At 38.0% G+C, this 140,856-nt stretch overlaps 5 protein-coding genes and 1 non-coding gene across 7 annotated transcripts; 4 read left to right on the forward strand and 2 right to left on the reverse strand.

Annotated features, from left to right (window-relative positions):
- Positions 1–3,361: 3,361 nt before the first annotated feature.
- On the forward strand, positions 3,362–21,023 carry MTDH (metadherin). 2 transcript variants are annotated; one of them, XM_026690591.2, is made up of 13 exons: positions 3,362–4,075; positions 8,614–8,715; positions 9,678–9,762; positions 10,584–10,760; positions 11,969–12,037; positions 13,137–13,373; positions 13,766–13,852; positions 15,967–16,065; positions 16,679–16,806; positions 17,099–17,218; positions 17,906–18,022; positions 18,694–18,847; positions 19,256–21,023. In XM_026690591.2, the coding sequence occupies exons 1-13, from the start codon at positions 3,590–3,592 to the stop codon at positions 19,324–19,326; spliced, it is 1,932 nt and encodes a 643-aa protein (XP_026546376.1). In that variant the 5' UTR covers positions 3,362–3,589; the 3' UTR covers positions 19,327–21,023. The 2 variants fall into 2 exon arrangements, with proteins under 2 accessions (XP_026546376.1, XP_026546384.1); XM_026690599.2 differs by lacking the exon at positions 15,967–16,065.
- A 7,602-nt stretch (positions 21,024–28,625) lies between these two features.
- On the forward strand, positions 28,626–76,307 carry LAPTM4B (lysosomal protein transmembrane 4 beta). Its single transcript, XM_026690583.2, has 7 exons — positions 28,626–28,960; positions 50,573–50,684; positions 52,470–52,543; positions 56,023–56,145; positions 64,523–64,621; positions 68,840–68,935; positions 74,992–76,307. Exons 1-7 carry the CDS (start codon positions 28,859–28,861, stop codon positions 75,067–75,069), a joined length of 684 nt encoding a protein of 227 aa, XP_026546368.1. The 5' UTR covers positions 28,626–28,858; the 3' UTR covers positions 75,070–76,307.
- Positions 76,308–84,257: 7,950 nt separating this feature from the next.
- Positions 84,258–116,042, forward strand: MATN2 (matrilin 2). Its single transcript, XM_087962038.1, has 19 exons — positions 84,258–84,392; positions 85,599–85,762; positions 89,698–90,267; positions 91,023–91,145; positions 93,549–93,671; positions 95,419–95,541; positions 98,827–98,949; positions 100,847–100,969; positions 101,482–101,604; positions 103,123–103,245; positions 104,584–104,706; positions 106,096–106,218; positions 107,318–107,731; positions 108,370–108,522; positions 108,984–109,043; positions 109,497–109,604; positions 110,134–110,232; positions 114,504–114,621; positions 115,965–116,042. Exons 2-18 carry the CDS (start codon positions 85,648–85,650, stop codon positions 114,554–114,556), a joined length of 2,679 nt encoding a protein of 892 aa, XP_087818164.1. The 5' UTR covers positions 84,258–84,392; positions 85,599–85,647; the 3' UTR covers positions 114,557–114,621; positions 115,965–116,042.
- A 412-nt stretch (positions 116,043–116,454) lies between these two features.
- Positions 116,455–121,901, reverse strand: RPL30 (ribosomal protein L30). The gene is made up of 5 exons (XM_026690573.2): positions 121,780–121,901; positions 121,616–121,666; positions 119,177–119,322; positions 118,179–118,309; positions 116,455–116,552 (listed from the first exon to the last, which is right to left on the reverse strand). Exons 2-5 carry the CDS (start codon positions 121,634–121,636, stop codon positions 116,503–116,505), a joined length of 348 nt encoding a protein of 115 aa, XP_026546358.1. The 5' UTR covers positions 121,637–121,666; positions 121,780–121,901; the 3' UTR covers positions 116,455–116,502.
- Positions 116,696–116,829, reverse strand: LOC113430089 (small nucleolar RNA SNORA72). The gene has a single exon (XR_003373152.1). It is a non-coding gene; the product is annotated as a small nucleolar RNA SNORA72 (small nucleolar RNA).
- A 7,722-nt stretch (positions 121,902–129,623) lies between the features above and the next one.
- On the forward strand, positions 129,624–137,531 carry LOC113427976 (uncharacterized). Its single transcript, XM_026690525.2, has 5 exons — positions 129,624–129,763; positions 129,870–130,063; positions 132,215–132,706; positions 133,865–133,981; positions 136,601–137,531. Exons 2-5 carry the CDS (start codon positions 129,973–129,975, stop codon positions 136,618–136,620), a joined length of 720 nt encoding a protein of 239 aa, XP_026546310.1. The 5' UTR covers positions 129,624–129,763; positions 129,870–129,972; the 3' UTR covers positions 136,621–137,531.
- Positions 137,532–140,856: the final 3,325 nt, after the last annotated feature.

Here is a 140,856-nt window from a genome sequence, read left to right on the forward strand (position 1 = left end):
AATGGGCAAAAGATACAAATTTAATGATTTAATTAAGATGGATTAAATAAGATAGAATTGTGAAGAGTGATATGCGCTATTATTTTAGCCCATGCAAAGAGAGGTAACTGGGGCCAAGGTACTTTACTAAAAGATTTTTTTATGTTTGTTTGTGTTTGTTTGTGTTTTATGAGAATATTGGGGAAATTATTGTAGAAAGACAGGGAAAGATTTAATATGTAATGATTTGTTTGTTGTTGAAACTTTTAATAAAACTTGTTTTAAAAAAAAAAAAAAATTCTGGCATCAATTGTTTTCACAAGGGCCCGGCTGCATTGCTACACACCTAAATTGAATTCATATGTACTGCTCAGTGGTGGGATACAAATCTTTTTACTAGCAGTTCTGTGGGCGTGGCTTGGTGGGCGTGGCAGGGGAAGGATACTGTAAAATCTCCAGTCAGAGGTGGTATTTGCCGGTTCTCCGAACTACTCAAAATTTCTGCTACCAGTTCTCCAGAACTGGTCAGAACCTGCTGAATACCACCTCTGATACTGCTCCCAATAATGTTTTTTTTAATTTTCTGACCTGTCCCACTTTCACCTACCACAGTACAATCTAGTAACACAATATTGCAATATTGGCCTCAGTATTTTCTTAACCCAAAAGCAGCTAGGCAGCCTTAAATTATTCTAGATGCATCTGTATTAAAGTAGTGTAGGCAAGACACACACACATCCCAGCCAACACCACCCAGTAACAGCGGCAAAATATACCGTATAAAATCTGACGCACTTCCATATCCATTTATTCAAAAAGTGGTGATGTTAGGTGACTGGTGGCAAATGCGATCAGCTGGGTGTTTACTGACAGTTCAGGCAAATGCAAGCACATTCCCTTCCCTATAGTCCCTGGTCAGCCTCATCTGTTACCTTCTGTCTCTACTATCACTTTAGGCAATTTCTGGCTGCCAAACTTTGAAACTGAGAGCCAATTTGGTACAGTGGTTAAAGTAGAAACTGGGAGAATCTCAGTTCTAGTCCCACCTTAGCAGTGGTGGGATTCAATTTTTTTTACTACTGGTTCTGTGGGAGTGGCCTGGGGGTGTGGTGTGGCTTGGGTGGCGTGACAGGGGAAGGATACTACTGTAAAATCTCCATTCCCACCCCACTCCAGGGGAAGGATACTGCAAAATCCCTTTACCTCTCCACCCTACTCACCTGCTTTCCAGCTTTGTTCTCCTGTGCAAGGGTCTTCCAGCTGAACAGCTGGGACTCGTGAGGCAGAGAATAGATGGGGGCAGGGCCAGACAAAGATAGTATTTGCCAGATCTCTGAACTACTCATAATTTCCACTACCGGATCTCCAGAACTGGTCAAAACCTGATGAATACCACCTCTGCCCCTTAGGCACTAAGCCATCTGAATGATCTTGGGCCAATTACTCTCCTTCAGCTCTAGGAAGCGGGCTATGGCAAAGCACTTCTAAAAAAAACCTTTCCAAGAAAACTGCAGTTAGGATTAGTGGGCTCAAAACCTTCTTAGAGTCCCCTCTTGAAACTGTAAGTTGCCTGTCAGGCTCAGCTACCCTGTGAATATATTAAAACAGAGAAACATTAAAAATGATTCATTTAATTAGGAGTTTAAGGATATAGGATTATAAAGGGTTACCATATCTGAGCTACAAACTCTGGCCACTAGATGGAGGGAAATAAGTAAATCATTGCAGAGCTCTTTGTGGCCATCTAGTCACCATCCTGAAAGTGTGTCTGTATATCCCAAAGATGCTTTTTCGAGAGGCAACTGGACTTTCTGGTTTTTCTTTTGACCGTTCAGAGCTGAAAAAGCTTCTTGGATGAGAAGCAAAGAAGAACCAAAAAGTTCAGTTGCCTCTTGAAAAAGCACCTTTGGAACAACCATGAACTGGATGACTGAGAATTTTCATAGACATGTGTCTGCATATGTGTTTTCAAATCATCCATTGTACAAACAGTACTCGAATTACAACAGTTAATGTAGAGACTGTTCAAAGTTACGGCACTGAAAAATGTGATTTATGACTGTTTTTCAAAGTTATGACCTTTGCAGCAGCCCCATGATGGGATCAAAATTCAGATGCTTGGCAACTGGTTCATATTTATGACTGTTGCTGTATCCCAAGGTCATGTGATCACCATTTGTGACCTTCTGATAAGCAAAGTCACTATTGAAGCTGGATTCACTTAACAACCAGGTTACTAACTTAGCAACTGCAGTGACTCTCTTAACAACTATGGCACAAAAGGTCATAAAATGAGGCAAAATTCACTTAACAAATATCTCACTTAACAACAGAAATTGTAGGCTGAATTTATTTATTTATTTATTTTATTTGTCAATTGCTTACAAGATAATAGGTATAAGTAAAAACATAGTTACGAATACATGGATACATATAAGAAAAATAAAAAATATATAAAAGAAACAATAGGACGGACGGTAGGCACGTTGGTGCGCTTATGCACCAACTGTTTTTGTTTTTGTTGTGATCGTAAGTCGAGGACAGAGGTGGTATTCAGCAGGTTCTGACCAGTTCTGGAGAACCGGTACTGGAAATTTTGAGTAGTTCAGAGAACCGGCAAATAATCTGACTGGAGATTTTACAGTACCCTTTCCCCGCCATGCCCACCAAGCCATGCCCACAGAACCGGTAGTAAAAAAAAATTGAATCCCACCACTGGTTAAGGACTATGTGTATAGTGAGACTGCAATTTTATCCTCGGGCCATGTTTTCTTTTTTCTGCTAGTAAGGAAAAATATGCATTGGAGGCTGGCTTGGGTGCCTTTAGTTTCATTTAAAAGTAATTATTGTTATCTTGTATGATTAAAGATCCAAGGTAACTATGATGAGAAAACATTGAATATATTAAATATCAGCAGGGACATCAAATGCAATTATCATATCCTTCTGTTATTAATTTATTAAAAAAAATCTTTTTTCTTTTTTTAGAAAAAAAGATTCATTTCTCCTATCAGGCACTGTGTCAATCTTATTCCTTCGAGGGCTCTGATTGGTCAGATCTAGGGCAATAGCTCCTCCTCCCGTTTGCCTCCGTGAGGAAATCACTGCCACGTCGAGATTCCTTTACAACTTCCCCGCCGTCCAATCCCAGGCAAGGCATGACGCGCCCTGTCAGGCTCCCTAGGAGCATCTCTTCGGCTCCGACCATAAAAGAAAAGCGGGGCGGGGGGGCGGAGCCGCCACCAATGAGGACAGAGGAGACAGCCGACGCGTTCGCGCGCTCTCCGCGCTCCCCAACCGCCGTCTCCCTAAGCCCCACGTGACCGTCTTCGACCTCCCCCCCCGTGCGGGGGCATTTCCAGGCGCGCGTGCGCGCTAGGACGCTGCGGCCGCCGACATTCGGCGGCGGAGGGTGACGTTGCTCTCTTAGGTCGCGGGAGGCCGAGGCGGCGCTTCTCCCCGCCGAAGCGAGGCGCCCAATCGCCGGCCCTTTTTTTTCCTGCCTGTCGACGGAGCGGAAGGGTGGCGGAACCGCCGAGGGCCTCCGAAATTGGTACCGAGGCGATGTGTTGGCAGTGACGTGAGCGCCTGCTCGGTGTCCGCTGGAGCCATGGCTGCACCGAACTGGTTGGAGACCGTGGCCCAGCAGGCCGAGGAGGTGTCGGCCCGGCTGCGGGACGTGTTGTCGTCCGGGGTGGGTTTGCTGCGTTCCGAGCTGGGCCTGCCGCTGCCTGCCGGTCTGGAGCCGCAGCATCTGCCCACCTGGCTCATCCTGCTCTCCACGTCAGTACTGGCGCTGCTGCTGCTGCTGGGGCTCCTGAGGGCCGCGGCCTGCGCCCGTGGAGGGGATGCGCGCAGAAAGCCTTCCAGGAGGGCGGCCGAGGTGGGGGAAGAGGACGACGACGAGGAGGAGGAAGAGGAGGAAGAGGAGGAGGAAGAAGACGAGACGGCGGCGACCCCGGGCTTGACGGGAGCCGGCGGCCGCGGCGGCGGGGTCTCGAACAAGGGGGCTCCTGGGACTGCCACCATGCTGCTGCTGAAGGGGGAAGAGCAGAAGAAGCGCAATAAAAAGAAGGCAGCGGAGAAAACCGGCCGGGTGGGTGCCAGGGCGACAGGTGTCAAAAGTGGCTGTGAAGGAAATCTGGGTGTTACAAGGGGCCTGAGTTCAATGCACTTTATCTGGCTGAGATTTGGGGCTTTTCTAGCCTCTTGGCTTTGAAAAGTTGTCTGTACATGCCTTCACGTGTACCCTGTCATGCCTCCCCCCACCCGCATATTCTGAAATTAATGTCAGAAAATGGGTTCTCCAGAACAATGTAATGCGTAGTTAGATGTTTTTCCCCCCATATCACTGCGATAATCTGCAATCTTTTAAGAGTCTTTTGACCTTGCGGTGCTCATGTGATTGCTCTCGTGAGGAGTGGCTGACTACAAAAATACTGGTTTTCTATAGTTGGTTTTTCTTTATAAGGAATGTCATAGTAATTAACTATTTGCTCAAGGTTTTAATAAGAGGCAGTAAATAAATAGTGTGCATCTGTCAGAATACTTATGCATGTGTCACAAAATTTGAGGATCCATATGTGAGTTTCGTAACTTTTGCTGCACAGAAAATCTATGAAGCAATAACCCTTGGCTGGACTACAAGGTCAAACTTTAATATTTGCTCACATGTCGATAAATGTTTCTTAATCAACTAATACTAATTTTAGATATAGTGGGTTTGATTCAGTTAAAACTTTTTTCAGCATAATTGCTTGATCAGGAGAAATATTTAATGAATAAATATTTGTAATAGCTATAATAGAAATATGCTGGTCACACATACTTAAACAATTTTTGTCTTGTTTGCTATGAAATAGTGCTTAAGACTTTTAAATTTTGTTCAGAATTATGTGTAAAAACAAATTATACATGACCACATTATCACGTGCACTGACATATTTGAAAAGTTATTTATAGGCTTAAAATTATATGTATAAAGCACAGTAAATTTAGATTTCCAAAGTTAGTATCAAAAGTTTATAAATACTATAGATTCTGGTACATCTCTTGCTTGTTTATTAATTTCAGTGTATTAAAACACTGCAGTATGGATTTGAAATTATTTTGTGGGCATGATATTGGAAGCATTAATATGAAATTAGAAAATCCATTAAGAGACATTGTTTTTGGATTTGTATGCTCTTGGTTATATTTGTATAAGCTCAACTATTTTAATAGTCAAATATAGTGAAGTAATTTCTGAATCAGTGCTTGGCAACTTCAGTGTCTTCAGATATTTTAAACAATGACTTTCATAATTATTTGAGATTGATAATACAGGTAGTAATTGTTCATTGAAATCCAAACTTATCTGAGGAGCATTAGCTTGTTTACACTTGCTTTAAGCCAATGAATGGAATTATTCTTAAAAAGAATTAGATTGCTTGTTCTGGAGTTCATCATGCAGTGAAAGAGAAATCCCAGTTAATGTCTCTCTGAATCCACCTTTGCATTTTAATATTGCAGGGAAATCTGCCAACCTTTTACAATTGCTTTTTCTTCTGGAAACCTACTTTTTGGTAGGGCATTGTAAAGCATTTGAAAGAGGTGTTTACAATATCCATTTGTGCAAATGAATCACTTCCCTTGCTAAAGCAGATGTGCCTTTTGCAAAAATGATTTTAAAAGTACTGTAGTTTGTTCACATTAATTGTGTAGCAAATCACTTCTTTCAAAACCTTGCCAATTGGCAGTTTCATATATTCTGATAAACTCCTTTTATGCCCTTCAGAAACTGGGCATAATTCAAGTTGCTATTGTTGATTTTATAGATCCAAATTACTAGGATAAAAGGAGGGGTGTCATTTAATTAGCAATTCTTCTGGGTCTTAGTCACTGATTCAATGCCAGCATGCATTGCTCCAGTTGTACAAGCAGTATTCCTTCTCTATTACATATCTGTTTGTTATGTGCAGAGGCGGAAAAGTGGATCCTTTAGGCCAAGGAGATAACCATCTCCATGAAGAAACTGCATCCTGATGCAGGGTAGTAATCATGGGAATAGGCTTTCCTTGTTCCCTGCAGAGAAAAAATGCAGAATGGGTCCCAAAAATGTGTGAGACCGTCATAGAAATTTGGATATAAAAGATATGAGGCAATGACAGAAGAGTGATAATTGCTGAGTGCTTTTCCCCATCCTATTTAATGGCATAGGAAACCGCAGTGACTGTACTGTATGTTCTTTCTCCCTTTATGCTTATAGTGGAATTTTTTAATGCAATTACAGTACTGTTCTGCTCTGTTCATTCAGGTTATAACTCTGCAAGACAAAACTGATCATATTTAACTAGCTGTGATATTAGCACTATGCAATGCTCTGAGTTTGAAGGAAGAAGATGCTTTAGACTAGAGTACTTATAGCACCTACTGGCAACTCCTTAAAGATATCTTGTCCTGGGGATATATAACAGCTACAGAGGACTTTATTCCAGGAAAGATCATGGCTGCTTTAAAGGAGTTGCTGAGAGGTCTAATGTAAGTACCTAAATGTATCTTCATTTAATTAAATCCAGAGCGCTGCACAGACTTAGTGTGAAAACAAAGTGGTGTGCCTGGTCTTCACCAGCAGAGAGCTTGCCTCCATGTGGAGATGTTCCTCCTTGAGGTATATGAAGCAATATTCTTTCTGAGAGTGTGTATTGAGCAATAGAGTCAGAGAAGATATTTATATTCATACATGGAGAAGGAAGGAGAAAGATTTGTGATAGAAATTATTCTGTCAAAAGTATTACTTTTTTATCTATGAGTTTTCTGCCCAATAACATTAAGTTGTAGTGTTTGGACCTTTTTAAAGTTTTGATCACATCTGTGTACATTTTGAAAACCATCGTTGGAGCATAATTGTATTTAATCTGGTACCCAAAACATCAACAAACAAGAATTGTTACTGAAAATTTGGCTTTAAAGCAATGTATCTTAATCATTTTTTTCAGTGGCTATGGTTGCATAATATAAGGAATTAGTTGGATCCTGTGTTAGGTTTTATACTGTTCTGTAGCACAACTAATGTCTGGTTAAAATAAATTATATCTGAGAAGGCATGGTCTGTAATGTAACTGAAAGAGGTAGTGTGCTACTCTTGGTAAGATTTTTTTAGATTCAGGTGAGAGTTCAACTTATCTGTCATTTCATACTTTCTGTTCTTGATGAGATTTCCAACGTATGATATATCTCCAGGAAAACTGAATTGCTATATTTAGATTATTTGAATACATTTCTAGCTTTTCTTCAAAATGTGCATAAAAACTATCTTAGCCACTGCACTTGCACTGCAGTCTTTTTCAGTTGCATGTATTACCAGCATAGCTAATAGTCATGCCAATTATTTTCTAAGCCAGGAGAAACAAATATTTTCTTCTTATTTATCCTCAATCTATTGGAATCCTATGCCTTGATTTACTTTTTGGGCAGGAAATTGGAAGATTCCAGATTATGCTGGGTATCTTAAGGACAGCCCACTTAATCCATATGAAATAGAAAATCATACATAGATTTTTCATATATTTGTTTGTTTTTCTACCAAGTAACATTGAATATATATGGTACAAATCAACTCTGATAAATGTATATATATTTTAGAAATGTCATTGAAGCACTACTTACAAGTGTGCCCAAAAAGCTTAAAAGAGTGAAATTGAACATGAATGTTCAATTTTTAAAAAAATCAGTTTAAAGTACAACAGCCCAACAATTTGAATCAAAGACTGGGTGGGATTCTATTAAAACACATTATGTTTTACAGCCCTGAAAGGATGTGTAAGTGGGCAAGCAAATAATGTAAATTATGTAAAACTAGTACTGTAATTTTCTAATGGAATTTTTGAAAAAAGCAATGAAAATTCTGTCTATTCCTGAATAAGGAGAACTTTAAACTGCAACACTTTGTTACAGGGCTTTGCTTCTATTGTAGGTAGTATCATTCTTGTAAAATCAAATAGCAAATATAATCCCAAATGGTACTTTTATGGCCTTGGTCTATACTTAACTGGAAGCAGGCTTTAAATTAACGGTTTTAACTTTGATTAACTGGTAATGAAGTGATACTGTTTGCATCTATTTTAGTTTTCTCTGGAGAAGTTAGAGTTTAAGTTACTTCATTTTTAGATGTTAAGTGTATAAGGGAGCGGAGAAAGGGGTGTCAGTTAGATCATAGATCTTTCCCATGGTTGCCCTAACATTGTAAAACTTGCTTCTCCCAAAGATAAGGTTATCTCTAACTCCAGGCATTCTGGAAAATCCTGAAGAAAACTTTTTAAACACACATTAGATTGAATTGATAATGACTGGATAACTATTTTTAATTAGATTGTGCTAGTTTAACGAGGATGAATTTTTATTTCCATGATTTTATTGTTGATTCAATAAAAGGAGCCATCAAAGGAGGCAGTATGAAAAATGTGTGAATAGCATAATAATATATTAGTTATAATCCTATTGTCCAGCATCTAAGCAATTAATGTCATTATATCCTTGGTACATTTCAATTAAATTGATGAACTGATATTTATGTTGTACAGTAATTATTTAATATAGACAGGTTTATTTCCATTGCATAAAATTTATCATTTATATATGTGTGTATTTATTCAGCTTAATGGTCAACCAGCTCATGATGTGTCTGAAGAAATAATACAGACAACACGAAAAGAGAACCTGAAGCAGACATTGGATATGGAAAAGAAAACTGAAAAGGTTGGTTATTGGTTCGTGACTGATAAAAAATATCATTTTTAATCTTTTAATTCAAGACCATCATTAAACTGGCTTTTGTTATATTTTGCTGGAATTGGATCAGTCACAGTTTATTTTAATTACAAATAATAAGTTCCCTCCAAGAGTAGATTTTGTATGTCTTTTCTGTCTTCAAAAGTGCATACAGAATCCACAACTTAGGACAATTTGTTCAGCGACCAAAATTATGATAGCACTGAACAAAGAGAATTTCAACCTGTGCCTTGAGTTATGGTTGTTGAAACACCCTGCATTCTTGTGTTAAAATTTGGACACTTGGCAGACCACCTGCACTTTGATCAACCACAGGGGCATTGCAACTCCCTTCACCTGCCCATCTCCACCTGCCATCTATGCCTTTAAACATTCAGGAAACTCAAAGGATGCAGTGTAAAGGGCAAAACCCCCAAGGGCTCCTTTCCTCCAAAGAGGAAGAGTGCCCACCCATTGACCATGGGTCTCCCAAACCCTTGGGAACACACCAGGGTAGGGAGCAAGAATGCAGTTTTCCTTTATTCATCCTCCCCTCAGTAAAGTTGAAAACAATACTGTGTGTGGGTCAGATAAGGAAGAGGAGTGATTTCTGAGCTCCCTTCCAGCTTGGTACAAGCAGCGTTTTGATTTTCTTGATGCAACTTTGTGCCATATTACAAGTCCTTTCAGAAGTAAGACCCAACGAAATGAAGGCAGCTTAAGTGTATTTAAAATTGTGTCTTTAAGATACTTTGTCATATAAGTGTGCATCTTCTATAAGTCAAGGTACTGTTGGTTTTGTGTCTGCACTTCATAGTTTTTGAAAAATTTAAAAAATATAGAAAGTTTATATAACTTCATCATATTTCTGGGGTCATTCCTTTTGCTGAACTTCAGAATTTTAATAGCATTAATTTATTCTGAGATAAAATATTTTCCTTCTACTTTAGTCAAAGAAAAATAGGAAAAAAACAAAAGGAGACGCTAAAACAGCTCAGGATCAGTCACGTGGTGATGGAAAGGAAGCCGATGAAGGTACTTAAAAAACACATTCTTTACATTTCCCTATGACTACAAGATGTCTCCCAGTGTCCAAGGCAAATTTTGGGAAGAAATTGCAGTGGGAGGAAGTGGATTACAAGCATTACTTCCAATTTACCAAAGGATTCCTTTAGATCCTGAGCTTTTTGCAGATGAAAGGAACCTGTATGTCCACAGAAAGCAAATTCTAGATGGAAGCCATAATTAAAGAATTCATAGTTCATATTTGAATCTTAAAATATTAATGTTTCTAACCTTTTAATGGGCTGATATTCTTCATATTAACAGCTCAATCTTTACATTGAATTTTGGAAGTTTAAGTATCATTTTTGAATATTAAAATTTGTCCAATATATAGAAAGCAGATTTAAACTTGTATTATTGCACATCTTAAGAAGAAACCAGCGGCCAGACATTTGGAATGTTTTGGAAGGATGTCAATTTAGCTGTCAGCATAAGCAGTCTTCTTTAATCATTATAAAAACTTCATCTACAGAGTTCAGGGCAGCCAGAGTTATATTTGCAATAAAGATATTCAAAAGTGAGAACTGGAAGCTATATCTGTATATTTTAGTATATTGTTGTAAGCCATGTGAGCCTGCAAAGATTTCTTAGCATCCAAATTTAATATAATCATAATAATAAAATAGACAGTTGCTGCAGATGCACTTCTGATCATATGTTGGATCATAATCTGATTTCCTCATCTAATAATTCGTGATAAGTTCCTGAGTAATACCTTAAGATCCCTGATCCCTGATACATTTTGAAAAGTATGTTACTGATTAACTAATGCTTTCTTATGACTGTTTCAGGTGCATGGGAAACTAAAATCAGCAACAGAGAAAAACGACAACAGCGTAAACGTGACAAGGTACTGACTGATGCTGGATCAGAATCAAATTTACCATCCATGGAAATCCCACTAACAGTATCTTCCGAACAGATAGCATCTGCAATACCATTTTCACTTGGTCCTAGAAAAAATAAAGGTAAATCATGATTTTTCTTGTAGTTTCTTATTTCTCATCTTTAAGAATAGGTCAGTAAGAAAAAGAAAGTAGTATAAAGCATGCTTCATAAAGAAAGGTCTTTGCATATAATTAAATATGTTCTAAAACCCCTATTATTGATTAAAACATCGAGTATAAATATCTACAATATAGATAATATATTTCTATTGTTTTGATGTGTTGTCTTCCCTTGTACCTTTCTCTTTTGTTAGTTTTGGAACTGAGTTTAGTTGATGCAAGTAAATTAGTCCTTATACAACTCTAAATATCACAAACACGTACTAAATTGTCTTTATGGATACTCAACACTTTTTGAAATACCCTGATGAACTCCTAAACATGGTTTTAGAGAATGATTGTTTCATTTTTTTTCCTATTTATGTGCACTTCTTTCCTTATATATTGCCTAAGCTTATATATTAATCCATTCTGGATTGTGACCTATGATTTATGGTCCCAGCGTTATGGGGATATCAATCTAGCCATTATATAGTAAATACACATGTTAGCAAGCTGATCGTTTGTTATTGTTTATGCCAAATAAATAAATTTAGGCAAGAATAGTAAATAAGAGAAAAGAATTATATTTTCATAGTAGTATTGTTTATTACATTTGAAAAGAAAATATAAATAAGCTCAGCTCATTAAAAATACAGTATTTTGAATTATATATTACCTTTAAGTTTTTAGAATACAGAATAAATCACGAGCTGTGATATTTATGTCACGACAACACAATCCCTGTATAAATAAAATTTATCTTCTCTATAACAGAGGTTTGTTCCATAAGAAAAAAATGCTAATACTATATTATCAGGAATATATTAATTCATATTTTGATTGATTTATAGATTTAATTTCTATGGCCATCATTTCAAACAAGTGGCAAGTAGCAATTGCTGACTGTTGCTAAAAAGACTAATACTGTTTGTCATTTAAATAACAGAATAAAATTCACTAGTTCTGGACAAATCATATATGTCAATGAAGGAAATTATATCTGCAGTATTTTGCAGCATATTGCAGTTCTTACAAATATTCCAAAAATTGATGGCTAGATTTTTTTTGGAATAAAATATAAAATCTCTGATTTGTTGGGTTTAGGCTTTGTGCTGCCTATTTATCTGCAGAAAACAACAGACTGAAGATATTTGATAATTAAATTATCTCCTTTGTTTTTAAATAAGGTGATCCAGTTTTGAATGTTCAAATTAGCAATTCTAAATCTGGAAAAGGTGATACTGCACTCCAGCAAGGTATGCAATTATTATTATTATTATTATTATTATTATTATTATTATTATTATTATTATTATTTCACAAGGTAGTTCTTTAAGTTCTAAAATAACTTGAATCTTGTGCATTGATTTATATCTAAAGTAAACAGTCAGATATACTGTGATAGTGCAAGATAATTCATGCTGTATATTAATAAAGAATCTTTAATCTCTATCCTGGTGAGGTATTGTGAGGTATTCCATCAGATGTAGTAGCAGGATGGGTACAACATACAGTGAGAGTGCCAGAGCTTCCCAGCTTTTACCCAGTTATGCAGATGATTAATGTTTAATATCGATATTTAACATCAGAGCTCTACAGTTCTTTCCTAACTTAGACTGCATATTTTCACTTTCTGTATATTGTAGCTTAGTTATCTCCTATAATTATGAATATGAATGAAATAGGAATATGCATATAATTCACACAAAATTGAGATTTACAGGAGCTTCAGGTTTAAATGATTATGAAGTTTACAGATTGGTCTTTTATGTTTACTCAGAAATACATTTGACAAGTAATTCTGTGATAATTGTTTTGAAATGTGCATAATAAAAAACAGTACAAACCTAAGGATGGTCACATTTAATTGTTCTCTGGATACTATGTGATATATTCTCTCCAACATAGCAACTATAGCTATAGGAAATCAAAGGGTGCTCTGCAGTGGTAGCTTTGGATAATAATATGCAAAAAAACTGAAAAATTATAAATGGAAATCGGCAACAATTTTTCCTTCTTTATAGAAACCCCAAAACAAAATCACATTAGCTATACTTTTGTATTTGTTTGAACTACAAAACTATTTAAATTGACATTAAATTCAAATGCAACAATTACGTTATCAACTTTGATCATCATGAAATAGTGAGCAGCCAACTGTTATTAGAAAAAAATTGTGAGTCAAAAGGAATATTGAAATAGGAAGCCAGAAACGAGCTGGTTCTTAAAAACATAGTAATGATATAATACTGGAAAATGTTCAGATTATAATTGCAGTAACATATGTTTATTTTACTACCATGTTTACCAGAAAACAAAGTTAACTATCTGTTCCCTGTTTAAAATGTCTTTCAGGGATGAGTGAAGGCCCCACAGTAAACGGAGGCAACTGGAATGAAAAACCTGTTAAGATTTCTCCTCAGATTGGTGCAAGTGAGGAGAAATGGACTGCAGGATCCTCTGCAGGTAGCAAGAGGAAAACTGAGACATCAGCCTGGGGAAAAGATGCTGGAGATAATGGAAATGGGAAGGATTGGGGAGTATCCCTGGTTGGCAGAACCTGGGGCGAACGTACTTTATTCCCTGGTATAGGTAAGATTAAGTGCTTGTTTCTCCTGGCTGGTTTGGTTTGGTTTTGGTTCTAGGAAAGGACTAAAATTAAAACTTAGAAAACATGGGAATGTTTCCTTAATTTCCTGATCCTGGATTTTTTTTTTAATCCCTTACTTTTTAAAGCACAATAACGTCAGTCTAGAAGGGCAGGTTGTCAGTTAAAGCAGAATATCTACTAAACTATAGTGGGAGTTTACACATGCCTAATATATGGATATTATATTCTTCAAAATGGGAATGAAATTTTATGCAGGTGCAGAGGTATGGCCGATTTATTTGTGGAATCTCCTTAGGAATATTCCTAATTGTCAGTATGGGAAAATATATGAAATGAGCACACACACATATACTATTTTTGTTGTTGTTAACAGCTTGGTCTGGAGTGGATGGAAGAATTAATACTCCTGAACAAACTTCTGCTTCATTTACTCCCTTGGGACTAAATCCTCCAGTCTCTGGTATGGTATGCTTTTAACAGGCATCTTATAAATCAGGGGTGTCAAACTCACGTCATCACAGCGGCTTTTTCCCCCTTTGCTAAACGGTGTGGGTGTGGCCAGTGTGTGACTCATCCAGCCTGTGGGCCGGGAGTTTGACAGCCCTGTTATAAATGAACTACACGTGTGTCCTATTTATGGCATAGCATGTTCTATTCTGGTAAAATCCTGAATTTCAAGTATTATTGCCTCACCAAATTCAACTCAATACTTTTTCAATATTTGGAAAAGAGAAGGACTGTGCTTGTTCTTTTTATGAAAATAATGTGTTGCCTAGATCAGTGAAGCTGAATCATTAGTGTCAATGTTAAACTAATCAAGGAGAGAAGCAACCTAGAACTAAGGAGAAATTTCCTGACAACAATTAATCAGTGGAACAACTTGCCTCCAGAGGTTGTGAATGCTCCAACACTGGAACTTTTGAAGAACAGATAGGACAACCATTTGTCTGAAATGGTATAAGGGCCGTGATGGCAAATCTATGGCACACGTGCTGGAAGTAGCACTCAGAGCTATCTCCCTGGGCACGCCAGCTGTCGCCTGTTGCTCTTCCAGATTTCAGTGCACACATGAGCGCTGCCCAGCTCGTCTTCACGCATGTGGGAGCACTGGAAACCGGAAGAGCAGCTCCCCGGCACGCATGCACTTGCTGGGATGCGCGCTGGCCAGCTGGTCTTCCGGTTTCTGGCGCACATGCACACGTGAAGATCAGCTGGGGAGACAGGCACACCAAGGAGCTGCTCTTCCGATTTCCAGTGCTTCTGCACATGTGACAGGGAGCTGCTCTTCTGGTTTCTGGCACTCCCCCGCAAGCACGCACATGCTCCCATTTCGGCACTCAGTGCCGAAAAGGTTTGCCAACACTGGCATAGGGTTTCCTGCCTAGGCAGGGGGTTGGACTTGAAGACTTCCAAGGTTCCTTCCAACTCTGTTATTCTATTCTATTCTATTCTATTCTATTCTATTCTATTCTATTCTATTCTATTCTATTCTATTCTATTCTAATGACAACAAAGAAGTAAATCTGATGCATGTATCCCATATAAAGGTAATCCTTAGGTTATTATGGAAATTGGGACTGGAAGTTTTGTTGCTAAGCAGTGCAGTTGTAAAACATGATGTCACATGAGCACATCACTTAGCGACAACAGTCCCAATATCACTGTTGCCATTGTCAGCCGAATCTCACTGTTTTTTAGGCAAGCTCCCACTCTAATCCAAGCCAGTCCTGGTATGTATGATAAGAGACTGCCTTCTCTTCAGTTCCACACCACCAGCTTCCCCCCTATCCCTGCCCTTTTGGCCGCCTTGTCGTCCTGCACTTCCCTGGCCATGTTGGGCCTGCCTGCCTCATCACCCTGCACTGTGTTCGCCCTGTCACCCTTGCTACCCTTTGCCATGGTTTGGAGAATGGCAAGTGCAGCCTTCTTGCAAAATTTGAGAAAGCCTCAGAAACCTTCCAAAGCAGCACAGGAACAGCTGTTTCACATAAGGCTAAGCTGAGCAAACCTCAGCAGGAGGAAGATAGAGGTCATGTGGGAGTGGCAGGGCCAGTGAGTGTAGGATGCAAGGGTAGCAGGGTGGCAGAGAATAGATTATTTAGGGTAGTTTGGGCTTTATTCTGTAGTTCTGCAGTGGATGGCTGTGGTGTGGGCTTGAGGTGATACTCTGTGGGGCTGAAGTAGAAGCATAGTGGTGATCAGCTGAGACTGCTGAAGGCCCCAGGCCTCTACTCCAGCCCAAGCACCACTGCTGAGGAGTGCCACTGGGCAGGTCAGCCAAAGGGCAAGTAGGCAATAGGCATGGGAGGAAGGTTGAAGTGCTGATTTTAAATCCAGATGGACTGTGAAGTGCCCATGTGAAGATCGCATGCTTATGGGGCATCGCAGTGGCTAATTTCAAGGGCTAGATGTAGCTACAGTTCATTCAGTGCTCTGTAACTTTGAAAAAGGAAGGAAGGGAAGGAAGGAAGGAAGGATTTGAGGACTACCTCTATCTGATAAAAGTTAATGTGGAATAATGAGCCTACATATCATTCTCATGGAGTGACTGGGTATGTATTCTGCCCTTTTTAGGATCCAATAGCGAATCTGTTTCTCAACCTAGTACTACAGATTTTCAGTGGGATTTAAATCGTAACCAGGCACCTGTTGATGACGAGTGGTCTGGATTAAGTATGTTCCTTTTTAGAATCTTCCCTGATTTTGATTAATTTGCATTCACTTTTTTGCATTCATATTCCTATTCACAATTGTTCTGGTAAACAGCACCAAATATTTATCCATATGTTTTCAAAATAGTTTTGCAAAAAAGAAGCCTAGATTCTTTGATCAATCATTAGTGCTTGAAAAGTTCATACAAGCAAATTTAATCTAAGATAAACAAAAAAAAATTAATGTATTTTTTCTTTATCAATGCAACATCTACATGACTTTTTCTAAATTGTTTATTCAACCATGTTCTACTTTTAAATTTCTCTGAAGTACTGATCTATTATCCTTTATTTTTGTCATTCTATTTTGAATTTAAGGATTTTCTATTTGTCTCTGTTAGAAGGTTGCTTTTATCATCAGGGCAAGATCAGAGAATCGAGTTGCTTTATCATTGTACTTAATATTTTAATGATCAAGTAATACTTTTTAATTTTATTTTGAGAAGGAATATTTTAAATTTCTACTCCCAGGCTTTTGTTATGAAAATATATGGCATGAAATTATATGTGTATTGCAAAATAGGTTTTCTTACCTTACTCTCTTGTTCATCCACTTGAAACGTTGTTTCTCACAGATGGGCTTTCTTCTGCTGATCCAACTTCTGACTGGAATGCCCCAGCAGAGGAATGGGGGAACTGGGTTGAAGAAGAAAACCCTCCTTCCATTCCACAACTTGAAGAAGCATTATCTGAAACTCAAAAGGTATCATATTGATAGCTGCTGCGGGAAATATTAGTAAGACGTGTCCCGTTTGAGTTTGATAGTTCTCACTTTGTAGAAAGAACTAAAACACCCAAAGGTATCCATAGGATTGGCCAGAGGGACAATTGGCCCTATTAGGCATGTCACCAAACAACATGACTTGTGTATATAAGTGTGTAAGAGTGGGATTTGCATCATGACACTCACATGCATGTTGTAATTTATTGTTAAATTATAATTGGAGAAAGGTCGAAACTAAAACTATTGATGGATCTCTCTGGTTTTGTATTAGGCATCAGATGAAGAGAAAGAAAAGCCTGAAGCAGCTCAACAAAGTACTGCAAGTGGCAAATCAAAAAAGAAAAAGAAGAAAAAGAAAAAGCAGGGAGAAGAGGCTAACTCTCCTATACAGGCAAGAAACAATAAATACTAGCCTTTCAAAGGCCATTTGAGAATGTGCCCTGCGTGGATTAAACCTTAATTGGATTGTATCTGTGTTTCTTGTGGTTCGCATGAAGCCACAATATGCTTGATAATCTATGCAAAACTTATATGGGTTTTTTTCTTCTTCTTTTAAATGGATTTATTACAAACTGAGTTTGCACAGTCATGCTTTGAATAATTGGGATGGGCAACCTCAAAACTTGTTCTTAGTCTTAATCTGACATTGTTTAACTTTGATTCGGTTCTGAGATAGGAAATATGTGAAAATTATACTGTCAGCTTAAGTCAAGCCTAAATTATGAAAGAGTCTTTTGACAAAATAGTGAATACTGATTCTGTCCACTCATTGTCATGCCCTTCTTAAAAAGAAAAGTATATTGCCTGCTTATGGAGTATATCCCATTAGGTCTATTCTGGACAAAAATAGAGCTTTTCTCCTTTGCTTCATATTTACATGATTTATCTTTGAAGCTAATTGGAGTGAAAATATGAATGCGACTATATCATTTGAAAAAGGTTTCTATTTTAACATTGCATGGAAATGTTGTATCATAGCTTTTTACTAGGTTCCACATTCATTCATTGATTCAGGTTATTTAAGTAATGCCTCCAAGCCTCATTCTTTTTAATTAAGTCATCTTTCTTCCCCATCTAGGATTCTGATAATCTGGAGAGACATGCTGGAGAAGAATTTCCAGAAGATACCTCAAAAGTTCAACAAGTGGAGATAACTTTCTCTTTAAAGACCGTCAGCACTAGTGAACAAGCTGAGGTATAAAGTAAAAGGGCATACTAATGTCTATTTGGAAATTCTTCTTTTTTTAAACTAAGTTGCAAATTTAGTGTAAGCCTGTTGCACTAATAGCTTGAAACAGGCACACTGTTAAATATGTTAAAATGGATGTTTTCAGCATTTGGATAGGCATTTAGTTAGATTCACGGAAACAGTTGTGATATTTTGCTAACTAAAGACTGTATCACTAAAAAGAACCAGTGAGAAGAAATTATTCTCTCCCGGCATTCACCCAGCAATAGCATTGTTGTACGTAATAGTTAGCAGGTGAAAGTAGAGGTACTACAGTCACCATAATGCCTGGTAAATAATCCTTGATTCTATTTAATGGGAGTTTCCATCTAATAAGACCTAGAAATGGCTCCAATCACAACAGCATCTGAAAAGCAGATTAGTTCTATAAATATTTCTGATGAAAATCTCAGGAGGCATTACTTATAAGAGAGAGTTACAACTTGGTGCATAGAGCTTTTCTGTTTTATAAGGTTCTAGTTTGACACATGTGGGGCTTTTGCTTGGTGACAAGAATGGGTCTTGGTGTTCTGTATGATTAATCAAACATTTCAAAAGATATTCTATCCACATATTTTTGGATTGGATATTAGATGATGTCAAAAACTCAGTATTCTGAACTACAATGTCTATTGTAGCCGAAGGAGATGCCCTCATTTGCTGTTTCTACTGAACTGTCTGCACCTGTATCAGAGAGTGACTCTGAAAAGATAATTTCCCAAGTGCCACAGATGCTGCAGGAGGCAGAAGTTATTTCTAATGTTAAGCAAAACAGTGTGCCTCCACCTCAAAGTAAGTGATTGTTTATATCAAATGCATATAAGGCTTATAAAAAGATATTTACATACAGTAGCTATTACAATTGTATTTAAAATAAAATAGATCTTACTTCAGGTGCAAATTTAGTGCCCTGCTTACAGATGTCCAATATTTTCTCTTCTAGTATTTTATAGTGTGTTGGCAACTTATGATGAATAACTTCTAAATGGAAATTGTATCCATGTTGTAAAAGTATATTATTAAGTAATACAATATTAAATTGTATTATTTAAAAAAGTAAGGAAGTTTTATAGCCATAAGGACAAAATAATGCTGACTTCTGATAATACGCTTTACTAGCTTAAGTCAGTAGAATGCAATGTATGAATGAGTATAATAAAATACAATAAAAACGCTTCTTGATTTCTCTTACACTTTTAGCCAAGTCTGAAGAGAGCTGGGAATCCCCCAAGCAAATCAAAAAGAAGAAAAAAGCCAGAAGGGAAACGTGAATTTTCTGAAATGGACGTGTGTTGCAGAAACACTTGTCGTGGAGATTATGCTGTTTATGCAATAATTTGTGAACCTGTACAGAATTTTATATAACTTTCAACAGATTTTTTTTAAAAAAAAAAACTGCTTTGAACACAACCATCTTTAAGAATAGGAACTGAATGAAAAAGTTGGTGACCTAATTTCACAGGAAATAATGGCATTACTGGAAGACTCATTGAAGAATGTATTTTCAAGCTATGGAAAAAGTAATTTTTTAAACCTTGGCTTTAAAACAGTGCCCTGTTTACAACATATTTCTATTTCCTGTCCACTGGAGAAAGAGGATTTGTCTTAAATATCTCTAATCATCTTTAAAACTGATACAAGTCACTGAATGGTCATGTCTATTTTGAATCTGTTTAATGCCTAAATCAAAGAACGCTATTCAAATTTGCCATATATTTCTAATATTTAATAGAATCTGCTAACCATGAAATTAATTATAATTACAGAGAAGCTGGTATCACTGAAGACCTTATTCTTAAATAACCCCTCAGCCTGAATAATAATTGACTTCAGAGTAAGTGTGCACTCAGATTGTGTTAGGATTAATCAATAAAAACATTTTTCAACAAAAAAAGTGGATTAAATTAAACTTCAAAAAATTCTGTATCAAGAAACTCAAATACTTTATTAGAACTACAACATGGTTCCTAAAGTTGCTTCTAATAGTTAAGTGCTTAGATAATTTTAAGTTGTTGAGACAGTATGTTCAAGTGAGCCTCATTTTTTTCTTATCTAAAGTAGGAAATTAGCTGGTGCCCTATAACCTTCGTACCCAGTCATTTTGAAAGCCATGATTCATTTCTCTGCCACTATATTGCTTTGTTTTTTTCTTTTAATTGGATTTTTTTTAATTCTTCAGAGGTGTGGTAGAGAATGAAAAGAGTAATGTTGGCTTCAAAACAGATTTAATTGATGTTGAGACCACCTGTATCAGGAAGTGCTTTTTTACTGCCTTAATCTATGTAGAATCTATCTAGAGTTCTTAAATGGGGTTAGCATTTTGTTTTTTGTTTTGTATTTTTTTTAAAAAAATCATGCAACAACAGCAATTGTAAAACAAACCATCTTTCCACTTGTAATTATTGATTAAAATGGGAGACAAACCATCTTTCCACTTGTAATTACTGATTAAAATGGGAGTTGAATTGCATCATTTTCCAGCACTATAATGACATCCCGTTAAACAGGCAGGTATCTATGAATAGTGCATGCTCAGCCATGTACAACTGTATATAGCCTTTATGAAATGTTTGTGTGTGTTTAAAGGACCATAATTAACATAACTTGGTGAACAACTATTAAAGAAAAGCCATGATTATTTGATGTGATTGGCTTAGTTTTTTTTTATGTGGCAGAAAACTTGTAACAGCTGTAACCAATGGTACTATTAATTCTCCCATGTCTAATTGTGTACATCTGAAAATTTTCATAAAATTAACTTGCAATGCAAGAACAATTAAAGCAACAAACTGGATTTAGTTGTTTTGAAGACAAGCCTTATAAATTGATAGTTGTTCCTAATGAATTCTAATGTGCACAGGTATTAACTCCTGTTTCAGGAACATGGCAGGTGTTTACATGTTCAGATGTTTGTTTAATTCAGTGACATTTCTACATCAATTTTGTTAAAATAAATTGAGCAAATTGATAGCATTGTGTTATTTATGGGAAGGGAGCTTGTGGATAATATTTTATCACAATAAAATGATACCCCTGAAAATTCTTAGTAGCCAAACAGACTGTACAACAACTACAGTACTTTTAAAAAGGTATTGAATATCCTAGTTTTGTCTGCTCTTTATTGTGATTTAAAATTCTTCATATGTATCTTAAGTATGTTACAAAATCAAATTTCCCAGTTAAGACATTCTTCACTTGACCAGATATCTTTTTGTAAAAGGCTGCATGTTATCCCATTTTAAGAACAGCTTTTGACACTGAAAAGAAATGCTTACACTTTCCATAAATCATGCTATCATTCTTTCAAACTGGTATTCATAACAATAGCAAAATTAGCCATTTGGCTAAGACCAGTTCTGTTTTGGGACTGGATAGTTGCTCATTAAAAAGTAGGAGTTTGCAAAATTCATTTATTCTTAGTCATTGTGGAATCTTTTTTGTAAACAGGACTTTTCAATGCGTATAGCATTGCTTTGCCATGAATACTATTCCTGTGCCGAAGTCAATATGCATGATACCTAATGAAACTAAAACTTATAAGTGATCTGTCTCTGCAGTCCATTGGAACTGGAAAATGTCCTTTTTCTGATTACGTCAGAAAAACAGTAACACCGGTTGAATCCCACCCCTGATACTAGTCCTTAATAATTTGAACAAAACTATGGCCAGTACTTAGGATTTAAATTGTGTTCTTGCTGCATAAGGAGAAGATAATATTCTCACGGCAAAAACACAGAACTGAAGTGCCAGTAGTTTCAAGATATATATTATGCAAATGCAGGGTTTGAAATATGTTAAATAAAATAGAAAAAATGCCAATAACAGGTAAAATTATTTAGTTGTGCAGTATATGCTATTGCATACTTCTTTCTAAATAATGCTGTTCTTTTTACCAATTTGGAGTATTCTAGTCATAGGACAGGATCTCTTCAGGGTACAAACAATTGGAGCTCATTCCAATTGTTGATAATACTGAGGTTTTTGACTTACTATATGAAAACAGATTCTCAATATGCCAAATTCTGTACCCAATTTCTTATTTCAACTTGTTTAGAAGATTTGTAAGTTTCTGTTGAGATCAAGCCTTCGTGATATTTTCAGAATGATGAAAATATCATTCAGTGGCCTCAAGGAAATTTCAGATTTAACGTAGAAGGAATTATTTTCTAACGTTGGCACATAAAAAAATCAATTGGATATTGTTCAATTTAATATGATTCAAAAAAGTATCTCTCTTTTTGCATCCACATGAATCTGGCAGATAAAATGTCTGAATTCTGTTTCTGAAATGAGCAATGTAAACTAAGATCATATTTGACTGGGATGATTAAGCAGTGTTTACATGTGCATAAATGAGTGTAACCAAGCCCAAGTTCAGACTTAGACTGGCAATAAAAGCAATGTGAATTTGCTCTTATTGCATCTGTCAGTTTCCATCCAGGTACCCTGTTCAGAATTACTTGGATCCTGTTAGGGAAGGAAGGGTGGAAGAATATATCTTCAGACAATCAAATACATTTCAATATCTTCAGACAGTTGTGACAGGTTTGTGTGAGTATTTACAAATAATGTCATTCCTATTGGCTTAAGATTCTATGCCTTCTTGCTAGAGGAAGAGGAGGAGATCATAGCGAAGAGAGCTTTTTCCCGTTTTTAGCTTTAGATCAGTTATAAATCTTTCTGGACAGTTGTCCTGGCAACAATGACTCATGTCTTCATTATTTTACAATTACAGTACTGCAACACACACTACCTGGGACTGTTTACGAAGATGACTCAGATGCCACAATTTATACAAACTGCAGAGATGAGACCTATTATCCTATTGCACAGTATAATTTATGCTTCAGTACTTGCACTAGTTATGTATACATGTCTGAGCCCAGTTCAAAACGCTGGTTATTACCTATAAATACAGCATAATATCAAGTTGTTTTAGGGGCTGTCACCTTCAAAATGATTCTTCCACACCCACAGTTAGAATTCTCTATCATAGCCCTGAAATTTAGGATTATTTTGTTCCCAAAAGTACTCGTGACCCACCCAACCCCCTTCGTTGGTCTTCCAACAAAGCTGTCAAAAATTATTTCATGTACACTTTGCAGGATACTAGTGATCTCAGCTGTTGTTAAAATTCACTGTTTGCAGTTTTATATTGTATACTTATTTGTGCCATAAACCATCCAGAGCCATGAGAGTGTCAACATATAAATAACTGCAATAAATAAATAAATTTTGGGAGACATTAGAGAAAAAAATGGCCCCAATATAGCTTTTTAGATGCTATAAGCATAGTGACTTAATACCATGCTAAAATGGAGCTCAAATAAAGAATATTTGATACACATAATCAATCTGATTAAAGCAGGATAGAATCTGTTCAGATGCAGAGATTTAGCAGAAAAGACCAGATACGTGCTTAAATCAGTTCCAAGTGCTAATTATTGTAGAATAGTGTCATTAGCATGTTTTAATGCATTTCATTGAGCGTTTCTCAAGGAAAATAGTAGACGTAGTCTGTGGGGCTCCATCATAACTGAAATAATGGCTTATATTCTGTACTATTGTGAATATTATAAGGAAATACTACTATGTCATTTTTTTATCTGACATGTTTTAGCTGACTACCAATTAATTGTCTTTGCATGAATGTATGAGATATTGCTCAGAAAGATCACTAAGATTATTTGATGTTTGCTATACAAGGCTCTCAATGAGCTTGCTTCATATAAAAACAAAATCATGGATGGGAATAAAGCTAAATTATTTCATATCATGGACACCTGACAGAAATAGTTACATTTGTGGAGTTGATTGTTTCTGTGAGATGAGTGACACAAATTATTTAATCCTCACAATATGGAGACAAGTCTGATTCACAATTCAAAGGTTTATTAAAAATAAGTGTTTGCAAAGGCAGCCTTCAAGTTCCTTGCTGAGTGGATTGGGTACAAGAAGAGCAAGATCCATTAGTCAAGCAATACATTTTATACACTTTACACCAGTGGTCGCCAACCTTTTGAACCTCCAGGACCACCAAACTCTTAATTTTAAATTCCACAGACCACTAATACGAATCCAGCGCGCCGCTCACTGAAACGCCTGGATTCCCACTGGCGGGATGGGGTCCTTCAGGCACTTAGCTTGGCTGCCTGTTTCTGCAACCTTAAATACTCAGAGTCATTTGGACCCGTTTCGCACAGAAAACAAACCACCGGGATCTCTCCTCTCTCTCTTTCCCTCCCCCCTTCTCTCTGTCCCTGGGGGTGGGGGTGGGGGGAAAGGAACCTCTGAACTGGTGCTGGGTGGTGGGAATCTGATGTCCAGAGGCTGACGAGCCATGTGCTGAAGACCACATGGCTGGTGGGGAGGTGGGGCAACAGGGGTAATACTGGAGGCAGATGGACTGATGCACGCAGGAGATCGCGGCATCGGACCCCTTCCTGGGTGTTCCCTGGCCTGCGAGTGGGGGGGAAGAGACCTCTGAACTGGTGACGTGTCCTGCCTCCGCTCATTGAGGAAGCCGAGCGGCCGCCACTGATGCCGTCAAGTGAAGATGTTGCGAGGGGAAGGCTCGACCCCTCCCCTCAGGAGCCACAAAGTGCTCACCGCCCCTCTGGCAGCCGCCAAGCCTTCTCCCACTGTGCTTCCTCCTCGCCAGAAGCGCTCACACACCCAGCGAGAAGGAGGAGGCTTGGCGGCTGCCAGAGGGGGACACAGGAGGCAACACCGGTTCAGAGGTTCTTTTTCCCCCGCCCCCTCACAGGCGAGGGAACACCCAGTTCACCTGCACGCTACCCTCCCTCCCCACGCACATCAGTCCATCCACTGCCGGTATCACCCTTGTTGCAGACACGGGTGCGCTGCGGACTACCAAAATTTTCTCGCGGACCACCAGTTGGCGACCTCTGCTCTACACAATGCACGCCACGCCTAAGAAGCCCTCCCCACTCCCCTTATTATCTTTAAGTCATACTATAAGGTAAAGGATCAACTTGACAGTTTCTTTCTAGGCACTGGATATCTTATCTAGTTTACTGGTAGCTTTGCTTTGGGTGGATGTTCCTATCTTATTTGCCTGTGTTATTGCCTGTGGCCTTGCCTAGGGTGGATGTTCCTGTTTTCTAAAAAGCCTGCAGCTAGTATCATGTACTGTTTAACTGAACATACTTTGAGGTTAATATTCAACAATAAGGACATTATAGCTTTAATAATGCACTTAATAGCAATAGCACTTAGACTTATATACCTCTTTATAGTGCTTTACAGCCCTCTCAAAGAGCAACTTAATATTTATTTCCTTCATTTCACATGGAAAATACTATTGTTTTCCCCTAAATCAAGATGTGTTAATATGCATTTGGGTATTACATTTCAGATTAGAGCAGCTGATCTAGTATGATCTTCTTAGTTCTAGGTTGCTTTTCTCCTTGATTAGTTTCCACCCATTGCTTCTTGTTCTGCCTTCTGGTCCTTTGGTTCCCCGTCTTCTTTGTGGCAGCCCCTGAGATATTGGAACATTGGTACCCCTAGTCCTTCTTTTTCATCAGACATACCCAATTCCAGCAGCTGTTCTTTATATAGTATGTTTTAGCCTCCAGTCCCCTAATCGCCTTTGTTGCTCTTCTCTGCACTCTTTCTAGAGTCTGAACATCTTTTTTACATCATGGCAACCAAAACTGGATGCAGTATTCCAAGTGTGGCCTTACCAAGGCATTATTAAGTGGTATTAACACTTCACGTGATCTTGATCCTATCCCTCTAGTATGGTTCAGTGCAGTTTTATTCCCCAACTAGTTGGCTATCGGAGTATAGACTACAAACTTATGTAGTGTCAAACTTATGACCACAATTGGGATCAAAGTTTTGGCAAGGCAGCTGTTAAGTGAATCATGCCTGATTTTATAACCTTTTTGCCACGATGGTTAGGCAAATCTTTACAGTTGTTAAAGTCAATCGTGTGGTCATTAAATGAATTAGGCTTCCTCCACTGACTTTGCTTGTTGGAAACCAGCTGGGAAAGTTGCAAGTGGTGATCACATGACCCCGGAAGACTGCAACCATCAAAAATATGCCAGTTGCCAAGTGCCTGAATTTTGATCAGGTGACTGAGAGGATGCTGCAACCATTGTGAGAGGACCGGTCATAAGTCACTTTTTTTCAGTGCCATTGTAACTCTGAAAGAGCCTCTAAACAAATGATGGTAAGCCGAGGATTAGCTATACAGTTCTTCATAAAAGATGATGGGAGATGTACAATATAAACCCATCTGGATGAAACTAGATTGGGAAAAGCTAAGTATTACGTCTGAACTTATATTGCCAGTATTTTGATGTATTCATACAATGGAACATCTTTGGGAACTTGGAAAGAAAAAAGGATGGGGGCAATTGCTCCAATAATTAAATTGGATGCCACACAAAATATGGTTTAGTACTTTAACTAAGCAAATTGATCATTTCCCTTCAAGATAATAAAATAAAGACTGAAGTTTAAATAAGCAATTCTACAATGTGTCCAAAGACAGAATTTCATGCAAGACAAGATAGCAAGTAGAAATAAAAATCTCAGCACAAATTCTTGTCTAGATAGTTTACCTGTTTTTACAGAAATGGCCACTTTCCTAAGCAAAGCCCCCTGTTGTGTCCCATTCAACTGGACTTCCCCTCAGGTTCTTGGAAATTCCAGACTTTGAGATTAAGATACAATCAATAATTTTTCCCAGCCTCTGTTCAGAGATCAAAATACTCAGGGGGGGTCCTTCCTGTCTTGTTGGGAAAGAGAGAGCCTCTTTGAAAATGAAGCAAGAGTCCAATCGTTTCTACATCCAGAACAAGCAGAGAGGGGGCTAATCTGGGCTCTATTCAAGAATAGCCATGACTCACTTACGTAATCGTGCACTGAATCTTTGAATCTGTTCTTTGCCAAGGAAGCTACATGTACAACAAAAAGGAATAAATCTAGCACATTTCAACAAGGGCAGACTTCTGTTTACAATAATGAATAATAGCCCAACCTTTAAGCAGACAGGTGGAAGAATTCACACAAAACACTGGGCTAAAACATGACCCACTAATCTGTAGTTATTTTGTCTTCTGACAACCCAACACCATGAAGTTGATTTTAATTGTGGGGTTGGAAAAAAAAAGAGATGAATCCTAGGAATAAGGATTAGCGAAGTAAAGGTAGTCCTTGACTTATGACCACAGTTGAGCCCAAAATTTCAGTTATTAAGTGAGACATTCGTTACATGAGTTTTGCCCCATTTTATGACTTTTCCCACCATTAAGTAAATCACTGCAATTGTTAAGTCAGTAACCTGGTTGTTAAGTGATTCTGGCTTCCCCATTGACTTTGCTTGTCAGAAGGTCGCAGAAGGTGATCACATGACCCAGGGACCCTGCAACCACCATGAATATGAACCAGTTGTCAAGCATCTGAATTTTGATCATGTGACTGTGGATGCTGCCACAGTCATATGTGTGAAAAATAGTCATCACTTTTTTCGGTGTTGCTGTAACTTCGAACTGTCACTAAACTTGTACAGATGATGGAGGCTTATCCTGATGTTAAAAAACTGGAATAGAAATAGAAAGAATAGAATAGAATCTGGAAGGGACCTAGGAGATCGACTAGACCAGAGGTCTAGTAGGAGTAACTGTGGTCTAGAGGAGTAACTGTGGGAGGGATCTTGGAGTCTTAGTGGACAACCAGCTAATTATGAGCCAGCAGTGTGCAGCAGCAGCCAAAAAAGCTAATGCAATCCTAAATTGCAATAACAGAGGGATCAAGATCAAGGGAGGTACTAATACCACTCTTTAAAGCCTTAGTAAGACCACACCTAGAGTACTGCATCCAGTTTTGTTCACCACATTACAAAAAAGATGTTGAGACTCTAGAAAAAGTACAGAGAAGAGCAACCGGGATGATTAGGGGACTGGAGGCTAAAACATACAACGAACAGTTGCAGGAACTGGGCTTGGCTAGTCTAGTGAAGAGAAGGACCAGGGGAAACATGATAGCGGTCTTCCAATATTTGAGGGGCTGCCACAGGGAGGAAGGGGTCAAACTATTTTCTAAAGCACTTCAACTCCCACAAGTCTTAAAGTTACCAAGTTAGGAGACCTCTGGTCTAGACCAACCCCCTGCTCAAGCAGGAGAACTTATACAATCTCAGACAAGTGACCGTCCCGTCTCTTCTTGAAAACCTCCAGTGATGGAGCGCCCAGGATTTCTGGAGGCAGGATTTCTGTTCCCCTGGTTAATTGTCCTCCCTGTTAGGAGGTTTCTGCTGAATTCCAGGTTGCTTCTCTCTTTGATCAGTTTCCCACCATTGTTTCTTGCCCTGCCCTCTGGCGCTTTGGAGAATAGCCGCCTTAGAAACCGCACCATTCATTCCCTGCTTGCCAGGCCGAGAGACTCGCAGCCTTTCTGGAGAGCTCCGCCCCTGCCCTAGATGTCCCCCTGGCGCCGCCTGACCCCCGCGGCCCATGCATCCTTCCGGCCTTGGGGGGAGCGCTTGCCGGCCTTTCGGCTGAGCCAGCCTTGGGGATCCAAAGCTCCGCCCCTCCTCTTTGGGGCAGGCTGGAAGCCCGATGACGTCATGGAACAGAGGGTTCCCCACCTCCCCCCCCGCCTCGCCAGCTTGATAGAAGGCGCTGCTGGTTGCATCCTCGCCGATTTCCTCCGGGCTCCGAGCGGCTCTTCACTCTCTCTCTCTCTCTCCCTCCGGCGTCCTTAGGAAGCAACCTGGCGCTTGGGAGTCGCTCCGACAGGGCCCGGGAAGCAGTTCGGAAAGACGCGATGAAGCTGCTGGGTTCGCCTTGGACTCGGTTCTACTCCAACAGCTGCTGCTTGTGCTGTCACGTCCGCACTGGGACCATCATCCTGGGAATCTGGTACTTGGTAAGGGTCGGCGAGGGGGCCAAGGAGGCCCATAGCAGAGCTGGCTCTCTCTTCTTCTTGGGGGAGGAATTCATTGGGGGAGGGGGAGACTTGGAACCCCACGTCCTCGGATGCCCCTTTTCCCCTTGCTGCCCCCCCACCCTCCCATGGAGCCAGCCCCCCCCAGACCAGCGAAGTGGCGCAACGCAAACGGTCTCGATCTCCCGTCGATGGGGACGGATGCCAAAGGAAGAAGGGCGAGCAACGGGCATTGGCCGCATCCTCTAGGTCGCTGCCCCTTGATGAAGGGAGGAAAGATGGGGTGGGGGGGGAATTGCTCTGTACTCCTGAGCCTGCGTTGCAGATTTGATTAAATACAGCAACCTGCTAGGGATGATTGGATTCCTTTTCCCAGAATCCTGACTTTTGCAAAGCAAGAATGCCCGGAGGTTCCTTTCTCTCTGCTCTTCCTCTGGTGAAATGGGCTAAGCTCGGTCCCATCCACAGCAAAACCTCAGAGGCTGGGATCCCACCACCACCACCCTCCGGCCTTCACCTCTGCTGGGCTGCCCACAAATGGGACACCCCTCACCAGCTGCTTCGGCTCTTCCTCAGGGGCAGCAGGGCAGTTGTGAATTGGACCCAGTGAATCCAACCTCGTCTTCTCTCAAACTCTTTTTTCTTGGACCTGCTCTTCTTTCCTGCACTGCCAGGAAAAAAACAAACAAACAAAAAAAAGACTTCCCTCCCATCTCTGTATTAGTGGGTGAGGGGGCTGGGGTGGAAAGAGCAGCTGCTACTTTGGACTGCAAAAATCCTGACTATCCTTCCTTGGTTGGCCAGAAGCTCTTTTTGCAGCCCAGATTGGGTAGCCCTGTGCCTCACCCACAAGTATGCGCCCTCAGGGATGAAATTCCAGGACAATCAGCACCCAAGCTAGCCAAGATTTTTAGACTAATTGTATTTAGTTTGTTATGAGCTGGATAATGCCTTTGTCTTTGTAAATAGTAGCCCCCTTTTATTCAGTGCGCTGAATAAAACGCTGAATTATATGCCTGGTTGTTCAGTTAACTATGGATGGATAGAGGTAAGAGATACAGAGATGAGAGAGAAAGAGGGAAGTCTCAGTCTGGCACATCTGACCCCAATTTATAAGAAGAGCACAAAGGAAGCCAGGGAGCAAGTATGGCTCTTTGTACTGTTTTTGCTTTGGAAGGAGCTGAAGAAAGGAAGGAATATCTTGCCTGAACATCTTGCTGTGTTTATTCAAATCTGTGGTGCATCCAGAAGACCTCAAAAAAGGTTCTTGCAGAACAGAAAAAGATGGCCAAGCAGGCCTCATTCATGCATAAGTAAATTCTAAGCTTTTCCTTAGCAGCAGATCTTGGTGCAGGTTTCCCCATCCTTCTCTCCTTCTCCGGGATGCTTGGCAGATTCCATCCCTCCTTTGTTATTCTGTCCTCCTTCTCCCTGTCTCTACTCCAGCTGGTTTCCGATATCTTTGGCTCCTTGCCTTGCAGATTGGCATCTTGCCCTTTCTAGCAGACGCTTGCATCTTTTTTCAGCGAGACTTCTGTGGGATGCTGACTTCAGTGGCTAAGGCTGCTTTTCAAAAGAGGGGTTATTTCTGGAGAGCTTAGCCGTCTAAAGAGTCATTAGCAACATAATTCTTTTTGAGGTGCAGTAAACTATTGACCTCACCCCTTTCCTAAGAGGTCTGTAGGGGGCGTGCATAAGCGCACCATCGTGCCTACCGTCCCTGTCCTATTGTTTCTCTTATTCTTTTATTTTTCTTATATGTACCCATTTCATGTATTCACAACTATGTATACACTTATACTTATTATCTTGTAAACAATTGGCAAATCAAATAAATAAATAAATAAAAATAATGCCCTTCCTGCTGCTATTTGTAACCCCACAGGCAGTTTCCTTCCTCTCTTTATAGAGAGACCATAAAATATTCTAGGTGAAGCATTTAGGGAGCTTGTCAGAAAAACAAAGGCAGAATAAAATCCATAAGTTACCTAAATTAGAAGGTAATGATTTCAGAGCAGTGAATAAGGCCAGGTTTTCTCCCTCTTGAATGGTTCCTGTTCTGAAGAAGTGTGTTGTTAATAAACGTGTGTGTGTGTGTGTGTGTGTGTGTGTGTGTGTGAAATGTAATAGTTATTCTGAGAGAAAGTCATGATATAAAGCCAATAAATAAATCAATAATTAATTATATATCATGCTAAAACTATTATCCCCACCTTCTTTAGCAGATTTGTATAAAATTAACATCAGATGTTGAAAAAGTCACAAAAGTGATCCAGATCTGAGCTTCAAACACCTGGAAAAAGTCACATATCTGATATTCATTTAAAGCAGGGGTCCCCAAACTTGGCAACTTTAAGACTTGTGGACTTCAACTCCCAAAATTCTGGGAGTTGAAGTCCACAAGTCTTAAAATTGCCAAGTTTGGAGACCTCTGATTTAAAGAATAGCAGAGAGTGAGGTGATAATCACCTGGAAGAACAAGTTATCAAAATTTAAGTGCCACTTTTTAGAAGAATCTTGGTTGCCTGTGGATGGAGGAGGCTCTGCATTGCAGCAGAAGGTCATGGCAGTGTAATGGTCGATTTACTTCATGGTACACCATGATCCAATCAAGAGCAGCTCCTTCCAGGTTCAAGGGCTTCTCATTAGGAAAAGACTTAAGAATGTACATCCTTAGAGCAGCTATTTCCTATCCTCTTTATCTGAGACTGAGTTCACTCAATTAATTAGGATGTTCCGTCTGTATTATCTGTTAAACTTTTATTGCCATTTATTATCCCTTACAAGAATTATGTGGCCCATGATCATCCAGTGAGTACCCAGATAAGTCAGCATTTGAATACAGATCTCAATAGATGAACCTTAATTTTCTATACACACTACCGTGCATCTCATTCTTAGTAGAAGGTTGGGCTGCCTGTAGATTTTAATGCAGCAATGTTTGGTCTTTTTACAACTGCCATAATTTTGATATATGTGGAGCTAAGCATGTATAAGAAACATATTTTTATTAGAATGAAAGGTTGAGATGAATGAGGGATTCCAATACTGTACACATGTTGTCCATCTCCATGTCTCTGAACAACAGCACAGAAATAGTCTGTCAGTGCCTTCTTCTAGAACTTCTTTCAGTCTCACAACCTGTTCTTATATCCTTAAGGACTCTGGGTTTTCTTTTTAACAGCCAAAGTCATTATGTCCTGCCTCCTTCAGGGGATCTATGTATTCTAGACCAGGGATCTTCAAACTTTACAACTTTAAGACTTGTGGACTTCAACTCCCAGAATCCCTCCTCCAGTAATGTTAGCTCAGGAATTCTGGGAGTTAAAATCCACAAGTCTTAAACTTGCCAAGTTTGAAGACCCTTTCTCTAGATAAACTGTAGTCCAACAGATTAGAAGTCAAGTCCATATGGGGTCATATCTTGTTAAAATCTTGCCTGTATTTAGAGGAAAAGAATTTTCTATAAACAGCTATGACATTTTTCTAAGGTTTATTTGAGAGCCAACAATTATATTTTTCACCTTGTGCAGATCAAACCATTTTCAAGCCAGGAATGATGTATCATGGGTTGATGCTTGATATATTTATTGACATTTGAGGGGGGGAGTGTTTAAAAGGCAAATTTTGGCTATGCTGTAATCTTCCCTGATTAGACCGTCTCCTAATTTGTTGAACTACAACATCTGAAGAGGTTAAAATTGGATAAAGGTTCAATACAACATTCTGGCAAAATGTACAGACCCGCATATTTTAGGAATCTTGTAGAACCATTACTGTACCATAGAATAAGCAAGAAATTGATTTCATTTTTTTCCTGAAAGTTAATTGTTTTATTAGAGCTAGATTAAAATTATTAAAGGCACATGCAGTCAGATCTGGAATATTCAGAGGGCTAGAATAAAATTCCCTTCCATACTGTTTCACCTTCAGTAGATATCTGTTCTTGTAGTAAAACCTTAATTTTCTCCTGTAAATTTCCGGAAGCTTTCTCGAGAATTGCATGTATTATAACTTTGCATTCAGATCGAATCTTTGGCCTAAGAATAATTGGCCTCCAGACCTATCTTTAAAAAAGCTTTTACAAATGTTTATGAATGAGCTGTTCAGATATGAAATGGCTGGATGATGGCTATTCTGATATTATGGAGTTATATTGAGTGCTATTAAGAATACTTTCTGTCTGGACATCATCTCCTGTGAATATTTATTCAGGACAGGAAATGGATGTGAGCCATTCTGAAATGCAATATAAGTTGATGTTAATTCAACTTACAGATGCACTTATTTAAAAAGGATAAGAAAATGCTTTTTACTTGCTGCCTCATCTTATTATAAAGGGGGGGGGGAGAACAACTGGAATGCAAGGGATTAAAACTGACACTCTGCCAGGAAATGTTATTCCTTCTACAATCTCACTATATTAAAATGCATTATTTATTTTCTGAATTCAAGTGACTTATTTGCAAGCTTGTAGCCAAACAGCAGGATTTATTTATGCACTGCATTTATATAGCTGCCCAACCCAAATAACATGTCTGTGGGCAGCCTACAAAAATTAAATAGGGCACAATAAAGTGAATAATATGTGAACATTTGGGCTGACCTTAGCCATTCTAAAAAGCTAAAAAGGATACGTCTGTTAATATACAGTACACAGATAAGAAACCCTTTCAGAAAACTATCAAGGATATTATGGTGTGATAATATACTGACAATATTAATACCTGGAAAATAATCTCAAAATAGCTTGCTTCAATGTATTTGTTTGCTTATTATTGTGAGATTGTGGCTTAAAAGAACCACCAAAGATTCGATATTAATCCAAGGAAAAGAGCTTTATTGTAGCATTTCTGCAGAAACGGGTTCCTGCCCTGGCAGATGGGAGGAACCCAGAGCAAAGTTTGCATTCTATTTTATACCCTAACCTACCGCCCCATCCTGTAGGATGGCTTGGTTTACAATCTACCTATTAAATTTCAGTATACAATTCATTACCTAATATGGGACATCAGAAAGTTAGAGCCTCCTTAACACGTACACATTTTCCCAGATTTTCCCAGAGCACAACGTGTGACTGTTCAATTCCCCTTTCTTGCAGTAGAAATGTATCAACTGGTAATCTTGAGATTTGAGGCACAACTACACAATACACAATGGATTTATTCATTTTCTCCCCTCACAATTATCATTTTATACAGCCACTTCTTCAAAGGACTGTACTTTCAATAGGAAGAGAGATGATAAATGAAAAGAATCTATAAAAATGCTGAGTAGTAAATTGATTTAATCTAATCTTCTGAGATAATTAGGCTGCCTGGTATTGAATAAATGATTTTCTTTCCACCCCAGTTCTATAAGGATATTAATGATATCCTTCTATTAATGAGGGATGTTCAAGAGACTCCCAAAATCTGAGAGATTGGCTGGAACCAGTGGTGGGTTTCAAAGATGTTTACCAGTGGTTTGGTGGGCGTGGCTTGGTGGGTGCGCTTTGCACATGCATGCCAAAGTCGTACTTTGTGCATGCGCAACAGCTTTCCTACTCACCTCCTGCAATCCCTGTAGCTTCAGCAGCTGACGCGGGGCTATCTGCTGTGCCACACGAAACAGCTGCACTTCAAAAGCAGGGAATAAAGTATGGTCAGTATGGGAGCCCTGGCAGACGGGCGGGCCAAACAGCAGCTCCTCAGAAAGAGCTGGTTCAGTCTCGGCTGATCTTCAGTGCTACCGGTACGCCAGAACAGGCCAAAATGGGAGAATAGCACCACTGGCTGGAACAGATCAGACATCCAGCCCTTGCTTATCAATGGAAACCGAGTGGAGCAAGTGGCCAGTTTTTAAGTTTCTGGGTGTTACCCTAAAAGAGGACCTGACCTGGGGTGCCCACATTGCAGCCCTGGTCAAAAGGGCCCAGCAGAGATTATACTACCTGAGGCTTCTCAGAAAACAACAACTGAATGAGAAACTGCTGGTGACCTTCTACCGTTGCACCATAGAGAGCGTTTTAACATACTGCACCTCTGAATGGTTTGCCAATTGCACAGTGGCAGATAGGAAAGCACTCCAGAGGGTTAACGTCATTGCCCAGAAGATCATTGGCTGCCCTCTCCCCTCTTTGGAAGAGCTTTATAGCTCCCGCTGCCTTAAGAAAGTTCAAAACATTCTCAAAGATCCATCTCATCCTGGGAACCCTTTTTTTGAACTATTACCATCTGGCAGACGGTTCAGAATAATAAAAACAAGGACAAATAGGCTGAAAAACAGCTTCTATCTCAGGGCAGTAGCTCTGTTGAATTCTTCTGAATAGTGCGGTATTGGTGCGGTGTCGGGGGTCTTCGGTTCAATGTGTGGAGGGTAAAGGGTGTGTGTTTGTGTTTATTTTCATGGTCATGGTCATGATATGCACTGAAGATGGTGTTTGATTTCGTTGTACGAGGTGCAATGACAATAAAGTAAACTAAACTGACACAGATTTAGGAGAGCTGCATTGTTCTGGGGTCATGTAATCCCACTTTTTCCAACCATCTGACAAGCAAAGTCAATGGGGAAGCCAGATTCACTTAACCCCTGTGTTATCGATACTATCTTAATAACTGCAATGATTCATCTAACAACTGTGCAAGAAAGGTCATAACATGGGGCAAAACTCATTTAAGAACGGTTTCACTTAGCAACAATCATTTGGGGGTCAATTGTGGTTATAAGTTGAGGACAACCTGTAATAGACCAGGGAAAGCTGGAACTAGTTCATCTTTAGTACCAGGATTAGTACTTTAGTACTAAACACAATAACTCACAGTCCTCTGAAAGGTTCTTTAAATCCTATATTTATAATATCTCAACTCTTTTTTTTTCTTTCTTCTGTAAAACTAAAAGTAACACGCTCTTGATTCACAAGTAAGTATATATCTCATCTAAAACTGATCAGGGAGAAACTTCTTTAGTATAAGTATCCATAATAAGTCACAATGATATCAAAATGAGGATACTGTCCATCAGGGGTATCAAACTCAAGGCCCACAGGCCCGATGTGGCCTGCAGGGTGGTTAGATCTGGCCCGTGGGGCCACCCTGGAAACAGCGAAGGGCCAGCCTGTGGTGTCTCCCAGCAAAAATGGAGGTCGGGAGGGCCACACACAGCCCTCCCAAACTCCTTTTTCACTGACGGCGGGTGGTGGTTGCAGGAGGCTGTCGCAGCCAAAATTGGAGCTCAGGAGCTCGTTTTCGCTGGCAGAGCTCTAGGGCCACCATACGCACCCCCAACATGAATGATGTTGAGCTGGCAACACCCACCTGGGCCAGGCCCCCCCCCTCCCCGAGGTCAAACACAACCCTGATGAGGCCCCCAATGAAATCGAGCTTGACACCCCTGCCATACATGATCACAATGACATCTAAGTATTTAAATCACATGATTTGCTTGATGATGTCATGATAAGCATGTCTTTGTTTGCTGCCCCCTATAAACTTTTTTTATTTAAACAACCAAAGATTTGCCCATTTTCTCTGTATCGCTGTGAGTACTACACAGCATTTAACCCATGTTCTTCTGCCCAACCCAGTCATGTAATCCAAAATAATCCTGCAATTCTCCACCTAAAAGTATTAATCTACTAATGCGGCCTGGCTGGTAATACTATCTGTTATTTGTAGACTTGTGTTAAGTAGCAACAAACACTATCTGTTTTCTCAGAGAAACCAGATAGCTTTATCCCCCTTTTGAAGAAAAAAACTAGAAACAGGCTTCAGTATTTTCGAAACAAGGGTGAATGTTGTGTCAAAATATTTTGAAAGGTTGGCCCTGCAGAAGAATTTGCTTTATGTTGGAGCATTCTTCCAGCTTGGCAATGTCTTTCTTGAAGTGCTTGAGGCAACATATAGTCAAACCATCGATTTCTATAAAAGCAGTTTTACTTTTGTTTCCTTTCTGAACAATTCCCAACAAAACATTTATCCCTTATTTATAGCACTACTTATTTATAGCACTACTGACTGGATCAATATTTTCTTTCCACAGATGGGAATTAATGAATGTATGAATTTAGGACTTTTTGACCCTGGTTTGTTTCTTTACATTTATTCACTTTGACTTACAGTTGCCACTCCTTGTTTGCAGAAGTCTTTTTGAAGCTCTTTGCTGTTTCTCTGTGCATTAATTAAAGATGTCTAAAACCTTTCAAGCTTAACACAGGTTATGTTGACCTTATAAAATTGTTCACAATCTTCCCTGGACATGACAGATGTATTCTTGAGTATAAGATGTCAGTTTCAGGCTCAGAATATTTCTGGAACTATTGAAACTTCATCAGAACACTTTCAGGAAGGTCAGAACATCTGTTTCAAGCTCAAAATAGAGGTTTCAAAATGGAAATGTCTCATATTTAGGGTTTGGGTTTTTTTTGCACAGCATTAGATGTATCCAGCTCAAATGAGTTGGTTCAGCAAACTTAGCCACCTCACATCCCATTCAGATCATTTCTGAACAAGCTTAAAAAACACCCACTTTGCTCTGTCAGGTCTTTCTTTTTTTTTTTTGCAGATGCTTCATTATCAAACTAGATAACCCCATCAGTGCACTGATGATGTTACCTAGTTTGGCAATGAAATGTCTACAAGAAATCCCGGAGTTCAGAGAGCACCAAGGACCCCACAGTTCAACCCTGAGCTACAAGTTCATTTCTATCTGTATCACTGAATTGGATTGGATTTTAGTGATACCGACAATACATGGTGTTTGGCATATGGCAGATGAATGAAACACATAGAAGAGAAATCTAAAATCTTGCTGCCCACTTTCTTTCCCCACAACTTTGAAGTACCGTTGCAGCAGTTCTTTACCATGGCCAAGGACCAAAAATAAACCAGTCAGACAACAAATACAATTCTGGAGGCAACGTGGCAGAATTTTAGGCACATTTAGAGACATAGGTGTAGGAGATAGAATACATCTAAGTATCCTGAAAGAGTATTGTTAAAACAATCCTTAAAATTCAAATGTATAGTTTAAAAATATAATTAACGATTGTGTAAAGGAAATGGATTGTGGATTCAATAAGGCCCACCCCGCACAAAAAGTCTTCAGATAGGGTTTTCATATATTTTCCATCCAGTATTGATGCTGATAACACATTAAAATATGCCAATGTGATAACTTTTGCATAATTCAGTTTGACTTGTATCTAGCTGCATTGAAACTAGCCTATGGGCTATTTCAAGGACTTATGTTTGCTAGCCAAGTTTATACATCTCGCCTTTCTATATGTGTAATTTTCTGCAATAGCTCTAAGTTATCTCATTTAAACCCTAATGTTGTAAATACCTAGAAATGTTCATTTTTTTAATGCAGTAGATCTTTTCCATTTGGTAGTAAACCTGTCAGCTAAAATTAAAGAGAGCAATCCAGAGAGGGGAAAGAGATAATTGAGATTATAAAGTCTCCAAAGCTGCGATATTGTTATAGGACCCTCTGGAGCCCAGGAATTAGCTGAACAGGCATGTATCACTGTCTTCCCACCAATGGATCATCCCCTGTATGGAACAATCAGTGTAAATGATTGCTGAACTAATGAGGTTACTACATGCCTGTTCTGGATCATAACAAACAGTTTGGAGAAAAAGCAAAGAGATCATTTTTATCGGATGGGAAGTTACAACCTGCTTCCAATCTGCATTTTGATAATAGTCTTCTGTGATAAATGCTAAATGATAATTAATTGTAAGGATTTCATGGTTCAAACTCATATTACATCAACGTGTGGAAACAGTCCCGGAAAAGAATATATATATATATATTCTTTTCCAGGACTATACATGAAAACTACTGCTTGCAGATAAATCTATATGCCTCAACTGACCTTGACCTCATTTGCCAAAATAATACAGTCATGTGCATGTAGTTGCCGGGAGACAAGCTTTGCTTGAGAAGGCATTTTTAAAACTATAAATATGATATAAATGAATACTACAACCTGCATCTTTCCTGTTTCTTATATTCTGTTTGCCGCTTCCCATTTGTGGTCTTTATTATTCTACTTTAAATTATTTGAATGAAAAGCTTGGATTGAAAGGATACAGTATACTCTTATGAGCTGTATTTTAATTTTCTCCATTGAGTGATGACTACAACAAGGTTTAAATGTCTTTTTGCACCAATGACCCTGTCTGACCATGAGAGAGAGAGAGACGAGAAGTCGTCTCTACCATGTGTTTTGTTCTTCATTTGAACAATTGTCAGTAGAACGAGTGCCTTGAGTTAAAGGACAAGGGGATTTCCTGTCTCTCTCCAATGTGTGATTTAAATAGAAGCCAGATTACCTATTCTATGTAATTTTTAATAGAGCTACCATTTACATTACAAACATTTGTTAGCATTCATTAATAACTGGCCTAAATCAACCCTTTATATTCTAAGCAGCTATGTTATGAACACTCCCCTTTTGAAAGGAGCCTGCTGCTATTTTATTTATTTATTTATTTATTTGTTTGTTTGTTTATTTATTTGTCAAACATGTACAAGATAACAAGTATAGGTATAAACATAAATATGAACAAAGGAAGTAAATAAATGGGGACAGTAAGACAGGGACTGTAGGCATGTTGGTGCACTTATGTACACCCCCTTTAAGGATCTCTTAGGAATGGGGTGAGGTCCACAATAGACATTTTGAGGTTGAAGCTACGAGGGGTTGAGGCTGTAACAGCGGAGTCGGGTCGGGCGTTCCAGGTGCTGAGCACTCTGTTGCTGAAGTCGTATTTTCTGCAATCGAGTTTGAAGCGGTTTACCTTGAGTTTGTATCAATTGTTTGCTTTTGTATCGATTTTGTTTTTCTGTATTCTTGTAGCACTCTTCATATGTTCAGGAGCTCATACTCTAACAAGGAATCCATCCACTTAGGTATTGTTTATCCATTTATCTTTTACCATTGCTGGCACTAAAGCCTTCTGCAGAGAGTTAGATCTTTACATAATGCATCTGAAGTAGGACAGTCTGAGCCTCATTTGTGCCTCTAGTGAGAATTCTGGGTTGCTTTGTCTAATGATCCATTTGTTTATGTCCTTGGCTGTCCACAATATTCTCAGGAGTCTTTTCCAACGTCAAGTGACCACATAGATAGTCCTTATCCAAGATGATCTGTCCCTAAACCTGTCTCTTCAAGTTTTACATCTACAGTGTTACTGCTATAATTGATTCATCTTTCTTGCTGCGGGTGGCCACTTTCTTCTTATCCTTCTGTCTACCTTTCTGAGCATTATAGACTTATCAAGAGAGTAGGGTCTTCAGTTGTTACCATATTGGCTTGTACATACATATCTATAGTGTTTCCCACACCTTCCTCCCCTCCCCCCTTTTCAATCATGTCTGTGTCTCGAAGATTGCCTGAACAAGTCCCTGAAATTTCCTTTTTTCAGAAGTCACTTTGCCATTGCCTCCTTCCCAGGGATGGGCTTCAAAAATTTTAGCAATGGGTTCTCTGCCCGGTTGCTGGGTGGGCGTGGCCATGGTGGGCATGGCCTAGTCAGCCTCCTGCATCACGGTGGAGGGGGGGCGTTTTTGTCCTCCCCAGGCTCCGGAGGCTTTCCTCAAGCTTCTGGGAAGGTGAAAACAGCCTCCCGGGCTCTGGAGGCTCTCTGGAAGCTGGAAACGGGCCCATTTCCAGTCTTCACGAACTTCCAGGAGGCCTATTTTTCACCCTTCCTGAGCTTCCATGCGTGCCCTGCACTTACCTGCATCCAAAACAGGCCGCCTGGGGACTCCTGGGAGGGATGGCCAGGAGTGGAATTTGTGAGTTCTCAGAAGTGCACAGAATCTTAGCTAGGGGCTCTCCTGAACCCCTGTGAGCCCCCAGCAGCCCACCCCTGCTCCTTCCTAGGGCTGAGAGAAAGTGGTTGGCCCAAGGTCATCCCCCTAGCTTTGTGACTAAGGTGGGAATAGAACTCAGACTCCCTGTTTCTACTAATGTGATGTCTTACCCACTACACCTAACGGGCTGTATACCGTAGTGTATAGTAAGAGCCTAAACTATTTTGCTTAATTTTGTTATGGAAGTGGGCCGTCGTTTATTTCTGTCACGTTTTTTCAACTTCCCATTCAGCCCATGGTTATGGGATCTCTAGTCAACTACCATTCAGGTACAAGCCTGGGGCAAAGTAGCTGCCAAGATTAGACAAGGCGGGCTGAATATTATACTGTAAAGCTATAACAGAAGATTATGTACATGCTTCACAAAAGTCCTTCACAAAAATGATGGGAAAACAAAGCAGAAATCAAAGCCAAAGTTGCCTCTGTGTTTCCATGATTTGGCTGCATTCATATACTGCAGAGAGAAAAATAAAAATGTCCAATGACTGGCATATCTTGGTGAGAGGAAGGAATAGCTGCGAATATGCCATAATAGCTCAGAAAAGCTTTTTAAAAAATCTGCAAGTCCATACCAAAAACTTGCAATAGCAGAAATGTAAATTCTAAGCCCTGGAATTTAATTAAGGAAGGAGGTCTATACAAGATATTGGGGGAAGATGTGGGTGGGGAAGGCAAGTTAAATATGCATTATTTGCAAAATGGGAAAGGCTGCTTGTTCAAAAATTAGCAATAAATTTGCTAGGCTTATCTTTTGAAAGGAAATTACAAAACAGGGAGGAGAAAATATTTGGAAGTGAGAACTATTTTGGTAAAGGCTTCTTTTTCTCTTTTCTTCCTGCCCCTCAGGCTAAAGATAATATATGCAAGATACGCATCGCTCAGAGAACCGCTGATAGCACGCTTGAGGAGAACAGAAATCCCTTTTTGAGGATTTGATGACAAGGGGTGGATTTTCTACTGTGCTGCCCTAGTGCATGCATAATCTTCTTCCACTTATGCTGAGCTTGAATATTCTAAAACTCATTTATGATAAAATGTCCCCAACCTCTAGTGAGCTCTCCATCCAAAGGTAACCAAACCTAGGCAGGTAATATATTAGGTAACTTTCATTTCTGGATGGCCTTCGTAGTATAATGCATGGCACAATAACCTTGGAAAATGCTGGCCTATTTTCCAGCTTTGGAAAGCTAATATCAGCAGCCCACCACATACCCAAGATCAAATTAATGAATTGGAAATTCCTCTGCTAAAATAGTAGATAGAAAGCTGCTCCTAGAGATATATATATATAAAATACTTTCCTTTTACATTTTAGAATTAAGTCACTCGGAGTTAAGACTTCCCTGAATCTAAGAATAAGGTGGGGAAAGACCTTTGACCTTTCCTAAAATAACTTTTCATAACCACTGAACAACACTTTCACTTTTCCTTTTTATCTTTTCCTAGGTAGACAGGTCATAGCTAGTTTGGAAGTAGCAATTTCTGGTCATATCCTGCTTTCGTCCTCTAAGATGAGGACATGGTTATGGTCTGCTGTGAAACTGAGGCATAACGAAAGACTCTCTGGATTTATTGAAAGAAATGACAAACAGAATGAGAAATCTCACTTCCAAGGCTAAAGGTAACGCCTTCCTAACCACCAAGAATGGCAGGAGACAGCGCTCTTAGTTTTAAGCAATCATTTCAAAATCTCCAAAAGCAATAAAAGGAAAGAAGCTGAAAGTTGCCATCTCTCGGGACTTTGATATTCTAGAGACACAGAAAATCAGAAAAAAATCATCTACACCAGGGGTGTCCAACCTTGGCAACTTTAAGACTTGTGGACTTCAACAAGTTGAAGTCCACAAGTCTTAAAGTTGCCAAGGTTGGACACCCCTGATCTACACTAACACTGACAGGGCAAGCTACTGCATACTGTGTCTTCTTCTGACCATTTTAAAACAAACAGTAGCTTTAGACTTCCGGTTTGTCGGCTCGCGAGCGGCAGGGATTTGCGGCTGCGCGATCCCTGCCGCTAGCCGCTTTGGGGCTCCGACCCAGACGGGTACGGAGCTAGGCTGCCTGCAGGGGCAGCTGAAGGTAGGGGGATCCGGAGAGGGGTTTGGGGGTGTTGCAGACCCCTCCCGGCCGGTAGAACCCCCTTTCCCAGGACGTGCAGCGGCGGGTCCGTAATGGCCGCCACAAAGAAGCTGGCAGCCGGGTAAGAATGCGAGGAGGAAGTGGAGAAAGTGCTTGTGAGGAGAAAGTTTTTCTTGGCTCCTAGGACTCTAAGACATATTTAATAAAATTCCTGAAAAGTATGACTTTCTGAATAATACTTGCCAGAAGAGGAAAAAGCGGCAGTTTGATGGTGCTGAAAGGATAGCTTTCCTCTTTTCCTACGGAATAAATAACTGGATATTAAGAAACCTATTTTTTTAGGTGAAAATTGGTTTTAAGCGATGAGTGGGAAGAGAGAGGATTAAAAAGAAAATATTTGTATGCTAAGACTTTGTTGGAGGAGATGCCTTAAGGATTTGAAGACTAGAATATACTGCAATAAGATTTTAAACAGATTTGGACTTTCTTTCTCTTTGATTGATATTACCCCAGAAGGAGAAAGTGAGAACTCTGCCTTGGTTTGGACTGACTGATAACTTTGGGACTGCTTTATTTTTTTTATTTTTTTGAATATTCTGGTTGTTGTAAGAAGAAAGAAGGGGAAAAGAAAAGAAAAGATTTATAGTGGCTTTTTCTGTTGAGGAACTAAGAAAAGAATATGAACAAGCAAAAAAAATGGTAAAGATGGTGTGGAAGAAGCTTTCCTTTTTTAGAAATGGCGCTTATTAACTATCAACAAACATTACAACAGATGAAGACAGCAGAGGAACAAGAAAGAAAGGAAGGAGCCATTTTAATGAATCTCAGAATTTGATCAAGAAAGAAGGAAGAGAGAAAAGAAGAGAACTAAAGGACTTAAGATTTAAAAAACATTTAAGAAAGGGAAAAACAAGGTGCAAAATCAATATAAGGATGGTAAACAAAAGGGAAGAGGAATACGACAGAGAAGGGAAGCCAGTAAGGCAGAGGCTAGAAGAAGGGGGGTAGAAAGGTTTGTTGGGAGAAGAAAGAAAGGGAAAAGGTGGAGAAAAGCTACAACGTTTTGAAATTAAATGAAAAAAAGGAATTTTTTATGGATAATGGATAAAGTATATTTTTTTAAAAAAAGATTTTGCAAGGTACATAAGATGAGATGGTAGTATTGTAATGGTTTAAGAGTTGATAAGAGATTAAAATGTTAAAATGTTTAATAATGATTGGCTTTAAAATTTAATAATAGGGGAGGTTTAGAATACTGTTTTAATTAAAGAGTTTAATAAGATTATGGTATTGATGTTATTATAAAATTTTTATTATAGTATTTGTTTTTAATATTTGGATTTATTGTCTAATTATGTATTTAATTATTTTGGATGTACTAGTTAGATAGAATGTACCAAGCAAAATCGGATTGGGTATTGGATGTTATCTTAAAGGTTAATTTGATTAACTTAGGGGGAGATAGAAAGGCATCATACTCTGATTAATGATTTCAGGAGAAACTTATTTTTTCTTTTTTATAAGGAATGAGACAAAGGGATGATAAAAATGGACAAAAGATACAAATATAATGATTCAAACTAAGATGATTAATTAAGATAGAATTAAGAAGAGTGAAATATGTGGAGAAGTTAATATAGAAGGCTTAGAATGGTAAATAAAATAAGTAATGATATGTAAGATGAGCATGAATATAATTGAAGTCCATGAAGAGAGAGATACCTGGGTCCAAGTTACTTTCCAAAAAGATTTTTTTATGTTTTGTGTGTTGTGTGTATATGTTTTTTTGGGGGAGAATTAGTAAAACTTGCAGAAATATAGAATGAGAATAATGGTAACTAAGTCAGAAAGAAATAGATGAAATAATAATAATGATATTGAATAAGAGTAAAGAGAAGTAAAGAGAAATTGAATAAGAGGTTTTTGTATGTTATATGGAAATGGTTTAAAACAGAATCATAATTTATCTGACTTGTTAAATTTACAATGAAAAAAGGTTTAAACATGTAATGAATAATGATAATTTGTGTGTTTTAAAAATTAATAAAACTTGTTTAAAAAAAACAAAAAACAAACAGTAGCTTTGAGTATGTGCAATTGGGACAGTGTTCTCTAAAATGCCTTAATTGGGACAGTGTTCCCTGAAATGCCTTATTTCTTGGTATCTCTCCTGGCTCAGGGAGATTTATGAGATGACGATTTCAAACGTAAGCATTTTACATCAACTGAATGGAATTGCTGAGCCACATGCTAAGTGATTTGCCCAAGCTTTATCCTTTATATAACCAGAACTTCATTTTGCACAGTGGGAAAACAGATTACTCAGCATGCTGTAGCTCGGTCACCCTCCTTTAATCCCTTATGTGCTAATACTGTCTGTGTGCTTGTTTTGCCTGTGGACTCCTTTGTTCCTCTTCCTCCTATAATATTCTGACTTGCTTCCAATTTCTGGAATCCTTTAAAGGGTTATATTTATAGCTATTTCCCAAGGCCCAGGTAAACCATGATCTATCACTACAGATATTTTTGCCTGACTTACACAACACATGAAGCAAAAAATCGTGGCTTTTAGTGGTGAGTTAGGGACAACTGACCACTTTATTGTAAAATACCAAAGTACAGTGGAACCTCAGGGCGCGAACTATCCTGTTCGCGACCAAATCGGGTGGCGAACAAAAATCCACCCAATTTTTGAATTAGGTCACGATTCAAAATCGGGTGGCAACAAAATTGGTGCGGAAAGATTCCCTTTCTGTGCTGATTTCCCCTTTGGCGCCATTTTTTTTCTGCACACATGCACAGTTGGTCGTGCTTCCAGACAAGACCAAATCGGGTCACAACCGGAGCCCGGGAATGGATTACGGTCATAACCTGAGGCTCTACTGTACCCTTTTGAATTAGTCCAAAGTTTTTCCTAGTTCTGCCTCCTCTTTCTCTTCTGGCCAATCATAAGCAAGTGGGAAGCGGTTGTGAGCCCCCAAAGAATCTGAAAAATTATCCTCACTCAGTCCTGTTGGAAGAAAAATACAGTCCAGTTCCAAGCCTGGAGAAAGAAACCTGGTTGTTGAAAACAAAATGGAGTCTGACTGTAGGAAAGAAGGTCTCTTTATTTGGTTTTCCAGAAACTTCTGTGACAGCAGCATGTTTGGCTGACAAAATGGGGTCGAGATAGGTGGGCTTTTATACATTCTTTGGGGCTTTGTGATTGAGATGCTTTTGGTTGTGAAATGTACTTTAACCTGTGCTTGAGTGTGCCCTTTTTGTATTCTAATTCAACAAACATTGTTGCCATTTTTAATGATCTCAGAATTTGATCAAGAAAGAAGGAAGAGAGAAAAGAAGAGAACTAAAGGACTTAAGATTTAAAAAACATTTAAGAAAGGGAAAAACAAGGTGCAAAATCAATATAAGGATGGTAAACAAAAGGGAAGAGGAATACGACAGAGAAGGGAAGCCAGTAAGGCAGAGGCTAGAAGAAGGGGGTAGAAAGGTTTGTTGGGAGAAGAAAGAAAGGGAAAAGGTGGAGAAAAGCTACAACGTTTTGAAATTAAATGAAAAAAAGGAATTTTTATGGATAATGGATAAAGTATATTTTTTAAAAAAAGATTTTGCAAGGTACATAAGATGAGATGGTAGTATTGTAATGGTTTAAGAGTTGATAAGAGATTAAAATGTTAAAATGTTTAATAATGATTGGCTTTAAAATTTAATAATAGGGGAGGTTTAGAATACTGTTTTAATTAAAGAGTTTAATAAGATTATGGTATTGATGTTATTATAAAATTTTTATTATAGTATTTGTTTTTTAATATTTGGATTTATTGTCTAATTATGTATTTAATTATTTTGGATGTACTAGTTAGATAGAATGTACCAAGCAAAATCGGATTGGGTATTGGATGTTATCTTAAAGGTTAATTTGATTAACTTAGGGGAGATAGAAAGGCATCATACTCTGATTAATGATTTCAGGAGAAACTTTTTTTTTCTTTTTTATAAGGAATGAGACAAAGGGATGATAAAAAATGGACAAAAGATACAAATATAATGATTCAAACTAAGATGATTAATTAAGATAGAATTAAGAAGAGTGAAATATGTGGAGAAGTTAATATAGAAGGCTTAGAATGGTAAATAAAATAAGTAATGATATGTAAGATGAGCATGAATATAATTGAAGTCCATGAAGAGAGAGATACCTGGGTCCAAGTTACTTTCCAAAAAGATTTTTTTATGTTTTGTGTGTTGTGTGTATATGTTTTTTTGGGGGGGAGAATTAGTAAAACTTGCAGAAATATAGAATGAGAATAATGGTAACTAAGTCAGAAAGAAATAGATGAAATAATAATAATGATATTGAATAAGAGTAAAGAGAAGTAAAGAGAAATTGAATAAGAGGTTTTTGTATGTTATATGGAAATGGTTTAAAACAGAATCATAATTTATCTGACTTGTTAAATTTACAATGAAAAAGGTTTAAACATGTAATGAATAATGATAATTTGTGTGTTTTAAAAATTAATAAAACTTGTTTAAAAAAAAACAAAAAACAAACAGTAGCTTTGAGTATGTGCAATTGGGACAGTGTTCTCTAAAATGCCTTAATTGGGACAGTGTTCCCTGAAATGCCTTATTTCTTGGTATCTCTCCTGGCTCAGGGGAGATTTATGAGATGACGATTTCAAACGTAAGCATTTTACATCAACTGAATGGAATTGCTGAGCCACATGCTAAGTGATTTGCCCAAGCTTTATCCTTTATATAACCAGAACTTCATTTTGCACAGTGGGAAAACAGATTACTCAGCATGCTGTAGCTCGGTCACCCTCCTTTAATCCCTTATGTGCTAATACTGTCTGTGTGCTTGTTTTGCCTGTGGACTCCTTTTGTTCCTCTTCCTCCTATAATATTCTGACTTGCTTCCAATTTCTGGAATCCTTTAAAGGGTTATATTTATAGCTATTTCCCAAGGCCCAGGTAAACCATGATCTATCACTACAGATATTTTTGCCTGGACTTACACAACACATGAAGCAAAAAATCGTGGCTTTTAGTGGTGAGTTAGGGACAACTGACCACTTTATTGTAAAATACCAAAGTACAGTGGAACCTCAGGGCGCGAACTATCCTGTTCGCGACCAAATCGGGTGGCGAACAAAAAATCCACCCAATTTTTGAATTAGGTCACGATTCAAAAATCGGGTGGCAAACAAAATTGGTGCGGAAAGATTCCCTTTCTGTGCTGATTTCCCCTTTGGCGCCATTTTTTTTTCTGCACACATGCACAGTTGGTCGTGCTTCCAGACAAGACCAAATCGGGTCACAACCGGAGCCCGGGAATGGATTACGGTCATAACCTGAGGCTCTACTGTACCCTTTTGAATTAGTCCAAAGTTTTTCCTAGTTCTGCCTCCTCTTTCTCTTCTGGCCAATCATAAGCAAGTGGGAAGCGGTTGTGAGCCCCCCAAAGAATCTGAAAAATTATCCTCACTCAGTCCTGTTGGAAGAAAAATACAGTCCAGTTCCAAGCCTGGAGAAAGAAACTGAAAACAAAATGGAGTCTGACTGTAGGAAAGAAAGTCTCTTTATTTGGTTTTCCAGAAACTTCTGTGACAGCAGCATGTTTGGCTGACAAAATGGGGTCGAGATAGGTGGGCTTTTATACATTCTTTGGGGCTTTGTGATTGAGATGCTTTTGGTTGTGAAATGTACTTTAACCTGTGCTTGAGTGTGCCCTTTTTGTATTCTAATTATTGTTGCCTGACTCCCATTGTGGCTGAGAGGTCATGCCCTGTCCTTGGAACTGGGTGGGGGAAATATAGACTTTAGGAGTCTTTTTTATCTACTTTTTACAGCCTTCTGTTGGAGCTGTGGCTGAAGGCATTTTGTTTATGAACAGGGTGGCCTGGTTTTCTTAATGGGTACAAACTATCCATCTCTAAAGACCAGGCTTCTTCTTGAGACTGTTTTCCTGTAGCAGGAAGACTGGGGCTGCTTTCTGCCTTTAAGAACATGTTTCTCCTCTTCTCCTTTAGGGGAAGTATAATATTCTGCCTCTTTTAATATTCTCATTCTCTAGGAGATGGGGCTTCCTACATCCAGAAGTGGTATTCTGCAGGTTCTGACCAGTTCTGGAGAACCAGTAGTGGAAATTTTGAGTAGTTCGGAGAACCGGCAAATACCACCTCTGACTGGAGATTTTACAGTATCCTTCCCCTGCCATGCCCACCAAGCCACGCCCACAGAACCGGTAGTAAAAAAAATTGAATCCCACCACTGCCTACATCCCCTTCAATCATGAATATTATGATGGCAGAACTACTAAAAATGGAAAGTAGTTTTATCATTCTCTAAGAATCATTGGGAAGGTGAGGCTAGATTCACTGGCTGGACTCAGAATATCAGTGGTAGAACATTTTCTCTGATGGTGCAAAACAAGATTCAGTTTCCACCCCATCCCTGAAGAGAGTGGCTTCCAACTATCCTGGATATTCTCTAAAACTTAGGAGAATGAGAAGAAAAGGGGAAGAAAAATAGGTATACTCTCTGAAGTCAGCCCTGACCTTGAACTGAAACTCAAGAACATATTGTATTCAAAGAGGTAGTAAATAAATAATTTTGCTAGAGTGTATTGATGTCATTTAAACCATTGCCTTCCTTTTGTTTCGTATTTCTATTTTTCCAATAACCAAGGGAAATTTGGCTTTGCTGGTCTAATCAGGGAATTTTTCATTAAACCCATATCCAAAACTGCACAGTTCTATAGCGGAAACTATACCTTGTGATTTAGAATTGGGACAAGGTTTTTTATGTTCTGTATTTCGGCCTTTCATCGGTTCTTATTTCTTTTTCGGTCACTCTGTTGCTTTGTGGTTTGAATTTCCAATTCACCACCCAGAGTCATTTGTTTCCTGATTAGGTACCTGATCCTAATCCTTCCTCCCTGCTGCAATTTGTTTTCATTGTAGAATATTTTTCTTGTCTATTAATCATCCTAAAAATCTTAGCATTCTTTATCAATTAGAATTTATCTCCTGATCTGAAAATTAAAGCAATTGCTTCTTACAATGTGTGCCATTTGATTACAGTTGGCATATGGCACAGGAATATATATTAAAGCTTGGATATCATTAAAAGTCACCCTAAATTATAAATAACATAAAATCTTAAGACTTGCTTTAACTGTCTGCTATTTATAGTTTTTGTTGAGGTAAGCTATCACAGGGCCGGTCCAATAATGACCAGGGGGGGGGGGGGAGGTGGGGGGGGAGAAATCCTCTGTAACATTAATCCAGTTAGATTGTTCTTGCCAAATGGAATTATCATGCATCTAACATCCTAGAATGGTTATGCATATTTGAAAAGGGAACACATTTTCAAATAAAATATCTAGAGAAGGGTCATGATGTTCATATTTATGCCTTCTGGATTTTCTGGCCCAAGGTGCCACCTGTATTTTTATATCTGGCAGAATGAAAATACGTGCTCATTTAAGTATATCAGAAATATAACCTGACTTTAAGTATACATTATAGAATAAAAATACAAAATGTGCTCCCTTCCAGTGATTTCCATCATAGAACACAATCTCAGAATTGCTATTCTGATCTTCTGATTCACCCCTCCCACTTTTTTTTCTCTTTTCTTATCCAGATCCTCAATGCAGTGGTACTGCTGATTATATTGAACGCCTTGACAGATCCTGGCCAGTATCACTTGGCGGGTACTGAATTAAGCAATGACTTTGAATTTATGGATGATGCCAGTAAGTATATATCATTTCATTAGTAATTTACAATCTGGCTCCTGTTAAACTGGTATTGTGCCAGGGCAGCACTTTCACAACTGGCATAATATTGCTGTGTGTATATATATATGGGGGCTGAACCTTCTCTGAAAGTTCTTGAGACAATACTATTAAAGACGATATTTATACGGAAGACTTTAATTAAAACAGGCTGCCTTGCCCGTTGAGATTCAGCTTGGAAAAGGTGTGGGCTCCCCCTAAAAAATAGAAGACCAGTAGATGGCAGCAAAGAAATAGAGAAAAATCTAATACTTGGCTGACATCTAATGGTGTCCAACATTTTTGCAACACCAAAAAAGAATAGGTATTATTTATTTAGCACAGGGGTCCCTAAACTTTAAGACTTGGGGACTTCAACTCCCAGAATTGTCCAGCCAGCTATGAAGTACACAAGAATTCTGGGGGTTGAAGTCCACAAGTCTTAAAGTTGCCAAGTTTGGAGACCTTTGATTTAGCATATGGCATGCAATATCAGGGAAATCTACAAATGCTAGGTATAAGGCAGTCCTGACAGTGAAAATTGCTAGTTCATTCTGTTTGATACTTGCATGCCTATCTGTGGTATATTATACAGGGCAAACTCAACTTTGACCAGCTGACTAGTGGCACTCAGGTTGCTAGCTCTTTCAGGCCCCTCCTCACCCTGTGTTTTGTTGACTTGCATCTGGCTAGGTCCAGCACCATCTTCTGCTCTCCACACCTACAAAGGCAGTTAGTCACTGAAGTGGTACCCATTTATCTATTTGCAATATTGCATGTTTTTGAACTGCTGGGTGCGCAGGATCGAGCAACAGGAGCTCACTCCATCTTATAGTGCAAGGCTCGAACCACCTGAGTGCAGACCATTTCTGTTCTGCAGTTTCAGCATCATTAAACCACTGAGCCACAGTGTCTCCACATAAAGATAGGCTGGGGCCTGGGGGTTGGGGGTCCCTGTCTTACTGCACCAAAAAAATGTTGGAAGTCACTGCTTTTTGTTTCTTTTTTATTCCCCCCCACCTTCATTCACTTTTTTCCAACTTCCAACTCAATTGTTCTATATTCTATGTTCTATTCCCTTTATTATCTTTCCTTTCCCATTTTTTCACAATCTTTATTTCTATTTTATATTAATAAAATAATTTTTTATATAAAAAAGAGCATAAGTTAGTGATGAGGATGATGAGGATGGAGCAGCTCCAGAATGGAAAAGGTGCTGAACTTGGATTGATAGTTCTGAGACATAAATGTGGAAAAAGATATCAGTTTGGTGGCGTTAAGAATATAGAGTTAAGCGGGTGGGGTTTAGCTCAGGCATGTTTTTCTCAGGCCAAAGAGCTGTGTGGTCCAAAATTGCTATCTTCTGCAAGCATTAGTCTGAAAATATTTGGACACATCACTTCAAGCCAAGTTCTCCAGCAGAGGATGCTCCTGCACCAGAAAAATACTTTCTGGGCCAAAGGAGCAGAAACTAGGCCGGAAACACCTTCTAATAATACCCAGGAAAATCCAGTTTTGTCTCAGGCCAGTTCATGTTTCATAAACAAGGAGAGGCTTGTTTAAGAGGAAAAAAAGCAATCTTGATTTCTGTGGCCTCTGGTACCATTGTGTATTGTTAAAAAAGATGGAATGCTATTAAGAGAGCAGTTTCGATTGAATCTCTGAATATTTTCCTTGGGGACTAATAATAATGAACACATTTTATTTAGTAAAACAAAATGCTGGCTTTCCACAGGGCTGTGACTGATTCATTATTTATTTCAGATATGTGTATTGCAACTGCGGTCTCTCTTCTCATGATTCTCATTTGTGCGATGGCCACCTACGGTGCATATAAGGTGAGGCCTAATGTAGGGCGTTGTATTCTGTCTTAATTAACTTACTTTGAAACTGGTCCATAAGTCGTGAGATGTTGGGCAGCAGACCACAAAGCGGAGGGGTGGGGGGTGAGAAGCACAAAGAAAGCTAGACATTCATAAAGAAGGATTATCTACAGTCAGTTAGGCCCAAAACATGATGAAATAAAGATGTACTTTGCATAAGGAGGAAAGATATTACACATTGTCAAGGAGATGCATACACCAGAGCACGAGGCTGCATTTAGAAATACTGTATATAAAGAAGTTAGCGTAGATCGGGGTGTCAAATTCAATTTCATTGAAGGCCGCATCAGGGTTGTGTTTGACCTCGGGGTGTGTGTATGTGGCCAGAATGGGCACGGCCAGTTCGAAGTCACTTGTGTCAGGAGGCACCTGTGGTGGCCAAGTGCTAAGGCAGGACTTCTCTCAGACCCTCCCTCCCTCTCATTATAATCTTCCTTCCTTCCTTCCTTCCTTCCTTCCTTCCTTCCTTCCTTCCTTCCTTCCTTCCTTCCTTCCTTCCTTCCTTCCTTCCTTCCTTCCTTCCTTCCTTCCTTCCTTCCTTCCTCTCTTTCCTTATTTTTCCTTCCTTGCTCTATTCCCATTTTTCCTTCTTTTTCTTTGTCTTTCTCCTTTCCGGTCCCTTCTTGCATGCTCAAATGCAAAATTTCTCCTTTTGTTTTGCTTTTAGCTTGTTTTGCTAGCCCTGTGCCAGTGAAAATGGAATCCGCGTGTGGCCCTTCCGAGTTCCATTTTCACGGGCAGAGACACCAAAGGCCGGTCCTTTGCTGTTTCCAAGGCACCCTGTGGGACAGTTTCAGCCTGCAGTCCTTCAGTTTGACACCCCTGGCTGAAATTAATTATAGAGGAGGATGGATTCCATAATCTAATGTTATGTTTGATTATCACTTCTGTGGCCACGATAGCTGGAAATTCTAAGAATTATAACCCAATATAAAGAGCGCCTAGTTGAGACAGGCTTCCTAGAATAACAACTGTAAGCATTGTGAACTTTTCTCAGGACCAGTAAATTGCTTTGAAAAACTTTTTAGGAAAATATCCCAAAGGTGCTTTTCAAAAAGCAACTGGACTTTCTTGTTTTTTCCTTGAAGATGTTTTGCTTCTCATCCAAGAAGCTCCTTCAGTTCTGACTGAATGGTAGTGAATGGAATGATTTATATTCCTTGCAGTCATCTGGTCATTACCATTCTCTCTGAGAACCGTTGAGGCCGCTTGGAGGTTTATCTATGCCTTCAGGGTGACTTGAATAGTGCAAATGGTTGTGGAAGCTTCTTGCAACTGTTGAAAGGACTGTGCTGTAAATAGGAGATAGATCGTTTTGTATTCCTCCCTCTCTATTAAGAGAGGGCTGTTCAATTTTAACGTAGGTGGCCTCTTTGACTCCTCTTCCACACCAGCAGGGTCTATCCAGAATGTGGACTTTGTTGTCTTCAAAACAGTGGCCTTTGTCTTTTCAATGTAGATCAGGGGTCCCCAACCACCGGCCCGTGGAACAAGTCCTACGGGCCGCTGGCTTGCTGGGCGCCGCCATCTTGTTTTGATGAAAAAGTGCTTCCGGTGAGCTTTTCGGGTAGAAAGCTCACGGGAAGCACTTTTTCATCAAAACACTGTTCATCAAAACATTTCTACCCGGAAAAGCTCACGGGCGCTGGGAGCCGCCATCTTGTTTTTGATGAAAAAGTGCTTCCGGTGAGCTCACCGAAGCACTTTTTCATCAAAACAAGATGGCGGCACCCAGGTGATGTCGGTACCGGGCCGCGCCATAAAAAAGGTTGGGGATACCGGGACGCGGCGTAAAAAAGGTTGGGGATCACTGATGTAGATGGACTGCTGAATCTTGCCCTGATAGGTTTGTTCTCCTTGTCAGGGATGTCAAACTCAATTTCATTGAGGGCTGCATCAGGGTTATGTTTGACCCCAGCGGGCTGGGTAGGGGAAGTGGGATGGGGTGGGCGTGGTCCGCTGCCAGCAAAAATGAAGCTCGGGGGGATATGGACCCCATTTTGAGCTGGAACAGCCTCCTGTAGCCCTCTGCCAGAGAAAACGGAGCTTGGGGGTACTTTTGCAATAGGCGCACCATGGGCTGGTCCTTCGCTGTTTCCAGGGCAGCCTCACAGGCCGGATGTAAGTACTCTGTGGGCCAGATCTGACCCACGGGCCTTGAGTTTGACACCCCTGTCCTATGTTGTGCCATGGTTTGTGAAATGATTGTTTTGTTTCTCCAATGTACAGATCTGCACATGTCTCAGTGTACATTGTATTGCATATATCATACAGCTCAGTTTGTGTCTGGGTGTTTTATCCTTGGAGTGGACAAGCTTCTGCCTTAGTATTCTTAGTATTCTTGGGTTTAAAGTGTGCGTGCATGTTGTATGGTTGTGCTGGTTAGACAGTATATAGTTAGTTTAGGAATGAGAGCTGCCCCCATAAGGGAATGCTTCATGGGAAATGTAGTTAATGCCTCTTGGGAGATGTAGTTCATGTCACATGGTTACATCAGTAATCCTGATTGGTCACTGAATTGACCTCGGGTTGGGCTGAGGGAGTTTTGGGGCATTCTTACCTGGACCCCAGCATCATGCTGGAGTTTTCCTTTGGTATACCGCTATGGGATGAAGATAACCATCTTTTCACACTATTGAGGCAACTATTAAGGCAAAGATTGGACGTTAGATGAATCTCTGCATAATTGTGAGTTATATTTTGAGGATGCCTAATACAATCCAATAAATGAACTTTGCATGGAAGCCTTTGTAGTGTTGGACTGCCTGTCCTGTGCTATCTCAGAAGTGTGGGGCTTGAAAGTGGTTGAAAATCTTTCCATTCTCCACCATTCATTCAGAATTGAAGAAGCTTCTTGGATGAGAAGTAAAATGTCTTCAAGGGAAAAAAAAACAAGAAAGTCTAGTTACTTTTTGAAAATGATCTGGAATGATTGAGAATCTCCATAAACTTTTCAGGAAAACTTGATTTTAAGGATAATCATTTATATATCAACTAGTGAATACATATAAATTATTCTTAAGGTTAATCTGCTTTACTATAGCACTTTACTTAACATTGTGCCCTTATGAATAGTAATATTTATACTCATAACTATGTTCTGTAAAAAATATTAATAAAAAGATGTTCATTTAATGTATTTGTTCTGAAGGGAAAGAATATATGAAATAGTTCAAGATTAATTTATATTTTATGACTAACTTAAACCTAATAAAATATAGATGTTGGTTTGGATGAAATGTGCTGGTCCTTGAATGAAAAGCCTTTTTTTTATTCCTGCCCATTGATTTGATTGAAAGATCTCCAATATTTTATCATGTAATTCTTTTTATGTATGGCGCCCTTTGACCTGTTCAGAAAAATGATTAAAAATTGCATTAAAATTCTATAAGTAACTACAGTATTGTCTCCTCTCTTTATTTTTTTATGTCTAGCAACATGCAGCCTGGATCATCCCTTTCTTCTGTTACCAAATCTTTGATTTTGCACTCAACACTTTAGTTGCTATCAGCATACTGGTTTATCCAAACACAGTTCGGGATTATCTGCAGCAACTGGTAAAATACTTTCTTATTCAATAATCAAACTCTTTATGTCAATGATTGTTGTAGACTTCATTCACATACAATGAGAATAAGATTCACCAGGGGTGGGATTCAAATTTTTTAACAACCGGTTCTGTGGGCGTGGCTTAGTTGGTGGGCATGGCTTGGTGGTCATGTGACTGGCTGGGCGTGGCCAACTCAATATCATCACATTGAGTCACACATCTCCTCGCCTGGCCTCTCATGACTGTGGGGATGCTGCAACAGTCGTAAGTGTGAAAACGGTCATGTCACTTTTTTCAGTGCCATTGTAACTTTGAATGGTCACTCCACACAAGCAAAGTACCAGCAAAGGAGGGGGGAAAAAACTCCAGAGACGTTCCTGAGACAGGAAGTCCAGTCCTGCCAAGAATGTAATAAGGGTTAACGGAGAGGCAGTTTCTGTAAGCAACACCAGAATGTTTCCTTCCTGCCTTCCTTCCAGGATTAGGCCAGTAATTTCTTCTAACAACCGGTTCTCCGAACTGCTTAGAATATTAACAACCGGTTCTAGCAAATAGGTGCGAACTGTTAGAACCCCACCCCTGAGATTCACCTGGCCACACATCTCGGGCTAAACATAAGATCATAAGAATATCAGTAGCCCCATGCATTCCTGTTCTCTGTCAGATGTTTCTAGCACTCTATAGAACCTACAGTACTCTAAAAATTCTTATAGAGAGCAAAGGCAACATTTGTTTCTTCCTATAATTTGAGAGAAAACTTTTTTTGGGGAGGGTTGACTGAAACTGGCACTTTGGTGGGGTGGGGGCGCTTTCAGGATAACAGCAAATGCAGATCAGCGTTAGAAGTGACAAGAGTATCAAAAACATTTGACATCTGTATCTCTAATCCCTCCTTTTGCTGTTATAGTAATTGCCAACCTATTTCGCATATGTGAAAATGTTTGGATCAGAATGTCAAGAATGCTAAATCAGATTCCACTGCTCCAGGAAATAACAGGAAGAACATTTTGCCAAAAGAAAATATGCACTGCCAAAATGCTACTTAATCTCATATGAAGGAATAATTTCCCCCCTTTATATTTAAGCCCCATCTTTTCCCTGGAATGGGAAATGTCCTAAATTATATTCTGCAAAGCGGGGAAGAGGGGGAAGCAACAGGATTAATGGGAAGGGGAGAATGCTCAAAAATACAATGTTGGACAACGTTGGATAATGTGTCCCACTCAGAGGGGCACAGAATGTATTGCAGATAGTTTTAATATTGCAATGCTTTCATTTTTCAATTTCTCTTTGCTCCAAAAGTTACCCCAAAAGAGCAAGTTTTTTTTAAGGGGGGACTAGCTCTAACTCTGTAGCAGCCTGAAAGAGTTTTAAAGATAAAGGTTCCCCTCGCACATACGTCCACATTTTCAGCTGTAGGGGCAGTGCTCATCTCCTAGAAGGAATCTCCATGGTCATTCCGGCATGTAAACACCGAAGGTGCAGCGCTGTTACCTCCCACCAAAGTGGTCCCATTTTCTACTTGCATTTTTACAAAGCCAGTTGGCAGAAGCTGGGACAAATAAAGGAGCTCACTCCGTGGTACATGGCGCTAGGGCAGGGGTGGCTAAACACGGCCCGAAGGGCCACATCCGGCCGTTAGTCTGTCCAACCCCCCCCTGAAAAAAATCGCCTGGCGATTGCCCTACGCGTGGCCCCAAAGCTGCAAAATAGCTTGCGAACTGCTCGGGGTAGAAAGAAAGAAGAACTTTGCAAAGGCCTTGGCTGGGAGAAATCACCTTGGTGCGAAGGTGAGTCCCCGATCCCCTATTTTTCCGGGCTTCCAGGCTTAAACTTTGCAAAGGCAGAGTTTGCAGGCGGGAGCGTCTTCCGGCTGAGGAGCGGGAAGGTTCCGCCCAGCGGGCGGGTGGGCTGCTTGGAGTGGGCTGCTTGGAGCCACCTAAAGCTAGGCCGCTGCTGGTGGAGCCTTGCCCTGCCTTGGTGCCCCGTTTTCCGGCTTGGCGGTCCTGCTCGGGCGGCACTTTAAAAGCCTGCTCCCAGCACCCGAGCAACTTCCCAGCAACTTGCGGCTTCCTTTTTCCTTGCGGGTGCTCGTGCCTAGCCCCGAGCCGCGCGGCCGAGGGGAAACCCGGAGCACCGCCGGGTCACCTCCTCCAAACAGCCCGCCCGCCCGCCGGGCAGAACCCTTCCTGCTCCTCGGCGGAAGACGCTCCCGCCTGCAAACTTTGCCTGTGCAAAGTTTAAGCCTGAAGCCCGGAAACCCGAGCAACTTCCCAGCAACTTTCGGCTTCCTTTTAACTCGCGGGCGCTCTCGCCTGGCCCGAGCTGCGCGGGCGGAGGGAAGCCCGGCGGGCGGGCAGGCTGCTTGGAGGAGGCGACCCGGCGGTGCTCCGGCAGCAGCAACAGGCAGTTCCACCCGGCTCCGCTCAGGTGTCTGGCTGGGGCTGTCAGGAGTTGCTACCGCCGGCGCAGCTCGCGCAGCTCCAGTCCCGTGTTGCCTTGGGAAGGAAAAGGCAAAACCAGGAGCCGCTGAGCCTGAGCCTCCGATGCCGCTGCTGCCATTGCAAAGCACCACCGCAGCTCTTCCTTTTGCCTTTCCTTCCCGAGGCAACGCGGGACTGGAGCCGTGCCGGCGGTAGCAACTCCTGACTCAGGGGCCTCGAGGGAGGGGAAGGAGGAGAAGAGGGGGGAAGGGTGGGGGCGATTCCCAAAAAATCTTGTGCTGACCCGCCCGTCTGTCAAATTTTAAAAGTCAATGCAGCCCCCGAGCCAAAAAGTTTGCCCACCCCTGCGCTAGGGATTCGAATCACTGAACTGCTGACCTTTCTGATCGACAAGTTCAGTATCTTAGCCACTGAACCGCCGCGTCCCTTTTTAGAGTTTAGCAGTAGGCTAATCAGATTCCAGTCTTTTCCTTCTGTCAGAAGCAAACGGGCAACCGATTCAATTTGTAGAGCAGAGTTGTGGCAATTGGGGGAGTGAGATCTGACAAACCCAGGGTGCAATTTGGAGGTCCTTTTAGACTTGTGGCTCCTGCTCTAAGAGCAAGTGGCAGTTGTGACTAGGAGGCCTTTTGCACAGCTTTCATGTCAATTGCACCCAGTCTTAGATTGGAAGGCTCTGCTCACAATCATTCATACTCTAATCACCTCCTGATTGGACTGCTATAATGTACCCTATGTGGGGGGTGCTGTGGAAAAGTATTTGAAAGCTTCACCCAGTGCAAAATGCAGGGATCAAAGAATCATAGGGCTGCTACGAAATGGAAGCACAAAACAATTTGTAAACCAACCGACACACTGTATGTATATATATGGAAGATGGCTTGATGTTTTTATGTTTTGTTTGTCTTTGTTTGTCTTAAAAACCAATAAAAATTTAAAAAAAAAAAAAAAGAATCATAGGGCTGGAAGGAACCTCTGAGTCTTCCAGTCCAACCCCCTGCTCAAGGTAGGAGGCCTCGGTCAAATGGTAATCTAGTTTATTTTTGCCCCCATAACTCCAGGAGGCAAACTATTCCAGAATAATAGAGTTGGAAGCAGGGGTGGGATTCTGCCGGTTCTATCCAGTTCTATAGAACCCCTTGTTAACTTTCTAAGCAGTTTGGAGAACAGGTAGTTAGAAGCAATCTCCTTTTCTTTTTTTTCCCCACCCTTATAACATTCTTGGCAGGCAGCCTAGACTTAGTGTCTCCAGAGTTTCTAAAGTTTGGCTTTCTTAAAGGGGAAGGGTTGTTTTAAGGTTTTTATACTGCTGTTGGGAGGAAATACTTCCCTGGACAATCAGCACTTTGAAGAAATAATTGAATAATGAAGCAAGGCTTTAAGTGACAGGGAACCCAGATGAGTGACATTCAGCAAGGCTTCTTGGCTGCCTAGAAAGATTGACATTCAAACGTGAGTTTACATACCCTTTCTGAGTTTTGGTCTAAAACTGGTTTTTGGTGAAGGTTAATTCTGTGCTTGATGAAGTTTAATCCTGTGTTTATTGATAGGATAATTTTCCCTATTCAGTTTCAACAAGCAACAGCTACTGTTGTGGTTTAATTATTTGTATTGTGTTTGAATTTTTTCCTGCCTCATGATTTCTTTTTCTATCTGAGGAAGGGGATCTTCCTTCACTGCTTTAGTGGTATCTGGCACTGTCCTTTTGGAATGTACTTCCAAGAGGCAGGATGCAAGCTTGGCACTGATTTTTTTTACTGCCTTTCTGGGGGGCATGTGACCTTTCCTTAAGTCTGGATGATTTCTTTAGGATATTTTGTGAGGTGAGTGAGACCAGCTGGTATTTTTAAGTGGTGCAAATGGATCTAAGGGTTGCTTTTCCTGGGTGTGCTTTTTCTAGAGAGCTTAAATGACCTCTCTGCTAAAGGGTTTCACTTTATGAGTAAGAAATGGCTGCTTGATATTTATCATTGCATTTTAACTACTTTCATTCCTCAAGGTGCTCTGGCACCCTGCCTGATTTGTAACTCTGGTTTGCAGGTATTTTTAATCTAATGATTGGTATTTAGGGCAGCTTTTTACAAGCAAAGAAGCTTTTTGTATTTTTGTACAGGTAATCCTTGACTTACAACAATTCATTTAGTGACCATTCAAAGTTACAATGGCACTGAAAAAAGTGACTTACGACCATTTTTCACACTTATGACCATTGCAGCATCCCTACTGTCAGGAGGACAGGCGAGGAGAAGTGCCCCTTGACATAAGGGATGTCGAGTTGGCAACGCCCACCCAGTCACATGACCACCAAGCCACACCCAACAACTAAGCCACGCCCACAGAACCGGTTGTGGGGGGAAACTGAATCCCAGCCCTGGTTGGAAGGGACCATGGATGTTTTCTAGTTCAACAACTGGCTCAAACAGGAGATTCTATACTATTTCAGGCAAATGGTTGTCCAATCTCTTCTTTACAACTTCCAGTGATGACCTGTCCACTTCCTCAGCTCAACGGATTCAAACCGTTCCCAGATAACTAGACAAGATCACCACCCCGCGCCCCTAGCCATCTCCCTTGTACCTGCAGCAAACCCTGTATCCCAGGGCAAGCAAATTTGAGTGACTTTTGTCCAACAGATGCTGAACATTGTTTGAATTGGGCAACGCTTTGTATGAGAGGAGAGACCAAACTACCATCCTGCAAAAATAGGCATGTATTCCCAACAAAGTGAAGAGTGATGAAAAGATTAGTTTGGCACTCGAGTAGTTTCTCTTTAAATAGAGAAGTGAACGCATGCTTGTACAATGTTTATCTTCAATCTGTTATACTTCATCTGGTGGGATTAAACAGTTGGTGCACTTCAGTGAAATGCCAAATGAGGAGAATGTCTTGCTAGCACTTGGCAAAAGAGAAAGGCATGCAGAAATATTTGTGTGTAAATGAATCTGGCAGAAAACATCAAATAATTTATTGCTGCAAACTTTGGAAATGGAAAAAAAGATCTCCTTTTCTCCCTCCAGTATTCTGTAATTTAAAATGCCAATTTAAAAGATCACTGTTGATTGCATTGTAAAGTTACAAAGACGGATACATTCAATGAGGAGTTGCAGTTGCTTCTTTGAGACGTGGTGGCGCAGTGGTTGGAATGCAGTGCTGCAGGCTACTTCTGCTAACTACTGGATACTTGCAATTTGGCAATTCAAATCTCATCAGGCTCAAGGTTGACTCAGCCTCCCATCTTTCCGAGGTGGGTAAAATGAGGACCCAGATTGTTGGGGGCAATATGCTGACTCTATAAACCACTTCGAGAGGGCTGTAAAGCACTATGAAGTGGTATATAAGTCTAAGTGCTATTGCTATTGAGGAAGAGACCCTTGTGTCCAGGTCTGGCCATCACATGAAGATTCAGATGGGGTGGTTAGTAGCTTCTAAGATGTCACACAGGTAGTTCTTTTGGTTACGGCTGTGAAGGAAACTGTCCATTATGGTCATAATAGCAATGGTTATAAAATGGTTTGTTCATGTGACCAACCCAATTCTATGACTTATTTCTGGCAGTTAAGCAAATGTGCCCATTGTATATGCAAACACCACAGTTGTTAAGTGCTGCAGTTTTGCCAAAAAATGGAAGCGCCAATTTTCAGCAAAACCAAATGACTGGAGAACACTGAAAATGGCGATAAATGCAGCCATGTTGCTAAATACCTCTAAGTGCAGTCACATGACCAGGGGGGGGGTGTTCAACCATTGGAACCTCAGATCTGGGTCATAAGCTCCCTTTTTGGGGTAGCTCATAACTTTAAATGTTACAGTTGTAAGTTTAGGACAACCTGTAGACAAGAGCACCATCTTCATAATAGATAATCTTATATCAGACACAGGATGCAAAAAAGGGTTTTAAAATTAAAACTTGGAATGAATATCAGGAACAATGATAGCAGTTTGATAGTAAGGCCAATGACACAAAAAAGTGAAGGCATGTTCAAGAATGTGTCAGAAATGCTTTAACTTAGATTGCTTCATAGGGAAAGTGGTGGGACTTAATGCCCTTAATAGCCTTTTCCAATTGTGTGATGAAGATGAAGATTATATATGAGTTTTACACTTTCATTGCATAACTTGTCGAAGGAATTGGAAATAGGATACAGGGTTCTCTCTGCTTCTTTGTTTTACTCTCAAAACAATCTTTGGGACAACTTAGGTTTTGAGAAAGACAATCGCAACATGGTCTTAACTGGGTGGAGAGGTAAATTCCTGCCCAATATCCTAATTGCTGAATTCTAGCCACAGCTTAGTGAATAAATCACAGCTGCCTGGATTTATGCAATAGATTAAGTCAAAACCAAACAAATTACAATTTAGAGTAATTTATACAATGTGTGAATCCAATCTATGACTCATACTTAATTCAACACATGGAACAGAATTTTGTCGCATCCAGAAACTCTGCTGGAGTTTTACTGGAAATTGGACGTTACGGATACAAGATGCCCAAAGTCCTACACAAGTATCCATTCCAAAGGCACCATCTTTTCTTGCCTTCTGTCCCATACAATTATGTAAATACTGCATGGTCCTTATAGGACTGTGGAGATTACTGTTCCCAGTTTGTGTCAATATTTTTATTTGAGAAGTTTGAATGATGTTTTCAAATTAAGTTTATGGTTCTGAAAACTCATTTTCCTCCTTTGTATGCTGACTGTTAAATCTACTTGTCTCCTAATCTTTTCTCCTTGTTTTAACAAATTACAAGTAGACCTTGACTTATGGCCTGTTACTTAGTGACTGTTCAAAGTTACAACAGATCTACTGGGGGGACACTTGTGACCCAAATTTGAAGTTCTAATGGTCGCGCCCCCCAAGTCATATGACCACATTTCATGCAGTGGTGGGATTCCAAAAATTTTACTATCAGTTCTGTGGGCGTGGCTTGGTGGGCATGGCAGGGGAAGGATACTGCAAAATCCCCATTCCTTCCCCACCCCACTAACCTGCTTTCCAGCTCCGTTCTCCTGTGCAGGGCAACAAAAGAAGATCAGCTGGGACTCGGGAGGCAGAGAATAGATGGGGGCGGGGCCAGTCAGAGGTGGTATTCTGAACTACTCAAAATTTCTGCTACCGGTTCTCTAGAACTGGTCATAACCTGCTGAATACCACCTCTGATTTCATGTGCTTGGTAACCAAGTTGCGTTTAAAACCATCTGCAGCATCCTATGGATGCATGATTGTGATTTTGCTGAAAACCAGCATTTACACCCAGTTTTCTGCAAAACTGGCCCATAGCAAGCCATGGGTTTGCTTAATGACCACGGCATTCATTTAATAATCTGAGTGGTTACTGCATTCATTTAACGAACCATTGCAAAAAAGGTCATAAAATCTCATTGATAATTTTACTGGCCCATTTTACAACCATCATAACTTATTATGTTATAGTTGAGCCATATTATGGTTGTAACTTGACGATTACCTTATTAGGTTGGAGATTGGGGGTCCCTTGGAATAGCATTTAATAAAATCCACTTCAAGGTCTGTGGAATTAATGAGTAGTGAGAAACAACTTGAAAATAGTTTGGTGTAGTGGTTAAGGCATTAGGCTGGAAACTGACAGGCTATGAGTTCTAGTTTTGCCTTAGGCATGAAGCCTACTGGGTGACTTTGAGCCAATTACTTTCTTCCTCGGAAGAAGGCAGTGGCAACCCACTTCCAAAAAACCTTGCCAAGAAAACTCCAGGGATTGGTCCAGGCAAACACCAAGAGTCAAAATTGACTTGTAGGCGCACATACACATAAAAAAAGCTGTGATGGGATGGTTCTGAAGTTGTAAAATATCCCTCCATTTCACAGGATACAACCATGTTAAACGAAGTTTGTCTTGTAAAATTATAAAATAGAAAGCAGAAAGCTTGATAAGATTGCTAACAATTTCTTTCTAATTTTCAGCCTGCAAATTTCCCCTACAAGGAAGAGATTATGTCAATGAATTCGATCTGCTTAATTGTTATCCTTCTCCTTTGTTTAAGTATCACATTGGCTTTCAAGGTAAGCATAACATATTTTTACCCACCCTAACAATATGAACTGGAAACAATATGAACTAGAAGAAGGCTTATTGTTTGTGTGTTTGTTTATTAAAATTATCTGATACCCAGTTTACTATCAAGTGAAACTTGGAGGCTTTAGGATGCCTAAATTTAGGTTGCCCGCCATATATTGAAGTGGACAAGAGAAAAAGGGAAACACCACTTAAACCAGTCCTCTTTGTTGAGTATGGATTAAGCACAGGGACTCTGCTGCCAACGCATGCCAATATGCCCGCAGAATCTTCCATGGGGCCCTTTCATCTCCCTGTCTCATTTATTTTTCAATTACTAAAGAGTCTTCTAATTATGAAGGTAAAATTGGGAGTTGAGATGCTGCACAGTAAAATGCCAGCCTATGGCAGCCTTACAAAAGTCTAATAAGCAGAATTATAAAATAAAAATAATGGAAGAGAGCATAAAAATGCTTTGTTTGAAAACAAGGGTAGTAAGGAGTTTGTCAGGAGACTGATTAGCTATTTTGTGCCTCTACATTTTGTTCTAGAATCTGTCAGACGGTGGGCAAGGTACAACTGTAATTTGCAGATATTTGAAAACTTTTATCCCTTTTCTCCAGTTTGTTTCTGTTTTCTGTCCTTGGTTCTCATGACAAAATTATTACTACAATAATTGTATAGCCCATTGTGATTTCTCTTTTCTTGGATGCAGGTTATTAAGAATGTAAACTTCTTGTGTATCTGCATATATTTCTCCTGATGCAGAAGGTTTAGGTTTCTTTTCAATATGCTGTTTGGTATTTAGGGGCTATAAGGTTGATTCATTTTCCATCCTTCTGAGGTCGGTATAATGAGGACCCATATTGTAGGGAGTAATATGCAGACATTGTAAACTGCTCAGAGGGTACTGTAAAGTACTGTGCCATGGTATCTAAGTCTAAATGCTATTGCTATAAATCTCAACTCTTGTTTTCATCAGAATTACTCTTAAAATCACTTCCTACCTTTTTTAGTTGTTTGTTCCAAATTTCATTTGCTTCAGGTCAATGCCTGGAATGCACTACCTGATTCTGTTGTTACATCCTCTAACCCCGACTCCTTTAACCTCAAACTATCCAGTATTGACCTCACCCCATTCCCAAGAGTCTGTAAGGGGCGTGCATAAGTGCACCATCGTGCCTACCGTCCCTGTCCTATTGTCCCCATTTATTCGTACCTATTTCCTGTATTCTTACTTATGTTTATACTTATACCTATTATCTTGTAAGTGATTGACAAATCAAATAAATAAATGAATGAATGAATGAATGAATAAATAAATAGTATTATTCAATTGTCTGGCATCAGCTGAGTTCTTGGTCATCAATACAGTATCTTGAAAAGTAATTTTGAATTAAGTTTTGATCGATACTTTCTTTTTAATGAAAATGAGATGGACTCCTATATATTTTGTGGTTCATGGAACAAGGAAAATCTTTACTTTCTGATATTAAAGATATTTTTTAAATTTTATTATCATTTAAGGCATTTATTGAAGCTTTGTGCTGTGTTAGAGGCCCTTTAAAGCTTTTGTAACACTAATCGCTGGAACTTATTAACCTTTGGCAAGATGTGCAGGTTTCCTGTACATGGAGTTCTTTTATGTTTGGCCATCCTTACTTTTTTTTTTTTCCAGCATTTTTAAAAACACCCACCAGATTGCATTTGCTTAAACCAAAAATGAATGGCTCCGTTCATCTAGTATATGCTAATTGATACTATATTTATCATGTTTAAGAGATTACTGTAATACCACTATTAACATTTGTAAAGGCAGAATGTTAGAAAGATAGAAAACAGTTTCTGTTGTAGAAAAGGGAGTGAGCTATAAATAAATCATCTAACATTTTAAATTGACTCCTGGGCTTTGTTAATAGAATCTTCAGTTATTTAGAATGGAATGTAAGAACAAGGAAAGCATATTGAGTTATGTTTTAAAAGTTCTAAGGGTTTGATATTGTCTTAATTTCTTACTCAAATAGTATTGTTAAATGGGATTGTTCAGATTAGGTCTTCCAGGTCTCAACTGGAGAGCCAGTTAGTATGTATACTCGCTAAAAGTACCAGGCTAGAAACGGGGAGATTATGAATTGTAACCCTGCCTTGGGCATGAAATCAGCTTGCGCCAGCCACCCTCTCTCAGCTCTAGGAAGGAAGCAATGGCAAACCACTTCTGAAATCTTGCCAAGAAAATTGCAGGGACTTATCCAAGCAATTGTCAGGAGACAAGATTGACTTAAAGGCATCCCCAAAAGGTCTCAGCTGTAAAAAAAAAAGAAAAGAAAAAGAAAGGACAACTGCTAGATGGCAGCAAACAGTTAAATCAGTTTGCACATGTCTTTGCTGCTGTTTAGATCTTTTTTATGTTTTGAAATGGTAGCTGAAGTTCAGCAAAATCAATGAGCTTTAGCAACTCTCAATTTCATATGCTGTTTGTTCTCAAAACAACAACAAAACCTGCTAAATATCCTTTTAATATAGGATATTTCAGACATTCCTACTTTTTCTATAGGATATTCTGGGTGTTTCACATGCAAGGCCTACTTGCAATGATAACACTTAGCAATAGCATTTAGACTTAAATACCATTTCACAGTGCTTTACAGCCCTCTCTAAGCAGTTTACAGAGTCAGCCTATTGCCCCCAACAATTTGGGTCCTCATTTTACCCACCTCAGAAGGATGGAAGGCTGAGTCCATCTTAAGCCTGGTGAATTTCGAATTGCCAAATTGCAGGCAGCTGACAGTCAGCAGAAGAGCTTTGAATATAGCACCCTGAAACCTCCAAAAATGATTATTGAATTATTTTTAAAGTGTCAGAAGAGGAGATCTTGGAAATTGTAATTGTACTAGCTAATTGTACTTTAGGTTAATCTGAAGTATTTTAAAACTCAAATTAAATTTACTTGTCCTGGTTTCATATACTATTTTGGGGTGCATATGGTTCCTGGAATATATTTAAAATCAAATGTGGCTCTTAGTCCCGAAAATATTGTGTTCCTCTACTACAAAAAAGTCAGTATGGGACACTGGCTGATTTGAGAACAGCTCATTAAGGCTACTGGGTGAGTAAAAAGCAGAAGTGAGAACTGTAGCAAGGATTTCATAATTCTATAAGAGGATTCCATTATTATATCAGCCGTCTTTAGAGGTAGAAACTCAAGAAGTTAATCTGACCATTTCACTTCTCTATTCCTGGATAGGAAAAGTACGCACTATAAAATCAGTTCATGACAATGTGAAGATCTTTCAGCAGCCTGAAAGTCTTTTAAGGACAAATCTGCAGGAAGGAGGTGGACAGAAAGAATTTTCATTTCTGAATTTGAGTAAAGAATATTTCTGTGTGCAAATCTCCAAGGCACTTTTTTTTTGCCAGCTTGCTGAATTTAGTTAATCATATTCTCAGACACATGTGCTAACAGAAGGTTCTACCAGGTGTCAGTTGTGGGCAAACTGCTAGTGTTTTTTTTTAAATAATAAACACTTGTGACCCTGACTTTCAAAGATAAAGAAAGAAAGATGTGGGATTTTGAGTGATACGACTAAGCACATTTTTATAACTTTTTAAAGTGTTTGTATATTCCATTAGCTCTGGCTTATATCACCACATCTCATTAATCTAGCCTTGCAAGCAAATTTATGATGAGATTAATCCTGACAAGGAAATATTTGAAGCCTTGATATGCATGTGAAATATTAAAGATAATATCCAGATGAATTTTCAAAGAGAAGTTACTACAGTTTTTTTTACTGTGAGTAAAGGCACTTGTCTACAATGATTAAACAGTTCTTTTGCTATTTTATCTCCCAACGTTCGAGGCTTAGCCTATCCCTATTTTTAATTTGTCATTTCAAATATCTTTTTTTCATAAATTTGTCTATTCTAAATAAATACAAAAACTATTCCACTGAAAGGAGAGGAACTTTGGGATTCATCCACACTCACTAATGTTCTGCACAGTTAGCTTCTGGAAACAAACCAGAAAGGAAAATCAGGGATCTCTTAAGCAACATCTAACATATGATTCAGCTTTTCCAATTTGAGAACCTTCCCTGAGGTCTTCAGCCAGCACAGTCATAGCTGAATGTACCAGAGTTTAGGAAAGCTGCACAGTGTTGAAGCAGTTCCGTTCACAGTTCAACACATCTTGTCTTCTCCTTTTTCTCCATCCTCTTTCCTTCCAGGCTTACTTGATCAGTTGTGTATGGAACTGTTATCGCTACATTAATAACAGAAACAACTCTGATGTCCTGGTCTACATTACCACTAACGACACAGCGGTAAGTTTGTCGGGGTTGACTGGAGCTGTGAGAGGTTCCTGGATTTAGGAACCTCATCCAACCTGTTTTGGATGGTACAAAATCCAAAGGGATGGGCATCTTCAATGAGGCAACTTTGACCAGCATAGCTGTTGCTTTCCTGTGTATTTATCAGGCAATGATGGGTCCTATTATGCTGAGAAGACAAATTGCCCATGTCAGATATCACTTTTTCTATGCTCTGGTTTCACCAAGGAAAAATCAGCTAAATTCATTTTTGGAGAAACTGTCTGTGGTTTTGGATAATGTGCGTTTCAGGACATGACTAGCAAATACTTTTATCTTCCTGTTGATCTTCCCAGAGATACCTGGTTGGCCATTAGTAGTAACAAAACACTGATTAAAAGATCTTCAAGTTTATGTCTGTAAGACTTGATTTTAACCATGGTTTGGTAAATAGTTCCAAATTAGTGTGGTTCCAATACTCTGCTTAACCATGGATCTTAGTTTATAAACCACAATGGATCACGGTACATTAAATAAAAAGCAAATGTATACTAAGGCTTAGATTGGTGTATGAATCCAGATCTAACAGGGTTCTTTCAGTGATCTTATATTTACAGTTGCATTGTTCAGGAATAAATATATATTCTCACCTGCCAAGATGTGCCCAAGCTTGGCCTTTTGTTGACCATCCTTGTGCTGCTGCTTCCCGTACAAGATTCTCTTTTCTGCATACTGTTATTTAGCATTTCCTAGTTAATTACTTGTTGCATGCCTTTTATAATTTTATTTTATTAAATATTAGAATTAGAACAAGCCAACATTTAACAGAACATCAAACTAAAATGTTACATCTTAAATTGTTCCAACTTTGATGCTGAGATAGATATTCTTGTAAATGGGTCTTTAAAAAATCTTACATTGGGCAGACTGAACCTTGCATTCTCTAGAAACATTGGCTCTTAGTTTGGGGATATTAGCTTATGGAAAGGGGTGGGATTCTACCAGTTCGGACCGGTTCCATAGAACCGGTTGTTATGATGTTGTTATGCGCAGTTCGGAGAACCGGCAAATTGCGTTCCTGGCTGGCCCCAGCCCTCTCTGCCCACCCCTCCCCTCCCCACCCAGTTAGTCCTTATCGCACAGGGCCGACATCACTGACTGAATTCTCCCCTGCCCAGTCACTCCTTAAGGTATTTCTTTCCCCCCCACTCCCAACAATCAGCTGTTCCAATGATCAGCTATGCTGGGATCTCCCTCGCTGTCTTACCGCTTTGCCCAGGAGGCTTCCCTGAGGCCAAGGAGGCCCCAAAATAGGGGGGTTGCTGCAAAAAAAAAGGAAAAAGCAAAAGCCACGCTCACGCAGTCACATGATCATGCCCACCTAGCCGCACCACAGAATCGGTTGTTAAAAGATTTGAATCCCACCCCTGCTTATGGATCTGAACTGGACTTCTGTCAATAGGTCCTAGTTCCTGTAAGGACCAGGAACACCAACAGCCTGTTCACCTTCTTCTCCCAAAAGATTTAGTCCCTCAGCCTGGGAATTCTTGAACAAAAAGTGTATCATTAATGTGCAATAATGCAATTAAATCCTTTTGCTTTAATTCCCATAACTATCCACACCCTGATATGAGGCGAACATAAACTTTTCCCGTTAACGTTTGCTCTGAATTAGACCCAGAAAGTCCATTTCTTGGAGGTGTCTTTTAATGACTCCAAGATGATCCTGCCACAGTAGACCGTATATTTCATATCACTTCCCCTGATAAGTATATGCTTTTTGTCTAGAAAGAGCTCTTTTATTTTCTAAAAGTTAGAACTGTCACATATATGGGCAGCTGTATATTCTCTCACACAATAAATGTCTTCTGAGGAATGTTTTGGCAACACAAAGAATTTCAAATCCATAAATTATCTCTGGGCAGTCCATTTCCATTTGTAATTGCTCCAGAGTGGTTTCTAATGGCAATGCTCATAGACAAACATTTGGTTTGCTTCCTGCTCAGTTAGAGAGACAAACTGAGCTCCACTGTTTGACAGATGATATTTTATTAAGAAATAATTCCAGCTGCTTCTTAGTATGTGTGTTTCAGGCAGACTCTTGAAACTATGTTCTGAGTTGTGTGAAATATACAATTATGGTTGTTTGCTAATTCATTTACTTTACTTGTATGGTGCCTATTCCCAGATTCTGTGGTGGCTCACAATGTCAACATATAAAATGATTATCCCAAACCCTCAAATATATATAAATATAAAAAGAGCAAAACAAAAGATAAAGAACACATTCAATTAGAACACACCATTCTGCTGCTTTCAGGTACAATCCAGAGTATATTCTATGAGCCGCGGTGGCACAGTGGTTAGAATGCAATACTGCAGGCTATTTCTGCTGACTGCCGACTGCCTGCAATTTGGCAGTTCAGATTTCACCAGGCTCAAGGTTGACTCAGCCTTCCATCCTTCCGAGGTCAGTAAAATGAGGGCCCAGATTGTTGGGGGCAATAGGGTGACTCTGTAAACCACTTAGAGAGGGCTGTAAAGCACTGTAAAGCGGTATATAAGTCTAAGTGCTATAGCTATTGTGGTAGGGACCATTGTGTTCAGGTCTGGCCATCACATGAAGATTCAGATAGTTTGAGTGCATTGTAAAGTTACAAAAGAGATACATTCAGTGAAGAGCTGCAGTTGCTTCTTTGAGCCATCAATCCAGAGTATATTCTATGAGCCACGGTGGCACAGTGGTTGGAATGCAGTGCTGCAGGCTACTGCCAGCTGTCTGCAGTTTGGCAGTTCAAATCTCACCAGGCTCAAGGTTGACTCAGCCTTCCATCCTTCCAAATCGGTAAAATGAGGACCCAGATTGTTGGGGGCAATATGCTGACTCTGTAAACACTTTACACTTAGGGCTGTAAAGCATTGTAAAGCGGTATATAAATCTAATTGCTGTTGCTACTGCATAGGACAGAACAGATAGGTCTTCACAATTTTGCTGAAGCCCAAGATGGACAAACTGACCAAATCTCTGCCAACAGGATGCAGCTGATGAAAAAGGTGGTTTTAGATAGCTGTTCGAAAGGAGTGGAGAGAGGAAAGATCTCTAAGGCATGCCACAGTGTAGAAGTCTCTGGGCAGATCTTTTTTCACCACCAACCCTGAATGCCCACCACTCCAATTGCTCAGAAGTGGCCCAGGAAGCTAACACGGTTGAGGGTTTTAAAAGCTGTTGAGAGATCAAGGAGGAATAGGAGGGTTGCATTCCTCCAAATCTTAATGGATTTTTGGAAGGCTAATAGAATTGGAACTAATTTCACTTCAGGGAGAATGATGTTCCAGGCAATAGGAATCACAGCAGAAAAGATTCATCTCCTGGGTTCCAATAATACCACTCTATAAAGCCTTAGTAAGACCACACCTAGAATACTGCATCCAGTTTTGGTCACCACACTATAAAAATATATATTGAGACTCTAGAAAGATTGCAGAGAAGAGCAACCAAGATGATTAGGGGCAGAAGTGGGATTCAACGGTGTAACAACCGGTTCGGTGAGCACATGCTAATCGTCAGAGCGAATTGGTTCCTCCCAGCTGATCTTCGGAGCTACCAGTTTGCCTGAACTGGGCCGAACCGGTAGAATCCGACCCCTGATTAGGGGACTGGAGGCTAAAGCATACAATGAACTGGGTTGTAGGAACTGAGCATGACTAGTCTAGTAAAGAGAAGGACCAGGGGAGACTTGATAGCCGTCTTCCAATATTTGAGGGGCTGCCACAGAGAGGGACCTGAAGGCCAAACAAGGAATGATGGATGGAAACTGAACAAGGAGAGGAAATAAGGAGAAATTTTCTGACAGTGAGAGCAATCAACCAATGGAACAACTTGCCTTCAGAAGTTATGGGAGCTTCACCACTGGAAGTTTTCAAGAAGAGACTGGACTTCCATCTGTCAGAAATGGTGTAGGGTCTTGCTTAGGTGTGGGGTTGGACTAAGATGACCAACAAGGTCCCTTCCAACTCTGTTAATATGTTAAATCTGTTCCATCAAAGGGAAGAGTGTGGCAGATGGGACCTGTAATATATTTCTCCTGCTGGACCTAATGGGATGAGTAGATGTAACCCAGGACAGGGGGTCCCTCAAATAACCTAGTCTCATGCCATATAGGGTTTTATGGATCAAAACTAATATCCTGGATTGAATCTGGAAGCAAATACAGTTCAGAGGGCATGTGCTGTTCTAGGGGCACAGCAACTGCTCATGCCATCACATTTTGCACCAACTGAAGCTTCCAGTCTCTCTGCAAGGTCAGCCCCCTGGAGAATGCATTACAATAGTCCATTCTACAGGTAACCAGGGCATGAGTAACTATGAGTAGAACCTCATGATCCAGGAAAGGGTGCAACTGGCACTGAACACAAAGGTGTGCAAAAGTACTCCTATCCATGACTGTCATGTGATTCTTGAACAGGTGTCATGAGTACAGAAGGACCACAAGATTGTATACCAGCTGCAATTTCATCCAGCACCAAAAATGGCAAAGTCCCAGGTCCAGAAGGTCCTAAAACCCAAAGCCATTCAATCTTGCCAGGGCTTAGTCAAAGCCTCTGTCCCCCATCCAGACCCACACAGTCTCCAGACACAGAGACGGGAAATGAACAGCATTGTTTAATTCATTGGAGGTGGAGATATATAATTGAATATCATCAGCATACTGATGATATACCGTGCTATCTTTAATGTGCACATTTGCTATCTCAGACAACATTATCATTAGCACTGGAAAGGCTGAAATTAACTTGGCAGTCAGTTCAATACTTTGCCTTTCCATGTTTGCATTGTGACAATGTTTAACTGAGAAATAATTCTGTTTCCTGCTGCTCCTAAGTGCTTGTTACAAATGTGCTGGTATAAAAAGAATGTTTTTTGTTAACACAACAGTGATATAACAAAAGGAAAGGAGAAAGAAATCCACAACCAATGAGTGGAGTTTTATTTGAGCCAAATTTATTGGTCAAAACATATGGACACTGTCTGTAGGGATTGCTGTTTGCTGTAATTCAATTTGAAATGGCTTGTTCTTGATCCATTTCCATTTTGGAATTGCATCACTGAGTCGTATAATGAATTATGCTGCAAATCAGTTTTCGGTTCCATGGCTCCAAAGTTGTACATGTATCAACTAAAACCACAACTGCTAATGACGATGCTGAAAATACCTCTTTGCCCCATTTCTTTCAAAATTGACTGAAAGTGTGAGCTCTGTTATAGGAACTTTAAAAAAATAATAATTGGTAAACAATAGTTGAAAATATTCTGAAGTGGGAAGAGTTGTAGGAAAATGGTCTGTGGGTATACTGACTAAAATGGTTTTTTTGGTTCTTTTTTAAAAAACTCATTATGGATCTATTATTTTTCCTGCTAAAAGAAATCTTCTCCTTGTAAAAACTGATTTTTTTTTAAACCCAGTACATGCAGTCCTTACAACCACAATTGAGAACAGAATTTCTATTGCTAAACAAGACAGATATTAAGTGCCTCATTTTGCAACCTTGTTGTTGGCCACAGTTGTTAAATTAATCACTGCAGTTGCTAAACCAAACAACAGCTATCTTCACTGATTTTGCTTGTCAGAAGCCATTTGGGAAGGTTGCAAATGGTGATCACATGTCCCAGGAGGCTGCAACCATGATAAATACATGCCAGTTGCCATGCACTCAAATTCTGAGCACATGACCATAGGGATGCTGCAGTGGTCATAAGTGTGAGGACTGGTTGTAAGTTGCTTTATTCAGTGTCTATGGAGATTCTCAGTCATCCAGGTCATGGTTGTACCAAAGGTGCTTTTTCAGGTCTTTCTAGTTTTTCTTTGAAAACCTTCAGAAACCTTATTCAAGAAAAAGGACCTTTGGGCCACTTTTTTCAGTGCCGTTGTAACTTTGAATGGTTGTAGGACAAAGACTGTGGCTGGCTAGGAATTCTGGGAGTTGAAATTCACAAGTCTTAAAGTTGCAAGGTTGGACATCCCTGTTTTAATCCTACATTTTTCAAAGCCATCTTTCTTTCTTTTCCCCAGGTGCTGTTGCCATCATATGATAACTCTGCAAATGACCCAGGGAAAGATGCCCCTCCTCCTCCTTATGTAGCTGCATAAGTGTGATGTTTACTTAAAAAACCAACTATACTGTTTTTCAGATCATCCAAACACTATATCCTTTCACTTTCAAGATGGACATGCAAGATCCTAGATTTATTTATAGATTATTTTCAAAATGTGTTTTGTGTTTTCTTGTTTTGCCTAAAACATTACTGAACTGGCTTAGTTTAACAAAGTATATTATAATCGCATTGTAGGATTTTTTTTTCTTCATGTAGTAATTACTTTTATTCTTGCTGTATCTTATGTGAAAGTTTTGCTGGTTTAAAGGGCAGAATTTTCAAATCAGTTTTAAGAATTGTGTCTCAATTTATGACTCTCAACTGGATTTAGATTTACCTTTCCATGGATCCAGATGCAGGCAAACTATAGATCGCATGAACTTCCCCCTAACATCACACTGTTGCTATTGGCTGGAAAAATAGCCAAATTTCAAAGGAATTTCAGACTGTAGAATACATAAGGATAAGATAAATAGGGATTTATGAGCCACTGTGGCGTAGTGGTTAGAATGCAGTACTGCAGGCTACTTCTACTGACTGCTGGTTGTCTGCAATTTGGCAGTTCAAATTGCACCAGGCTCAAGGTTGACTCAGCCTTCCATCCTTCTGAGGTGGGTAAAATGAGGACCCAGATTGTTGGGGGAAACATACTGGCTTTAAAGCAGTGTAAAGCAGTATATAAGTCTAAGTGTTATTGCTATTTTCCTTTTCTTACCCTAAGCACCCCACCACACAAAAAATGGAACATTACAGTCATCCTAGTTCAGAATGTTTCATCAGCCTGATGTTTCCATAAAAATTGAACCACAGTTACCATTATCCCTAGCTGGACTAGCCAACCATTGTACTGGCTGAAATATATGAAAATGGGGCAATTTAAAACAATGAGAGAGTATCAGGCTGGGGACTACAGATCAAGACTTTTAATCTACTCCCAAATTAAACCACTCCCCAATACAGTATAATGCTTTAGATTTCTTAATCATGAGGTCAGACTGTTAATTTTCCTGCTATCCCAATTCTGGCAACAGTGTTTTGTCTACTTAAGCAATTGCTACTTAAGTAATCCCACTCGGCAATTACGAATGCTGGGAATAAACCATTTTTGAATGTCATTGATTTCATGGATTTTTAAACAATTTTTAACACACACACCACAATTGACTCAAGGGTAATGCTTGTATCTACTGCGACTCTCTCACTTTGTGCAAATAAAACTAATTGAACAGTCAACATTTCTGTGGTATTTTGGGAAATTCAATATCCCATTTTGAGGTTCCTGTATTAATGTTGGTCACATCATTCTGTGTGTGTTCTGTTGTATGCTTTCATATGGAAATCTAACACTCCTATTTGGATAACTCCAGTGTCTATGATATCTGGGTATGGCAAATTATTATTATTATTATTATTATTATTATTATTATTATTATTATTATTATTATTGATAATGCTTTCAATATGTATTACAGTCATTGTTCTATAACCTTACAACAACCCGAGAAGATAGGCCATTGTTTCCATGTCTAGTTTATAATTCTTACAAATAAGCTGGCTACAGTTGCCTTCATGACTGAGTCAGCATACAAATTGACTAAAAAAATAAGTAAATAACATTTGTGGTTCTTATCTGGGACCCATTAAATCAGTTAGACATAAGCAATGACTGTCTTGAATCCTATTGATTTTAAGCCTATGTTTCTTAAACATACCAGTATAGGTTTACTTGGGTTAAGCTGGCAAATAATAACAAACCTACAGGTGAAACTCGAAAAATTAGAATATCGTGCAAAAGTTCATTTGTTTCAGTAATGCAACTTAAAAGGTGAACCTAATAGATGAGATAGACTCATTACATGCAAAGCAAGATAGTTCAAGCCGTGATGTGTCATAATTGAGATGATTATGGCTTACAGCTCATGAAAACCCCAAATCCACAATCTCAGAAAATTAGAATATTGTGGAAAGGTTCAATATTCTAGGCTCATAGTGTCCCACTCTAATCAGCTAATTAAGGCATAACACCTGCAAAGGGTTCCTGAGCCTTTAAATGGTCTCTCAGTCAGGTTCAGTAGGGATCACAATCATGGGAAAGACTGCTGACCTGACAGTTGTGCAGAAAACCATCATTGACACCCTCCATAAAGAGGGAAAGCCTCATAAGGTAATTGCAAAAGAAGTTGGATATTCCCAAAGTGCTGTATCAAAGCACATTAATAGAAAGTTATGTGGAAGCGAAAAGTGGAAGAGAAAGGTGCACAAGCAGCAGGGATGACCGCAGCCTGGAGAGGATTGTCAGGAAAATTCAAAAGTGTTGAGGACTTTCACAAGGAGTGGACTGAGGCTGGAGTCAGTCCATCAAGAGCCACCACACACAGACAGATCCTGGACATGGGCTTCAAATGTCGTCTTCCTCTTGTCAAGCCGCTCCTGAACAACAAACAACGTCAGAAGCGTCTTACCTGGGCTAAAGAAAAACAAAACTGGTCTGTTGCTCAGTGGTCCAAAGTCCTCTTTTCTGATGAGAGCAACTTTTGCATCTCATTTGGAAACCAAGGACCCAGAGTCTGGAGGAAGAATGGAGAGGCACACACTGCAAGATGCTTGAAGTCCAGTGTGAAGTTTCCACAGTCTGTGTTGATTTGGGGAGCCATGTCATCTGCTGGTGTTGGTCCACTGTGCTTCATTAAGTCCAGGGTCAACACAGCTGTCTACCAGGAGATTTTGGAGCACTTCATGCTTCCTTCCGCAGACAAGCTTTATGGGGATGCTGACTTCATTTTCCAGCAGGACTTGGCACCTGCCCACACTGCCAAAAACACCAAAACCTGGTTCAATGACCGTGGGTTTACTGTGCTTGATTGGCCAGCAAACTCGCCTGACCTGAACCCCATAGAGAATCTATAGGGCATTGCCAAGAGAAAGATGAGAGACATGAGACCAAACAATGCAGAAGAGCTGAAGGCCACTATGGAAACATCCTGGTCTTCCATAACACCTCAGCAGTGCCACAGGCTGATAGCTTCCATGCCATGCCGCATTGAGGCAGTAATTGCTGCAAAAGGGGCCCATACCAACTACTGAGTACATATGCATGCTTATCAGAGCTCCGATATTGTTCTATGTACAATCCTTGTTTTATTGATTGCATGTAATATTCTAATTTTCTGAGATTGTGGATTTGGGGTTTATGAGCTGTAAGCCATAATCATTACAATTATGACAAATCACGGCTTGAACTATCTTGCTTTGCATGTAATGAGTCTATCTCATATATTAGTTTCACCTTTTAAGTTGCATTACTGAAATAAATGAACTTTTGCATGATATTCTAATTTTTTGAGTTTCACCTGTATAAATCAATTAAAATTGTTCATTTTTTATTCCTTTAAAAATGGAATCCCTCTCACTTTTTAAATGAATCATGCATTACATGAAGCCATAGCTTGCTTAAATGAACCACAGCTGGCTGGGTTTGTGCAGATGACAACATTAAGAAAGTTATATGTGGGTTACCGCAATGCATAAACTAAAAAAAAAAAAGATTATGAAGAAACTAGGGACATTTGTTCCACACTTCTCTATTTGGCCAATGTTTAAAGCAGATTACATATGAGTCTCAGCCCAGCTGTTGAAGATTATTAGCCTATTGACAGAACACATGTCTTAAGTGCAATGAATCAAGGGTTCAGTCCTGGTTACATTCACATAAACTCCCATTTCCCCCCTAAAGTTTTTGAAATGTTTGTAGAACTGAAAAACAAGATTGAGGGTAATGAAAGTAGTGAAGTGGAACTGGAATTGGAAACAAATCGGTTTTTTCCTCCTGGAATGATGTAAAGCAAGGGTGTCAAACTTGCGATGACACATTGTCATCACGGGACTTATCACAACTTTTGCCCCTTTGCTAAACTGAGGATGGGCATGATCAGCACATGATGCATCTGGTCCACAGGCCACAAGTTTGACACCCCTGATGTAAAGGGAAAAACAGATAGACACCCCTACCTCTAGTGCAGTTCTTACTATGTACTGATTTGCTGCTTAGGCAATGAAGTCAGTCCTCCTTGCTAAATCAATGCACTGACAAGGAATTCCCACATAAGTTTTTATCTTGTTATGCAAGTTGCTTTTACATTGGATTAGTCCTTACAATCAATCTGAATTTCTATTAGTTTCAGTTTACCTGGTCTGGATTATTATGCTAAGGGTTCATGTTGGTTTACTGTTTTTAATTTGTGAAATTTTTATTCATCTGTATGAAAAACAGCTATACATACTTTTCATTCAAAACTTGTGGTAAAACGATCTCTAATAAAAGGATTATTTCCTCATAACTTTGTATGACTTACAACATTTTTTTCAATAAATGCCATTATTGGTTCAAGTATCAGATCAGAAATATTTGAGTTTAAGATCTACTCAACTCTCAGCCAATGAGTGAGTGATCTGAGAGAGGGTGATTTGCAGCTAATCTCAGAGTGGGATTGTTAATGTAAATGAGATAAAATTGTCCCATACATTAAATTGGCTCCTAGATGGCATACAAATGTAAAGTCAATTCTTATGTTTACCGGTATGTAGATTATGCCCCTTTACCAATTTTTTATTTCTTTCATTATTTCTTTCCCTTTTCCATTTCCATTGCAATGAATATTGATTTCAGGAATGGCAACCAAGTTGTTCAGAGGAGGGAGGTGTGAAAAAAGTTAAGATGGCGGCCTGTATTGAATACTACCTTGAGTGAGGGGGGGGGGTCTTTTCCCCCCAATCTAGTCACAATTTAGGCTGCTCCTGAAAGCAAAGCTAGGGAACAAATTAGTTTGGTTTAAAAGCCAACTGTTTGTTTTTTTCTCAAACTGAGAGAGGAAAGAATTTGCAGGCAGAGCATTAGCTATAGCCAATGGTCACGTATGGTACATTCACAGACAGTTAAGAATCTTTAAAAACCTCGCAGTAATTGAAACCTGCAATTATAGTGCAATAGATTGGGGAAAAGAAAAACCTTTCTAAACTCTGTTCTGTATTTAATAATGCTATGTAGGAAAGTATGCTTCATGGTTATGTTTTAAACACAATAATGCACTGTATGCATTGCATTTTTTGAAAGCTACTATTTTGTAATTATCTTGCATAGTTTGCAGTACAGTCATAAATGTGGACCTAATACTGTAAAGATATTGTCAGTTCGGATGTTTATGATAAATCCTCCTTTTAAAAATAAAGTATCTAACTTGGCCTGCACAGATATATTGAGAACAGTGTAAAACCTATCGCTGTTGCCACATACTAGAATTTGATATTCCAGTTCAACTTAAGAAGGCATATTATCTAGTTCTCTCATAATATTCTTTTGATGTTCTATAACCTAGTATTGTAACAAATTAACGGCTTTCTTTTTATCCCTTGTATTAAACAAGTTCATATCTACATTACTGTGGATTATTCTTGGCATTATTTCCAACCCAGCCTTCTCATTTCAACTGTTGTTTTCCTTGGATGCGTATTTGTATATTTGGCAGGCTATTAAAAGTTGGGAAGTCTTACTCTGAATTACTTCATTGTATAATTCTATCCTTCCTTTAAATAGCTGTGGGTTGTATGTATGGACTAATTCCATTTATTTCCTATATGTATTTACTCTATGAAGTAAAGAAAACATTATTTCCTAGCTGATTAATATACTACTACCTCAACTTTCCTCAAACAAAAACCAACATTTAGCCTGTTCTGGAACATGGGAACCTGATTGATTCAGCCAAGACTTGTACCCACTTCTTAAAAATAATTTTATTAAATACATACAAGTGAAGGTCTATCATGTGATGACAGTCAAGGCATATGTAACTTGGAATTTAAAGAAGGATAAATGATAGAGTGTTAAACAAAGGAAAAGTAAGAAAAATAGAGACATTGTTTATGATATAATAAATATGAATAAAGGTGGTTCAAATCTTGTGACGTTGAATACATACTTGAAAGTGAAGGTGAATCGTAGTAGTGATATACAGATATATGTAAGGATTAAGTGTGTATATGGCATAAAATAAGGATAAAAAGGAGGTCTCAAACTGTTGAAGATGAAAATGTTTTTAATTGTTTTCTATCTTTTTCTTTGTATTTTCTTCTTTTCTTTTTCTCTCTTAAATTTATGTATGTGTTGTTGGTCTCTTTTAATTGTAAAATCAATAAAATGTATTTTAAAAAAAAGAAAGTGAAGGTACAAATGAAAACATTAAAATGGAGGATACCCTGATGTTTAGAAAAAAAGAGGCTAACAAAAGACATAGTGAACTTAATACTGTGACCGATGACATGAGCTTCAAACTCAAAGATGCAGTTACTCAGAAAAAATCCTAGAGAAAAAAATGAGGTCATAAGATGGAAGTAACAACACTTCTGGTTCATTGACTGGGTTAGTAAGTTCATGAGTTCACACAAAATTCTACCTCTGATTAACTGGCTTGATTAAGCATGCCATTTTAAAGTTTCCTTAATCTTAATATTTTTTATATATTTTTATAAATATTATAAATTCCATTTCTCTTTTATTTAATGAATGCAGTTGCTACTATTTTCTTCTTTCTTACTGATAAATTGTATTAGTAATTATTGTAGAATATAGTAATTATGAACCAGTTGGCTTCAATACAAAAAGCTTGTTTGTTGCAGCCACAGCTCTACCTACACAAAATGTTAAGAAAAGACAGGAAATACATTATCATTTATATTACTAACATTTATTCACTAAAAAGTGTTAGACTTTAGCAGAACTGTTTTTCATAAAAAAAAAAACCAAGATAAAATACAGGATCACAAGGAGACAATCTAACTTACAAATCACCATTTTTAAAATTTATATTTATTAAAATAATCACACCAACATTTAATCAGTGAACCAGAAATGCTTCACACAATAGTTCTATGAACTTCTAACCTATATTCCATTACATTATAAAGGGTCATGTTTTAAAGCTTTCTAATTTATTGTCTTTTTAGGACAAGATAGTATTTTGAAGATGCTCCTAAACGGGAAGTGCTGTTTGTACAAAGTAATCCCAGTGTGATCCAATTTATCAAATATGACCCACAAAACTATACATACATATATATCCATACCGAGATGACTATTTTCTAAACAATATTGGTATCAAGTTCAGAACTATAACATTCCTGACAAGGAACTATATGCAAGCATATGTAATCTTAGTTTAATACCTATTAATGTCTGAATGCGTGTGAAAATCCACATATCCATTTCAAAACTGGAACATATTTAACATATTAGTAACTCAAGGTTACAAATAGGAAATGTAGATACTAGTACTAAATCTATTGTATTAAAATCCATGAAACAAAGTTATTTAGTTAACCCAGGATCATTGAAGACTAGCAATGCTTGAGTTTTAACAACTAAATTAGTTATAACTCTCAAGTGTTACAAATCTTCAATGTAATATATATGTAATAAAATAATCTGAATGGTTGGAGCAGAAAAAATCAATATAATCCTCATTTGTGGAAATGCTTAAATGTCTATTGAGAGACAAGAAGCAATCTTGTAATAGTTTCATAATTGACAAGGAAAATATTTGGAATTACACAGTTAATATATTTCTTATGTTCTAGAATCTAGATGCCTAGTTTTTACAGACAGGAATCTTCTGTCCAATTCAGTGAAGTATCCTTCTTGGCCCAAAAAATTAGAAAAAATCTGTAACTGCACTCCAGAACTAGCATGTAAGAACTAAATCAGTATTAGGGTTAAAGGGAGCAAAATAAAGGAGAAAAGAGGAAATCTGTAGATATTTCCATCACTCTTATAACATGTTCTCACTTGGAAAATGCTACTTCAAGAAGCATGACCACTTATCCAGTCCGAGAGGCTCCATTAGGCCAGTGGTGCCTCCTGTAATATTTTCTTCTAGTAGTGCCTTGCCCAAAATAGAGGAAAGTATTTTCCTAATGGAAGTGGAGATGATATCAACAACAGTGACCACAGAGATCAAGGGGGGTAGACTGTGACATTGGTCTTATCTTCTGCAGTTATAACATGAGGACAGAAAAAGTGAGTAATCTATTTTGCTAATCAACAGATTGGGAAGCAGGGAAGAAAAAAGTAACGGAAAAAAGAATCCTGCGTGGATTTAAGACTAATGTTAATTGTAATGTAAAATAGAAACAACTCAAGATTATAGCTATTGTGTTGAAAGAAGGCTATGTTGTTTATACACATGTTCCAAAGGGAAATTCCTTAAGAGTGCTGCTATAAAACACCAAGAGGCTGAGACTGAACTGTCACACCTTATAAGCACCTGAATAAATAAAGTAGAAAATGAAGAAATGGCTTTACTTTTTTCCCCCCCAAAATGGTTGACCACTTAAAATAAATATATTTCCTTTGAGATAGCCAAAGTACTTGCCAACAATAGAACATAGGCAACTACAATAAACATAATAGATTTGGGAGGTTGGCATCTCAAGGATCACTTTCTTCAGTATGTTCTTCCTAGATTCTTTGACCAAATTGGCAGCCTCTTCCAGGTCCCTCAGATATGAGGAGGGAGATAAGGATCAAGAAGCAAGGCCTTTGTGGTGGCAGCCTCCCCTTTCCATTCAAGATCCAGGGGATCCCTGCACTGTCTTTGCTTTGAGTTGAGAAATGTTTCTTCCTCTGAGGTATATCCCCAGAGCAGCCGAATATCTCTGGTTTAATGTCTGGTTTTTCTTTAGTCCTGCCCTTCCTACCCCACCCCAAAAGAATCATAGATCTCATATCACTTGGTATTTCATGGTTGCCAGTAATCTTGGTTTCCTCTTGAAGAAAAGCCTGGATATTATTTTTCTGAAGAAGACGAAGTAAATAAACAAGAGAAGGCTTAGCATTGCGGGATCGTAGCCTAGGAGCAGGGGACAAAACGTCCCTTCGATTACAACCGACAGCCTCAGCAGAAACCGAGAAGCCTAAATAATAATTAAAAAAGGAGTCGAATAGGCTGTAAATTCTTTTTATGTCTCCGCCGGGACATAAAAAAAGAGGCAGGGATACCAGGCCGCGCAGTTCTGGAGTTGCTTCTGCTCCCGTTTTCCAGCTCCCTGAGGTAACGGCGCTACCCTTCCGCAGAGCCTCCCGGCTCAGCGGGGCTTGACCTCCGGCTGTCTCTCCTCCCCTTCACGCAGATAGACGAGGGCTCGGCGCCTCTCTTCGGATGAGACGGGGAAGGAATTGCGCCTCCGGCTTTGCAGGCGTCGTCAGCCGGGCCGCATATCGACTCGCCGTCGCCTCACCTCGGGAGCCGGACCCACCTGGCGCGGCAGGTAAGAGAGGCGCACGCGCGCGAAGAGTCGGGGGGAAAAGATGTTTTGGCGCCAACTCCTATTCGCCCCGGGCGCCTTCTCGATCTGAGGGAGTTAAAGCGTTGCTTGGCGCTGGGACTTAGTTTCCCTGCAAATGTTATTCCCGCTGGCCTGAAGGGGCACTTATGGCGGTTGGAGAAAGGGTCCGCTGCCTGTGACAGAAAAAAATCCGGCTAGTTACCCCGGCGTAGGGGAGGCGGCAAACCAGACCCCGAAATGAATCCTAAACTGAAGGGAGAAAGGTTTTATTGGGTCACTGGCCAGTCCCGTCCCCCCACCACGCAATACCTTAAATCAAACCTGCTTAGAGAAGAGAGGAAATGCCAAGAGGGGGGGGGGAATGGTTCAAGAGGAAAGGAATGGCAAGGAGTATTGTTGCTGAAGCGGAGCAGGAGTGGAACTCGTTGTATGAAACTTTAATATAGGAGATTCAAAGCCGAGAGGGGACAAATGAAGAGTGGGTAGTATATATATATATATATATATATATATTTATATATATATATATATATATATTGGGGGTGTGGGGGGACTCTTCCTTTGCTGCCCTGTCCTTTAAAACTATAGCTTTGAATTGTCTTTCTTCATCCTCCAGCATATAGTCTTGCCAGACTATCCTCAAGGGATCTTGGCACTGTTCAACTATTTCCACTTACAGTACTCATTCCCACAGCCTTGTATCACTCATCTCATTTAAGAAGAATCATTTATTTCACTTAAAAATCTTCATAGCAGGAATAAGGACATGATTCTCCAAAAAGTTTTTGCCTCTCATATGGAAACAATGGCATTTATTGCTGCCTTATCTAATATTAAAACCTGATTAATGCCTGATACTGAGTACTTTTTTTCAGTGATTCCAATCAGCCTCACAATGTATGAAGAGCCCAAAAATGGTTTTTTTTTTTTGTATATTTTCTGATATATATTAAGTGTTGTCTCCAGAATACACTTAGTGCTCAAGAATGGATCTCTTAATGAGATCAAATGAGCACATATATGAATGGGATGTGAAAGGATCAGAGTCCACAAATATCTGTAAAAAGTATTTTTTAAAAAATACTTTTAAGGGATATATGTTAAAAGACAATGAGAAGCAAAGTTTATTTTTTTCTTCAGCATCAGTGGTTTGGTGAAAAAGTTCATAATTTCTTCATCTTGTTACAGAGTTCTGCCCTGATTATACCCATTGCTACATTCTTTCCTATTCTTGAAAATGAAAAGAATGATTTTATATTTCCTTTTGCTGGTTGGACTATTTCCTGTTACAGCCAGGGAGCGACAGCTTCCAAAAGTACCTTTAAGTCAAAGAAATGATGCTACTTTTCTTGGTAAGTTGCCATGAGTTTATAAAGCAAAGAAATGTGTATAGTTTAATCTTCCTAATCTTTGCAGATGAGAGGCATAGGGATTTGGGGTGTGTGTGGAATAACTGATTTCAATGGAAAAAGGAATAGCAAATGAAAGGGAAGTTAAATATTTTATTGAATTGGTGACTTGTTGTTTTTTTTGTAAATTTTATTTGAGTTTTCACAAAGAGAAAAAAAATACAAATAAAACATCTTTTTTGAAAGTAGCGTAAATCCCGGGTTACATTTCTTCGTACAGACACAAATTCAGGTTCATGCTCATTTTTATATTCTATTCCATATATTATTACTATTTTACATTTTCTGCATAGCTTCTCCCCTCTTAATTTTCTCAATTTTATTTTAATTATCTCATCTCAATTCAAATCATTGTATTTATATTTTTTGTCTGTCCTGTTTCAATTATTGTCCTGTTTCAATTATTATTATCTTTTCTCATTAAACAAAATTTCTCCTGTAGTTACTGATTGGAGTATGACGCCTTTATATCTTTTCCCTAAAGTTGTAACATTCAATATAATACATAACTTCCATTCAGATTCTGCTTGGTACATTCTTAAAATACACACTGTATTCTTAAAAAAAATTATAAATGTATATAATTAAAATAACATTCCATTCCAATTCAATTCTATCATTAATATTAATATTCATTAAAGTCTTAACATCTTTAACAGTACTTTTCAATTCAATTAAATACTTCTATGGGAACAATTATAAGCTTTCCATAGTTAATTCCCCCCCCTTCACTTATATTTTATAAATCATTAACTAATTAAAATGTTCCCGTTCCTTCCTAATTCAATTTTCTCATTTATTTTATTTCACTTATTTTATTCATAAACATTTCATTAAATTACACTAACTATTTTATCCCTCATTTTAATCATACATTGTTTCCAATTTTCTAAAGTTATTTCTTGGAGTAAACTAGGATAACAATTCTCTGTTGGAAACTTAACTGTATGACATAATGCATAATTTTTCTTTCCATTGCTTATGTATCGTAAATGCTTGATTCCCAGTAGAGGTTTGGCCTCCAAGTTACAACATATACACTATTTTTTCCTCCTTCACCCAATTTTCCCTTTTGAAATCTAGATTTAATGTATCCATTTGTAGTGAACCTCAAATGAAATGGATCAAAATTCTATCAGATGTCCCTGTGAAATAATAGATCTGTATCTAAAACAATGAAGCAGATATTATTAATTTTATAGTAATATGTCATTGTGATAATTCACATCATTTATATAATGAATCAAAGTAATGGAAATGTAAGGATGATAGAGTGGAAATATCAAGAATGTATATTGTCATTCTGTGTATTATGAATTAAAATGAACTGAAAGATGACACGTCATATCAGATCTTCTACTGTAGACAAGAAATCATAGAAGAAATGGAGTAATCAAACCTTATGATTTATGCTCCAATCACAAATGCAGACAAAGCAGAAATTAATAATTCTGTGGCAATTTGTAATGTAGACTAGAGTGATTGGAAATGTTGGCCTTATATATGAAATTAAGTAGGAGGCAATTTAATACAGTCCTGCCAAGAAAATGCAGTGTTTATAGTCAATATTTTCCCCAGCCATTTAAAGAGTAACTATGCATGGACATCATCAGATGGGTAACACCAAACCAATCTAAGATTGACTAAACAAAGCTGAAGAAACTATATTCACTCAGCAAAAGATAAATTGATTGCAAATTCCTTCTTGTAGAATTACAATTACAACTAAGAAAAGCAAAATCATCACAACTAACAATATATTTCATATAATTATAGAAGGTAAATAATATATTTAATTGGTTAGATTTGATAAATATAGAAAACTGGAAAACTGAATTGAAGTGAATGTCTGGTGGAAAATTGAAATTCATGACAAGATGAAGTGAACAAAGTATCCAAACACACAAACATACAAAACACAACATAAAATGAAATGGTGCTTTAATGAAAAATTAAAAATAGCTGAAGAAAAGCAGAATGTAACAGATAAAGAATGCAAGAAGAGGCAAGAGCCTGGGAGACCCGGCATAGGCCACCTAAGAGTAGCTCTTTGCTCAGGAGCTCTTTGCTCAGGAGCTGAAAATCATCCCTGCTGAAATCCAAGCAGAATGTTCAGTCTCTGAACAAAGAGACATTGGTGCATGGTCTATGCCAGGGCTCCTAGGGGCTCTTCTACTCTCCTGAGGCACTTTGTGCTCCTTACTTGCCTCTCCATTCAGGACATGGAAATCCTTCCTGTCAAAATCCAAAAGGGATTTTCAGTCCCAAGTGCGTAGTTTGTATCAGGCCTCTGAGGACCTCCCCCGTCAGGTATTCCATGCTGTTTATCTTACTATGCTGCCTCTTTGCTGAGGGGCTGAAAAACCTGCTTGGATTTCAGCTTCCTAATCTCTGGGAGCTGACTGAAAAAGCTCCCTGCTGAAGGATTTCAGGCCATGCCTACTTCAGAGTTGAAGTCTTTTAGTAAGGAGCTCTTTCAGCCAATTTCCAAAAATGAGAGGGAACTGGCAGATGCAACAGTTTGCACCTTCCTTGCTGGCTCCTTATGGACTTCTTGGGAAACCAGGACAGAAGATTGCAAATGGTGATCACATGATTGCAGTGCTTGATAAAAAAAACTAAGTGAAAGCAAGTTGCCAGGCAGCCAGATCACAATTACATGACAATCAGGAGAGGTAGTGAACAATGCTTTGTGATGGTCAGAAGTGCTTTATATGCCATAAAGCAGCCTTTCCAACACCATTGTTAATTTAAACCATTGTTAAGGGAACAGTCATAAGTTGAAGACTACCTGTACTACTTTTGTCAATGCAGATTTTGTCAATTCTACAGATTGAGGCTAGTCTTAAATATACTGGACCAGTTGGTTATATGACAACCAAGATGCAACAGTTAAGAGTAGAATAGCTAAATAGTGCAGAATTTTAAAAAAGAGGGTATCCTGGCTGTATATTACAAACATGACCTAGATGATTAAGAATCTCTATAGACATCAAGATTATGTATTATATCTTCATTTGTTAGTTTACACACAGGATATATCAGGAGAAATGCTGATCTAGGGAAAATATACATTTTAATTACACTTGATAGGAAAAAACAACCTTTGATATGCTGATGATGCTATTGTAGTTAAAAGCAAGTAAGTTTTAATGGATCTATTGTTGAAATTGAAATAAGAATGAAAAGTGTTTCATTTTCTACATATTTAAAAACAATTACGATTATGCCAATATCAACCCAATCAATACAGGAAGAGAAAAACCTAAAATAATAAAAGCCTTTATCTTGCTAGGCTCAGTAATTCACAATGATGGTGATTATAACTTTAAGGGGAAAAAAATGAGAGAAAAAGTATGACAGATTTAGGTCAGACATTAAAATGTAGAAACAAAGGAATATCATGTCAAGGCATTGTTTCCTTTCCTTTTTTTTTTGATCGTGTATTGTTCAAGAGAAAGCTGTCTATAGGCCATGGACACTATATAAGAAATAGAAGGTAACTGGCTCCTTCAGTGATGTGGCTAGGAAAATTCTTGATAGGCTTTTTCCAGTAAATAGGTGAAATATGTGACTAATACTTCTTAAAAATACAACACATACATAAAATACATAAATGATGGTGCAATGTTGCTTTTAAAAACAAATCCATATGTATCAGTGGCTTTAACTTCAGATACCACTAGTTAGATTTATTTTTTAAAATACTAACTTATATTGTTCAATGTGAAGAAATCCTGTGTACACTAAAATTTATATTTTTATATTTTCTACCTGGAAATAACACTTCTTACACTTTTTAGACACTTTTATTTTGAAGATGTTTTGCATTATAAAACTGATTATATACATTTTAACTTGTTTTATTCTCATTCCAGAAAATGCTTGCAGTAATAAACGTCTTGACCTTGTGTTCATCATTGATAGCTCTCGCAGTGTTCGCCCTTATGACTTTGAAAAAGTGAAAGAATTTATCTTAACTATCCTGCAGTTTTTGGACATTAGTCCTGATAACACTAGAGTGGGATTAATCCAATATGCCAGCACAGTCAAAAATGAATTTTCACTGAAGACTTTTAAGAAGAAACAGGATGTAGAGAGAGCTGTGAAAAGGATGATGTATCTTGCCACTGGAACCATGACAGGATTAGCTATTCAATATGCAATGAATATTGCATTTTCAGAATCTGAAGGGGCTCGGCCACTCAGGGAGAATGTACCTAGAGTTATCATGATAGTGACAGATGGGAGACCACAGGATCCAGTTGCAGAAATTGCAGCAAAAACCCGAAATTCAGGAATCCTAATATTTGCTATTGGAGTGGGAAGGGTAGATATGAATACACTAAAGTCAATTGGGAGTGAACCTTATGAGGAACATGTTTTTCTGGTTGCAAACTTCAGCCAAATTGAATCACTGACTTCTGTGTTCCAAACTAAAATCTGTGGTAAGGTATTAAATATATACTTAAAAGGCTGTGTTAGACGTGCTGATTTGAGGGCTGCTTTCTGTCTCACAAGGCAGGGTACAAGGTGGACAAAGAGGCAGGGAGGAAATAGGCAGGTAAGGAAGCCATCCCTTACATTATTGAGGCTTTGGTCTGGAAGGGACCAAGCCTGGAATTGCTTAGATTGTGATAGGTCCTTAGTTAATAATGGCAATGGGGATTGCATGGATTACAGTTGCGAAGACGTACAGTCAGGTGATATCTTACTTTATAACTGCATCACTTAGTGACCAAAATTCTGGTCCCAGTTGTGGTTGTAAATTGAGAACTACCTGTAGAAAAAGGATTATAAAGAAAATAGTGGAAGAAAATAGTGGAAGAAAAGTCAACGTGAATGGAATAAAAACCATACATGGGTGTTTAATTAAAAAGTACATGGAATTGGGAAACACATTTCTAATAAATTAAGCAAATCCTGCTGTGTTCCTGAAAGTGTAGCCCAGTTCTTAGTTCCACTACACTAAGAAATTATAGTGCTTAGTTATTATGCCTAAAATGTACAGATTTATGAATCTTACAATATACATTAACAAAGTTTTCATGTAAAATTAGTTTTCATGCATGTTTTATTACTTTAACATGAATATTTTCTGTCCTGTTGATATTTTGGGGAGACATTCTTAAGTGTTCATAAATTGGATTTTTTAGTCACTTTTTGTGCTAATTTATGTATTGCTTCCCCCCACCCCCCCCAGTCCAGCATATCTGTAGTATAACTCAACATGGTTGTGACCATTTCTGCATCAATATCCCTGGCTCTTATTTATGTAAATGTAAACATGGATATATTCTGGACTCAGATCGGAGAAGCTGCAGCGGTGAGTTTCATTTATTACTTCTTTTATAGCTTACTATCTTATAAATAGAATTTATGGTGGGGAGATGCAACATTTTCACCTAAGGACTGCATCCCTTGCAGATTAGAGGTGTGCAAATATACCTAGTCACATATAATATACACACTATAAAACAGTTTGTAACCACAATGTTCACACACATTTTCCCTTTTTACAATACGTATGCTTTCAATTATTAGATTCCATCTGTGATTTTGAACAACACGCATATTTTCTGTTCTGTTCAGAAAATATTCGACATTGTCTCCTAATCAGTTTTATAAGCTTTATGGAGTAGTACCATATGATGTCTACTTTGACAAAGAATTTAACACAGATGAACATGGAATGTTGGGCATTCTGTGGCCCTTGAAATGTTGCTGAACAACTATAGTCTTCATTATTACTATAGATTGGGACTAATGAGAATTTACATTCAGCAACAATGGAAGAGTCACAGATTTCCCTACTTATACACATATTTTTACATATGTTTTTATAGGTAGAAAATCTTTATTACCTACCTTAGAAATTACAATAGATTTATATATTTGTTGTGTGCACTAAAAGTTGAAAGTATTGACAAAATTTCACAGGGCAGAATTACATATTGCAGAAACATATTCGGTATATAATCGATATAACCATCAAGGTTCTCCTTCAGTAATGTCTAATAAAATACATCTCATGTCTTTTTTCTTGTTCCACATCATTGACTACTTGGCAGAAATGTTGTAGTATGTGTTAGAGAGGCTTTAAGATCAGTATTCTTTCTCCAGTGTGAATTCTAGAGCATTGTGCAAGATTTATGTTATGTCTTGAATTAAGTTTTTTTTGTAAGCAAATGTTTAACTCAGTTCTTTTTCTCTTTCTTCCCCAATTTTCATGCTCCTTTCAGCATTTATTATTTTCAAAATAATACCTGAAGAAAACTTTTGAGTTTAGACTAAATTTCACATTTATTTTGATATATAATTCTAAACTTCATATAATACCTATCATCGATGATTGTATATAAAATATAAATATATCTGAACTATAAATTTATAGTTTAAATAACTATACATGCGTTTCTAAAACAGCACTACAGCTGTTTTCTTTCCTCTCGCCATTCTTGGATCCAATTAAACTATACTTATACTGAAATCTGAGGCTGCAATCCAGTTATCTATGATGAAATCCAAACTCAGTAGGGTTTCCTGTTTAGTAGATTTGTATAGTATAAAGCAGTAAATAAATAAAACTATATACAGAACAGTATGCTAAATATTGATAATACAATGTTGCAGTTTCTTCTAACAGTAATGTTCTGAAGCTTATCCTTACCTAGTGAATATTATTAGAGATGGCTTTGCAGCTAATTATTAGAGATGGCTTTGCAGCTGACTGACAATTGAAGCAGTAAAGTCTAAGAATTTTATTCAATTTTTATTCATCTTTGCTTTAAGCATTTTATAATTTTGTTTTGCTTTATAATGAACATTCAATATTTTAAACAATCTTGGTTCTGCCATTCAGTTTAAAAAATAACTCAATCCCAGTTTGTGGTAACATCTGTATTTTGAAACTCTTTTCTTTCCAGTTTCTTCCCTTCCCTTTTCTTCCCTTCTTCCCTTTCACTTTCAAGGCAGGGGCAACCTTCATGTTTAGGTAACCTTGTTTTGTTAAAGTTGATTTTCTCCAATTCCTCTGCTCAATCTTTGTAGTTGCATGTTTGTGCTGTATTTGTATTCTGTACCTCTGTCAGTTGACCGAAGTGCAATTGTGATATGCAGTCTTGTAATGAAGTTGTTTTCATTTTTTTTCCATTTGAAGAGCCAACCCTATATAAACTTAACTAATCAGCCATTCCTGTAGAGGCAGAAGACAAAAACAATTGCTACTGTGACACTGCTTTGTCAGAGCAATTGAGAATTAAATCTAAAGTGCTATCAGGTTTTGTGATCAGTGTTGGTAGTAGCCTATACAATGTAATTCTAGATATAAATAATAATGACACCTCCAAGTTCTTGCTATGGAGCAAAAACTTATACAAAGACTTTGGCTTTAAACCAGCTGATTATCTGATTATAATATTTGCTGCAGATGGACAGAAATTGTCAAAGGGTATGCCAGCAGACATAAAAAGGATTCTGTACAACAAAACATACAAAAACATGTTTATGTCCAGTGTTTCATTTCTTGAATAAAATGTTATCGCTCTAATTTAATCCAGAAGCTAAAAGATTTATATTTATATTTTATATACTATTATTATATGTTTCTTATTCTTTAATTATACTTTCTCAAACTCTCCTGGCTATTTGAATGCCAAAACAGAATGCAAATAACTACCAATTTCTTGCTTCATATAATAATATTTTATAATTTTTATAACATTTCTAGTCCAGGATCTATGTGAGACTGAAAAGCATGAATGTGAGCACATATGTGTAAATACACCCGGATCCTATGTCTGCCAATGCTATGATGGCTATGAACTTGAAGAAGATGGGAAGAATTGTTTCAGTATGTATTTGTTTTCAATTGCATTAATTCACAAAGTAGCTGATGATTTCTGTTATTGCCCCAATATAATCCTGTATCATTTGAATTATTTGCTGCATTCAAAGTTTCTGGTGAGAATGTTGACTTCTTGCTTTACCATAATAGGTTCTTTGTATTATATAAAAGGTTTATATGAATGTCATTGAATGTTTCATCAATTTCAGAATAGCTTAAAATGAAATAGCATAGTTCAGAGACCAAAAAAGAATGATACAAAGATGCATGCTTTCCTTATGATCATTTAACTTCTGCAATAAATATTTTATTGGAAGAGATGATACTAGGAATCAAAATAGGAAGCTAAAATAATGGAGATATGCCAATCCTACCTCTTCCCCATATACTCTTTGTTCTTCCTTTTTTTCCCTCTGCTTTTCCCAGCATAGCTTTATCTTGCTTTTGTCTCATTTTCTTATTGTTATTTTCTACTATTTCTGGAAAGAGAGTTGTAGGAGGAGAGAGAATGGAATGTAATCATGTATCCTTCTGTGTTTCTGTACTTATTCATTCAATGAATACATTTTTATCCCACCCTGCTCCTTTTAAGAGGCAGGTATAATACATATATGCATATATGCATATATAATATGATATATACACATATTTAATGGGAAGGGGGAAAAAACCTTCCTTTTTCTAACCCTGTAATCCCTTAATTTGGGATAGAGTCAGGGTGACTGATTGGAACTCAGTGGATAGCAATAGCAATAGTAATAGCACTTAGACTTATATACCACTTCACAGTGTTTTGTACAGACCTCTCTAAGTGGTTACAGAGTCAGCATATTGCCCCCAACAATCTGGGTCCTCATTTTACCCACCTCGGAAGGATGGAAGGCTGAGTCAACCTGGTGAGATTCGATCTGCCAAATTACAGGCAGCTGGCTGCAGCAGAACTAGCCTGCAGTACTGCATTCTAACCACTGTGCCATCATGGCTCTTAATAGTAATAGCACTTAAACTTATATACTGCTTCACAATGCTTTATAGCCCTCTCTAAATTTGTACCTATTTTATCTATTCATGGTTATGCTTTTGAACTGCTAAGTGGGCAAGCATAGCAGCACTCAAATTTCGAATGCAGGCTTGCAGTGTTTTAACCAGTTGTGCTGTACATTGTTTTGTCAAATGATGTGGGGAACTTTAATACTTAACACTATTTTTTCTGTAGTGTCATATTCCGATTTGTTAATAATGAGTAATTTCAGTTCCATTAATTGCAATAAGATTATTTTAAATCAAAGTTCAGACCACAGAATATATACCTTTATAGACTTCCAGTAGTGAGCTTATCTATGGCTTCATTTTTTTTCTTGTTGCATGTTTCTGTTTTTAACAGAAGTAGCAAACTTGTTGGACTGTACGGACTTCAAACATACACTTAGTTTTATTGTAGTTACAGCATCTGATTTAAAACAATCCATTGTAGATTGGTAACATGTATAAGATTGTACTTTTAGTTGAAGAGTTGCATTTACCTGAGTATGTTTTGGAAATAGGCTGTTTCAACTCTTAATAATGACAATAATATAGGAATATGGACACATTTATAAATAAACCATGCTTTTTTATTATGCCACTGAAATTTATATTGAACTCAGCTGGTATGTCAACAATAGGTATCAATGTACTATCAATATTATATATTCAATTTTAACGTTCTGTATCAAAGTAACTTCTCTTAAATTTGATCTTTCTTGTGCTTCAGTTGAGGACTATTGTGCTGTGAATAACCAAGGCTGTCAACATGAGTGTATCAATACTGAAGATTCTTATTATTGTCAGTGCCATAATGGGTTTGTTCTAAATCCAGATAAAAAAACTTGCAAACGTAAGTTATCCACATCTCAATTCTGCTATTTAATACATCAAAAGTTTTTATTTTATTTTATTTATTTATTTATTTGCCAAGCAGGTATTAGATAACAGGTATAAGTATAAACATGGTTATGTACACATGAAATAGATATGAATAAAAAGAAACAATAGGACAGGGACGGTGGCACGTTGGTGTGTCTATGCACGCCCCCTACAGACCTCTTAGGAAAGGGGTGAGGTCAATAATAGTTTTTGGGGTTAGGGAAGAAACCACAGAGTCAGGTAGAGTATTCCAGACATTGACCACTCTGTTGGTGAAGTCGTATTTCCTACAATTAAGTTTGGTGCAGTTTACCTTGAGTTTTTATCTATTGTGTGCTCTTGTATTGTTGTGGTTGAATCTGAAGTATTCATTGACAGGTAGGACATTACAGTAGATAATTTTATGTACTATACTTAGATCGGACTGAAGGTGGCATAGTTCTAGATTTTCTAGGTCTAGAATTTCAAGTCTGGTGGCATATGGTATTCTACAACGAGTAGAGGAGTGGAGAACTCTTCTTGTGAAATATTTCTGGATTTTCTCAACTGTATTAATATCAGATACATAATGCGGGTTCCAGACTGATGAGCTGTATTCAAGTATTGATTTAGCAAGTGTTTTGTATGCTCTAGTTAGTAGTGTGATATTACCGGAGAAAAAGCTACGCACGATCAGGTTAACAACTCTTAATGCCTTTTTGGCTATGTTGTTACAGTGGGCTCTAGCAGATCATTAGAGATGAGTACTCCAAGATAATAGGTATAAGTAAAAACATAGTTATGAATACATGGATACATATAAGAAAAATAAAAAAAATATATGAAAGAAACAATAGGACAGGGACAGTAGGCACATTGGTGCTCTTATGCACGCCCCCTACAGACCTCTTAGGAAAGGGGTGAGGTCAATAGTAGACAGTCTAAGGTTAAAGTTTTTGGGGTTTGGGGAAAAATCCACAGAGTCAGGTAGAGTATTCCAGATATTGACCATTCTGTTGCTGAAGTCGTATTTCCTGCAATTAAGTTTGGTGCGATTAACCTTGAGTTTGTATCTATTGTTTGCTCTTGTGTTGTTATGGTTGAAGCTGAAGTATTCATTGACAGGTAGGACATTGCAATGTATGATTTTATATACTATACTTAGATCGGACCGAAGGTGGTGTAGTTCTAGGTTTTCTAGGTCTAGAATTTTGAGTCTGGTGGCATAAGGTATTCTGCAACGAGTAGAGTAGTGGAGAACTCTTCTTGTGAAATATTTCTGGACTTTCTCAACTGTGTTAATATCAGATACGTAATGTGGGTTCCAGACTGATGAGCTGTATTCGAGTATTGGTCTAGCAAATGTTTTGTATGCTCTAGTTATTAGTGTAATATTACCAGAGAAAAGCTACGTAAGATTAGGTTAACAACTCTTTACGCCTTTTTGGCTATGTAGTTACAGTGGGCTCTAGCAGATCATTAGAGATGAGTACTCCAAGGTCCTTGACATAATTGAGGTCATCAACAAGGTCTTGACTATTCAGCTTGTTTTTATTTTTTTTATTTTTTTTTTGCCAATATGTAAGACACAGCATTTGTTCGTTGAGATTTGAAGTTGCCATTTGTTTGACCATTCTGACAAAAATGTTATATGTACCATCTAGCATACAAAGCAAGGAGATTAGACAGTATTTCCTTTGTATGCAGAAAATTCACCCCATAACATCTCTAACAAAAAGCATTTCAGGTACCCTATCTTAGGAAATACTTTTTGCAGAGTAAATTCTAATTCACTGTTGATTTAGCAAGAAGAAAAATATCAGGTGTCCAAAATAGATGTACAGAGCAATGCTCATCAAGAGAACAAAGATTGATACTTCTGACACTAAGGAGCGTACTCCTCAGGATAAACCTCAGGAGGATACACCTGAGTGTCAGGAAATTGATAATCCTGAGTCCTGAAGGCTATGAGGGCAGTGCCAGCAACTGGAAGGACACAGACATGCCAATAGGGGGACCTAAGCAACTAATAAGACATGGGAAGATCCCTAACTCAGAACATTAAACTCCAGACTTGTTATTGAGGTGTGGAGAATATTCGTACAGTGAAATGTGTGTCAGGAAAAGAGGGAAATAGCCATTTTAGTTAGGGGTTGAAGTTGTGAGTGCATGTTCCTGAGAATGAAAATAACCTGAGCAAATATTAAAGAAGTTTTATACATGTAATAGAAAGGAGACTTAATTACAGAAAAAAATATAGGAATAGAAAAAAAACTAGTGTCAACGAGCAACATCTTATCAGAATGAGATTCAAAGAGCGTTTGTTGCTTTGAGGAAAAGACAAAACGATTTGACTCAATATTTCTTAGACAAAGAGCAGACAGAGTGATGGTCAATGAGATGACATGCAGTAAATCCATAAGCCCATATCTACATTACTTTACAATGTGATCAATACACCATAAATTGCTGAAGTGTCAGTTTTTGAATAAGATACCCCTTAAAAAATGTTGAGGCATGGTTGGCAGGGATGGGATTCTACCAGTTCGCATCTATTCACTAGAACCGGTTGTTAACATTCTAAGCAGTTCAGAGAATCGGTTGTTAGAAGAAATTACAGGCCTAATCCTGTAAGGAAGGCAGGAAGGAAACATTCTGGTGTTGCTTACAGAAACTGTATCTCCGTTAACCCTTATTACATTCTTGTCAGGACTAGACTTCCTGTCTCAGGAACTTCTCTGGAGTTTTTTTCCTCTCCTTTGCTGGTACTTTGCTTGTGTGGAGTGACCATTCAAAGTTACAATGGCACTGAAAAAAGTGGCTTATGACCATTTTTCACACTTACGACTGTTGCAGCATCCCCACAGCCATGAGAGGCCAGGAGAGGAGATGTGTGCCTCGATGTGAGTGATATTTAGTTGGCCACACCCAGCCAATAACATGACCACCAAGCCATGTCCACCCAGTCACATGACCACCAAGCCACGCCCACCAACTAAGCCATGCCCACAGAACCGGTTGTTAAAAATTTTGAATCCCACCCCTGATGGTTGGAGTATGCGGCTGGGGTGGGTGGGAATGAATCAACACATTCCTGTGTTTCTAGGAATGCCTGCAAATTTTATATTATGTAATTTTTATATGAAGAAAATGTTTTACCTCCAAATCTCCAAAGATAAAAAGTGCTCACTAAAACTAAGGTGCTAATCTTCATTCCATTCTATATATATGGTACTTTCCATTATTGTTCATCTAAGAGTTTACTTTCAATCTCCAGGACCAGACCATTGTGCTTTGAAAAATCATGGCTGTCAGCAGGAATGTGTCAATACAGATGAATCCTATTTTTGCCAATGCAAGCAAGGATTTACTCTTAATCCGGATAAGAGAACTTGCAAAAGTATGTTGCCCTAAAAGTGTATAGTAAGTTCATCTGCTTTTATTTATCAATATTGCTGTCATAACATATAATTTCAATTATAACTTTAGAACATGCTATGAAACTTCCTCCTTCCTATTTTTCTTTATAATGCTCAGTTCAAACAGTCATTCATATGTACAGACAATATTTATTTATTCAAGTACTTGTGTATATACTTTCTTATGTTATCAAAAGCCGTGTATCAATTAGAGTACAACATATACATAAAAAGTCTTCCTAGGGAACAATTTCCATTTTTCTTGGAGTTCTATCCAATCCAAAATCTAAACACTTTTTGGGGGGAAAATAAATGTGATAGCCAAGGCCTGGATGATTAGAACAGATTTTACATTTCTTAAATAGGAAACTGATGCAACACCATGTCAATAAAGCAGATTACCAGAAATGTCACAGACTTATATTTAAGTCTGAAATTAAAACTATAGCAGGGTGGTGGGAACTGGGGTCTTAAGACTATCTGTGACGCTCAGTCTAATTTCATAAGCAATTAAAGCTCTCAGAAAAATTAACTATTCATTTTCTGCCTATTTGCTTATTAGAATTGCTATTTAGAATTGAGTATCAAAAAGAACTGAAATGAGATAAAAACAAGGATACGAGGAAGAAAGTCTTAGAAAGATTAAGACCCACTTATTATTTGCTATAGATCTGTTCATCATTTAAATGTTGCTTGAGACAGATTACTCCTGAGAAAGTGCTCTCAATAGATAAAAAATGCCTACCCTTTTCTGTACCATATAAAAGCTTTCCAAATTAAAAATTGTTTCAGTGTTGAATTGACACCAGAAGCAGATAATCTGTCTAATATTTTATACCCAAATATTTTCATAATTATCTTAATTTTTCAAAAAAACTCCACTGTTCTAATGCCTTATGTAAACAAAAAACAAGGTAACTGCTATCCTGTTTTTGTACTAAATCCAACATAGGCTTATCCAGGGGTGGGATTCTACCAGTTCGCACCTATTCGCTAGAACCGGTTGTTAATATTCTCAGCAGTTCGGAGAACCGGTTGTTAGAAGAAATTACAGGCCTAATCCTGTAAGGAAGGCAGGAAGGAAACATTCTGGTGTTGCTTACAGAAACTGCCTCTCCATTAACCCTTATTACATTCTTGGCAGGATTAGACTTCCTGTCTCAGGAACTTCTCTGGAGTTTTTTTCCTCTCCTTTGCTGGTACTTTGCTTGTGTGGAGTGACCATTCAAAGTTACAATGGCACTGAAAAAAGTGACTTATGACCATTTTTCACACTTATGACTGTTGCAGCATCCCCACAGTCATGAGAGGCCAGGCGAGGAGATGCGTGCCTCGATGTGAGTGATATTGAGTTGGCCACGCCCACCAACTAAGCCACGCCCACAGAACTAGTTGTTAAAAAATTTGAATCCGATCCCTGGGCTTATCCAAGGTAGATTAGAGTAATGAATTTCCCACGCCAAGGCATTTGGAACAATTAAACAGCAGTTATGGCCACTAAAGGCCTGAAGCAGGGCTGTCATCATACCAATAGACTCACTAGCTGTGAGTCTCTGCAATTACTCAAGTTCACTGTACAGTGCCAGGCCTACCAACCTCAGTAAAACTCAATCTGAAAGCCCATCCTCAAATTTAAATACCAGTCCCCAAAGTTTTGGAAACTCTAGTCCTCCTGATGCTCCTTCGTGCACAAACACAACTGCCTTCAAGAGCCTCAGGTAATTTTTAATTTCACTTTTGCTTTCTGGGAAATGAAAAGGTAAATGAAAGGTGAAGGTTTTAATAGCTATATATGCTGATTATTAATCAATGTTTTAAAAATTACATTGTTTTCCAGCATTTTTACCTGACATGCTTATTAGATTTCTCTTTCCATAGGAATAAATATGTGCAGTTTAGGTAAACATGGCTGCCAGCATGAATGTGTTAGCACTGAAGAATCATATATGTGCAAATGTCAAACTGGATACATTCTAAACCGTGATGGCAAAACATGCAGAAGTAAGTTAAATTATTTGAAGTAGTAAATTAGCATATCAGAATTAATTTTCATATGAACAGTGTCCCTTAGGAATATGTTGGCTATAACAATATTGTGCCTTTTAAGTTAACTTTTTAAGTGACTTAATAAGTTTGCTTATTCCACAAATAATAGATTTACTGTAAAGCCCAAAAAAGAAGAACAAATTAATGTTTGGTTACCTTATCTTTATTTTTCAAATATAGATGGTTGCCAAAATAGTGAGAATGCCTACAACTTTTTTGTTATTTATGGGTGTCTACATTTAATTTTTTGGGATATCTCTGATACATAAAACTCTCTTGGTTTGCAATTTTATAAATTACTGGTAAGAAAGTTTTTCATTTGTGACAGATGCTACTACTTGTAGAAATGAAAATTTTTAAAAAAACTATTTTGTATCTGATTCTGTTTCTGAAGTTTTAATATCTGGATATTTTATAGCTTGAAAATTCAAGTGTTTTCTCTTTTACTGCTCAACACAACAATTCAGGAATAGATCACTGTGCTGAGTTCAATCATGGGTGTGAACAACTCTGTCTAAATACCAGAGAATCCTACATTTGCCAGTGCTCTGAAGGATTCATCATTAATGAGGATCTGAAAACTTGTTCACGTAAGTTTCTTGCCTGAGATATTCTATAAAATTAAACAAAATAGTGCTTAGACTATTTTCCATCATTTCTAGCAAAGCTTTATTCAAGTAGACTTTCACATTATTAAGCAGTGATTTGATTAAATGGTCAAGGAAAGCATTGGCAAACTACTCAGAAATGCAATGGAACTGAGATATAGGAAGAGATATTTTCCACAAAATGTGATTCCATTAAGAAAACACATCAGTAAATTTCATAGAAAGAAGTAAAGAAGAAGAAAACAAATAGAAATAAAAGGAAGAGTGTATTTCAAAACAAAGATAAGGTATTACTATTCTTTTTTGAATTATTGTAAGAAGGCCTTGTCACAGGTGTCAGTAAATGTAGCCACTTGTGGAAGTTTAAGTATATGCAACTCAAGTGATATACTGATATACTAAATCCATACGAAATATGCACAGCTAAACACATCCTCACCAGCTGCCACTATCTAGATAAGCAAGGATTAATGTCAGATAAAAAAGCACAAAGGAGTATGCAAATCAAGGTTCTACCAAGGTGAAAACCACACCCCCAACAATGGGAGGGCAAGCTAGTGTACATATACAGGGAGCAAATGCCACACTCACTAGCACTGGTGATTTTATTTAATCACGTAATGAATTATCTGCAAGCAAACAACCATACTCAGAGTACCAATGACTCCATATGTTTACTACTCATTGAGAAACATTTCAGTTTGTTAAAGATACCATTGTTTCATGGATTCATCAAACAATTGATTATCAAAATAATCCATTTCTCTGTTAAAGATTTCTTAAAGCTAGTTTTTCCTAAAATACGAGATATGCCAAGGTCTATATGTGGCCTCTGCCTGTCCTCAGACAGGTTTGGAACTGACATATAATATAGTATATTTCATATAATAAATCAGGATAAGGATTTGAAATATTATTCAATCTTCATTCCATTTATCTTGTCTTCAATTTCTTCCTCTTGTTCCTTTTTAATTTCTTTATATCTTTTTAAAATTATATACCCCCCTTAAGGATACCCCCTTAGGGATGGGGTAGAGATCCAGTCCATCACTCATCATGGTAACATAATATTAGGACAGGCACTCTCATATCTAGTGGGCTCACCTCCAATGATGGAGTAGTTTAAAAGAAACACCGTTTGCCAGTTTTTCACCTGGTTTTGGGCACAGGTGAAATTAAAAGAAAACAGATTTGCTACAGAATACATTTGTTTTCTTTTATCTTCTCTAGGAATCTGTCTCTTTATTTAAACCAGGAAAGGATAAATAAACCTTTAATTTAAGAGGAAATGGTTCACAGAACAATTACTTTAGCCCCAAATAAACCAGGGCTGTTTGTGACTACAGTAAAGAAATACCACCCTCCCAACTCCCATTCCCATCCCAATCAGTTTGTTCACAAAACAAATAGGGACAATTAAACCCAACAAATTTTTAAACAGCATATTATAGAGTATTATACCTAAATAAATAATTAAATAATTCTTAAACTGGTCCTCAGGAGCAGATTATTGTTTGCTGAATGACCATGGCTGCGAACATTTATGTGTGAACACAGGAACATCTTATATTTGCCAGTGCATTCAAGGATATGTACTTCAGAGTGATGGGAAAGCCTGCAAACGTAAGCTTGATTTTAGTTGAATTGCTTTTGTATCTTTTTGCCCTTAAACATATATTGCACAAAATAAATTAATAAACTTGTAGCATGGCTGAACTTGCACAGTAAAAGTCTGAAAGTTTCAAACATACTCTCCCAGAATACCACTGAGAATACTCATCCTTGTCCCACCTCCTACTCTGTTCTTTGTTGCTGCTTGATAATTACCACTGCTTCCATTTACAAAATCTTCTGAAGGTGCCATATTTGGCACCCTGTCCCTATACCCAATGTATATATCAATATATCCCATATTGATATAATGGCAGTGAAAAAATAAAAATAAGAAAATGAAAGAAAGAAATGAAGGTAAGTAACTGGAAATACCAGCTCTTCAATTTACTTATATCACAGATAAACAAAATCAAATTTTATTTTAAAAAAGTAAATGTCTTTTTAAAAAGCCAATCACCAAGGAAAAGAAAGGTTTTAAAAGTATATGTAATGTTCCAGTTATACCTCTAGATGGTACTGGTCCCCTAAAGACTAGTTTACTATCCCATAGACTCCATAAAAAAGAGATGCATTATAAATCATATGAAACTTGAAAGAAATTTAAAAACTTCATGCAAAACTGAGGATATGCATAAATACATGAAATACCTGAAATACACAGAATTCCTGACCTTGATCAGAGATATTACAAAAGACAACAAAGATTAACTAACAATAGCAAAAATGTCTAATGCTGGTTCCTGGCTGAAATGTTCACATTTTTTTCGTAAAAATAAATAGGATTCTTAAAACAAGTGTTTTTGTTGCTTTTCTTTATGTGGATTTTCCTTTCTACCTAGAAATTTGAATCAGTTGATTCTGAGGCCTTGAAAAAAAATGTAAAATCCCACATTTTGGTGAACATTTTCTTTCTTTGTTTCAAATGGATTCAATTCTCCTAAATTCAACAGAGGGAAGAGCTTGGGAAATTATGATTTTGAATGTGACCAAAAGCACATATCTGTACTTGTAAAGGTTGATAGAACTCTGAGCCTGTCTGGCATGGAAATGTGTTGACTATGAATGTCAGTGTGGCCTGTCATTCATAACAAAACTGCAGTTATTGAATAACTATAGCCCCTATATAAATTAAATAGTATCTTATTGGCAGGAAATAGATGTTGACCTGGCTAAGGTTTTGCTTTTGCTTTTGCTTTGCTTTGCTCTGCTTTTTTGAGATTTGTGAAATAAGACAAGGAATAAAAATAGGGATTATGAGGTAAGAGCTGCTGGGAACCAGACCCATAGATGTTTGTTTTAACATGTATTTTTGTCAATTTAAAATGTTGCATTGTCAATTGTTTTCAGGTACAGATATTTGTAAATGGGTGGACCATAGATGTGAGCAACGTTGTGACAGTGATGGTGAATCATATGTTTGCAAGTGTCATGAAGGATTCATACTAAACAAGGATAGAAGAACCTGCAGAAGTAAGCAAGCATCCCTGAAGATAATTTATCATACTAAAAAAGGAATGAATAGGTTTCATGCCCCTAAAGAAGTCTATTTCACGGTTGAACAACTTTTACCAAAAAGATTAAAGTCCAATCAAAATCTGCTTCCGTAGGATTTAAATCCATCTTTTCCTTATCTGTCTTCTAGGCTAACTCTGAACAATTCTTATCATCTTACGTATGTTATCCCTTCAGGAATTTGAAGAGTGTTACCATACCTACTTGCAGGTTTCTCTTCACCAAGCTAAACATACTCCAGGGTTTTCAAGCTTTACTCATAACTTTTTCCTTCCAGGCCCTTCATCATTTTGGTTGCTCACCTCTGGACACTTTCAGTTTGTCAATATCTTTGTAATGCCCAGAATTTGATACAATATTGTAGATGCATAATATTATAATACAATATTTTAAGTGTATTCTGGTCAATATAGAATGTAGAGGAGAATATTTTTATCTCTTCTAAATGCTTACAAAATGACTGCTTAGTTATTTATTTGGTGTCAGAAGTTTTGTTCAGTATCAGTAATAAACCAACTTGCCTGTAGTTACCCAAATACGTTTTCCCCATTTTTGAAAAAAGCAACAAGATTTGCCTTTCTCTATGACATTACATACCTCTGTGATTGCTCAAAGATAACAGAAAAGGGTCCAGGATAACTTCATCCGATTGCTTTAGGACAGTTAGATATCAATCTGGTCTAGGATATTTAATCTCATTTACAGTAGTTGAGTGTTCCCTAAATGTCTCATTATTTGCTTTCACTTACTTATTCTCTCTTTGTGTCAATTGCTCTACTTAGCTTTATTTGAACAGTTCCTCTTTGGGGAGAAGAACAAAGCAAAGAGTTGAGCTTTGTTATTATCTCCTAACCTGTTATATTACCATCTTCTACAGGTGACTGCATTGCTTCCCTTTTCTTCTTTTTACTACAGATAATAGCAAAAAACCCAAAACCACCTTTCATTAGCTTTACTTGCAAGCCTAAATTTCTTTTATATTTTTAAATTTTTATGGGAATATAAGCTACTTGGTGGTTTGTTTCCTTTGCTTGACTTTTTTTGACTTACCTAGGTCAAAAATTTCCTGTCCCTCTGTATTTCCTATGATTTCCATCCCATGTTTTCCCCATTAATATGATATATGATTATACTTTCAATATTTTATTTTTGAGAAATTTCCAAGCCTCCCATGGCTTCCTTTGATCTGACAATTTCTTCCCCAGTATGTTCTAAACTTGTAGAAATTGACTCTCTTGAAATCCAGCTTGCATATACAGCTAAGAAGTAAGTACTATAGAAAATAATGTTTTTAGTATATCATATCTTTAGAAAGTTTTTACCAGAAATCTCTTTAATTGTACCCAGATAAAGATGTCTGCAAGTCCATTGACCATGGGTGTGAACATATCTGTGTTAATACTAATGATTCATATGTCTGCAAATGCCATGAAGGATTTATATTATGGAATGATGGGAAAACATGCAAAAGTAAGTAATTTATATCTATCACTCCCATTATTATTTATTTTATTGCTGGAAGGAAGTCTCTCTCAAAAGAGATCCTGACCATATTTGGATATATTAAACTACAGCTCAGTGCAAACATGGGCAATTTTTAAGGAGAAGAACTGCACTTGATATTTGAGTAATATTCTAAGAACTCTCATCCAAAAATAAGTGAAGCTAGTGAAAAAAAGCAATACTAGGACTAAGTTAGAAACTGAAAGTGATTTTAATGAAATTAGAATTAAGTTACAGTAAGGTAATTTCAATTAACTTAGAACTAGTTAACATAGTTATTGTTTATTGTATTTAATTAGTTTGCACTACCCATTCTTTCAACAAGAGCAATTGGTGAGATGTGGCAGAAGGATTGCATCATGAAGCATCAGAGATTTCTCTCTGCTACTTTATGGATAAGCTTTTGCTAGTGGTTAGGTGCTACTTGGATTGAACCCTCTTTCAAAGCCATGTCTCTGAGCTGAGTTGGTTCCTATATATGGCAGATATAAGAAGAGAGCCTGGCTTGAAAGAGCCAGATTTTCTCACTGTCCAAAGCAGAATGATTCTGGAAGTTGACCAGAGGGAGGAGCTATACTTGCAACACCCTAAAGTAATCATTGGCATGGGATCACCTGCTTGACAGAGTGGTTTGAGAACTTCAGATGTTTCAGGTAAAGCAATGTTGTAATGATATGGTTTAAAAAAGTGTTGTGCACACGACCCAGAATCATTTTTTGCGAGATAGGCAGCTATATAAATTTGATTAATAAATGAATAAAACACTGCTTGAGCATGTTTTTCCTGTTGTAAGTATAAATGAGGAAAGGCTTTTCATTCAGCTTGACCAATTTTTTCCTCCACTGATCAGATCCTCATTGCAGAGATTAAAAAACAAGAACTTGTTTTGATGTTTTGCCATTTTTTAGCAAAAACATGTTGATATTGATGACTTTTAATTTATTTTTATGTAAATACCTTTGCAATTCCATTAAATGTTATGAATATGATAAATTCTTAAGTTGGAGAAATAGATTATTTCGCTGACAATATTCCATTATTCCATTTGTTCATTTTATTTTAACAGGATGTAATGAAGGACCAATTGATCTGGTATTTGTGATAGATGGATCAAAAAGTCTAGGAGAAAATAATTTTGAAATTGTCAAGGAATTTGTCTTAGGAATTTTGGACTCTCTTACAATATCTCCCAAAGCTGCTCGTGTTGGTTTGTTGCAGTATTCCAGCCATGTTCACACAGAATTCACACTGAAACAATTCAACACAGCCAAAGATATGAAGAAAGCAGTGACACAAATTAAATACATGGGGAAAGGCTCCATGACTGGACTTGCACTGAAACAGATGACTGAGAGAAGCTTCACTGAAGCAGAAGGAGCCAGGCACGTCTCAGCAAATGTTCCCAGGGTGTCAGTTGTGTTTACAGATGGACGCGCCCAAGATGATGCTTCTGAATGGGCAGCTAAAGCAAAGCAAAGTGGTAGGATGAATATTTATTAGAAGTGTAAACAATAAAAGAAATACAAAAGAAAGCTGCAAAAGTTATATATAGCATCTTTTTTAATCTGTAATTTTTTTATTAACTTCTAGAAGAAGGATTCTGAAGAATCTCTAGGAGTGAAATGCATACTTGATGTTTGATGTTGATGTTTGATGTTAAGGAAGGTTTGGAAATCTTACACTGGACTCAATATAAATTTTCAGTTTCCAAAGCCACATTTGCCTATAGAATGCTAGTCTAAATGAATTTATTTATATTTGAGACTCCCCTGACTATGATTCTGCAGTCATAGTAACAATAATAGGCAATGACTAAATACATAATTTTACACCAAAAAAAATTAGACATAACTTTGTAAGAAATTTGAGGGACACTATATTTTGGTTTTGATCATAGTAAATGAAAATAATAGGACTTAGCTTAATCAGAATTAATTTGCCCAGTTGATTTCTATGATATTAAATATAACTTGCTTCATCTGAATTAGAACTCTTGCATTTTATTGTTGCTTTTGAAATATTGTCTGTAGATAAATTTTTGAATTCAATTCTTTTTTATTAATAGTGCTTATCTCAATCTTGAACTGTATTATGAAATTAAACTTGTTTCATTTTTAGGAATCATTATATATGCTGTTGGAATAGGGAAATTGATTGAGGAAGAATTACGAGCAATTGCTTCTGAACCTGTTGAAAAACATATTTTTCATGCTCAGGAATTCAAAGCCATGGAAGAGATCACTGAAAAACTGCAGAAAAGAATCTGTGAAGGTACTAAGTAAGCACTGCATGATATTCTACACAAGAAACAATATAAAATTAACACAGATAGAAATTTGGGAGTCCATTGGATTTGGATGACTAAGACATTAAAATAAATAAATCTGCCCATTCCTTCTGCGCATCTGCGTAACTGCTGGAATATATTTAAAACACAATGAGCAATAAACTAGTAGGAAGATTTCTTTAATCTATCACTTAAAAAGTGTATAACTTTATTTTAAGGCCAAAATCATAAAGTATCTTACTTCAGTTAATTTAACAAAAATGACATATACAGCTTAAAACTCCACAAAAATCCTTCCCTTTTTATACATTGCATTATGATATATTACTATAACTATATAGGACCATTTGTAAAATAATGTGACTTGATTGTAGTTGACTATCATGATCTGACTGCATTTGGCAATAAGTCCTATTTTGTTTCATTTTGTCACTATTTTTTCTAGATCTAAAGCATTACCAGGAAACAACAAATCGGCTTCATTCAATGAATTTACTTTCTGAAGGTTTGAAATTATCAGTGTGTGCATGTCGTTTTTATTCAGTTTGATTCTTTTACACTCTGCCATGGCTAGAAGAAAAGCTAATGTTGTATCATTTTTATTATAATACTTTTGACAACTTCTTAATTAGATACAGAAAGTGTAGAATAGGTTATCCTTTTTAGTGACACCTGTGCCACATATACTCTAATAGTTACTGATAACAGTAAAAACAGCAGCAGTTTTGCCACATTTTGTCAATACGCGCAAATGCAATCAAAAGCCATATTTACCACATGTACTAATTCTATTCTGTCCAGATTAATATTTCTAATCCAGAAATGATCATGCAAAGCTTTATACTGCTTAATATCCACCATCAGGCTGGTTCTTTTTGAAATATACACACAAAGAAACCACTTCATAAGAGGATGAAATATAATCTCACTTCTGATCTCACTGTGTTGTCCTCTGTAGAACCTGAAGCATCTACCTTAGCAATTACAGATGTTCTTTCCTGTTCCAATTTTGCTGTGCATCATAAATATCTTTTTAAAGAAAAGCAATTATGGACAAAAGCTTCAGGTAAATTTTATTTCCATTTAGACCATCCATTACTTTGTATAACTATAATAATTTATATTATGTCATATTAAACAATTGTACTATGCATCTACTGTGATACCCTAGGGTTCTTGGGATATATGTTGTAAAAAAGGCAGTTTCCTACTTATGATGTGTCTTTTTGTTTGTAAATATATAACCATTTAGTTTCCATTTAATAATCTGAAACTCTTGTTTATAATTAGTCTTCTTATCTAAACCTTGAGCAATTGCACTTTTATTATAGTGGTTACCATAACTCAGTATTAAAATACATGCATTGCGTGGAGCAATCCTCATTTTAATCTCAGATGTCTCTGTTTTCCTGCAGCAATTAAAAAGACAGAGAAAGAAACTTCTAAAATTATTTTGTCATTCCATGAATTCCATTTTTCCAAAGAGTTCAATGGACTAAAAACAAAATAGATTTTGTAGTGATTTTGTTCTTGTAATGAAAATATATTTCTTCTTACTATTTAACTAAATACACCCCACCTATTTTTTTTTCAAGCAAATCCTTCAGATGACAAGAAAGACCAATGCAAATGTGAGAATCTTACAAATTTCCAGAATTTTGCAACCACTGAATTTAGGAAACTAATTCAGCAGTATATCCTTTCTGTATATCTATTCATTTTTCATATAGATTTTCAAGTCAATATATTTGAAAATGAATTATATTTCTATTTCCATGTAGCGAAATACAGTTGATTGCGAGAGAGGGGCGGTGGTGGGGGGAGAAGAGAGAGAGAGAGATAATGTCTAATCTTTGTTACTCCATAGTGCAGTTCTCCCCATACCTGGCAGTTACGTTCCAGATAGCTTTTGTTGGAATAGCACTAATTCTGTGACCAAAAGAAGCCCAACTATCAGCTAACAGCAGGGCTGTCTTTGAATACAGGCATACAAACTTCCTCAATCAATTTTAAAGTGCTGGTCTAGTTATCTGTCCAAACACACTTTGTGCCTAAACCCAATCTTATTCCATGGTAAGGAAATTAATTAGTGGGAGTTACCTTGCCAGCTATTAATTATATGTAATTATGTGTTCCTTCACATTAGTATTGACTCCTAGCTACTGCCTGTCTTCTATGTAACACTGTACTTACTTACATACTTACTCTAGTTATCTAGCTATCTATCACATTAATACCTATCACAATTATATAGGAACTTTAGGCAGCTCATAGAGCTAGTCTGCTATATTCATTAAGTACCAGGCTAGAAACTAGGAGACCGAGTTTTAGTCACAAAGCCAACTCAGTGGTCTTGAGTTAGTCTGTCAGGACTCCAACAAATCCACCCTCATTCAAATCAAAAGTCTCTAGCCGCATCTCAGAGAAATGTAAATTGATTTATTAGGTGTGGCCATGTCGGTGTAAGCTGGTTGCGGCCGATACTAAATTACATCATACATTTTCCCCCACCCACTGGATGCGACCCCTCCAATGGGACACATCCATCTCCAATATGCTCTCCAATAATCTTCCTATGATCCGACAACTTTGGGCTGCTGGGGTGATTATCTAGGCATTTCAAGAATGCCTTGTTTTCCCCCACTCTCTTTTCTCTGGCAGCTAAAAAGACCAAAGGAGTATCTTTTTAGTTGACATAGTCACTCTTTCGCAGCCCTAGGAATGCAACAGCAAGCCATAAAGATCTTGCAAAAACAATGCCAGGGATCAATGATGATTTGAAGGCACACACCCACAAAAAGGCAGCAATTTAAATGTAAAACCCAAGAATAAAAAATAGACAAAACTGCTTTCGAAAAACACCTACTGTAGGTTTAAATCTTAAAAGTTTTCTAGAAAAGTTGTTTTAAGAAAGTTCTGATGGATGGCTAGGATTGAAACCAAACATGCTTCTCATAGAAGGCTATTCCAGAGGGTTTGGCTAACAATGGAAGTTGGTTACTCTAACTTCTAAAAAATGGAACCACCAGCTGCTTTTCCTGGCACGATCAAACTGATCAGGCCCATTTCAATGGAGATAAAATTGGTCTTGAAGGCTTGTTTCTGTTGCCAAGCCATAATACAGTACTTTTTTCCCCTTAGTTATTTGAAAATATCTTGCAGAATTTGGCTGCTTGAGACCAGTTGACCACTAGATGGCAACAAAGAGCTTATTTCTTTGCAATTCATTGGATTTTTGCAGGCCAAATCTGGAGCCCTCTGGCAAACTTTATATGGTTTAGGTACAAATGCACTATTCATTTTCTCATATTCTGTTCTTGTTCCAATCTGTTGGCGTTTCTGTACATAGAGGGAATTATGATGATGAATAATATTAAATGTTAGGATTGGTTTTGATATCTTTTCATGAATGGCAGTACCATAAGTATTTGGCCTACTAGTACAGTGTAGCTAATGCATCACTCTTTAAGAACATTAATGATGATGCTGAAGCACAAGCCCCCTCTAGCTGCAGTTTGAAAATACAGAATGGCAGTTTATATAATGTAGTTTGTTGTTCAGCTGGCTCCTTATATGACCTGAAGGGTATCATTAAGATTGTTGGTGATTATTTCTTTAAATAGTCATTATTGTCATTGGCAGTATCTATCCAAAATATTTTCTATTGGCCAGTTTCAACTGCCGTTGATTCTTCCAATCATTTGAATGTTTTCCAATGATTTTTGCTGCAGGTATATAGTGTCCATTGGCCATGTTGACCGATGGTGCCACTTCCCACCCATGTGAAGATTTGTATTTTTAGATTGATTTTCTAGGAAGAGGCAGTATTAACACATCCTAAAATTTGGTGCCTTAGATTAGCCATAGCTCTAACATTACATGTCCAAGGCATTTTGTTCCATCTTTTCTGAAGAAAAAAATCAGGCTTTTAAAGCCATAATTGTTAAAATAAAAGCCTTGATAATGCATATTTTTGATGTCAAGATGATATCCCTGTTTTATATTTGATCTGGATCAGCCAGTCATTCTCCCAAGTATATGTCTATTTTATGGCTACAGTCACCATCCCTTCAAACATTTGAGTGTAGGAAGACTGTTACTAGTTCAGCTGTTTGTCTATTTGCAATGACAATTCATGTTCAGATAGGTTTTTTTAATTAACTAGGTTTTGCATATTTTTTCACTTATAGTATGGCATTTAATTTACCTGCTTTCAGCCATCAAACTGGTATCTGAAGTTGTTGCTCCCAGCAATTTTAATTTCAACTTTTATTTCTGGCCCAGCAATTTTCATGTTCTACATGAACTTTTACTTCCAATTTTGAAGTATTTAGTTGTTCCATATTCCATTTTAGCTGTTGTTCTGATTATAAAAATATTTCAAAAGGTAGATGAGGTGGCTAAGATTCATGTTTTAAAGGCTAAATTGTTGTCTATACAGTCAAATTGTGGTATCAAATTGTGTTTGAATGTTTTACCAACTTTAGAAAAGGCTGAATAAGCTATTTTCACCAATCCTCCTACGAAAAAACAGCTGTTTCCAGGTCTTGGCTTTCAGAATTGAATGGGAACAGAACTGGCAACAGTAAAAAGGAAATGAATACCCCCCAAAAATAGCACCCGGTCTTATATTTTGGGGGCTCCAAAATAAGCACTAGGGTTTATTTTTGGAGAAACACGATTTCAGGGTGATCAGCCTGGCTGGGCGCTCCCCCCCAGCACACAAAAGATGGTGAGCACAGAGACCAACGTCCTGCAGCAGCTGCAGGCCATCAGCCGCTTGGTCAGCATACTCTGGGGTTGCGTAGCACTGGTGAGTTGATTACCTGTCCAAGCAGCAGACAGTGGCAGAGGCACAGGAAGGGAAACATGCAATCCAGATGCCTGCCTCCCCCCCATGCCTCTGTCTCCATCTGCTGCTGAGCGAAGATGAGCTTCTGGCTGCCTGCTGTAGCCCAACTCGGCTTTCCCATGGCCCAAACAGCACATCTGGATTGCCTGCCTCCTCCCCACCTCTGCCTCCACCTGCTGCTTGGACAGGTAATCAACTTACCTGTGCTGTGCATTCGGCTGCTGCAATACCATTGGACCCCACACCCTCGCTGCTTCCAGTATTGGATACTTCCTTCGGGCTGGTGACAATCAATAGGGTTTATTTTTTGAGTAAGGCTTATATTAGGCGCACTTAAAAATCAGGCTACAGCTTATTTTCAGGGAAACATGGTATTAGCAAAAATTGCTGGCCTAAATAATGGTGCCAAAAGAAGTCTGCAAGTTTCTTTTTCACAGTGATGATCTTATGTTCTTAGAGAGAAGCCTCAGTCTAAGCCAGTTCTGATTATTTTCTAAGTACAACTAAGTCATTTAACTGCCAACACAGAAATGGACATCTAAAGTGGTGTTTGCAAGAACTCAACAGGTGACATCATGATAATTCTTTAGCATTCATTCCACAAGCCTAACTTTATTGATTTTTGTGTGTGTGTTTCATATTTGAACATAAGATTGGGTGTTTATCCTGTTTCACTTGATGCCTTTGGAAAAACCACAAACAGGATATTACTGTTCATGTGACAATGTACTTTCCCACATAATTTATACCATGGTTAAAACAATTGCATTAGAGTTTATAACAGAATTATTTGAATACTTTATGGGCAGAAGAGAATTTTAAGTTCCACTTGTACCATTTCTTTATCTTCAGTAGCTCAGTGAGGATTTCTAACTCTCAGCTATTTATAGCAAAAACACCCTTCCCATTGCCAAAATGAAATGTCAAAGAACTAAATCAGTACTGGATTTTTGGAAATACAATTACAGATACATAGCTAACTGACTAATTTCAGGGTTTTTCATTTTAAAAGAAGTAACTGTATATTTTCCAAGCTTGTCCATTATATGTGTAGATATTCTCAATATTAAATACTGAAGCAGTCTGGAATTGTTTTCCTTAACTTGAAATTACTGGAAGAAATGTCAAAAAGAATAGAAGCACTGGAAAATCGATTAAGATACTAATAAAATGGCCTTAGCAGCAATATACATTTGTTGGATATTTACACACAAAAATATATCAAAGCTATGTAAGCAGGTGTTTTGCACAAAAAGAATTTATAATTTCAGTAATTTAGAGTATCATGTAATATTGTATTTTTGCATTGACTAAGATAAAATTACAAAATGTTTAGAAAACTATTTTTTTCAATTAAGCAGCTCTATATTGTAAAATATTGGTATAAAAGGCAATTTTTACTATTTAGAAATCTGGAAAGTTCACTATTCATTGTAATAATATACTGACTGGATGCAGTCAAATGTTAAGTTAGAATGGTGTTCCTATGCTTCTCATGTAGCAGTAATGCTAATATCTAAAGTAATAGCAAATAATCTCTCTGTGCTTTAGACTCTTCCTACAGTCAGCACTTTTTCCAATAAGTGATTGATGATAGGGAAATTGGGAAGAAGCAAGCAGCGTATTTGAGGCACATTCCCTGCATTCATGTTAATGACTAAGTATATGTGGGATAGGGTTATGGGATATAATGTATAAAATGTTATTTTATTGCTAGAATCACATACCAAAATTTTGAATACCTTAGTTTTAAAAAATTATTCTCAAACAGATGTATCATACAAGTATTCTAACAGTGTTGGCCAACAGATCTTGGAGGAATTGATAGCCATGAGGGAAAATTAATTCATTCTAGAATGAATCATAGTACTATTTCAGAATAAATCAAGTGCCTTAGCTCTGAATTATGCCAAAAATAAATTATGTCCAATAATCTTTTCCCACCATTTATTGTTTTTCTTTCAGGTGTTCATAAGCTATTCTGTCTGGCTTTCTTGCTCTAAATAAAAAGATGAATTTGTTTAACTATATCCTTATTTACTATTAATATGCAGAGGTTCCCCCAAATAAGGAAAACGAAAGTTACCCTTACTGATATACCGGATAACCACTCCTGAATAGGGGCAATGTGCGGTTGTAAGCCTTGTGAGCTGCTGGGTGGGGCAAGGCACAATGAAAGAAGGGAGGGGAAGCACGGTCCTTCTTCTGCAGCCTCAGTGCCTCGCCCCACAGAAGGAAGAAACGCTTACCCTTACTGTTACCCTTACTGCTGCCCCACACAGCTAGGCGGCAGGCGGCGGCTATGAAGATGGTTTGTGCTCGCGTAAATAATATAGAAATAGAATGAGATTCAAATGACTAAAGGCTGATGCAAAGGATGAATTATTTTTGACGTTTAACAGTTGCTTAGATGATGAAGTGTTTGCTTGCTGAATTTTACTTTTTCTATAATATTTAAACAAGGCTTTTCTTCTTGCCCTCATTTTAGCCTCAATTGTTTACTCTTTTCTCTCTTCCTAGCACACTTATTTCCTTTTATCTATGGCCACCCTAGCATTTTTTTCTATTCTGCAGCAGTAGCAGCTCCTACAGTTGGAAATCTCTCAGCACACTCGAATTTTCCCCCATATGGAGTATTAAACACTGTATAGTCCTAATTAGAAGATGGTTGGTTGGTTCCCTCCTTCCTGCATTTATACAACTGAGTGACTCTAGATTGTTTCTAATCACAAAATTAACCAGGTTTAAAGACCTCTGCTAGTTTTCAAATGCTGTGTACAATCTGAATATGCTTACATATGTACATGCACATTTATGAAGTAGGTGCTCTAAGACTGATGAGAAATCTGGATATTGTGGAGTTTGTATTTGTATTTTTTAAAATGTCATCTCTCCCTTTCAGATAAATACAAAATTCAATTAAGTCAAACATGGCTGTATTCTTTAATCCTATTGGTCTTTAACTCCTAATTAAATTATTTTATTTAGACCGTTACTAGTTGATTTTTCCCTCAAACATTCCATACAACTTATTGTGTCTGACTTATAAAAACTCATACCAACAACAGATTTAAAGCCAGTTTTATTACACAAAATTTAAAGTTTATTAATTTTACTTCTCACTGGTTTGTTCTGGCATGCTTCTAATGATATCAGAGTCACCTGTTGGGAAAAACATCATACTTCAGTATCAGAATTTTACAAACACTTTTGTCATGTACAGTATACTGTATTACAAAAATTTTCTTGATAAACTTATCTGAATATATTCCCAATGATAGATCATACTACAAAGTTCAATCAGTTAATGTAATTTGCAGGTAAAAATCAGAACTAGGGAGACCAACCAGTCCTGAAGACACAGTGCAAAGTGGTAATATAGCGAATGTCTAGCCTGCTCTGATTACTGTACAAACCAGAACAGCGAGAATATTCGCATTTAACTTTGCATCAAGATCAATTAACTTCTCACAGCCAATACATAGTTTAAATCCTTAGCCTCTGATAAATTACTTCTTTAAGAACCCGTACAGCAAAGAATGAACTTTATTAGTTACCAGATGCTTAATTCTAAAATTATTTGCTCCACTGGACCTACAGGTCAGGTATCAATTTCAATGTCCTCCTGACAAACAAATTTTCTTCTGATCAGGACAAAGGTTATTTTAGTGACAATATAAATCTTTTCTGTGTTTACATTTTAAGATGTTGACATATTAAAGTTTAAGTAACAAACTATCATGTTCCCAAGGAAATCATGAGTTAAGATCAGAAGGGAATCTAATGGTATTTCCATCAACGGTTCATGGGGCAACAGCCAGAAGTTGACCTTTCCCAGTGAAAAAGCCTTAGTTATGGACCTCTCTCCCTAGTCTCGTTTGACTTGTCCCAGGTTCTCATTTTTAGGAAACAATTGAAGAGATGCCAGGTATACTTTGAGGCACACTATCTTTAAGACTGCCTCTTATTTTGTTTTTATTTTATAACCACTTAAGAGTTTTGCCCCACTTTACCATCTTTCTTGCAACAGTTAAGTGAATGCAGCTGTTAAGTTAATAACATGGTTGTTAAGTGAATCTGGCTTCCCCATTAGCTTTGCTTGTCAGGTCACAAAAGGTGATTGAATAACACCGGGAGACTGCAACTGACAAAACTTTGAGTCCATGAGGATACTACAACAATTTTAAATGTGAAAAGTGGTCATAAGTCACTTTTTTCAGTGGGACGGTAACTTTGAATGGTGACTAAATGAACTGTTTTAAGTTGAGCACTACCTGTGTTTACTGATTCAAACAACTCATTTAGCCTCAACGTACCGTATTTTTCGCTCCATAAGACGTACTCCCCCCCCCCCGCCAAAGTGAGTGAAAATGTCTGTGCGTCTTATGGAGCGAAAAATATGGGTCCTTTTACAGTGCTGAACCTCGCCTCTTCTGTCTTTGTCATTGCCCGTTTTCCTCCTCTAAATCTAGGTGCCTCTTATGGTGAGGTGCATCTTATAATGTGAAAAATATGGTAATTACCTTATATATAAGTATAAATATTTACTAAAAGCCTGACAGATACACACATCATGTTATTTGATAATTCTTAAACCACATATGAAATAAGATTATACGATATTTGCTTTACAAATACTATTGATTTTATATTAGCATATTGAAGTGCAGAGTTCTCAATTCAATAAAATTGGTAAGAGAATCCTAGTGAATAGATCAAGATAAAGGCATATCGAATTAAAATAACAGCTTTATACAGACACTGAAATACTAAATACGATATACATACCTGGGTCAATTATAGCAAGTGTACATACTCTGTAGTACTTCCCACAAGCTGTTCCCAGTTCAATATTATTGCCACTGTAGTGATGCACACCAGTTTTGGCCAACATAGCATAATACTCAATTTCTGATTTTCTAAAGGTAGAGAAATAAACAGAGTACTTATTTGGCTTTGTTCCAGATTAAGTCACATTCTATTGAATCTCCTGTTAAGACATTAACAACTAATTTTTATTAATTTCATTTGTTTATTAAAACATAGAGCCACCCGTTTATCAAAAAGAACTCTGTACAGTGAACAAAATAAACACACAATGCAACTATTTATTCAATCTCAATTTACACTACATTAATTTTTATGGGACTAATGCATTATGAAGGCTAGATTTTTTTTAAACCTGCAATATAGGTTAGAACTTAGATTTGAGGAATAAATTGAGTTTCTCCTGGCTATTAGCCAAAGACCATGGTAACTGAAGCTGGCAATATTTGCAATATTTTTACAAAATAAAATCTCATAAAGACTTTATATATTATATATTCTTAATACAATTGCTATATGCAAGCAGAACTTACTTTATCAATTCTAATACACCAGTATAATACATTTCCCATGAGCATATCAACCTATAAAGGTTATCATAGTTTTCTTCTATTATATCTACTCAGAACTTTTATCTTCACATTACCTTATCACATATACTAGTCTTCCTGATTTAAAAAAAAATTAAGTTAATAACCTATAAGATCATAAAATTAATGTTGGAATGTCTCATCCAATCTCCCTTTATTGCTGAAATTAGATTTCAGCAAAAAAAAAAATGATATTCAGTGCCTGGTTGACTAATATATTTGAAAAGCCATATATAAAAGCCAAAAATAACTACATGTCAAGTAGATTTTTTGCATTTGATGTTAAGACATTTTCATTAAATACTATAAGAAAGCAACTATTTTATGTGATCCTTTAATAAAAGTACTGTTCAAAAAATGCACACTTACCTCAAAGCAGGACAGTTATTGGCTAGGATAACCAACTTGGCTTTGCCCTGCCGAATCATTTTCAGAGTTTGTTTATATCCAAGAACATATTTACCACTTTTCATAACCAGCTGAAGCCTAGAGTTTATGGACTCTAAAGACTTTTTCTGTAATAAAAAAGAGTGGATGTATGAAATGTTTTCTGCATTTTATTTATTAAATTTTTATGCCACCCATCTCACTGCAACTCCCAGCAGCTCACAATATAATAAAAAGTAAAATGAAAGATAATACAAAGCAATTAAAATTTGGAGAATTAAATTGGAAAGTTAACAGCCAAGATGATGGGTGACCTGGGGTTGGGGATCTTTTCTATCCCATCAGCTACCCTCAATATAGCACACTCCTTTGGGGCCCCAAGCAAACAGCAGAGTCCAAGTTTTCAGGCCCTTCCCAAAGGCCAGGAGTGTTGGAGTAGACCTCACCTCCAGCAGGAGAATATTCCAGAGGCCAGGAGTCATAGCAGAAAGGGCCCTTCTCCTGAACTCTGCCAGTTGAAATTCTTTGGCAGAGGGGATCCAAAATGGGCTCCTTCTACTAGAGCAAGCAGCGTGATCTAATCCCATCAGGATGAAATGGCTCCTCAAATGCCCTGGAATCATGCTATAAAGGGCTTTAAACATAATAACCAACACCTTGAATTAGACCCTCCCAAAAAAACCTGGTAACCAATGCACTATGCATAACAGCAGTGTCACATGTGCCATTAAAGGGACCTCCAGAACTGTTCACATTGCCACATTCTGTATCACTTGTAGCATCTGAACACTATTCAAGAGTAGCCTTATGAAGAGCATGTTGCAGTAATCCAACTGAGATGATCAGAGGTTGAATGACTGACTGCCCACAGGGCTCGTATTCCAGAAAAGGATGCAACTGGCACACAACACGAAATTATGCATATTCTCTTGGCTCATCTATAATTCGTAATGCATTAAAATACCTTGTCTACTTTCTGCCTAGATGCCTTGCTCTATACGCTGACCCCATCACAAAATGTAATATTTCATTCAGCATTAATAATTTACACGCTTTTTTAACATGGTGCAATGCAACCAAAATATCTACAAAGAATCCCATTTAAAACACAGCTAATATTTTTTGAATTTTCTTTCTCAAAAGCTCAGTCAAGAGTTATTAGAATACAATTGTATCTTCCAGCCTTAAAAGCAAAGTGTTTTGAGAGCAATAGTTAATCATGCTTATAATTCTATTACAGTTCTTGTTCAATCTTCTACCCAAGCCACAAAGAGTAACTTCAAGAGAAAATTCATAATATGAATTGCTTAACCCAGGGATCTTCAAACTTGACAGTTTTAAGACTTGTGGACTTCAACTCCCAAAATTCCTCATCCAGTCATGTTAGTTTAGTTTATTGTCACTGCACCTTGTACAATGAAATCAAACACCATTTTCAGTGCACATCTTGACCATGAAAATAAACACAAACACACATCCTTCACACTCCACCACACATTGAATTGAAAACCCTGACATCACACCAACACTTCAGGAATTCTCAGAATTGAAGTCCACAAGTCTTAAAATCGCCAAGTTTGAAGACCCTTGGCTTAATCAGTAGGGTTAAATAGATCCAAATACTGGTGTTTCTTTTCATCCTAATACGCTTTCAAAACCTAAAGATTCTTTTAAAATGCCTTTAAACCAAATGCATTTATTCAAAAGCATGTCAGTTTCCGATGGACTAATTTTTTTTTTAACAAAGCATACTTGCATAGAAAAACTCAGTGCAAGATCTAAAGATGGAGATCTGGCCATAGAATCAGATATGACTGCATGGGTATTATCATCATAAACATACCACTACACCCTTATGCTAGTTGACTTATGGATTACTATATATTTTAAGACATTCTAATGTATATTTTACCTTGATATTATGCAGATTATGCAACCCAAATTCAGTAATATTTAAACAGCTGTGGCAAAAAACCCCGGCCACATACATTTTTCGCAGCTGCAACAAAGCCTCGTTCTTCCATATATATCCTGTCCGTATGTGCGCATATACAGCACAGATACCAGCACGCAGCAAAACCTACGGCCATCACCCAAAGACCTGCAAACTGACCCTTACATGCTTCTATATCTCATAGCATCCGCCTTTGCCATTCCATATGACAACAGGCGTGGAAGCAATAACTAAGGCAGAAAGCTCCGAAATGGACCGCGCCTTAGGCCCAATCGCTATTGCTTAGGTGTTTGTTATCAGTGGCTCTTCCGATGATCTACCCCGTTTGATCAGAAATTTGTCGTCTCGAGTCGGAGGCCTTTCGCAATCGTTGGAGCGCTGCTATCTCCCTCCACTAGCTGGCCTCGGGATCCCCGGTGATCCCCTTTTATCACCAGGTCAGCCGGCTGGCTGGCACGCTCACTCACCGTCTTCTTGGCGGCCACCATCTTGCCGGCTCACGTCGGCCCTGCCGTTGCCTGCGGAAAAGGAAAAGAGTCAACACTGCGGCTGAGCACAGCCATTTTCCACCCGCCAAACGCATCCCACACCCAAGGCGACCCCCTCCTCCAAAGGCTCAGGCCCCGCTCACCAAAGGAGCGCCTCCAAGATGGCCGGGCAACGAGGAAAGGAAGTATCTCGCGGCAACGCGTAGGACCACGCGGGTCAGCGCGACCGACAGCGACTCTCGCGAGAGCAGACACCTCCTCTCTCTCTCCCGGTTCGAAAACTCTCGCTGATTTCTGGCTTACAATGAGGATGCGCGCGCAACAATCGCGGGATTGCCGCGCTTCATAAAACTAGTGGTTTTTTTCATAGGTTTATACGGGACTCAGTCTTTATCCTGGTACAAAGAGTAAAGCAGCGTTTTCTTAACCTTGGCAACTTTAAGAAGAATGGACTTCAACTTCCAGACTTCTCCGTGTCAATCGAAGTCCACACATCTTAAAGTTGCCAGGCTTAGAAATGAATAACCGGAGGATGTCAGAACATCTGCATAAAATTTTAGGGTTCATTATTAGCATTATAATATAGGTGAATATAGCATTTTAGTATAGCATCTTTGCGTTCTTTTCAACTTTAGGAAACCATGTTTTTCTTTTGAGCCAAAAGCAATCTAATATGTTTCAATTTTTTCTATACCCTATACAAAGACTTCACCCCTTAATGCCTTTTGCTTTTATTTATTTATTTTATTTGGTTTGTCAATTGCTTACAAGATAATAGGTATAAGTAAAAGCATAGTTATGAATACATGGATACATATAAGAAAAATAAAATAAAAATAAAAACAATAGGACAGGGACTGTGGACATGTTGGGACACTTATGCACCACCACCCCCTACAGACCTCTTAGGAAAGGGGTGAGGTCAATAGTAGACAGTCTAAGGTTAAAGTTTTTGGGGTTTGGGGAAGAAACCACAGAGTCAGAGTATTCCAGACATTGACCACTCTGTTGCTGAAGTATTTCCTGCAATCAAGTTTAACCTTGAGTTTGTATCTATTGTTTGTTCTTGTGTTGTTATGGTTGAAGCTGAAGTATTCATTGACAGGTAGGACATTACAGTAGATAATTTTATGTACTATACTTAGATCGGACTGAAGGCGGCATAGTTCTAGGTTTTGTAGGCCTAGAATTTCAAGTCTGGTGGCAAAGCAATAGACGCAATCTACATAGACTTCTGTAAAGCCTTTGATTCAGTGGTACACCGACAAACTACTCCTAAAAATAAAATCCCATGGTATCTCTGGACAACTGAATAACTGGATAGAAGCATTCCTGTCAAACAGACAACAAATGGTCAAAATTGGGAGCGTCCTATCAAATCCAGTACCTGTCAATAGTGGTGTCCCCCAAGGCAGTGTTCTAGGACCAACTCTCTTCATACTCTACATAAATGACCTCTGCGATCATATTAAGAGCAATTGCGTTCTCTTCGCTGATGATGTAAAGCTGTTCAATACCACAGACAATACTGCTACCCTACAAAAAGATCTTGACTATGTAACAGAATGGTCAAACAAATGGCAACTTCAAATCTCAACAAATAAATGCTCTGTCTTACATATTGGCAAAAAAATCAGAAAATAAAATACAAGCTGAATAGTCAAGAACTTGTTGATGACCCAAGCTCTGTAAAGGACCTTGGAATACTCACCTCTAATGATCTAAGTGCTAGAGCCCACTGCAACTACATAGCCAAAAAGGCATTAAGAGTTGTTAACCTAATCCTACGTAGCTTTTTCTCTGGTAATACTACTAACCAGAGCATACAAAACATTTGCTAGACCAATACTCGAATACAGTTCATCAGTCTGGAACCCACATTACGTATCTGATATTAGCACAATTGAGAAAGTCCAGAAATATTTCACAAGAAGAGTTCTCACTCCTCTACTCGTTGTAGAATACCTTATGCCACCAGACTTGAAATTCTAGAACTAGAAAACCTTGAATTACGCCGTCTTCAGTCTGACTTAAGCATGGTATATAAAATCACACATTGCAATGTCCTACCTGTCAGTGAATACTTCAGCTTCAACCATAACAACACAAGAGCACACAATAGATACAAACTCAAAGTTAACCGCACCAAACTTGATTGCAGGAAATACGACTTCAGCAATAGAGTGGTCAATGTCTGGAATACTCTACCCGACTCTGTAGTTTCTTCCCCAAACCCCAAAAACTTTAACCTTAGACTGTCTACTATTGACCTCACCCCTTTCCTAAGAGGTCTGTAGGGGGCGTACATAAGCGCACCAACGTGCCTACCGTCCCTGTCCTATTGTTTCTCTTATTCTTTTATTTTTCTTATATGTAACCATTTCATGTATTCACAACTATGTATACACTTATACTTATTATCTTGTAAACAATTGGCAAATCAAATAAATAAATAAATAAATAAATAAGGTATTCTGCAACGAGTAGAGGAGTGGAGAACTCTTCTTGTGAAATATTTCTGGACTTTCTCAACTGTGTTAATATCAGATATGTAATGTGGGTTCCAGACTGAGCTGTATTTGAGTATTGGTCTAGCAAATGTTTTGTATGCTGTAGTTATTAGTGTAATATTACCAGAGAAAAAGCTACGTAGGATTAGGTTAACAACTCTTCATGCCTTTTTGGCTATGTAGTTACAGTGGGCTCTAGCACTTAGATCATTTGAGATGAGTACTCCAAGATCCTTGACAGAGTTTGGATCATCAACAAGATCTTGACTATTCAGCTTGTATTTTATTTTCTGATTATTATTTTTTTGCCAATATGTAAGACAGAGCATTTATTTGTTGAGATTTGAAGTTGCCATTTGTTTGACCATTCTGATACATAGTCAAGGTCTTTTTGGGGGGTAGCAGTATTGTCTGTGGTGTTGAATAGCTTTACATCATCAGCGAAGAGAACACAGTTGCTCTTAATATGATCACAGAGGTCATTTATGTAGAGTATGAAGAGAGTTGGTCCTAGAACACTGCCTTGGGGGACACCACTGTTCACGGGTACAGAATTTGATAGGATGCTCCCAATTTTGACCATTTGTTGTCTGTTTGACAGAAATGCTTCTATCCAGTTATGCAGGTGTCCAGAGATACCGTAAGATTTTAGTTTTAGGAGTAGTTTGTCGTGTACCACTGAATCAAAGGCTTTACAGAAGTCTATGTAGATTGTGTTTGTTGCTTTTCCCTGATCGAGTTGTGTAGTCCATATGTTTTTGCAGTGTAAGAGTTGCAGATTGCAGGATAGTTTTTTTCTGAAATGAAATTGTTTATTAGAGAGTAGGTTGTTTGTCTCTAAGTGGAGGATAATGGATTGGTTAATAATTGATTCCATGACTTTACAGGTGATGCAGCATAAAGAGATTGGTCTGTAATTTTCAACTAGACTGCGATCTCCCTTTTTGAAGATGGGGATGACCGTGGCTTGTGACCATAGTTTTGGCAAGGAACTGGTCCTGAAAGATTTTTCGAAGATTATGCTTAGAGGTTCGCCTATGGCAGTGGGTAGCTTTTTAAAGAAGTAGGCACATATTCCGTCCGGTCAAGTACTTGTGGTTTGTATTGTAGGTGGTGGCGATGGAAAAGCTACTTTGCAAAGATACTGGGTGTATTTCAAATTCTGATACTAGGTACTTTTTAACTCCACATCAACTTGGGTGCCTGAGTTTTATGGGTATCAACTGCATTTAGAGAGATTTGTCTCTGGAGGAAGGAAAGTCCAAATTGATAATACTGTATTTAGAATCCTAAATATTTTCAAATGAAAATTAGCTCCATACTCTTACAATTATCTGCTGTGTTCCCTATCTGCTTTGATCTCAGCAACTAGGGAAGTCCAGTCTAGATTCATGCATTTCTGCTGCCTTCTTCAAATTAAGCCTAAAATTACCATTCCATCAGGCTCTTGCCTTGAGTAGAACTACACAAGGTTTTGTGCTACCACGTTGGAGCTTTTGGCCATAGACGCTAAGTGGGACCAGCTTGGTAAAGAAACAGTGGGGAAACAGCAGTTCTCCAGAATGGACTGAACAATGAAAAAGACAGTGGCAAATCTGTGTCATGCTGTTGCCCCAAAATGTTTGTAATAGTGTAGAAATAACCTTAATTATATTTGGGGGAAGGGGAGGATAATGGGATGGGACTAGAAAAAGGTGTTTGGCAAGATTCATGAAAATCAAAGAATGGAAACAATGGAGAAGGTAGATGAGCCACTTTGAAGATATTATTGTACTAAATTCAATAAAACAGTTATCTATGAAATAGTGAGCTATGAGTCAAAGATCTGTCAAACTTTGGTCCTAGAACATATTTTTGTAAAACAGGGATGAATAATTGATATCTTTGACATTTTGGAATGTAAAATCTCTGTGGTCCCACTTATCAAAGAAGCACCTTTGAACATAAATAAGCACTATCCTGCTATTTCCTAATCCAACCTGCAGTAACAGTAAATTTCTTTCTCCGCCAGATTTTTTGCGGCTCACTTTGTTTTAGGAAATAATCAGTGGATTATAACTATAAATATTTATATGCATAGTATTTCTAGACATAGCTTTTTGAGATCAACCAGGTGCTGACTAACTGCTGCCATCTAGCTGGCACTGAATTCTTAATATGGGAAGGCAAATGTCTTATCAGTAGGTCAGAGACCTGATTGATAACTCCTATTATTTGAATTTAGTAACTGAACAATACAGTTTGATCAAGAGGAATAGAATAAATATAAATGTTCAAGGATTGCATTGGAATTTTTGCTAAAGCTAATATAATGAATCTATTCAAAATAAACTGCTCAGTGAAAATGGCAAAATGCTAACTAGGAGCAAAGGATTCATTTGGATTCTTGCACAAGATGATAGTTTGGATTCAGTTTAAATGTCTTCCACTAAATGTATTGATGCAGATTCTGTCCTGATCCTTCTACAACAGGCTACCACATCTAATAATGTGGTGGAAATTCTCTTATCATCAAAGTAAGGTTTGATGACCAGTCCAATCAACTTTTATACAGTATATAAAAGGGGCAGAATATTTTTATTTCAACAACATATCTTCATTCTATTAAGACAATTGCATCTGCACTGAGAAGATGAGGCTACAAGTTATTTTTTTCAAATCTATAAGATTCTTTGAAGTCTGTTAGTTTGCAAATGGACAAATATGTTGTTGTTGGAACCAAAAGGGCCGTTTCAGTTAGTTATATTATTTGTTTGATTTACAGATAATCCTCATCATTTAATCATTTATTTAATACCCATTCAAGGTTAGCATGACACAGAAAAAAGTGGCCTATGATTTATGGTTGTTGCAGAATCCCCACGTTCATATGATCAAAATTTGGGTGTTTTGGCAATTGTCATGTATTTACGATAATTGTAGTGCCCTGGGGTCATATGAACCCATTTGTAGCCTTTCCAGTCAACTTCCAACAAGCAAAGTCAATGGGAAAAGCAGAATACATTTAACAACTGCATGATTTACTTAATAACTGCCTTGCCTAGCAACAGAAAGTTTGGTCCCAATTGTGATTGTAAGTAGAGGACTACCTGTACAGTTTACATTACTACTGCAACCTTTCAACTCGATTTGGTACTTTATCACTGTGAACATTGTTATCCTAATACCATATTCAGAACCTCTCAAACACTGTGTAAAATTAGCAGACATTGGACATTTCTTTCATGCATTTCTTTCATCAAACAAGGCAAAGGGTTTTATTAAAATTCCATTTTGGCAACCACACTAATTAGTTTTCTTCCTATGGGATTAAAGGGGTTCATGATAAATTATCATCTATAAAGGAAGTGTAAACATGCTCATTCAATTACTTCTGATGCATGTACTGTCCTATTCATTTAGGGTTTAGAAACCAAATGGACCTCATTGTTCCAAATCCAACACAATGAGAATTTTGGAAGGTTGCAATCTGCTGAATCAACACTGACATTTTTGTCATTCTATCACCAGTCAGGAAACATTTTACAAACCTAAGAAAACAAAGACTGCAGAAGTATAGACAAAACCTAGAAAATAATAATCAACTCCTAAATAATAATCAACTCCTAAGGCACATCTCAAAACATACATATAAAATTTGATATAGTAGTTAAAGTGTTGGACTTGAAACTAACTGTTCTTCCTTTGGCATGGAAACCAGTTGGTGACTTTGGATCAGCCCAACCCATCTTAATATGATTATTGTGAGGAAAATAAAAGGAGTCAGCATTTATGTACATTGCAAAAAAAGGTGAAATACAAATCAAATGAATAAAATACAGCCAATAGATGGATAATACAACCTAACAAATACCCTTATTCATTTATTTAGAGCATATTAAACCTCCTGTAATGGCTTATAGTGACTCTCAGTACAGTTAAAGTTAAAGTACAGTTAAAGCATTATTAAAACATTATTAAACTAAAACAATGTATATTTTAAAATAATTAAATTGTTTTGAAAAGTTAAACACTTAATTAATTAACATATGTTTTGAGCCAATTCCTAAACTTTAATAAGGAAGGGACTTGTTCCAACTCCAATGCCAGTTTGCTCCACAGTATGACCTACATAATGAATCAAGCAGAATGAACAACTGATGTCAGATGTATCCAAAGGAAGGATCAGCAAAATGTGTTCCATTGAATTAAAGGTGCAGAGTGAACACTATAAAATTGGATGGCCTGATACCCATCAAAAAAGTATTATGAGCAACTTGAAATAGGCTTCAAATTCAACTGGCAAGATAAGAAGTCAACTGTGGCTTTCAGGAACATACTCCCAATCTCAAAAATCTCTTTTTAGTTCCTTGTAGTAGAAATATAATGAATTATATCAGTCAACTTGCAGACTCCAACAGATATCCAATAGATATTTCAATAACGTCTGTTACTTTTTATGTTTATGACTACATCTGACAGAGCCATGTACTTTGTACAGTATTCATTAATGTTTGCATTTCATGTGAATGTTTTCTAATCAAACACAAAAACTGTTTGCCTTGGATGAACTGTTTTGTACAAACTTGCCTCCAGCTTGTATGGTCCACAGTTCCCATCTGTCTAGCTGGTATGTTGCAAATGTTCAAAAGGTTACTAGCTGCATCACCCACAAGGACCACCTGATGCAACAGCTATTGAAGATAATTAAAGAACCTGCAATATTTGTTTTGCTTTTCTTTCACCAGGAAATAAACTAGTTTTCAAAATATAAATCATAATGGTTATCATACCTGAGCAATCAGATCCAGGTCACTAAACAGCGAAGTAAATGTGTAACTGTTTAATACAATAGGCCTATTGTCTGAGTCAGGGGCAAATGGCAACCCACCACAGGCACACAACACCCCCACACACAAAACTAAAATGCAGTGTCCGTCATCAAAATATTATGATAGGGGGGAAAATGAGAAGAAAAGTAAAGATGTTTGCCTTGGTAAACATAACTTTTAGGGGCTCCCTAAGTGTCCTTTGTTGCTAGTTAAGGATAGCACTACCTACATGCAGGTCAGCCCCAAATAATCTGAGGTAGTGTTTTTTGAATTGCATTCATTCACCACCATAGCAGTCGTATCAAGGAGTTTGGCACTTTGGGATGTGCCCCTTCCTGGCTGGGGAAATACAGGCCCACATATGTGGCGGAAAGTTGGTTATAAGTATGGATGCATTGAGCACACTGAAGTGATGGTTAATTCAGATTATCTGAGGCGTTATGAAAAGGCAGCAGTGAAGAGTTGTTGAAAATTACTACTGTCGTGTCAGAAAGGATTTGGGGATTGTGTATGCCTGGAATCAACAAAAGTTGGATTGTAGTTGGGGGGTCGCTTGGCGAAACGTCCCAGGCAGGTTAGGCTGCCTTCAGCCCATTTAGCAGAATCGTCTTATAGGGCTGCCATTAACTCCCTCGCTCTCCAGCTGACAAGTCTCTGGCCCGCCACAGACGCGCCTGCGCCCCGCAACCAAGACCGGGCATACCAAAAGTCTGAGAGGAGGCTTGTTGGAAACTACCCCTCACTGAGCCGTTCTTATGGCAACCGAGCCGGAGCGATAAACATTCTCCCGCGCGAGCGGACAAGGGGTAAGTTTCTCTGCCAACGCAACGCGGGAGGGGAGGGGTGTGTGTGCTTTGGCTGGGCTTTTTTACGCGTCCGAGGAGGAACCACCTGTGCGTATTCCTTTTCTAGCAGGAAGCGGAGAGCACTCACCGGGCGCCTCACCTGTAGCCACAGCTGAGAAGACTCACCTGGGTTGCCTGGCGCCCTTGGGAGCCGCTGCTATAACCACGCCATGGGGTGCTCGAGCAGCGCTCAGACCAAAGTCAAGGAGTTCGGCCGACAAACTCCCAAATCCCCGGAGACCAACGGATTGTCCCAGTGCGGTGAGTGCTCGGCGGTTTTTTAACGTGCGCCAAAGCGGAGGAGTCGCCCTCGCAAGAGGGATCGCTTCAAGAAGCGGAGTTTGGGGGAAGGGGAGTGTAAGACATTCAAGGCTGGAAAAGCCTGGCCGATAAGAGCTAAATCAACGAGGAGAGAGAATAACGACTTTGGGAAGTGCAGCTCCGCACCCCCCCACCCCCAACGTCTGCAACTGAAGAGCTGCTTACAGTTGCCTTTATTACTTAAGGACACCCTGTTCTTGGCTGCCCTAGTTGACTTCCCCTTTGCGTTTCCCATTCCCATCACCGGAGGGCAGGTAATTTCCACCACCACCCCTGCAAAAGTTAAGCTTTGCTCTGGTCTTGCCCCTTTTCGCACAGTGGTCTCTTCTCTATGGCACTTAGAAGAAATCAAAAGAGGAAACCACTTAATCATTCATGGACCTAGTCATAAAATTCCATCCTAGAAACATGCAAGTAGATCCTGAGGAATAAATCCTCACTTTGTTGAATTGAGTCTATTTTAACAAAATAGCATAGAACTGTTATCCTTATATTTATAACTAATCAATAATGACATATTGCTCTCTTGCAAGTTGGTTTGTCCTTCATGTTTATTTTCAGCATTTTCTGCCAAATCAAGAAAAACAATGATTGAACTGGAACTGCTAAAATGTTGAGATGAATAATCCTAATGAGGATTATGTATCAGTTTTAAAGATAGCTATGTAAATATATGCTTTCTTCAAAATCAACTCATGTAGAAAATATTGATAAAAACTGTATTTTTGTGTACACTATGATGTGACAAATTCTAAGTATTTGTGACTAATTTTAGTTTAAAATAAACTAAAATACTTTAAAATAAATGTTCTCTACTTTTGTAATTTAAAGTCTTAAATCAGTTTTCTCATTTCACTTTTTGAGGAACTATTCAGCTGCTAATATGTGACAATTTTAGTAAAGATTTTAAATTATATTCTAACTCTTTTAGATTATTTCTTAATCCATCTGACATGCTTTGATAATATATTACATGAAGGATCACTGTTACATTGAACTGTTACATACAATATGTGCCGTTAGGTCTAATCATATTTTTATAATTGTACGGTCAGGAAAACAACATTGAAATGTGAAGCAAAGTCTGCTAACTGGTGCAGTTTTTTTAATGCTGATTTCAGAATGTTGGCTATGCTACAGACGACTGGGCAGTTTACAAACCAGTAATCATTAAAATGATAAAGAGCAATAATATTGGTAACATTATTTGAAGAGATCTATGCCTTTATATATCATTAATCAATTTAGCCCTTGCACACGTAATAGGCCCTTCCAACCACCTCCCACTTATAATTAACTCTGTTTTTGCTTCAGTCATGTTGGTCAATGGAGGTTTAGCTCTTGTTATTTCCTCCCTTGTCAGACCTAGCCTGGATTGCTTATCTCTAAGAAGTGATGTTAACCTGCCAGCTATTGCAATTTGTTGCTTTGCTCATGACCTGGCCTTAGCTCATTTACCTATTTGTAACCACAGTGATATACATGTATTTAAAATACATATAGTTCTGCCACATTATTTCCCAGCCAGGGGTGGGATTCTACCGATTCTGTCCAGCTCTACAGAACCGGTAGCTCTGAAGAGCAGCAGACACAGAACCGGTTCTGTGTCTGCAGCTGTTTTGGTCCACCTGCCCGCCTGGGCTCTTACCTGTCCTTTATTTCCTGCTTTTTCAACCTCAGCTGCTTTGCGTGGCACAGCTGTGGTTGAAAAAGCAGGAAAAAAAGGGCTTTTCCAACCGCTGTGCACTTGCACGCAACGCTGCTCAGCAGGTCGTAAATTGCACTTGCATGACTCACACATGCGCACGTGATGCAGAGCAACAGAACCGGTAGTTATACCGGTCGGATCCCATCCCTGTTTTCAGCGATTAGTTATAGCAAAGCAACATGTGGTACCTTAAAGAATAACAATCTCATAAGTTATAATAAATCATATGGGTAGGATGAGAAGTGCGTAAATAGCAATTCCAAAGGAAACAAAATGCAAAACATTCATAAAAAAAATAACTCCATGATTAAAAGTGGCTGCAAATATTTATGTTTCTTTCTCTTTCTTCTTTAAAACACATTTGATCAACACTGGGAAATCAGATGACAGCTTGCCTATCACAGATAAAAATGACACAGAATCTGACCAGACTAAACTTGAACCCCTAGAGGAGGAGAAGCTTGGATCTTCTTGGAAAAAAACAGATGAGGATCTCTGTAAAGAGGAGCCTGATGCTTTGATTCAGGAAATAACAAAATGTGACCTTTCTACCTGTCACAGAGTAGATCCTGAGGGTACAGAGCCTCAGCTAACAGCACCAGAAGAAAAGTTTGACAGAAGTCAGTGCTTATCTTTAGACTTCCTTGAAGCTGCTGGGTCTCAGGCTGTGAAGTCAACAGAGTTGGCTAGCAATCCTCAAGTTGCCACAGAAGCTGCTGGTTCTTCACATTTAGAATCTCTCCAGGATAAGAAGCCTGAACCTACTGAAACCTCAGAAGGGGGCACACCTGAGCCTTCAACAGAGGAAATCCGATGTTTTGTAAGAGAAATTGTGACAGAACTGCTTGTGGATGAAGAGGAACAACTAACAGAGGGTAATAAATATTCTCTTGCAATTTCAAGGGACAGATTCTGCCATGTATGCTCAAACAATTATTTTTATGTGTGAATAGCAATAGTGCTCACACTTAGATCCTGTTTCACAATTACAGCCCTCTCTAAGCGGTTTCAGAGCCAGCATCATTGCCCCCAACATTCTGGGTCCTCTTTCTGGGAGCAGAAACTTTTGCTTAATAGATTTGAGCAAGTATTTGAGTATTTGAAAGTCATAAGAAAAGTAATAAAAAGGCTATAATATTAATACCTGTCCAGGATTAAATGACCACATGCTATCTGGTATTAATTTTTCCTTGTTTGTTCCTCCTTCCAATAATGCTTACCAGATAAAATGGTAATTAGATAGTAACTTTACATGGGAAAGCTCTATCTAGCAGTATAGTGAATATATGCAAACCATCTCTAATCTGCAGATGGATCTGCTCATTGCTAAGGATAATATTTATTTCAGGTCAGATAAAATTAATCTGATGCTTGTATGAATTGTTGACCCAAAATACAGGACTGTGTTTTGTCTGGTTTAGATTACTGGAATCTTTTCCCCCCCAAGTGCCATATTGCATTGATTTATAGTACATCTTGTTCATTCTAACAATTCATAGAAATTGAGACGATCATGGAAAGGAGGAAGTAATGGTGATCCTGCATTTTTACATAAGACCTGACAAACTCTTTTTTAAGGATAATTCTGACCTACAAATATAGATTCTTATACTGTACCACTATGACAGGATCTATGAAAAATGTGTCCTGCTGGAAACAGCATCTGTAGCATTTTATTGAATTCCTTTAACAAAGTAGATAAATTTTTAGGGAATGGGAATTCCATCTATGTGCATATCGGCATGTTTTGACTTGGAATGGCAATAAATCAAGATGATTTAATATAGCTTTAGTAATTTAATTTTTAAATAGTTTTACCAATTTTTTTTAACATGAAGGATCCAAATAGTTGCTGATAAAGAGCATTTAGTGACTGAATTTCTAAGAAACAAGTACCTATACCTCAGCAGCAATACTAGGTATCTCTTGTGCTTTTTCCTAGTTACAGATAATCTATGGCTGACAAAGTAATATCTATAGTTTGTTGAGACACTCAGTGCTCTTTTCAGTGTTCCTTACCTTGATCTCTATAGTTACTGTCCCAGGTGAGGCAGGAGAAAAGGTGGAAACTGAGACGCACCATGAGGTAATACCTGGGGCCTCGGAAACAAAAGAAGAAACCAGAGAAGCTACACTGGTCACGGAGATAAGTATGTTGATGTAATACAATGTAATATATTAAGAACACATTATGTTGTATTGATATTCTTGTGTGTTCTACAGCAGATGTTCAGGTAGCAGCTTGTGAATTGGCATGGACATTTGCTAGGAATTTCTTTGAGAAAGTGTTTCAGAAGACATGATGAATATGCACATTCAAAAGAAAACTAGAGATATAGGATGAATCATAGATCTTAAAAGTCATATAGTTTCACCTCTTGTTCAGTGCACTACAAAGATATATTTTTATCCTGTTTGAAGACTTTCAGCAAAAAAAAAATCACTTTATGTGACAGCCTACGTACATTCAGAAATAGCCGTTTCAAATCTGGTTTGAACCTCTTTTCTTGTAGTTTCAACTTACTGGTTTTAGTCCTGCCCTCTGAGGCAATGGAGAATAGGTGGGCCTCAACTTGTGACTGCTCGCTTAGTGACCATTCAAGTAAATAGCTCCCACATTAGTTACAACCCAGATTCAAAGTTCCAACAGCTGCCATCCACTCCACCAACCCCACAACCACATGACCATTCTGGGCACCCGGTAACCAGTCCACATTTATGGACTTTGCAGCATCCTGCAGTCATGTGGTAACAATTCCCTTTTTTTTAAACTAGAAACTGGCATTTATTTTAGGTTTCTGGCAAAGACACCCATTACAAAAATAGGTTCACTTTCTGACTGCAACATTTGCTTAATGACTGCCGCAAACCAAGTCATAAAATCAGTCAGGGTCACAATCTGCTTAATGACCAGCACAATGCAATGACCATGATTAACTCAACGCTCAATAACAGTCATAAGTCAATAACCACCTTTGTAAGTCCACTACCTCTTCTGTGTGACAAGTCTTTATTTGAAGACTGCTGACATAATTCTCCTAATCTATTTTTTCTGTAACCTAAACATTCCTAGACCCTTTAACTCAGGGCTGTCAAACTTGCAGTCCGGGGGCCTGATGTGTCACACACTGGCCACACCCAAGCCCAGTTTAGCAAAGAAGAAAAAAGTTGCAATATGTCATGTGGGATGACGCTGTGACAACATCAGTTTGACACCCCTGCTTTAGCTGTTCCTCAAAATGCTTGGTTTCAAGACTCCTCACCATTTTCGTAGCCTTTCTCTGAATTCATTGTCTTTTTTGATCTGGGATATCCAGAACTAGACAAAAATTCTAAATGATGTCTGAATAGAGTAAAGTAAATGCTACAGTAAATCCCAATAATCTAAGCTCTAATGCTCCTGTTAACATAGTAATTGCTTTTTTTTTTTTTTTAGCAGCGCGGACTGCTGGTTCATGTTTGACTTGTGAATTGTTAGCCCCTTCAGATTTCCACCTTCCTTTACTTGTCATTCCTTTCCCCCCATAATCCTCCTCCTTGTCACTCCCCTCCAAAGATTATTGTTGAAAAAAATTAGCATAATTTTCTACACCATAGGAAAGAAATACTATAATGGGTGTTGGGGAAAGCAAGCTGCAAATTGGACAGATTTAGCATTTGGTTCCTACACCTCACCCTACAGTTCAATCGGGATGCTGTTTTAAAAGTGAAAGCATCGCCTTGAATCTTCTGATGTAAACCAACTAGCTGATAATAATATCTGGAACTACTTGAAAAATGAGATGCTTAATTAAACACTATTAATTCTATAGTTACTATTTGCCAATCTTGTTTTAGTAAGAATCAGATTATTGCTATAGCTTTGAGATTTCCCATTCTCACTCATCTGACTACCTGGAAGTCAAAACAAGTAAAGACAAACAAAAATGAACAACCTTTTTATTGTTTCTGACAGCAGAGGTTTCTTTCCTGATAAACTTTAAAATTATTTCAGGGAGGAAAAAAGCTTAACTGTCTCCCATCAAAGTACTAACTAGGAGCCATAAAGGTTGGCTACATGCTACCACAGTGCTGAGATACACACATGCACACACGCACACATGCAGACACAATTTTATTTCAAAATTCTTTTTAATGAACTACAACCTGCATTGTTTCCACTAGACTGTCTTCCCTCACTCCCTCCCTGAGCGAAGGAGTCATCTCCTTTACCTGGTGAGAGCATATAGTTCTCCAAGATAGGAATTGGTCTTTGGTTACATTGAGTAGACGGGGGGCTGCAGTTCATAAAATAATTTTTTGGGGGTACCTCCAAATTTGTGCTACCTCCTAACAGCTGCCTGAACATGTCCCTGCCATTTTCTTGGCAAGATTTCAGAAGTGATTTGCCATTGTGTGCTTCCTAGGGAAGAGAGAATAGGACCCAGTCAGTTTTGTGCCTTAGGTGGGACTATAATTCAGTGTCTTGATTTTTAGCCCGTTTGGAGTGCTGCAAATTATCCATCCTCGATCTAATTGGGTATCTAAATTATTCAGTTTTAGAGTATCTTCTTTCTCTTCAGCTTTAGGATCTAAATTGTTTTAGGATTCTATTCAAGATCTACATTTTCAATCTGAAATTTATCATTTTAAAAGCATATTCTATTTTTGTTTTTTGTTTTACATAAAAAGCATTAGCAAATTTGCATGGTATGTGCACATACCTTTACTTCAAAAAGTATTCACCTGAAGATCTTTAGCACTTTTTAAATTCTGCCTTTATATTACAGAACAAGCTAATGAAGAATGACCCAGGGTTTCTGGCTGGACTTCATGGCTAAACTTTATGGCTTCTGGCTGGACCTTATCCTTGTTCGCTCAGTTAAAATGTATATTCCTGTTTGACAAAAATCTAGTTGTTATAAAAGCTTGTATAAACTTATCACAACTACTGAATACTAAGTGAAAACCATTTTAAGAAATTTTAATGGAAAAATCAAGTTGCCAAGGCACCACTGAGGAACTGCATTGTTAAACCATCACACCTGCCAGAAAGTGCCTCCTGCTATTGTTTCAATGGAACTACAAATTGCAGAACACTCTTACATGCTTTAGGTAGAAAATAAATATGAAGGATAATATAGTACAAATAATATAAATTGTAAATGTGATTATAGATAAACTTAGATCTAAGAATGTATATGGTCTATACTAGGGTGAAAATAACTAAATTCCAGTGGAGTTTTTGCAGCCATGGATTATTTAATTGCATTAAATTTCTTAGGTGAAGTTTCTTGTAAACATGTAATTCTTATCTGGAAAGGGACAGGATGAGCTTTATAGCATCGATCTTATTTCTCTAATATGGTATAGGACAGAAAATACAAATTTCATTTCCTGAAACTAATGAAAATAGTGATTGTGGTCCTCAAAATACTTAGATGAGCACTAGTATGAATTGTTGACATTTAAAAATTAGAGATAGCCTGCTAAAAAAACAATTATATTGCAAATGTCAGGTTAAAAATGACATAAATGATTGATTACAGTATTCTTTAAACTATGCAACCAATAAAGTGAGCAGAGCTGTGCTTCACTCATTTTCAGAAACACATTTGTTCTTTGCTGCTATTTGTGCGATATGGCTGGTCTCATGCCTTCTCAAATGTCTCTAAAATGTAACCTTAAACTTTGAAATAAATAATATATTTGTGGAATATGGTAATGTTGTCCAGATATGGGAATCTATTGGGTAAATGTTTATGGGTATTGTAGAAAAAGTATTAACTACATTCTTGGTACATTCAGGAAAGCAGAAAGGTTTTGTAGCTGATAAGATTTTAGAATCATGCAACTTATGAAATGAAGGCATTTTATAGGATATACAGTCCAGTTCTTACTCAGTGTAGGAATCCAGTGAATTATTGATGTCCATCACCCCCATTTGAAAACTTCCTGTTGGAAACAACCACTAACAAATCTGTTAGGAAATGCTTCCTAATATTCAGTTTTAATCTCAACCAGCTGGTCATTATCATGCTGTGTGAAAAGAGAAAGGATCTGGACACAATGCTTTTATTAATGTAACCAAGATTCTATTTTATTTAGCTGCCATACCACTATTTGCTCATGTTCAGCTAGCAGGCCTTGCTATTCCTAGATGCATCTCACTCACATGCCTTCCCGCTGAATCAATCCTGTCTGTTCATCTGATCTTTCCTACCCAGATGGAGGTCACTTGTCACAGTGAATCATTCTGTTGGATTTGACCCAGCATTTGAGCCTTTTGAATAGTGAATTTGTCCATAATGTCAATCCCCTTAATTTTATATCATTTCATCCATCTTGTGAGTCTTTTAAAAAAAGGAGTTGAACAGCACCAGCCAGTGACATCACTCTACTTCTGTCCTGAATGATACAGAACAATTTATGATCATCCTTTGGGACTTGCAGGTGATCCAGCTACAAGCTCATTGGACTGCAATACCATATTTATTTACCTTAGCTGCACTTACATGAGAGGACTTCACAGATGTTTCGCAATCATGGTGTACACAATCCATAGCATTCCCTTGGTGTAGCAGCTCGGTCATCCTGTCAAAAAAATTAATTAGCCTAACATGATTTGTTCTTTACAAACACTGGTTCCAGAAAACAATATTGCTTAAGTGCTTCCAATGCTGAATGACAGGTTGTGGAATGAATGCCTGCCTTAGTACAGGTATTAACTGGTTGGTAGTTTTCCTGATCTTTCCTCTTTCCCTTAATATTGGTTAATATTGGTTCTTCTCTAATCGTTAGTATCTCTCCCTTTCTCCTGGAGTCTTCAAAGATTATAGTCACAAACCCCACTTTGCCAACTTCTACTACTACCGAGATCTAATTTATCTGGCTCAGTTGATAAATTCATTTAAATTACGAGTTCTACCATACCTTATGAGCTATGCCTCACCCATTCTATCTTTTGGAGAAGAGTTCTCTCTCCTGAGATTAAATGCAAGAATGTTAGAAGAGTTTCATCTTCTCCTTATTCCCCTGTGTACTATTCATGTAACAGGCTTATTCTTTGATTTCTTGATTCTTTTATTAAAAGCACACCTCACAAAACTATACTATTGTATTTTGCATTTCTTACCAGACTTACATTTTGAGTTTAGCATTCCCAGTCTGTTCCTACAAGCTCATGCGAGCAATATTAGTATTCCACCTTAGTTATCAGGCCATATTTGTCATACATCTTTTTTTGCTTTTCAGGTCATGATCCACACAAGTCTCTTAAAGCTTTCCTATTTTCTGCTCCTATGTTTTGTGCTTTCAGTATCTTATTTTTAGATTCTCCTCCAAATGATGATGCAGAATTTCAAGGTGATATCTTCCCATTTTTCATCTAAGTGTATTTCCTTAGGTCCAAGGTATGTGACTGACTTCTCACTTTCTCCCTAGTTAACTCTTTGACACGGTTGCTTTATTTCAAAATGCCTAAAAGCTTCAGTTAGCTGACCAATCCCTTGTTGATCAGGATTAAGTCAGTTGCCTACCTTCTCTTAATTTTCCAGCCAATCTCAGATTATTTGGAGAATTTTTCAGGTAGTCCTTGATTTGCAACAGTTCATTTAGTGACCATTCAAAGTTACAATGGCACTGAAAATATGACAATGACGATGTTGCAACAGTCATGTTTTTCACACTTACGACTGTTGCAACATCTCCACTGTCATGTAATCAAAATTCAGATGCTTAGCAACTGACTCATGATGGTTGCAGTGTCCCAGGGGTCATGGGATCACTTTTTGCAACCTGACAAGCAAAGCCAGTGGGGAAGTCAGATTCACTTAACAACTGTGTTAATATTTTAACACCTGCAGTGATTCACTGAACAAATGTGGCAAGAAAAGTCATAAAATGTTGGGCTCAATTGTGGTTGTAAGTCAAATATCACCTGTATTTAGGAAGATATTGTCCACAACCTCTGGGAGATTAGTAGTAACCTTAGTTAGTGATACCACTTCTGTTTCTTATGCTGCTCATCTTCATCTGTATGCTTTGAACAGGATTTCCAATATTTAGTAGCAAGAATTCCCCAGGTTTGCTCACAAACAAATCCACTCTGCATCCCTTTATGACAGATCTACGGTAGTCCTCAGTTAATGAATGCCCTGTTTAACAACCATTGAAACTTACATTGGCATTGAAAATATAGCTTTACAACTGTCCTCAAACTTACCATTGTAGCATCCCCAATCATGTGATCACCATCAGCCATTTGGCAATTAGCATGCATTTAAGACAGTTGCAGCAGCCTGCAGTCACATGATCACCATTTGAGTTTAATAGGCAGCTTCTGACAAACAACCAGTTGAGAAGCTGGCAGTAATTTGCAAATCACAGGCATGTGCTATTCCACTCGATGACTGCAAATAATTTGCTTAATCACAGCAGAACTAACATATGTCCAGCATTGTCCCATGGTGTTTCATTTAATTAGTTATTAACCGTCCCAATTGAGTATGACCTATATTTGTTTATATGATAGCCAGTGTGGTATAGTGATTAAAGACACCAGGCTGGAAACAGAGACAGTAAATTCTAATCCTGCCTTATGGAATTACAGGTAAGGACAGTATTAGTTTTCTGACATTTTGGCCTGCATGTCCCAATTGCAACCAAAGCACAGTTCTCCCTCATGCTATTCTATGCAAGCTAGAATTTGGAGATCAAATAACTATGAGGTAGATGCAATAAAATCATGGGGAAAGTTGCATAATATCAATCCCTGATTCATATGAAAGCTGGCAAAGTTGTTCTAGGGAGTGTCTAAATTGTCTAAAAATTGTATCTTAATATTGCAACAATACTTGATCATTAAAAAGAAATAGAGTGCCTAGCATAATACTAGTGCTCTGTTTAAAATGCCTATTTGTCTGGAATTTGCTGTAAAAGGATTTGTGACAATATCTAGTCAGACCAATCAATCAATCACACAGAGTTATACTGATTTGTTGTGGAGGAAAAAAATTTTTTAATAGTTCTGAATTGACATTCTAAT

The sequence above is a fragment of the Notechis scutatus genome, chromosome 3 (genome assembly GCF_049901735.1).
Source record: "Notechis scutatus isolate UNSWTSFEM ecotype Mainland chromosome 3, rNotScu1.2, whole genome shotgun sequence".
Taxonomy (NCBI): Eukaryota; Metazoa; Chordata; class Lepidosauria; order Squamata; family Elapidae; genus Notechis; species Notechis scutatus.

Bases quoted from the DNA above. Each gene is read 5' to 3' on its own strand.
- MTDH (XM_026690591.2), top strand. From the start codon at position 3,590: ATGGCTGCACCGAACTGGTTGGAGACCGTGGCCCAGCAGGCCGAGGAG. The intron at 12,038-13,136 runs GTATGCAATTAT...AATGTCTTTCAG, and splicing joins TGATACTGCACTCCAGCAAG to GGATGAGTGAAGGCCCCACA. The intron at 18,023-18,693 runs GTATAAAGTAAA...TGTCTATTGTAG, and splicing joins GCACTAGTGAACAAGCTGAG to CCGAAGGAGATGCCCTCATT.
- LAPTM4B (XM_026690583.2), top strand. From the start codon at position 28,859: ATGAAGCTGCTGGGTTCGCCTTGGACTCGGTTCTACTCCAACAGCTGC. The intron at 56,146-64,522 runs GTAAAATACTTT...TCTAATTTTCAG, and splicing joins GGGATTATCTGCAGCAACTG to CCTGCAAATTTCCCCTACAA. The intron at 68,936-74,991 runs GTAAGTTTGTCG...TCTTTTCCCCAG, and splicing joins TTACCACTAACGACACAGCG to GTGCTGTTGCCATCATATGA.
- MATN2 (XM_087962038.1), top strand. From the start codon at position 85,648: ATGAAAAGAATGATTTTATATTTCCTTTTGCTGGTTGGACTATTTCCT. The intron at 90,268-91,022 runs GTAAGGTATTAA...CACCCCCCCCAG, and splicing joins GTTCCAAACTAAAATCTGTG to TCCAGCATATCTGTAGTATA. The intron at 110,233-114,503 runs ATATCCTTTCTG...ACTTGAAATTAC, and splicing joins TAGGAAACTAATTCAGCAGT to TGGAAGAAATGTCAAAAAGA.
- RPL30 (XM_026690573.2), bottom strand. From the start codon at position 121,636: ATGGTGGCCGCCAAGAAGACG. The intron at 119,323-121,615 runs GTGAGTGAGCGT...TTTTTATTACAG, and splicing joins TGGTGGCCGCCAAGAAGACG to AAAAAGTCTTTAGAGTCCAT. The intron at 116,553-118,178 runs GTATGTATATCG...TTTTCCCAACAG, and splicing joins ACTTGCTATAATTGACCCAG to GTGACTCTGATATCATTAGA.
- LOC113427976 (XM_026690525.2), top strand. From the start codon at position 129,973: ATGGGGTGCTCGAGCAGCGCTCAGACCAAAGTCAAGGAGTTCGGCCGA. The intron at 130,064-132,214 runs GTGAGTGCTCGG...CTGGGAAATCAG, and splicing joins CAACGGATTGTCCCAGTGCG to ATGACAGCTTGCCTATCACA. The intron at 133,982-136,600 runs GTATGTTGATGT...TTTATATTACAG, and splicing joins TACACTGGTCACGGAGATAA to AACAAGCTAATGAAGAATGA.